This window comes from Balearica regulorum, chromosome 3, assembly GCF_011004875.1.
Source record: "Balearica regulorum gibbericeps isolate bBalReg1 chromosome 3, bBalReg1.pri, whole genome shotgun sequence".
NCBI lineage: Eukaryota > Metazoa > Chordata > Aves > Gruiformes > Gruidae > Balearica > Balearica regulorum.
Genome location: NC_046186.1, coordinates 73,283,995 through 73,428,173, shown reverse-complemented (window position 1 = coordinate 73,428,173; position 144,179 = coordinate 73,283,995). Strand labels below are relative to the sequence as shown.

The following is a 144,179-nucleotide window of genomic DNA, read 5'->3' as shown; positions in this document are numbered from 1 at the left end:
GATCTAAATCTTATGGTTAGTAATGTTACATGTGACTTCCCTGCGAGCAATATGGTGTTGGCATTCTGAATTGATTTTGATGCATTTAAAAAGGTTTCTGAATTAAAGTCTAACCCTTAAGCATAGTAAGGCATGTTATTTTTCACTAGATCAAAGGTTGTACTTTACAGTTCGCCATAAAAAGCTTTCCTCGAAGAGCTGGGTGCTGCAATCTAACATTCTGTACCTAAATCAATGATAAGAACTAACCACGTAGTTCAGTAATCAACTAAATATAATGCAAATACTGTACTGCCTTCTGGTGTGATTGCAGCCAAAATGATGAATGTTGTGCTGTGTATTGCAATGCAGCAGGTTCCTGAGTGACTTCAACTTCTTGTGCTAGTTGAGGGTTTTTAGCGATTAGATAATTCTATCAAAGAGCATCACAATGTTACACTGCCTATCTTTTTTTTTTTTTTCTAGTGAAAATAGCCTTCGTGTTGTAAGGTACAAAGTAATGCAAGTTCCTGCAGCAGAATCAAAGGGGAAGGGAGAAGAATGGTACAGTTGTGCCTAGACTTGTGTATTCCAGAAATACTCAAGCATTTTAGTTTTTAGACATAGGCTGTAGCTTCTTGAATAATGGAGATGAAAAAGCTTGGGAGTAAGATTGATCAGTCACTGTTAAATTATCTCAGTTACAGCATAAAGTATTTTGAAAGAAGCTGAATAGATTATGTGCATGTTCATACAGGAGTAAAACTTCTAAACATTAGCTGCCCTTGGGCATTGCTCTTGTTTTTTATCTTGACATGTGGAGTTAAGATAAATCTCTCTTCCTGGATAAATTCTGAAAGTGTTAGGTTAATCCCCTTGATTAAAGGACATAAATAGTTGGTGAAATAAATAGGAGATAGGAATGAGTCATTGTGGTGAAGAGATTCATTAAGATTCCTTTGTTTTGTTAGGGAAGTGCTTTAAAGTTTATTTCAATACACTAGAGATTCCTACTTGACAAGCATGCTGTTTTAGTGAGTATACTGCATTGATCACAAGGTAGTGTAGGAGGTGACTATAGCAAATTGATGAAAATCAAATATCACTGAAAGAACACTTTAAGGACTTTCTGCATTATAAAAACTTTTGATCTGCCCTAATAAGACAAGCAACTAAGTAGTGTTGGCTGCTGCTTTATGATCACATTGACTATCACTGTTACTAACATCAGCCTGTACGAACATGCAACTCTCCGGAGGGCAGGGGTGGTAAAAGTTACAGATGAACACTTGAGCTTGGCTTCTCCTGAAGAATGTCACTAATGACAACTGGTAGACAAACTTGTTTTTAAAGCTTTGACTGAGCAATTCTACATTAACTTTGGTGTAATAGCACCCTTGTTCCAGGACTTTATTAGAATTTCTTTGTAAAAATGTTTATTAAAACTGAAGTACTGCTTTAACTGGAAGAGAGTGGCTATGAAATTGGCCAAGTAGAAGAGGAATGATTGTACTTTAGTATTCTAAATGTGCTCTACGCAAGTGAGCATGGAGTTGAGGCAAGACAATCCAGGCATAGCCTGCCCCAACTGTGTTTTTTTCCTTACTCTTACAAAGATACCTAACAAGTACAATGACGAAGGAAGAGTGAAATATGTGCACGTAAATAACTGCATCAGAAATGGATGCAAAACTTGGAGCTCAGAGGTTTTTCAGGAACTGGTAAGTGATGTGAGGTTATTTGCTAGTTTATATGGTGATGGAGGTTGCAGCAGCAGCTGCCTTCATGTGGAGATGGGAGCACTATTGTTCTGGTAACAGCTGAGGCAGGTCAGAAAACTACCAGTCAGGATTGGAGAACATTTTATGTGATTACATCCAGACTGATGAAAAAGATTTGAAAGACCTGTGACCGATTTCTGAATGCTTCCTGGTTGCACACATTTAAGCATAAATCTCATATGAGAAAAATTACTTAAGGATGATGTTGGAAACATGCAAGACTAGCAGATAAAGGTTGAGGAGGGGAAAGTAGAAGACCTGCTCGTGTTGAAAGGTTTAGAACACTGTCTTAGAAGCAGTAGAGGTAAGAAGCATAACAGAAGGTGTATTACAGGTTTCCTTCTAGAAACCACTGCTCTGTGGGAAATCTTGTGTGGGTGTGCTTTCTTGTGACTCTTCTGGAACAGCTGAATTAGAGTTAATATCTTTCAGTTGAGAATGACTTTCTGTACTTGGAGTTCTGCAGCTAGACATCCAAATAAGTTCTGAACGTGTTAAACTTGTTTTTTCGGTTTGTGTCTCCAGCCTTCAGGTATCTCTGAATACAGACTCTGGATGTCAATATGCTTTCTTTTTGAACTCTGCTATTTAAGTAATTTTTTATGAAATGCTATCAAGCAAGGTATGGTTATTAGTCTTGCTGATGGAGCAATTTCCTTCTCTTATCAGTGGGGTATGGAATCATTAATACTGGTGTACATTAGCACTATATAATGTATCAACTCAAAGTACTGTGTATGTTATCTTGAACTAAACTTCTTAAAGCCTCTGTGCTGATGGAATTCCATAAGCATATAGGACATGTTACTATCTTGAAGTTGGTGTTGTAAGGCAGTTTAGTATAGTAATTTTGATTATGCAAGACAGGACTGTTCAGTTAATTTTCCGTTAAATGGTAGAATTGAGACATATGTTCTTTGAGTGTCTTGGAAATAAGCTTAGAATTTCTCCATAGACTTTTCTAGATGCCCTACAAGAAATGGGGTTAAAGATGTGATCTTAGACCACCTGATCTAGTACATGCTTAAAAGGAAATTTGCTGTATTGATCTTGCAGCTACTCTTAATTTCTGTCAATAATGGAAATGCACTTAGTGCTAATCACTATGGAATAGATGAAGCTTCAGCCTTATTTTCAAAAAGATAAGGTTCATATCATATATAGCGGTTGCTCAGAAGCTTTATGCTTTCTACAAGATCACAGTAAAAATGCTTCCCTAGCACTCTGATACAGAGAATAAAGAATGGGTGGGCATCCATTAAATGGGTGGGGGAAGCTAGCTTAAAGGGAAATGATACCTAAGTTCTTATGTGCAATACAGCAGACATGAGGAAAAATAGTATATATCACACATCATAACTAATTTTTAGGTCAAATTATAAAACAAACTAGAAATCTCTGCAGAAATCATTAACTTACATCTTGAGGCAAGTATTGGCTAAATTCTTGCCCTCCGTGTAATAGTGACTCAAGTAGTTGGAAATTAAGCTGGTTTGACAAGTGCATTACCCTTCAGAGACAAGCTGGTGTAGATGATATGAAATATACACTTTGTCTTAATGTATGGAGTTTACATGAATGTAAATCAACCTTTATTGACTCTCCTTGCATCAGTGTTGCAGCTTCACAGCCTTGGTGTCTTCATTTCATTTACATCTCCACTTTGCCTCTTACCAATTTAGTTTTTTTATGCACACCAGGACAGGGTGTCACTGAAGTGCATGTACAGAAGCACAATTTGAGTTGGCAAGTGCTGTAAAGGGGTTGTTCTAAACTGATTACCTGTCTTATGAAGTGCAGGAAAGAAAATGTTAGTTGTCTGGTTCAAAAAAGGCTCCAACATGCTGTACAAAATAAGCTTCTTCCCTTCAGTAGTGAGCAAAGCCACTGGGATTCAGTCTCACAGCTGTTGGAAATAATGTCCTTGAACTCCAGTGGTAACTGCTGCCTTGCTTTTGCAGTCTGTGGTAAATTGTTCCCTCCAAATACTCACTTCAGAACTTCTGAAGTGTGATGTGCCATGTCAGAAAGAAGTGATTTGCAGTAAGGGAATTTCTATTTATATTTTTGCAAGCAAGCATAGGAATAACTTTTGTGAAATTCTTGCAAGTGTTAAAGCTAGCATGCAGGCAGTGACTACAAAGCACAACAAGCTTCTCAAGCTACCTGTGGTAGAAGTTTAGACATTCAAAGTTCTCCTTGGCTGATGGAGACACAGAACAACGGTAGATGGGGTGGTAAGATTATGCTTCAAAAAATGATGGTATTTCAGAGGTTTATATATTTATATATTTATTGTTTAGGAATAAATGTCTTAACTCTGGCTAAAGAAAGCATAGCAAACTTTCAGTAGCAGTGGCTTCTAGATTAGCAGCAAATTAAACCCAATATTTCTTATTGTATGGATTTTAGCAGCTTTTCAAATAATAGATTAAAAAGCATCCTCTGAGTGTCACTGCAAAGTTTATGGGAACTTGTTCTTTAACTGCTCCCAGGCTAGAGTGCTGGGTAGAGCAAAGTGGCAGCTATTTGATACAAAATTCCAATTACACACAACGTGCCATGACACATTGACCATTTTGGAGATTAACATTTTTTCAGTCTCGTGATAAAGTTGTTCTTGAGACAAACTGACTTTAGAATTGTTCTCCTGTGTGCTGTGAAATGCTATAGTGCCATGCAGCATCACTGTAAAGTATACAGTACAGCTCTGACTGCATGACGGTGCACCAAAGGAGATGGATTAAAGGGTGTCAGGCATGAAAATAGCTTAACTCTGGCAGATGACTAGTCTAGTTAAAGCAAGGTAGGAAATACCAATTCATGTTGTTGCTGGCACTAATTGGACTATGCCAACTTTTTCTGAATACTAATGCAACGAGAGTTTTTCCATACATGCTGCATTTGACAGCTAGTCAGAAATCGTCTGCTTGCTTGAAATCTACTTTTCTGGAGATGGAAATCTAGTGCTTAGTCAGGGACTTCCTCTCTTGTTAATTTGCTGTTTATCAAAGATACTAGTAAAACAGGTGAAACTTTCTTACTCAATCATGACTGTCATAATTCTACATGTAATAAATTTGATGCTGGACAAAGCCAGTTGAACCATAGTGCAGGCCATTGCTTCTAAGTTTCTTAAAGACAAGATAGTAGGCTGTTAAAGTCAGTTTGGACAATCTTAAATCATTAGAATAGTCTACAGGCAGCAATGAAAAGTTTATCGGTCTGGCTGTAAAATTCCCTGAGAGCTGTGCAATTGTTTGAGGAAGGCTTTCTATCTCTGTGAAAGAGAATGATGTGCTTTTTCCATCTGTTGGGATAGCAGAATGTTGGGTCAGCATTCCTGATGGAAATTGTCTAACTTCTGAGCACTTGCATGTCAGTGCTCTTGTGGTTTCACTGGTAGTGAACAGGACTGCCCTGCTTTAGAATGAAGTATAACAATAGCAAACAGTGCCCAGAGAGGCTGTAGATGCCCCATTCCTGGCAGTGTTCAAGGCCAGGTTGGATGGGGCTTTGGGCAACCTGGTCTAGTAGAGGGTGTCCCTGCCCATGGCAGGGGGGTTGGAACTAATGGATTATCTTTAAGGTCCTTTCCAACCCAAACCATTCTATGAAAGACTAAACACTGATGTTGAAAATTGAGGTAGCTAACAAATTATTAGGTTAGAAGCTGGCTTTGTGCATTGAAGCTTTAGAACAAACTACTTCCTGCCATTTCAGAATGAAATAGTGACTTCTAAGAATGTATGAAAACACTTTATGATCTAAACAATCAAAGTACTGCTGTACCCGAACTGATATTCTTCAGTGACTTTTCAATGACTACAAAGTCTTTTGTGCATACTGTACATATAGTATACTATGGATGTCAGATCTCCAACAGTTTCACTCAAGAGAACTGCTTCAGCTGCACTCTGCCACTGTCTAATGTAGATATGGCCTTTGGTACTCTGTTATCTCTTTTGGTAAAGTGGGAGTCAGTTGAACAGGGATTAACTGGCTGGTTACTTTTTCCTTGAAGACTGTTCTGAAGGGTTTGGGACAGTTACTGTTGAGAAGAGGTCCGTCCAGTGGTCAGTTAACTTTCCCATGCTACCCTTAGTAAGAAAAGACACTAGCAATTCACTTAAAATCATCTGAGACTGCTTTTGTCTGTTAGAAACTGTAAGAGCTGCAGTCAGTGAAACTGTTTCTGGTACTGTCTAATACAGGAAGATATAATATTCCTGTAGTTCTTGCTTTTTAACCTCTTGGTGTTTGTCACCAGAACTACAAATACCAAATATTACTTCGACAATGATGGAAAGTAAAATTTAGGCTAGATATGCCTTTTTTTAACTCTTACAGGTTTCTGATATTGCTAGAGCTGTTAGTATAATTCAACGCCTCTGTGGTTTAAACACTTGCCACTTTGCACTAATAACTTAAATGTGTAAGAATGAGGAGTGGAGAGACATCTAGCACTGACCATCTCAGAATCTGTCTACTCTCAATCTGCGGCTGCTACTCATGTGAAAAAAAGGTAGATGCACTCGAGCATGTCCTGTAATACTGATAGTGGTTTAGTTAACCTACTTCTTGTTGAATAACAGATTCAATCTAATTGGGTAAGACAGTTCTGGGACAAGCTGTGCTAGTTTGGAGAGAGGGGGAAATGCTGTCAGCAGTGGTAACTTGTCAGGAGCATATTGGTATGTCTGGGAAAAAAGACGCCTCGATCAGCTCACATGTGACCCAGGTAGTGCGAAAATCTACATTAGATGTCTGGAGAACTGGGAGATGCATCCTCAGGGCAATTCTGGATATCTGCTGTATTGTGCCGAGCATCCAGCTGTAGGACCTACAGGCATCCAAAGTGTAGTCTGTTCTTGCCTGTGGCTCCTAAAGGACTTGGGTGAGTTTTGAAAGGGACAGTGATTCTAACTCAGTGAGAGGATTGGGCTGCATGCCCAGCCATTTTGGATGGTGCTTTAGCTTAAATCTACCATGCTGAATGACATGAACTTTGAAAGATGGAATTGTAAATAAGGAGCTGCCACTCAGATGTTCCTTGATGTTAGTTTGTGAAAGTCTGATTGTAGACATTCAGGGAGTTGGAGAAAATCTGTTGTAAACCAGCACAACTGGAGCAGGGCAGAGAATGGTTATTTGGTTAGGCCTTCCCTTGGCAGAAGGAAGACTGGAAAGAAGGAGTTTCACTTACCGTTGAATAGGGTTTTTCCTGTCTAGATGAATAAAAACACAAATGTGTCATGGTCCAGGAAATTGTCTGAAACAACTAATTTGTAGAGTTTGGCACTGAAGTCTAAATAGTGGCACTGTGCTTGCACACTGTGTGGCTAGTAAAGGTCAGAATATTTGCTAGCAAGGACCTAAGAGCTATGCTGTTGGCAGTCAAATTAGTTAGCCTGGTTGTCACTAATGACCCTTCTTGCATTTTGGTATGACATCCTCTGTGGTATATTCCTTTTTTCTGTTGATCTTATACTGCCTTTTAAGCTAACTGAACACTGAGTTCCAGCATTCTGAAGGATAATGTTAGCAAGAGCTGCTTGGCTTTATTAATAAACTCAGGACTTTGTGCTATTTATCAGACTTGACAACTCTGTATTACTGGGTCCAGGGAAAAAACTGTAAAACTTCATTGCAGTGGTCTTCTAGTTAGCAGCAAGCAACTTTGGAATAAAACTCTTCTGCTAGTTGTGCATTCATTTTTGGATGACTTTAGTCTAAACTACGCATGTCTAGTTCAAGATTACTTGGTGTAGAACTGCCAGACTTGTTCAAACTTGTTAAAATCGAATTTTGGGCTCTGGACACCCAATAAGCTGATTAGCCTGTCAAAGATGACTTGAACTAACATTACTTCAACAAAAGAAACTATTCGTTCAATCATTCTTCTAGTTATCAGGCTTTTAGAACTCTTGGTCATCTTTTTCCTCCTCATTAATGATACAATTTTTGGAAGATGTCAGAACTGCTAGTTTCATCTGAAAGAAATGAGGCTTTGTCCAGTTGTCCGTCAGTACTCCTGATTAGATGCTAAGGGTTTAGATGCAACTAACACAACTCTCTTCTGAGTTGTGTGGCTTCAGAACAGACTAAGCTTAGATTTTTACACGGCAGGGGAACTCATGCTATACTGTTAGGATTGACAGAGATAAACCAGAATTTACCGTCACAGCAAAATATAGTTGGGAAAGCTTCTTCACTTTACTCTCCTTGAGTAGGTTTCTGTTGGTTCATGTAAACTACATAAAGACTTGTAGGTATGGTAAGTACTCTGGGAAATGGAACCCTGACAAAACTCGGTATAGTGCATATCCAGCTGTCATTTGTATTTTTAACTTGCTTTTCCTAGCCTCAATTCCCATCATGTAGGAGGAGTTAATAGCAAAAATAACGGTAGGAGCGTAGGGTAACGCCTGCTAACTAAAAACTGCCACAATGATAGGTCCCACTGCTGTGATAAACAGGGCTCCTGTTTATTCCTTACGCTGGGAAAGGTTGCTGTAGAAACTCTTGAAAATGTGCTTCAAGGCAAGGTTGGCAGTATCTGAATCTTGTGATGATAACTTATCTTTTTGCAGTGAAGTAAAGGACAAAGATGAAGCTTCTCATGTCAGACCTGGCTATAACTTTTTTGTGTTTTTAACTTATGGCTTACTCCTGTTATGTTGTAAACTGGGAAGCAGTGATAGCTCTCAAGCTCTGATACAGTTTTAAACTAAACTTAATTCCTGTGGTGCTGCTGTAGGGAACTGTATTAGTTCCTGATGCATTACATTATGCAAGTATTTTACTTAATGTTGTTGCAGTTACTGGAAAGTATGTTGACAATATGTGCTGAGTCATTTAGATGTGAAAACTTTGTGGTTAGAGAACGCAGAACTTTGCGTTGTATGCAGCCACTTCTGTACCCCCAAACAAAACCTCAGATCCTCATGACTGCCCTATAGTTTAGCTCCTCATCTACACCTGAACCCCTAAAGCACAGAGAAAAGATAACTTTGTGCTACCATCAGGTTTATGTCAAGGCACTAGAACTACCAGAATGATTAATCCTCCGATGTCTCTTTTCATACTGCTGTAGTAAGCAAGTAATTTTCCTGTTTTCTTCCTTCCATGATTATGCACACTGGAGATTTTAAGTCTAGTTTCATCTGATCATTTTTAGCCTTTTTCCCCTCTGGGGTGTGATCCACTTTTGGTACAGCTCAACACTGTTCTCACACATGCTGAAGTGACTACCGCAAAAATCCTGCTGGACATAGGAATGACAAATCCCTGGCTGAACTGAGCATGGCAAAAAAATGACTCAATTTAGTTTTAATATCCTAAATAGAGAATGATGTTCATACGCCAGACTTTGGAGGAGTGGTGTATTCTGCAGTTTGCTTTTTCTGTATGAATTTTTTTGCAAGCAGAAAAACACTTGCAAAACCTTTGCCTGAAAGTCCTGTTAAATTTTCAAAAGGCTGTCTAGAATGCTCTGCATCCCCCACAAGAAGTTCAGCCTAAAGCATGTGCATTGTCAGTAATAACAAGATTGTAAAGAAAGCCTATTCAGTTCATACTGAATTCTCTTCCAGCCTTATGCCATATACCTTTTACCACAACAAAACTCTTACCTCTTATGCAGGCCATGTTTTCTTGCTTCTGTCTTCTTCCTATGGAATAAAAATAATATATTCATCCTCATTAGATCTCCAGACAGAATGGAAGAACAGTCATAAGCTAGTGTGCAGGTCAGATCTATTGTTAGCAGATGTGAATTCCAGAGGTGAAGGCAGCTCTATAATAAATTGTTTTGGAATTTTGGGCTACTTCAGAAAAGGGCAGCACTCATACTGGAGTGTACTTCACCTATTAAAAGGCATTCATCTGTAATACTAAGTGGTGTTGAGCTTGTGTGTGTTTTAGAGGTAAGGGGTATCAAATCTTCCTAATGTAAAGCTTAAATCTAATAAGTAAAGACAGAGGCTTTTATACTAATATGGACATCAGTTGTCTACTGTCACCCAAAATTTAAATTACAGAAGAATATGTATTAATGGTTTCTGAAATCTAAAACTCATACTATAATAGCAAAAATTTTGATGTCTATTAATAAAGCCAGTTAGAAATAATACTTTGATGATTTTTCTGGACAGCAGAAGCCCATGCTTTCTAAGTGACTAGGTAACAAAGTACAGTTGAGCGCAGGCTTATGTTCCTACCAGAGCTGCTGTCTTCTCACACAATGAGCAAAGCTACTGTACAAAGCTAACAAAGCTTCTGCATTGCTCCGGAGCTCCCGAATCTGCCAGTTAGCACAACCCTGCTTGCAGTGGCCTCTCTCCTGGTCAGGACCCCATGAGGGAATTCAGGTAGTCTGCTGCTGTGTTACAAGACCATCGTTGCCTTTCTGGTATAGCATGCCTGGCAAGAGGCTGCATGGTGTTAAAGCTTCACACAGGCTGGGGGATACTGGGGCATGAGAAGTCACCAATGTCAAGGAACCACCTGCCAGGCAATCTTGGTTGGTTATGAGTAATGCAGCTCTCCAGCTCATGGTATATAAAGGTGTTGGGCCAGTTGGGTGGGGAAGACTGACTATAGTAAGATGATGGGAATTCCCTAGGAAATGGAATTGACAAACTTATCTGAGTGACCAGACTTTCTGGCCAAGGCTAGGCCCCTGTTACTACTTTAAGAAAAAACATTTGGTGTTGTTTAGGACTCTTCAGGTTTGGTTATGATATATTTTGTAACTTTGTTTCTTTTCTTCAGAACCTATGTGTGATGCTGTACCAGTTCGATTTCTTTCCTTTACCTTAAATGCATTGTTGTGTAAGTTTCAGCAAGGGTTCCTGCTATAGGAGGCTGGTATGGCCTTCTTGCTAACTATTCTTACCTTTTAAAGCTTTTTTGATGGGAGGACAGTAGGCAGGAAGGGATTCAGTCAATAGTAATATCCTTCACTGTGGTAACTTATCTCAAGGATGTTTACCTACAGCATGCACAGGTATCTGAGAAATGGTAACTGCCTGATAACCTTTTCTGCAATTCCCAAATAAATTAGCATAATCACTATATGTGAAAACTAGCTCTACTCCTTGCTGGTAATAGTCTAGCAACCCTCTCTGCAATTAATCAGTACAACTTAATTTTACTATATAAATGTCCATTAAGTTTTCAGAAAAACTTACAGCTTTAAAAAAAAAAAACAAACAAAAAACAACAAAACCCCACAGATTGCCATCTGCTGAATAGAGAGGACTAATGGGACTGTTCCCCTCACTGCTTCGGGTTCATGTGCGGTCTCATGTAAATAACAGCAAGTGGTGTCCTTTTCTAGACCACTTTGGGGCCAAACTGAAGAAATCTTTCTGTAGAAGACTGAGGCTTGTACAGAGCACTGTAGACCTTGACATTATGCTGTTTGTGTGAGCCTGTCCTATGGTGTGAAGGGATATACTGCCTCAATTGGACATAAGACTCAGTGCTTTAGCACAGTTGGAGGAGTTCCTGTGTAACTGGAATCGATGGTGAGACTGATGGCTAAGCAAATGGGGAAGCTGAGAAGGAGCTCCTCATAGCTTGTGTGGTGCTGTATGCAGTGACTGGCTTAGTATAACTAAATTTGACCCTGTGCAGCTCCAGTTTAAAAAACAAACAACCCCCCCCAAAACCAACAACACCACCCCCCCCCAAAAAAAAATCACCAAAATGTAAAGGTAAAGCTTCTTTAGATGTGGCACAATTGATCTGCAGAAGTAGTAAAAGCCTTCTGGCTGAACTCTTTCCTAAAGGTCTTTGATTCATGAAAACAGTGGGGTCATGGTACACCAATTTGCAGTAAGGCTATAGCAAAAACACCTTTTAGGCATAAGAATCCAACCTGGAAAGGCCTAGGGAGACAGTGTGAGTTACTTGCATACAAATTCTCTGTACGCTGTTTAGGAGACCTAGCAATGTGTATTAGCAATGTGTCTCTTCCAGTGACACTGTCACTGACATGCAGGCTTAGTGTCTAGCTTGTTGGCCTTACAGTCCATGGCATAAAAGCTGCTTCAGAATTTGAGCTTTGAATATGGAGGGAAGAGCTTTCCTCTTGCATGCTCCTTGTTCTCCCACAGGGGGTAATAAGCTGTTAGTGAAGAAATTAATGTGTAATTTCCACTTAGAATATGCTGGCTAGTGATGCTGTTTTATGTAGCATCATACTTTAAAGTTGAACAGCCAGAAATAAAGTCAACTTATAGAGTTTCATAGTTCTCTGGAATGTCACTGTAGCTGCTGCTGCTTTCAGGCAATTTCAATAGCTGCTTAGTCAACCTTTTCAGAAAATGTCTATAGGGAATGAGCTAATCAGTACATTGAAGTACTGATATTAAAATGAGGCAATTGAGCTAGAAAAGCATGCTGTTGAACAGGATCCCTTGTCAAGTTCCTTCACCTAATGAATTTCTGTCTCTTTTTGAGAAGATGGTAATACCTAGTTCTTGCAACTGTTTGTCCTTGCTGATGGAAGGAGCACTTGAATGTTTATAAACAGAGAACAACTATGTTTCCCATTAAAATTGTTTCTCTATCCATTCTAAAACAGCATATGCACTAAATGCTAAAAGCTGAAGTGATGATACATTGTAAAACTAACTTCGAACAAAGCAGACAGTTATTTTAGTAGCCCAAGCTTCCCAAGCGACATGTTAATACTTGATACTGCTACTGCATTCGTGTACACACACAGCATGGTGGTCCGACCTTCCAAACAGAAGAATAAGTGAACTGGCAGTCTATTGTAGTCAGTATACTTGAAATCAGAATTAGTTGTACTTAATAAAAACAGGCTTTTTTAGTTTGCTATACTCACTGACCATTTGTTTTCTTCTGGATTTTTGTTGTAAGTAATTGTGCTTTCACTATTCTGATAATCTTGTTTCAAATTCTGGGATTGCTGCGGAACTCCTATAGTTGGAAACTATTCCAGAGAAGGTCTTAGACTTAAAAGATGAAGTCAAAGATAATGGGTTTAGCTAGAACTGTTAAACTAGCTTCTTTTGAGCTGATCCCTAAGGAAGAAAAATCGATAATATATGTGACTTCGTGTTGTGGTTTAACTCCAGCCAGCAGAGAAGCATCATGTAGCTGCTCACTCGCTTCCCCCCCCCCAGTGGGATGAGGGAGAGAATCATAAGAGTGAAAGCAAGAAAACTCATGGGTTGAGATACAGACAGTTTAATAGGTAAAACAAAAGCCATGCACACAAGCAAAGCAAAACAAGGGATTCATTGACCATTTCACATGGGCAGGCAGGTGTTCAGCCATCTCCAGGAAAGCAGGGCTCCATCACATGTAATGGTGACTTGGGAAGACAAACACCATCACTCTGTCTCCCCCTTCCTCCTCCTTCCCCCAGCTTTACATGCTGAGCATGACGTCATATGATATGGAATATCCCTTTGGTCAGTCGGGGTCAGCTGTCCTGGCTGTGTCCCCTCCCAGCTTCTTGTGCACCCCCAGCCTCCTCACTGGAGAAGCAGAAAAGGCCTTGGCTCTGTGTAAGCACTGCTCAGCAATAACAAAAACATCTCTGTGTTATCAAACAAACATTATCAGCACTGTTTTCATTACAAATCCCAAATGCAATCTCATACTAGCTACTATGAAGAAAACAAACTCTCTCAGCCAAAACCAGCATGTTTCTTCAGATGATGTTTTGAAGGCTGTTAGCCTTGGAGCTTGTAGAAATCCTTGTTGCTCACACTTCAGAAAAAGCCTCTGAGTTTGCTTAAGTCTCTAGCTGAAGTAACTAGATTTATATCTAAATCTTGCAGAAACTTTTTTGATGTAAGAATGACTTGTGTATAGTTGTGCTAGTGTTTTTAGGTATTACTTCTCAAAGAACACTATTCAATAAATAAGCTTAAAAAGTTCAAAGTGGTAGTTGGGATTGCAAACTGCTTTTAGCATCTGGCTTGTCATGTATTATATACGTAATGGCTATTACAATGAGCTTACATAAGATAGAAGAGGCAATGTTGTATGAACTAGGTCACTAGACCTGAATGCCAAACTTTGTATGTACTAACCTGGTACAGAAGTTCCTTTACAGTGAGTGCAGTTCATGCTTAAATATACATATGCTCTGTCACTGTTTTCTTTCAGGCCAGGAGCGCTTTGGAAATATGACCAGAGTATACTACAAAGAGGCAGTTGGTGCTTTTGTGGTCTTTGATGTCACAAGAGGCTCCACTTTTGAGGCTGTTTCAAAATGGAAGCATGATTTGGACAGTAAAGTACTACTTCCCGATGGCAGCCCCATCCCTGCTGTTCTTCTTGCAAATAAGTGTGACCAGAAGAAGGATGGCAGCCAGAATCCCTCTCAAATGGACCAGTTCTGCAGAGAAGGTGGCTTTGTTGGATGGTTTGAAACATCTGCCAAGGTGAGCATAAAGAAACAACCTGTTTTAATTCTTCTAAGTATTTCCATAAGAATGGATGAATTTAGTCATGTGGGGAATAAAACTATCAAGTATAGGAAGTGACAGTCAAGTTTCTAGTGTTCAGCAAAAGTTGTAAGTGGTGTGCAGGCTAGCTTATCCCTGAGGAAGAGTTGCAGCATATTTGGTTTAGATTAGAACTGCATCTTAAATTCAGAACCGTAAAACTCACTGGAAACATTGATTAACTGAGTTTGCTAAGTTTTTTTTCATTTTGCATGCATCAGGATCAGAGTCATTATTTAGATGTTAATACTACTAAATGCTGATCAAAGTATCCAAAGGATACAAGTAATCTTTAGGTGCAGGTTTTTAAATTGCAGCTTCTATCTTCACTGTTGCGTGTAGGAAGTGGTAAGACTCTAGAAGTAAGCAAGCTATTTGCTCACTTTTTTACTACCTATCCAGATGATAATGTCATTAAAGCACTCTTTTATCATTCAGTGTCAAGACTAGAGAAAAATAAGTTGGTTTTATATAATAACTTAAGCTAAGATAGACAGCTGCTTTATTCAAACAGATAACTTTGGGCAACTTGTACACTTTCAGTCTACAAACTTGGCCAATGCACAGATAAGCTTGTGGTAGTATAGTTGGAAGTGAAATCCAACAGCTCCTTAATCTAATTGATCCTTAAAATGAAAGGTTCCTCTAGATGAAGACAGTGTGGCTGAGAGACCAAATTAGTGGTCTGGCTGGTAACTCCTTCATATGGCAAGCTAAACTTCAAGGTCTCTCTTTGCCCTTGGCTTGCCTACTTTCTTTAACTGCTGCTGATGAACTGGCACAAAATTATGCTTAGGCAACTCTTTTAAAGAAAAAAAAGTCTGTAAGAGGAATATAAGAAATAAAGTAACAAGCTTCTTGATCACTTAAGAAGGGTACACAGTGACAAATTCATTAAATTAGCTAATCATTTGTTTGCATTTGAACAAATAATTCCCAAATCCACCTATCTGTTACTAAAACCTCACACTCTAAGGTGCTTTATACTGAAAGAATACCAAGATTCTTTTGGTTGTGTCTTTCCTGAAGCTTCACCTCCCCATAACACTGCTCTTGTATAAACTTCAACCTGGGTTAAAAATAAATGCAAGTAACACTGGAATAAAACCTAATGTGGAAGTGTAGTGACAGCTTGCATTCTAGGTGGCATTTAAGACATGGCAATGTAAAACAAGGCTCTCTGCGCAGAGAAAAGTCCAGACAATATTAGCCCTCGTTTGGTTATGAATTAACTTGTTTAGGACTCTGAGGAGGTGTAGTTAAAGTTGCTTAGCAAAAATTTGGTTTTCTGAGCATACCAAATTAGTTTATGGTTTTAAATCCTGCCCACTTAAGTATCCTGATAATCTGCTTTTGCATTTCTAGAACTGATACTTGAATCATCAGTCTAGTCATCAGTAACATAGGACCCAATCCCTGTGCATTAGAGAAGAATATTAAAGGCAAAAGAACTGCAGAGTATAAATATTCATGGAAATATCAATTAACATCCTTACACTAAAATAGGAGAATCTTCTTCCACTCTGGGCAGGGAAAAGTGCCTATCTGCAAACTGTCAAAAGCAGTTTGTGGCTGACAACCACAAGCTCATGAAGTGCACTAGTGATGGGACAAATGTTCTCGTGATCTAACTTTGCTTGTCTAGAGTTTAGATCTACAATTACGGAGACAGAAGAGTGTACTGGGCTGGTATTTCCTTTGGTTCCAAAAGACAAGCAATTCCAAACATGACAGCCCTGTGGTGAGCTAACAGGTGGCCCAGCCAGGTCAAAGCTGTGGCCACAGGCCCCTTGGCACTGGCCAGCTTGGCTCCTTCGTAACTGAGGTACTTAGATATATTTCATCGGGTATCCTGCATACACATCTTCTTTAGAATGCACAGGATGGTACTTTTCAAAGCATGCACAAGAAAATCTAGAGTGGCTAGATGAGGCACCCTGATTTAGCTGGGGTTTTGAGGCTGATAGAAAAGGTGCTTTTACATTTAAGTGCGTCCAAACTGCAGCAGAGGCAGAAAAAGACCCCACTACTATGAACACTGTAATTGCCCATTATCTTTCCTGATGCAGAAATGCACTTTGGCATTTGGGAGGCTTCTAAATGCAGGTGATGCTTATCCCCTGACTGCCTACTAGATTAGTGTTGAAGTATCCTATTTGTAATAAGGGTAAATAACTGTCTCAAACCTTTCAGGTAACCGTTTTTCAAAAAGCAAGTGTATGAGGAATGACCTGATGCATCTAAGCTGTTTGTGTCATGCTGATGACACTGTAGAATTTTTGTATTTGGCCAGCTTCTAATAGGAATGTGCGACTACTTAAAAAAATCACTGACTTCTGTGCTTTCAACATTTTTAGGACAACATCAACATAGATGAAGCTGCTCGATTCTTGGTGGAAAACATCCTTGCCAACTACAAAACCTTTCCTAATGAAGAGAATGATGTGGGGAAACCAAAACTGGACCTAGACCCATTGAAAGCAGAGAGTAAATCCCAGTGCTGCTAATGCTACCACTGTTCAGTAAACATGATAGGATGAGCATCAAGACTGTTCCTTAAATCAAACTGCTGCTATGGTGCTGCGTTGTGACAATCCATATGGGGTGTCTGGTATTATCTGAATAGGTGATTCTTGTGGGTGTTTACATATTCTTGTTTAGCATGAAACTGAGTATCTTGTGAGTTAACACTCTACTCACTTGAGTGGCTGCATCCAAGTCTGATTAGTGTCTTCTTGAGAACATAAGGTAGTGTTTACACTTCTAAAAAGGAACAAAGACAACATTCAGTGTCTAGTTTGCTTCTAGGACATATGCTACATTCCAAATAGGACTCACTTGTCATGGTTTTAGCTGAATAGACACTTGCACCTTTAAAGTAAACTTTTACTGGTGACAAAGGAATGTCCCACTTTAGCCTTCTCACCTACACACTTGTCCCTATTTATTATCCCCCACCATAAGGAACTGTCTCATTGCTAGTTTTCCTGGATCAAGACATCCCAGAAATTTTGAGGAGGCCAATGACAAATGGGAGGTATCTATCCTAGTGTGTTCACTAGGACCGAGTGAAGTAGATGGCTCTTACCACTGAATAAGATGGGTAAAGGACTGTACTTAACAGGGGAGAGGCATGGTTATAGAGATACTAACAAAAATGCATCTCCAGACACTTAAGGCAGAATATTTTCAGCTAATACTTTACATATGAAACACATTAATGAATACAGTTGTACTGCTGGCACGTAGTTATGGTAACCTCACCCATATGCACATCCAGAGATAAACAACCAGTAACTTTTTTCATGCACTAACACTGAAAACTTTACCAAGAATACAAAAAGTCAATATCTTACTGTCCTGTGATGATGAACTTGCCTCTTTCCTTCTGTCTTGAGATGGTTCTGAATACCATGAGGAAGGAGAGAGGTCTTGAAGGAAAAATCTTAACTGGTTCTTCCTAGCCTATCAACCTCCCCCCCTCCCAAGCTCTATCTCTTTCAATTTTAGAACAGTGCTGCACTCTTCTGACTACTTGGAGCTGGTGAACTGGCTTACCAGTTTGTAACCGTATACTGAGATGCTTATGCTTCCTTGTTATAACTCAAACGTATTTTTGGCAGCAAATGAAGATCAAAAGGATTAGAAAGATTTCAGTTCTTGAATACATTCTGGAACTCTGGCTCTGCTTGGCTGAAAGGCTTTGAAGGTCCTCTTTATTTTAAGGGTTTCTTCTGTCCTGGTACCTCATTGCTACTGACTTCAGAAGTCTTACCTTGCTTGGTCTGATGGTGCTGATGTTTACTTAAACATCAGTGTGAAGTATGTGCCAGATTGGATATACTTAATCTGTATTGATATTTCCTAGGCTGTCTTTTTTTTCTAAAGAGTAACGTACTTTTTAAGAGACAAATAAATATATTTGGGCATCTTATGTATGTTGTTGGTGTATGCTTTTCAGAACATGAATCTTCACATCATGTGTCCCACCCTATACGCAAATGCTTTCATTGACATTTGAAAACAACTTGATCTTCTATTAGCTGTTATGTTAAAGGCTTATTTTAAGTTACCACAGTAAGGCTTGGCATAAGCTAAAACTGGGTTTAACTAGCTTAAGATCATAAGATTCAAATGTAAGGGCTCTAAGAAGCCTTGTAAGCAAGGTCATACCAGGATGCTTAGGCTTTCATGTGGTCTGGTCTTAAACCTTCAACAATGGAGACTGGCCCTGGGAAAGTTGTTTCAATGCACTGACTGTTCCCTGAGAGTTTATCTAGTCTGAACCTTTCTAACTTCAACTTATGTCCATGGTCTCTTATCCTGCTACCATGCAGCACTGTAAAGAATGTGTCCATTAGGCTTGTGCAGATTTATTGGACACTTAAAGCTTAATTGCTACTTTAATTATTTTCTGAAAGCCTGTAGCACTTCAGAAAGAAGGATGCACCCCATCCATGTTCCTGGCTGGCTTGTTTGAGTTGTTGACCTTTCTAGCTAACCTGGAATGACAATAATCTTCTTATGCAGTCACTTGAACAGCTCCATTTAAACTGTAAACTCACTTTTTAAAAGTTGTTTAATTTCCAGTCTACTGTCTTTTTCTAAACTTTAATTGTAGCTGCACAAATCCAGTAACTAGCCAGTGGAACCATATGCATAGCCTGTTTGTTTGGTGCTTCTTGACTAGATCAAAACATGATAAATTTTGATGACTAGTCAAACAAGATGCAATTTCATGTTCACTTGGCTTCAACTGTAAGTTTACTGAGTCTATGCAATATAACATGCAGTTTGTCACTAATGGACAAAGAAAAGCTGATTCTTGAGTCTGTCTAGTATGGCATAGAAGGGTGGTCTTACGTTCAAATGCTAGTTCCTTAAATACCTACTTTACTGGGGAAACTGCCAGTGGAGGTAGATTTCCTTCTAAACAGCTATTGTGCTTTTTCTTGTTTTTAGTTTTCAGATTCAATAGCAGAATGAAAACCAAACTCTGAAGCTTTGGCACTCTGACTGCATAAATCTTATCAGGGTCCTATGCAGATTAGTTTCAAGAATGTCTAAATTTCTGCTTGAACTATTGCTGCTATGTATAAGCACTTTGTTCTGCATGTAGCTTGTGTTCTTCTAAAGCTCTACATGAATGTAGAATGGCCATGACATTCAAACTGTGGTGGGGTATACTAGGTTTGATAAAGATTGTCACTGACTGGAGAAGCTGAGGGAGGGTGAGGTTCAGGAACTACTATTGTATTGGGTCTGGCTGAGATGGAGTTCAGTTCCCCACAACAGCCCTCAGTGCTGTGCTGTGCATTGGTAGCCAGCAAGGTGTTGACAACACACCAGGGTTTTGGCTACTGCTGAGGAGTGGTGGCACAGCACCAAGGCTGTCTCTCTAACATTTCCCCCACCTCTTACCAGCAGGCTGGGCAAGATCTTGGGAGAGGACACAGCCAGGACAGCTGACCAAAGGGATATTCCATACTATATGATGTCATGCTTAGCAATAAAAGCTGAAAAGTGGGGGACATTATGACATTTGTCTTCTGGAGCAACTGCTACATGTGCTGAAACCCTGCTTCCTGGGAAGTGCCTAGACATGGCCTGCTGGTGGGAAATGGAGAACAAATATCTTGTTTTTCCTTTGCTTGTGCACATGAACATTGCTTTATTAAACTGACTTTATCTTGACCCATGAGTTTTTTTCCATCTTATTCTTCCTCCCATGCTGCAGAGAGGGGACTGATAGAACAGCTTGTTGAACACCTGGTGCCCAGTCAAGGTCAACTGACCACAGCTGTCTACAAAAATAAAAACCTAAAGGTTTAAAGTGACTGCAGATTGTATTACAGAGCAGACTCTCTGATATTTCCTAAGTCTAGTAGTATAAAACCCAGTTTGTTGTCTTCCTGCATGATGGAGTCTTTTTTTCTTTCCCCTTTCTGAGGAAAAAGCTTTGAGCTTTAATAGATGGCTGGTCTTCCTTTGTGCTACAAACCTCATTTTCACTCCTGTTCCTTGGAGAGGGCATTACTATATTTGAGACTGGAGTGGATCAGGAAATCTGATCCAACCAGAAACTATAAGAAAAGACTAGCATTTTAGCCTGAGGAAGGGAATGAGAGCCTCTCCCTGGTAGAGGAGAATGAGACTGGTTTGTGGAGAAGTGTTTGGGTCAAACTAGTCATGAAGCCCTGTCCTAATTAACCCAAGAATTTTGATTTGGGAAGATATGTGGAAGTTTAGACAGACCCAATTTAACTTCAGGCTAATAAGTGAGCAAAAACTGTCAAACATAATTGGTTTTACATGTATGAGATGTATAGTAAAGTGATAATTCATCTCAATCAGATGAACACAGGCCTCATGCTATTTTATTTTATTATCTCTTGCAATCTGAAATACATCAATCTTAAATGAGCGAGTCCCTGACTTCCTAGTCCCTATATTTAAGGGACAGTGTTGAGATTAAAAACTTGAGTAAGAATCTGAACCACTGCCTCAGTAAAATGTCTTTCCTAGCATGTTTTCATCAACAGATTTCATGAAGGCTGGAGACGACATACAGTCTTCCTAGATTGTAGTTGTGCAGTAGGTCTGTGCAGCTAATGCAAAGTCAGCCTCTACTCATTTAAAAGCTTAATGAGGCATTACAATTGCTGGCAAAACTAGAAAGGAGTTAAAGCAATTAGTCATCTTTCAGTATGGAATTTTCTAGGTGTATCTTAATTGCAGTAGTAGAAAACCATGAGCTATTCCAAGATCCAGAGTTTTGTTTGTTTAAGCTTTCTGTCAGACTTAGTGAGTTGTAATGGCATTCAGTCTCTTTAAACTGAACAAATCCTTGTTCCTCTGTAGTGATTAATTGCTGGAGAATAGTTTGAGTCACTCTTACAGACTCAATGCCTGAGTAACCATTTGATATACACTGATATGAGGAAATAGTTATAAAAGAAATGTGTGCATTGAAAATATAGTATTGAATGGTGAAACATTTTGCTCTTAAACTGTTGCTTCCTTTTCTTTCTAGTCTCAACATCTTGTTAGTGTCCTTGATTCCAAAACAGAGAACAGGCTACCTCTTTCTTCCTTACAGAACACCTTATTTGGTACAGAAACACAGTCCTCTAAGTGTGTGTATGTCTTTGTCCTTCATGTAATGAACTAGTAAAGAATTTAAGAAATGGGGGTAGCAGTTTGCTTTCAGGAATAAAAAATATATTAACAAAATGCCAGTGAGATAATAATGATTCTGAATTGAAATACATCATTTACTTGGCAGTATGCAAAAGGTTACTTCAGAGTTCTTTGTCCTGCAGCAGAATAATACTGAAAATAAGGAACATACTAGATTCAGATCTGACTGTGTAGAGAAGATTATTTGAAAGAAATTGTGCTTGTATTATGCATGACCATAAAGCTCTGTTTGTAAGCTCACTGCCCTGTTTCAATTTGTGTCTAAAAAGGAAAACAAATTACTTGATTTATTTTTAAACACATGATTATGGACTCTTTTATCACCATCTAAAATAGTGTTCATTCAGTGAAAATTTCTAGCTTACATACTTGTATGAATAAATTCTACTAGATGATTATTTTATCATTTCAGTCTGCTTACACATAAAATGCTTCCTGCCTCAAGCAGCTTAAAAAAATTTACTTTTTTATGTGGAGATGGTGTTTTGGATAGCTTTGGCTTGGTGTACAAGTAGAGGGCCAGCATCTCAATATTGCTTCCTTCATTCTTTTGCAAAGATAAGAGGTATGTATAGTGATCTTGCATCTTTTTCTCACTAGGCAAATCATCATTTGGCCTGAACTCTAAATGAAATTAAAATACACAGGACTCCAAGCCTTAACTCTAAATGAAATTAAAATATGCAGGATTCCTGGTCTTACTGCCCTTGACTTGTAACTGGGAGTAAAAGGTAGCTGCTACATGTCATGTGGCATTTTAATATTAAGGGATTTTTATCTGTCTTTTACAGGTTCTAGGAAATGAAACAAAGTGTTAAGCCTCTTCATAAAACATACAGGCTTCTCTTTTTGCCTCATCATTTGTTTTGGAACTCAGGAACTTTTAACTTGTTTATTATCATGACCCTTCTGAAAGCTTAAGTTATGCTACTAATTATTGGTCCTGTTAGAAAGCTTATGGCTCCCTAAAGGTTAAAGATAGCGTGGGCATTCTGCTAACTCTGTTTCTAAAGTTCTCTGCCCTTTACTGGTATGTATGGAAGCATTATGTAGTACACATCCGGGATAATGGACTTTCAACCTCTCATATTCAGATGGGCTTGTATCTTAACTCTTGTATTTCAGAAGTGTCCTGTAGAATGTGGTGCTGATGGTTAGTCTGTAGTATAGTACTTGGGCTGCATTATCCATTTCCATTGTTCATATTATGTCCAAGCATCTTTGGTTATGAGTGAATTTTAATTGATAGTGCTGTCCCAGCATTGATGTAGCAAAACGTCTACCGCAGCAAGATATGTTCTGTATTAACTTTAAATTACTATGCCTTAAATGTGATTTTATACTTGATCAGTATTTATTCAGTGCAGTACAATATTGAAATAGTTGTATTGTGCACAAAGATTACTTCTAGCCTCTTTTCCCTGGGCAGCAGCATCTGGCTGGTTGAAGTGCTAATGCTTCTATGGGTGTATGTACAGGCTGTACTGGGCTTGTGTGGCAAGGTTTTGATGGGGGTGGTGGGAAGGGGGCTACAGGGGTGGCTTCTGTGAGAAGCTGCCAGAAGCTTCCCCCATGTCTGATAGAGCCAATTAGTCTTGGGTGGTAGCACCTCTGGGATAACAGAGTTAAGAGGGAAAAACATTAGAGGAATTGCAGCCAGAGAGAGGAGAGAGAAGATGTGAGAGGAACAACTCTGCAGACACCAAAGTCAGTGAAGGAGGAGAAGGGAGGAGGTGCTCCATGTGGAGGAGCAAAGATTCCCCTGCAGCCTGTGGAGAAGACCATGGTGAGGCAGGCTGTCCCCCTGCAGCCTGTGAAGGATAACAGTGGAGCAGATATTCACCTGCAGCCCATGGAGGACCCCATGCTGGAGCAGGTGGAGGCACCTGAAGGAGGCTGTGACCCCTGTGGGAAGCCCGTGCTGGAGCAAGCTCCTGGCAGGACCTGTGGACCCGTGGAGAGAGGAGCCCATTGTGGAGCAGGTTTGCTGGCAGGACTTGTGACCCTGTGGGGGACCCCACGCTGGAGCAGTCTGGTCCTGAAGGCCTGCACCCTGTGGGAGAGACCCACGCTGGAGCAGTTCGTGAAGAACTGCAGCCTGTGGGAAGGACTCACATTGGAGAAGTTGGTGGAGGGCTCCCTTCTGTGGGAGGGACCCCACACTGGAGCAGGGGAAGAGTGTGAGGAGTCCTCCCCCTGAGGAGGAGGGAGCAGCAGAGAAAACATGTGATGAACTGACAGGGAACCCCCATTCCCTGTTCCCCTGCACCACTCAGGGGAGGAGGTAGAGAAATTTAGAGTAAAATTAAGCCTGGGAAGAAGGAAGGGGTGGGGGGAAGAGGTTCTAAGGTTTGGTTTTATTTCTCATTATCCTACTCTAATTTGATTGGCAATAAAATCAATTTTCCTGAGTTGAGTCTTTTTTGCCCATGCCAATAATTGGTGAGTGATCTCTCCCCGTCCTTATCTTGACCCATGAGCCTTTTGTTGTATTTTCTCTCCCCTGTCCAGCTGAGGAGGGCAGTGACAGAGCAGCTTTGGTGGGCACCTGGGCTCCAGCCAGGGTCAACCCACCACACAGGCAAACTACTTGAAACTTATAGAATTGCTGGTTTTGACTGTGCTTTTCCTCAAGGTACCCAAAATCACTGCCTTCCAGTATTTAGCAGTTTAAGGAGCAAGGGCTTTCAGTCAGATTGTTCATCAGGGATGACATTTGTTTTCATTGGATTCTTGTTTTAAGCACAATTACATGAGACTTACTATAGCTCAAGTGGTTATGATGGCACTTGTGTCATATGTATGATGGCACAGGTGTCAATGATTTCTGTCACTTTTACATGTTTCAGAAGGCAGAGAATGTAAACTGTGTTGCAGTATTTTTTTATTTAGAGAAGATGATTTATTTTTACTTGGTAGATTGGAAAAACAAGTTTGAAGGCATCTTACAGGTATATGTATTTTTGGTCTTGTTCCTGACTTTTCTTGAAGCTTGTTAATTGCATTTATATTAAAAATATTTATCTAGCAATTGTATATTTTGCATTTTTAAAAGTGTAACTCTTTGCTTTTAGCCTGTATACACAACTGCAACCTCACTTAAAACTGAAGTTAATCACTATCAAAAAGGATTTTCTATGATCTGCAGCATGCCTTACCTTAGAACAACAAGACTTAACTTTTTTAATCTCATGCAAAAAAGTTACATCCTTAATTGTAAATAACAAAATACTAAAGTAAAATGGTGTACTAAGATTTAATAGGCTCTGCAATTCAGTAGTTTACATTGCATTAAGATTGTGTATTCTCATTTTAAAGACAGAAATATCCTTTCATCCCTCAGGCTACAATCAAAATTCATCATATCTTTTAGCCAAAGATTTATAATTTTTTTTAACAGGTAATACTACTTCCTCTGTCAGTATCCCCATTTCTTAACAATTCCAATAGCTGGAGTACCACACTTGCCCTCAACTCCACACTTCAAATAGGGGTTTTCACACAGTATCAAAACCAGGAAGTCTTTCATTTCGACATAGAAAGATACTCTTGTTATGAATCATCAAATGTAAATTTACAAAAGAAAGGCAAGGGCACTGGCCAGTTCTCTGAGCTACTTTGTTTTTCCTCTGCTGCCAGCTCTGACTGCCTATACTCAGTTCCCCCAATATTTAAGTGGAGAGAGGATCAAATTTGCAGTGGTCCACAGTTCATAAAACCCACTTTCACTTAAAGTTCAGTATTTGCCCTGAGCAGTCCCATGGGACTCAGTGGTGCTGCTATATTTAAATTGGGCTTGGACAGCTGCTGAATATTTTACGGAATATTTTGGGGCTGTCTTCCCCCCAAATCACACTATATTATGACAATGTGATCAAAAGGTGCTCTGGCAAATAGAGAACTTAATATTTCCACTTATTTCTTTTGTTAACATGGCTGGGGTTCCTCAGAATCCTTTCTAGCACCATGTCAAATTCAAGGGAGGCTGAAGTGCTATAGAAAGCGCATCCCTGGCAAGATCAGATGAGAGAGAGTACTGTAAGATATGTTTGAAATGGCAGTGGGCAGAAGGTCCTGTGCTTAGAAGACTACTTTCTGTTATGCAGCTGGTTGCACTTTTCTTCCCTTACCTTGTCTTACTCCATCAGTTTACCCCAGATACTCATATAATCTATTTCCTCAATTAAGAATTAACTGAATACAGGTGCTTGTGAATAGTTTCAGTCTATCTGTTTGAGGATGGTTTTGCTCAAGTTCAGTTCCCCGTCCTATGTCACCTCAGCAGCCCACCTAACAGTTCCTAACTCTGTGCACAGGCTGCTCCTCCCAAGCTCTATCACGTGCTGCAGGGTTTCCTTTTTCCCAGGCGTTGCTAATTTTCACTCACAGTCTCCCTTTTTCTGACCACCCTTCACTCTTTCTGATCCTACACCGCCTACTCTTGCTGAAATGCCAACCTACTGCTGTCCTCCCCCGTTCACAATTTCCCGCTGACCTGTACCTTCCTTATCTCACTCCCACCTACTCTTTCACTTAGTAAATAAGCAGAGGAGAGTAGTGGAAGTAAGAGCATCCCTTTTTTCTGATGTGCTAAACTAATTAATTTCAGAATCTATTATTTCCTATCCTTTGACAAAAGAAATGGAAAAAAAAATAATCTTCAAAACCCAAACAAAAGAAAATCAAAATCCATTCTAACTCTTTCATCTCCTCATTGGAACACCTGTTCCAGTGTTTGACCACCCTCACTATAATTAAAAAAAAATATTTTTAAGAGGAATTTCCTGTATTAAATTATCACATTGTCTTTAATCCTATCACTGGGCACCTCTGAGAAGAATCTTTAGTCTTTAGTCTTCCCATCAGGAAATTCTAGACATTAAGACTTGCCCTTCTACCACATTGCCAGGCATTCTCTTAAGGCAAAAACTTTCTCCTGTCTTGTTCTGGAATCCTTGTGCCTTCTGTAAAATCAAAGGAGAGTTAAGTCTGAGCATCAAGGCTCCTGAGAGGAGCTTTGGTAGCGTTCCTGTTCATAGTTTCTCTTTTTCTGCTCTCTCCAACTAGTATTTGTAGCTACAAAAAAGTGCAAAATATTTAGAACAGAAAAGCTGTTTCCTGTAAATAACTAGTGTGTGCTATAGCAGTTGACAATATGATGGTTTAAGGGGAAAAAAAAAAAAAAAAAGCTGGTGTTTTGAATGGTGCCAGAATGCCACCCATCCATCGCTAACCAGTACCTGTTATCTTAGTATTTGTTTAGCTACATCTCAATGGGTTCCTAACATACGCTATTCTTATTTTATTATTTTGTATATTTATTTCACATTTTCAAACTGTAAGTCTGCCTCTAGCCCAACAGCATTTCCTTCGGGGAGTGTCTGTCAGATATACTTCATGGCTTGAGACACTAGGCCAGTGAAACAGCTGATTTGACCTTACAGATAGTTTGCCAGTTAGAAAACTGGCTTTTTTAAAATTCAGATTAACTTGTCCTTGCAAACAAGCTGCCCTTGTCATTGCTGTTAGGTTATGGAATTCTAAATTAAGTTCTTTGATAACTGGATGGATGCAAAACTTGAGATCATTTTTTCCTTCACAAAACACCTAGATACCTGCTTTTAATGCCAATGCTCTTTGCAAAAACAAACTTATTGTAGAATTTTATGGTAAAAGGTGTATTTTGAACTTCATATGTAACAGCTATCATCTAACAGAGCGAAGAGTGAAGGGCTCTGTAGCTTACATACATTCTCTTCTGATTTCTGTTCTTACTCCTTCACCACCCAAAAATGTTTCCAGACAGATGCCCTCAAATTTCAGTTACTTTTCTGTTAGTTTTCACATAATTGTATTACAAGAATTGTATTTGTTGGGATGCTGCAAACCTCGCTGGTCGTCTGCAATGGGATCAGGAAGGATGTTTTCCTGCTAGGAAAACTTTCACAGATGCCTCTTACACCTATGTTTCATAGATTCTTTTCCACGGTAGTTTCTCTGCCTAGTGAGCAGAGGAAAGGAAAGGGAGGAATAGATGGAAATCACAGAGTATTTGAGGTGGTTTAATCTGTGTTCTGGGTCACAAACTCAGTTCTGTAAGTTCCAGCCTCAGTCTGCAAGTTTGCATCAGCAGCCAGCAAGGTGTGGAGGTTAACAGTCCTGCAGGAGTACGGAAGGGGTAGCCAGCTGTTTGAACTCACCTCTGTCTCTGTTAATCATCTGCATGCCCTGACCAATATTTGGTAGCGTAATTGTCTGAAGAGAGACCAGCTGCTCGGTTTGAAAAGAAACAAATAAACCGGAAATGTTTACTTGGTTTTCAAGTGAAAAGTGTCCCAAGGTACCTCATTTACAATGGATGCTGTTGGACACAGTGCTGAAGGAAATGCAAAGACGTGGAAGAATTTTCACTTTGAAATTTGGAAGTATATATCTGGCCTTCTGTCATCTTGATATAAATCAAGATCTGACATTTGTCTAAAATAAGCCTCTAGACATAGCAACATCTGCATATTTTTCCTTGTATCTTTTGACATACTCATGCCCTCTGCAATTTGACAAATACATTTTCATTGACTTTTATATTTCAAAAAGGCTTAGCTCAAATAAGAATAAGTATGTTCTGGTTTATCATGGATTTTTCATCACGCACTACAGATTGGGAAATAGTAAACAGGTTAAGAGTGAGATAGAAATAGGAGTTGTTGGCAATAATGTAATCTCTGGAATGTATCTGAAAAAGTCTGCTTAGTTTAATTGAAGTCAACTATCCGCTGAATTCAAAAGTAGCTGATTAATGTTAGTTTTACTGACCTTGGTGGAACTCCATTCACTAAGGTTATCACAGGCTTTGTATCAGGAAATAATTAGTTGCATCATTTTGAAATGAAAAAAGAAAATAAATGCTTGCACATTCCAGCTCTAAAATCTCTCCAGGCTGCAGGACTAATTCTTTTTTGCTTCCTTCTTCATATGGTTTACATGTACTCCTATAAGAAGGGGTAAAAAATTGCTACCATTTCAAATAGGTACTTTTTACTCTTGCTCTTACTTGTTCAACAGAAACTTAGACATGCGATTAGAATATTTAGAACTAAACCACATTTTTAAAATGTCTTTAGCTTTTTTAAATTCTTGTCTTCGGAAAGATCCTTGAAGGTGCTGCACAAGCTCAGAAAGCAGCCTTTCATCACCTTCAAAGCCAAGCCTTTTTCCGCAAAGGCACTTTACAGCAGATTTTTGATTCCTTGAACGTGAAGACGGCGGCGAGGAGCGTGTCCGCGCTCCGCCGCCCCCGGGTGGGGACGGGTGCGGGCGGGACGGGCGCGGGGCGTCACCCCTCACCCGCCGCCCGCTGCCCTGAGGCGGCGGCCCCTCCGCCTGCCCTCCTCGGCGGCCGGTGGCACCTGCCGGGGCGTCTCCTGCCGGCCCTTCCTCCCGCGGGGGACGGGGACCATGCCGGGGGTGGGCTGGCCGCAGGCCCCCTGGGCCGCGGGGCGGCGCTGGGGCCGCTACCTCCGGCGGACCGGGTCGCCCGGCAACGCGGCGGACGCGGCGGGACCCGCGGCCATGGCCTCCAAGGGGAACAAGAAGAAGGAGCTCGGCAGCCGTAACAGCTCCGGGCTGCTGGGCGCCCCCGCCAAAGAGTAAGAGCCCCGGAGGGAAGGAGGGAGGGCGCGGGAGAGGGGTTGTCCCCCGCCGGCCGGCCACAGGGGTGCGAGGCGGAGCCGCCGGGAGACACCCCGGGGTGCCCGGCCGGGGCTGCTGCCGCCCCTTCCTCGGGCCCGGGCGGCCGTTGAGGCCGGCGGGGCTGGGCAGCCCGCTGCGGCACCGTGCCGCCTTCCGCCGCCTTCCGCCGCCTTCCGCCGCCTTCCGCCGCCTTCCGCCGCCTTCCGCCGCCTTCCGCCGCCTTCCGCCGCCCGCGCTTCGGCATCGAGGCCTTGGTGCCGCTGGCACAGGCTGGGCACCCGTGCTTGCCCGTAGTCCTGTGCGTGCAGATAACTTAGGCTAAGAAAGTTTACTCGCTCAAGTGGATGTTTTATTAAAAGTGGTTTCGATAGACAAGGTAGGGTTTGGTGGATGTCGTTTTTTGGTTTATTTTATTTGTTGAACTGGAAGCCCAGCTCGGTGTGGAAGTTGTATTTTCCTCAGCCTATGGTATTTCTTACACACCTGTCCAGTAGCGTCATCCAGCCAAAATGGTGTTGCGTGTATCTTGTACCGTACCTGGTCTAGCAGGCAGGGTGCCGCAGACCTGGAGGAGAGCAGTAGGAACAAGAAGATCACAGCACACATGGTATGCCGGTGGGCAGCTCTGCGACGTGGCTGTTTCTGTATGTGAGGGGCAGTGTGTTGGCCACAGCTTGTGGCACGAAGCGTTCGAACACGATCAGGAGTGGACAGAAGTTAATTTTTCACTGAAACAGTTGTTTGTGTTTAAAAGAATCTCGAAGCTGTGAATTTGGACAATAATTTTGGGAATGCACAGCCCACTGTCATCAGGTAGAGGAACTAAGCTAGCCAAAGTTTTCTGGTCAAAATGGGGAATGAGTCTTACAGCACATCAATTGCATTCACAGAAGGGAAGCACAATGTCCAATGCCTTGAATGTTTGCTTTATGTTAGAATGAATCTGAGGAAAATAAATATTAAAAAAATAATCATTCTTCCTATTCATTTCTTAAATATTACACTGTAAGTAGCATCTCTTGAGATATTTTTAAATTATTCACTATTTGCTAGGTATTTAGTGTGAATTTGTACATTTCTGTGAAAATGTGTATTTCTTCATGCAAAGACAAATAAATAGAAAACATTGACTTTCTTTCATTGTTGCTATTTTGACCTGTGAGTTATATTTCGATGTTTTGAGCAGCTTTTTCATCCTGAAGTCTGTAAGCCTGCACACACAGCACGGGCAGGATTCAGATGAAAAGTGTATCTGATGTATGTGTTCATGCCCTTTTCTTCTTTTTCCTGCCATAAATAAAGGTTTCAGTTGTATCACTTATTTCTCTCCTGAAATCAATCTTCAAATGCCCCTTTGTTCTTATTTCATATCCAGTTACCCAGCCTTTGCTACAAAGTAGTTTCTTATTTCATCTTTTCATATTTCTGCTTCGTGTTTCACACCTTGATTCCCATTTTGATAACTTTTCTGTTGCTGAGGGCAGCCAGTATCTCTGATTCCTCCCTTCTCCTCACTGCATTCCTTTGCTTAGTAACTTTGTTGTTTTGTTTTGGCCAGAGCCATGCAGCCCCTCATATTTACTGCTTCAAGCAGTTTTATCATTTTATTCCTGATGATATCTAAGCCATCAGGGACACTTTTATTTTTTAGCACTGTTAGAGAAAAGAAGTGTTTTCTTACTTTCCAGTGTCTGTGAAACTGAAGGGGCTGTCATCCAAAAGATTTTGCCCTATATTTCAGGTTTTGTCTCCTAATAGGCACTCATACAGAGTGAGAATTTTTTAGCTGTTCCATTAAATTAAGGTACATCTTTTTTTTTTTTTTTTTGAAAGTCTAAAAATATGTACTTTCTATATAGTAAAAGTGTTAATTCTGCCCTATATCATACATAATAACTTGAAAAATAATCACTTTTATGAAATTAGTTACTTGTATCATTATCTAGATCTGTAGTTTTCTAGATCTGTCTTTTTCTTTAGTACATTTTTACTTTAGGCTTTATTAAATGAGACCATGATGGATAAATCAGATTAGAAAATTGTTTTGCAGTGTCAAGTTGAGATGAGAATACTTAATTACAAACTATTTGAATGGTATTAAGTTTTACTGAAGCACCTCTGAAATGCAGTCAGGAGATATGTTCGCATTATATTTGAAATCTCATGTTGGACCTAAAGGACAAGAGACATCATTTATCTCTCACTCTGCAATTATCAACTAATTGCATTGGAACTAATGTCTAGTATATGCCAATGTTAATTCAAGATTAGCTAAGAATCAGAGCATAGGAACATTTACTCACTTCACTATGGCTATTTTACATAAAGTGTAGTAGCTTGAGGATGTCCTAATGGTGGCACAATGACTTATGTTACTAGACTATGGGAGAAACTGTTACAATAGCCTGATTGTTACAATAACAGAACCTTCATAACACAGATATAGCTTGTGTTAATTTTTTTCATTAAGCCTGTAACTGCTGTTTAAACTGTAGCCTGTATTTTGGGTTTATCTGCTCTGCCATTGTGATAACATTGTGATACAGAGATCTCGGCAGTAAGCATCTAGATGTTTCAGTGTATGTGCTGCGTACATTTGCAAATGGCATCGTACTGTTCTGAACACTATTCAGGCATGTGAAGAGATGAAGTAACCTTTTTATTTTTTAAAAAAAATCTTATTTGATGGAACAGCTTTTAGTATACAGAACTACCTCTGTTTGTGTTTGTTTCAATTAATATTTATATTAATATATACATTACCAGCAAAAGGGGAAACCGGGAAATCTGTGACACAAAAAAATCTAAAGTTACAGCAACTCCGATACTAATTTCCTGACTAACCTATTCCTGGTCACTTTTTGTCATTCTGAAATATTACTAAGGTCTTTTGGATGGATGAAAAAATGTTGGTTTAGGTCAATGCATGTCTTGCCAAGTTCGGCAACTGACCTGATAAACCTTCTTGTTTAAGCTGCCAGGAAATATTTTACTTTAGCATCTGTTGAGCTGAAGTTGATAATATCTGTTGATAATGAATTTAAATCAAGGAAAGCTAGTGACAGCTTATTTAAAACTACTTTTTTTTTTTTTTTTTTTTTTTGTGAAATGTGGCGATTAGAAGTAAATCTTACACACACTCTCTCTAAGATTGGAGTTGTGTTCATTGGAGATATGACAGTTACTTATTAGGTATTTCCTGTTTATATTCATTCTGTTACCCAGCTTGTTCAGTGTGTTTCTGAGACAGAGACAACTAGCAGTGTACCAATTTTGTGTAAGTCTATGAGAACTTAAGTAACGTTACTATCCCTGTGCCAGAAAGAGGAATGGATATTTGCAGGCTGCCTGAGAATATGTTGGCCCATCAGTTTAGTATTCTGTGGTAATTGCAAGGTAGGTTTTCCCTGCAGGTCTCTGTTGTATTTTTGAATAGAACTTGCAGTTGCAGGGATAAAAATGTCAAAAATATTTTGTATTTTGTCTAATGTTGTCTTCCTGATAGTAAATGCTACTTGTTTTTATATGTCTTCAATGACTGAAATACTGAATAGAAATATCAGTAGTATAAAAAGAAAAAAAATAGGTTTTAGATTTTTTTTTAAAATCCTGAGAGCTTACCACAAAGAATTACAGTGTTATAATTTCAAATCTTGTGGATAACATTAATGCAGAAGAGTACTCTGAGAGTAATATGTACAAACAGCTGGAAAATAGATTTTGATGACCTTGAAATTACTTTTCTTGATTCTTGATTGAGATCAGGCTTCTTTGTCCCCCGTAAATATTTACCACAGTCAGCATAGTACATCTATACTGTGGAAAATCAACAATGATTACTGGTTGATATATTTTGGTGGTGGAGTGGGACCTCAGAAGCATATGGAGAAGGCAAGAAAATTCCTTTGAATGTGCTAAGCCAGACTTCACGTGGGACTCTGCAGGATGCTCCATTGCGTCTCTCTTCATTACTGCTTTCTAATTAGGTAGCAATTCCCTTCAGAAGCTAGGCAGTTGCTAGAGATGACAGACTGAAGAGCTCAAAAGAGCTGCTGTCCTTACAGCTTTTTGTAATTGCACCATTAGAGGCTACTGAGAATCTGATCTTTCCCAGGTTTCAATGACTATAGTGAATAGTGAATTTTAGTAGGGCCTGTTGCAAGAGGATAGGGGGTAATGGTTTTACACTAAAATAGTGTAGATTTAGACTAGATATAAGGAAGAAAATTTTTATGATGAGGGTGGTGAAACACTGGAACAGGTGGCCCAGAGAGGTGGTAGATGCCCCATCCCTGGAAACATTCAAAGTCAGGTTGGACGGGGCTCTGAGCGACCTGATCTAGTTGAAGATGTCCCTGCTCATTGCAGGGAGGTTGGACTAGGTGGCCTTTAAAGGTACCTTCTAACCCAAACTACTCTATGATTCTATGAATAGCAATTAATGTCTTTGTCAGCACTGAAAATGATTTTGGCTAGTAAGAATGGATAACGCATTAAAATGCTTTTAAAATTAATTTGATGAAACTCTATGCCACCAAGCCCAATCTTCTGATTTAGGCTTGAGTCATCAACATCTGCCAACACAAAGAAAAGTCTGAATTAGGGTTTGGGTTATTAGGGACACAAGTGAGGAGTTAGTGGTCAATACCAAAAGAGGGAAGTTATTCAGGGATAATTGCGGCACAGACAGAGGTCATTGATTGATAGGGGAAGGTCAGAGTGGTGCTGGAATTCTTAGTTACTTTTTTCCCTTACAAGAGCAATCTTTACTGCTGATGGATCCTTAAAGACCTGCAGAGATGGGCTGAAGCCTGGACTGGCTGGAAGAAATTATTTAAGTTTAGCTGTGTGCCTGATTGATTGCAATGAGTAGCAGGTTACTGCACTGCTGTTGTACAGTGGGTTGCTGCACCAAAGCCTAGGATTACCTAATGTTTGTTATTAAGAGTAAAGGCTGGTTCAGTAAGAACAGAAAAAATAGCTGCATTGCTAATTCATACTTGAATTCCCATATGCCTGGGATAAGGAGTAAGCCAAGGCTTGTAACTGAGGTTTTATCCACTGCCAGCATGTGTTCCTCAGGTATTCTTAAGGTTTAGGCTACAGCAGTGGTTTAGAGAATATAGACTGAACAGATTACTTTTTTGATGTTTTGGGTGGGGCTTGCTAGATTGACTGAGGTTTGGGAATGGCAAGAACTAATGTCTTGTACGTAACTTGAAGCTGCTTTTAGTGTTGTGCTGGAGTGCAACTAACTTGGTTAGTTTAAGTTTTAATGGGCACTAAAGATTTACATGGGGTCTTGGAACAAGTCTGCAGAAAAGAAATCCATTATTATAAATAAATAGCAACCACATGTAGCTCAGGAAATGCTTGAGTTAAAAATGATTGGAGACTATCAAAGTAGTAGAGAAATATACTATATATGCCTTTATGCTCTTTGTACGCTTTCAATGGTGAGTATTATGTCAGACAAGATGTTGGGCTATAGTCCCTATTTGCTCTGGTTTAGTACTCCCATTCTTGTGTTTGTTGTCCAAGAGGGTAGCTCAATGGTGTATCCTTGTCTTGGAATATGTGTTGCAACATATGTGTAATTGAGAGAAGGGGTTGCTATATTATTGCAAAAGCTAGTTAGATTTGTACGTAGATGCTAATGCATGTTTTTGATCTTGCATGAGCTTCAGTTAGAGATGAGTATGGCTTGGGGGTTCTGACTAAGTTCTGCTAGAGGCTTGAAACAGCGTTAAAATTTTGGACAAAAGGCATTGAGGATACTAGTCCCAATTATTGCTAATGCCTTAAATCTGCAATTTTTAGATTAGGCATACTCATTTTTTTGATTTTTCCATTTATTGGAAACTGGGCTGTCTTTAAAAATACAGTTTGCTTTGAGGTTATGTTTATGAGAAACACAGTGCTCGAGTTCAAAGCATGCTAGTGTCATGGTTTAACTTCTGTAGGCAGTTGAGCCCCACACAGCTGCTTGCTCACTTCCTCCTCAGCAGGAGCAGAGGAGAGAATCCAGGTAAAAGTACAAAACTTCATGGACTGAGATAATGAAGACAGTTTAATAAGTAAAGCAAAAGCTGCGTGCACAAGCAAAGCAAAACAAGGAATTCATTCACCACTTCCCATGGGCAGGCAGGTGTTCAGCCATCTTCAGGACAGCAGGGCTCCATCATATGTAACAGTGACTTGGGAAGACAAATGCCATCACTCCAAATGTCCCCCCCCTTCCTTCTTCTTCCTCCAACTTTACATGCTGACCATGACATCATATGTTATGGAATATCCCTTTGGTCAGTTGGGGTCAGCTGTCCTGGCTGTGTCCCCTCCGAACTCCCAACTCCTTGTGCAACCCCAGCCTCCTCGCTGGTGGGGTGGGGTGAGAAGCAGAAAAGGTCTTGATGCTGTGTAAGCACTGCTCAGCAGTAATGAAAACATCTCTATACTATCCACACTGTTTTCATCACAAATCCAGAACATAGCCTCATGCTAGCTACTGTGAAGAAATTTAACTCAATCCTAGTCAAAACCAGTACAGCTAGTTATGGGACTTTGCAAGGGAAAGACAATTCATATGAAGAATTTTAAACCTTCACTTCATTCATAACCTTCTTTACAATTGTAACTGGTCATGTGTTACAAAATATACCCTTACTACAAAGCTGGTTTTAGTCCTTTGGATTACTCAGGAGACTCTTCTATCTCAAATATCTCAGTTTAGATCCTTCTTAACCATATGCATCATCAAAGTCAGTGAAGGTTTCACAAGAGTCTGGGAGTGAGCTGTGGTCTATCTTGAGCTGTGGTGTATCTTGAGCTGCAGCAGTTGTTCATTTCCAGTTTGCAGCTACTGTGCTGATAATCTTGAGCAACACGTGTTTTGAGATCACAGTCTCATTTAGCAGGCTGATAATTGCAATCACTCTGAAGATAAACAGAATTCTTTTGTTTTGATGGTCCAGAGCCTTTTGGAAGAGTTCACTGGCTTTTCACATTACCAATATGACAAGGCATTTCCTATTCTCTCAAGTAATTCAGAAGCGACATAAATCTGTAATGGGCTGGGATTTCAGGACATCCAGCTGCAGAATTGGATGGAGAACTGTGTATGTAGCTTAAAATTTAACCATCTGAAACACTGAGCAAATGGTCATCATGCACGTGCATACTTTCCCCAGACATAGTAATGTTAGTGGATAAAGGTGTTTTGATCTTAAGTTCAATTTGGGTGAAATTCTTTGGTTCATAGTTGTTCTTCAGAAGCTATATATTGCATCAATGTGCACCTGCAAACTCGTTTACTGTACTATTTACTAATACCTAAATTGTAATCTAACAAAAATGAGAGACAGTCCTGGAGAGTTTGACTTGTCCTGTCTGAGCATGCGATAGCGGCTTTTCATTTATTGTCTTGTATTGTCTCTTTGTTTTGTACATAACCCATATTTCCAAGGCCAGTATTTTTGTTAGTCTGAGAAATAAAGATAAGCACACCTAGAATTCTTAATGTTAACATTTTCTGGCCAGAAAGATGAAGGTTTTGCATTCAGCACCTGTGCTTCATTCATTGAAATGTTTCAATGTGTAAACACAATACAACTTTAATCTATATAGTCAATTTGTTAGTACTTTTTTTCCCTTTCCTTCTGCCTTTAACTTTTTTTTAGTTTCATGCTTTGTGGTGAGGCAATGGGTTCTACCCCAAGTAAATATGATAAACACATTAAAATAGCATATAAGCCAACCAGTAGGTTGAATATTTGATTAACTATATTTAATTAGGAAATTACATATTCAAATTAGTTTTCCTAGTTAATTCTAATTAAAACAATGAACCCCTGAGAGCTCAGCCTATCCTGATCTGTAGATTTCAAACTTCATGGACTCATGGGCATAAAAACATTAAATAAGATACCAGTGGCAATATCACACTAAATACTGTGCTCCCTACTGGTCTTAGTTTTAGGTTTCTTCTTTCCCTGTAATTCAAAGCAGCATCAGGGAATCTTGCAGGCAAATACTGTCAATGAGCTGTGGGTTGGAGACTGTGCAACCAGACTGTACAATAGAAGTCTAGACTTCTATTAGTGGACAGTGTAATAGAGAAAATCAGCTTTCAGCAGAACTATATAGCAGAAAAAAAAAGAAAAATAATAATATTTGTGCTTTGAAACTGGAAAGCATTCTTAAAATATCATGTTAGAGACCATGCCATGGATTCATCTACTTAAGCAGACTGGTCTTTAGCTTCTTCTGAGAGCTCTGAGTAACCACCACTGAAGAAATGAGATTTCCTGGTTTTCTTATCAATGCATGCTAAGTGCTTTGTAAATGAGTCAACCTAAATCCACAAATGTACTGAGGTGCTCTACCATGCTGGGATTTTTAGTTCTTAATTACCCAGGTGCCACGCAGAAGGCACAGAAGGATTTTACAGAAGCCCACAAGGAAGAAATGCCAAAGAAAGGAGCAAAGCACAAGCTGCCTTCTTAAAAGATGCTTGACTACCAAACTCCAGTGTGGAAAGAGGTACTGCAATCTTCCCAGCATTCTTATAGCTGAGTCTAGGGCCAGCTCAATATTTTTAGCAGGAAACACTGGGAGAAACAAACTCAGAAAAATTCCATAGTTTCTAAGGTGCTGTACAATTATATAGGGAAACATGCTTTCCCTCTTTGAATCAGGTACAGTAAGGAAGGATTTGGAAAGTGATCCTCAGCTTACTGCCTTGGAGGACAAGCAGAACAAGTGGATGATCTGTGACTGTGCTGTTAGTCATTTCTCACGCAGAGCTCAGTGGAATGGAACTAAGATCCCCCGAGTGGCACATTCCTTTTCTTTTTTTTGTCCTGAGTTTGACAGAGATATGTGCTGCTTGAGACAGGCTGTTCCAGAAGCTATAGATCATTATTCTCACCTGACTGGCATCTTGTGTAAAGGAGTTTTGCTGGCTAATTAGGTGCTGAGCAGTCAGGTGTTTCCTTTTAGCAGTGTTAAATTTCCTGTGTTTTATGTTAGATGCATGTTTTTTCTTGTTTTATGAGAACAGATAAATAATACACTCTTACATCTACTACTCAGTATTTTGTACATTTACACTTTGTTATTCCTCCATGCTCTAAACTGTTGCCTGTCACTGAATTTCTAAAGTTATTGTTACACTGCTAGGGCAGCTGGAACCAAAAATAGTATTTCATGCAAAGGACATAAAATTGTTTATACTTAGTGGCATTGTAGTAATTCCACATATTGGACATCCTGTTTCTAATGTGTCCTAGTGTTTTATTTGCTCTTCTTGACTGTACTTAAACAAAGGTCTTAACTGATCTATCGTAATGACAGCTCCTGATCTTGAAGTGTTATCATTAACCGAGAACTATGTAACCTGCTGAGAACTATATAACCTGCTGCTAGTTGGAATGCATTGATCAGACAGAAATTTGGTCTGTAAATTGGATGTAGATGTTACTTGGACTCAAACCTGTGACTTGTTGAAAGACTGCAAATGCTGCTGGAATCCCTTGGTGCCTCTGTTAGTCTGTACTCCATTCACTTGGCTTGTCACTTCCACCTTTTGAAACCAGGTAACCATAAAGGATTTAGGCCAGCTGACTACAGTTCCACCTGGAGCAGAACCCAGAGTCAACCACCTTGGGAGAATCAGTCAGAGATCACTTCTCTTGGCTGAGATTGGTACCTGAAAATCTCCAGAAAAGGCACTCCTCTTTCCAGGCCCTTGCTATGACTCTAGCTGGGTCTTGGTTTATCATATTTCCACCTGTAAAACTGGATATAAAGCCCCTCTCTGTAAACTATCTTTGTTTCTGTAGATTAAAAGTGCTCATCTAAGAGCCAGATATTACAAGGTTTCTACTTTGGCAGGCATCTCTTGGGATTAATCTTCAGTGTTCCACTCTTGGGAATGTAAATTAAAAACACATATTTTTGAAGGATGTCTTTTAAAAGTCTAAGTGACTTTCAGTGTGGTAGAATATGAAAGACTGGCAAATGAATGACTTCCAGGCCATCTGATACCTTCCATTATCAAGAGTGTTTTTCAAATATGTAAAATATTTTTTCCCATTCCATATTAAAAGCTTTTTAAGAGCAGTCCTTTGGCTCCATAGAGCTCCTGAGCAGAGAATTTTTACTACAGCTGGCTCTTGCCACTGAAAACAGCAAGCTGAGCTTTTCTAGCATGGCTCTTATAGGCTGCAGAGTCTTGATGTGTGCTGCTGTTGAAAGCAGCAGTGTCCATGCTATTCTTTCCAAAGTCTGTACCTTAACCTGATTTTGCTTCTGTCTTTGAGCCATTTATTAATGATAGTTTGTGCAATGAAAACTATTCTTCTTCCTGGAATGTAAAAATAGAAGTTTAAAAGAGTCTAAAATTCTAACACTGTGCATGAGCTTGCTATGAGCATGAAGGCTGGATTTCACATAAATTCTTCCAAAAATACATAAAACAATGTTTTAACTTTGTTAAGATTTAGTCACACAAGATAAAACAAATCTATTGTGATCTATATGAAATATTCAGTTGCCTTATCACTGTATTTGTACCAGTGCAAGTTACCAAAGTCTGTTAGTTCGTCTGACACCTACAGGGATGTCAGCTATGTTTAGAAATGAGAATATTACACTTGAAAGTAGTGATCCAAATTACAGACTCCTTTAAAATAATATACTTATAAAAAAACCCCCAACAGTTGGTATTAATCTTTTTTTTTCTGTCATCGCTTTAATTTTCCACAGTTTGATCTTGCTTCACACAGAAAGCAGTCCATGCTTTTTGAGGGAGAAATCCTACCCCAGTACACAAAACCTGTTGTCATAGGCTTTTATTTGTTCTGCTCATTGTACCTGAACTGCATCCATGGCTTGAGTCTCTCCCCAACCATGACAGCTCGGAGCAATTAGACTAGCATATTTTTCTTCTCCAGGGAGTCCTTTAAGTTTTGGCTCCAATGTCTGAGATAAGAAGAATGGTAAGTTACTGTAATCAACAAATACATATTTTGGTTTTATTTTGTAATTGCTGCTGACTATATTAATAATAAAGAGAAGACTGTATTGCCTTAGCTGCTGCTTAGATTGTCTGATCATGACTAATTCTGTTCATTCCTCTTCTGAAGAACAGCACTAGGTATGAAGAAAAAGAGCAAATAATTTTGCAACAGTTACTGATATTTGGTCAAAAGTTCTCATATCCTTTCCAGATTCTTATGAACTTGAGTGTTGCCATGGTTTCTGCTGTGGGTTTCTAAGATATTCAGATGCTACTTTTGAAAAACTATTTCAATGATTAAAGTTTAAAAGAACTTTCTGCCATAGATAAAATCTTCAAAGGGGTCTTTTGTCTTTGAGTTCTGAAGAGATTTGGGAAAAAGTTAAGTAGCTTCCCCCCAGGACATGTTTGGAAGAGAAGCTGAGCCATCTGTTTGTTCTCTTCCCTCTTTTTCCTAAGATGCCTTTACTGGGGCCAGAAATTGTTTCTTCTGACTGCTCAAACAACCCAAGGGCAGGGACACATTTTTCTTTATTGCTTCCTGGTAAGTGGAAACAATCCAAAATGTCCATCTCCCTGTGTCCCAACATTGGTATCCAATGGGGAATATGAGATGTGAGATTCTTCATTCCTGTTTCTTTCTTCAGATTGCTCTTACCTCTGTACATATAGAGTTGTTCAGAGCATCCAGAGGACTGGAAGGAGGAAAGCATAAAAGTTTCAGCTCTGAGCCTCATTCACTGACCTGCCAGATATTGGTTGCCTAAATGTCATGTCTTGTTACTGAATCATTTCCATTAATTATTGGCCATCCTAAGAACTGTAGTCAGTGTGACATCAGACATGTGTTAGTGTATTTTCTGGGGTTTGAATGAAACTAAGCTGTACAGTGTAACGGTTGCAGACATTTCATGGAAAGAATATATAGCATTTAATGAAAGATAAAAGATTGGCAACACTCTCCAGGGAACAAGGTGAAAATTATGAGCATCAAATAGATTTTGTCTTCTCTTGGGGTACTGTTATGATCAAATTCACAGTTTATTTTTTAATCTTTACAACAGGCTATGGGTAATGTTGGTGACCATTGAAAACACCTACAGGGAGCACTAAGATGGAATGAAGTGATGGCCTGTTGGCAGTTACTTAGCAACAAATGCCCTGCTGTGGAGATAAACACATTCTTAATAGAGTGAATCAAATGAAGACCAAACTCACAATCATTGCATCTGCAGAAAGGCTGGCATATAAACACCTAATCATACTGTACCACCTAAATGTATCATACTGCAAATAAAATGGCTGGTTTGTTTAAACAGTTGCTGTTACAGATACTAATTCTCAGTCATTTGATTTGGCAAAATGTGCTTTAAGCAAACACATATTTTACTTCACAGTTGAAGTTAGCTAAGAACAGGTGCATAGATAGTAACTGTAGCTCAGCTGCTGAGTAGCAATTCATTAAGTTAATGAAAATTTTGCATCTCAATCCTCAGGCAGAGATTCCAGTACTATGTCCTAAGTTCTTGAAAACATCCATACTGATTTCTTAGAATGATAATATAAATCAGATCTTAAACTTTGACACTTAAGTAGGTTTAATAGAAATAAACAAATGAAACCTTAGTGAAAATAGAAGCTGAAAAGGATTTAGCTGCAAAAAATATTGTCTTTGCCCCCTGTGTCATAAGGAATGACAAGGACTGCAGAAAGAATAAAAAAGATTGGATATATTGATATGCAAATAACTAACCAGAAACCCTGAAGAAGTCATCAATAAGGTGGAATCCCTAGGGAGTTTTTTTCATAACTTCCAAAGTACAGCCATGGAGACAGAAGAAGCAGAAGCACTTTTATCTGTCAAGGCTGCAACCAGATTTCTGCATAAAGCTCCAGAGTCACTGTGGAAGCAGTGCTGGCATTATTATTGAACTATTAAAGAACTTTATCTGTTTCAAATACTCCCAATCAAAATTACTATGAAAAGATGCCTCATTTCCATCTTCAGATCTGCTCATCTAAGCAAAAGTGAAAAACTAATTCTTTTTCCTTCCTTTGTTTGGGTTTTGTTTTATTGTTAAGGAAAGTGCATCAAAATGATAAGCAAGATTAAAGGTGCATCTAACTTTTGCAAGGGGGCTTAGGAAAGACAGTATTAAATCTTTATCTGGAAGAAAGAATAAAATAGAAAGAATGGTATCTTCCTGAATTCTACAAAACCTGCATAGCGCACAAGTTATTTTCATGTGTCACAAAATTATTATTGTCTGGTGATCTGGAATGATGTGAGTACTGGGAGAGGAAGGTGGAGTAGCCATGCTGTTCTGAAACTAAACACCATTACTGCTGTAATTCTCTTGAGAGGACTCCCTCCAGTATTTCTGGGTTCCCTCTGTGAGGACTGATCATTTACAGGTAGATTTATCTACTTTTAAGAAGAAAATATTTGCTTCCTAGACTCCATTGACCATGTTGAGAAGATCTTCCTTGCTTAGAGAGTGGGTGAGTAGCTAATGTGTATATGTCTACAGGCTGAATGACTATGTTTAACTTGAGAGAGCATGCTTCCAGTACCTTGTGGGCCTGTTTCCTTTCTCTCTATTAAATCTGAAGTCTCTGAAAAATTTAGGCCATAATCTGTCTGCAATTTTTTTCCCTGTTGTGTTTGCCTATCCTGCTGTTACTTATTTCCCTTGTTGGCACTATATCATTTATACCAGTATTCTTGGAGAAGCTGCTTAGAGGGTCTGAAGTGAATTAGTGCCAACTTCATAGTGTTTCACTCATTTGGCAATTCTTCCTTTTTCTCCTTTAGGGTTTAGCACAGGATTAAAAAGAAGTCTGCCAGTAAGTTGGTGTTTAAAATACTCTTGTACAATTAGGCCAACCGGCTTGACCATAAAATACCAGTAATGCTTTGCATTGTCCTTGTGTCTGTTGGTTTGTTTCAAAGAATTCTCAATGAATTGAGAATATTATTCAATTCTTGTAATAAAGGAACATCTGAAAAACCTTCCTCAAATGCAGTATTTTAATAAATTCAGCTGTCTTTTTTCACTTACTCATTTATATTTGGAGTCCAATTAAATTGCATTTTTTAATCAATTTTTCCAAAATCTTACTGAATCGTCCTTTTTGAGAAGCAGGACCATTTGGCTTAGTTTAGACATCTCAGTGACAGATAGCACTGTTTCCATATCTTCCACATTGTTAGTGTTGAGGGTATTCTGTTATGTCAAAGTGGATTGGGAAAGTAATTTTCTGTCTTAGTGTGATAGTAAGCTAGGGAAGTCTTTCCATACCTCACTGTTGTTTTGTTTCGGTTTTTTTAAATATGCTTTTTTATTATTCCATTATTGACCCAAAGCAGTCAGAAATCTTACAGCAATTATTGCAATTATTATTTAATCATCTTTGGGAATGACTTCAGAATATATTATTATTATTATTATTGTTATTATTATTTGAAACTTCTATGCTTTTCTATAAATATTTAAAAGAGCAAATGCAGACTTAGAGGGAGGAAAAAAATACAAAAAATTAGAAGTAGTCCTTGAATATTTAAAATTCCTACATATGTCATTCATATTTCACCTGAAATAAGAAAAAAGTAGAAAAAGTAAGAATCTTGTAATTTTTTGCTTACAAGTATACATAAGAAGCTGCCAGGAGTTGTATTTAAATCAATGTTGAAAGGGTCAAAGTTTCAAAATATCACAAGCGTTGAAGCTGTTGGTACAGCTAGTATTCTATTTTTATTTGTTCTTCTTGAATGCAGTCAGTGTAGATAGAGCAGACTCTTTGAAACAACTGGAACTGATATAGATGTTCCTAGTGATCTAAAGAAACTGGTAAACGCCAGGGTTTTCAGTTGCATGTCAAGTATTGTTTAATATAGAATGAAACATCATTTGAGTCTTCAGAAAAATGCTGGAGAAAAAATGATATCGTTAATGAAAGATCAAACATAATAGAGAGAGGCTGGAGGCCGTTTACAGATGACTGAGATGACAAAGATGGAAAAGCAAAGCAAGGTATCACTCCAGAGAATACATCTTCCTTCCAGTTAGAGTGGTAGAAGCTATATTTTTTTCTTTGCACAGCAGAAGGCACAGATGGTATTGAATTTTCACAGCTGTCTTCCAATAAGAGTTATTGGTAGTGTGAATGAATGTAGTTATTGTCTAGACAGGGAGAAATCTTTATTTTTACCCATGTCTGTCCTCATTATTGTCGACAAAAGGGTATTGTGGAATCAGAAGAATGTTGATTGAAAGGTACCTCTGGAAGCCATCTAGTCCAACCCCCTGCTCAGAGCAGGGCCAGCTTAGATCAGATTGCTTAGGTTCTTGTCCATTTGAGTTAAAGTCTCTCCAAGCACTATATTTCCCTGGATACTCATTCTTACCATTTTTGAAGATGGGTGTGATGTTTGCCTTTTTCCAGTCATCAGAAAGTTTACCTGATTGCCATGCTCTTTTGAATATGATTGACAGGAGCCTTGGAGTGACTCCAGTCAGCTCCCTCAGTACCTTTGCTCACATCCCAACTAGTCGCATGGAGCTGTGTGTGTCCAGTTGGCTTAAGTGCCTTCTAACTGCTTTCTTCTACTGTAGATAATGCTTTACTCCCACAGACTCTGTTAGTAGATTCGTGGATTGGGAGGCTGAGAACCAAATTGGCCAACAAAATCCAAGACACAGAAAGGCATTGAGTATCTTGGCCTTTCCTATGTCCTTTGTCACTAGGTTCCTGGCCTCATTAAGCAGTGGACATGCACTTTCCTTAGTGTTGTGGTCTAACTCAGCTGGCAGCCACTTTGCCCATTCCCTCCCACCGCAGTGGGATGGGGGAGAGAATCAAAAAGAAAAAAAATAGTAAAACTTGTGGCTTGAGATAAAGACAGTTTAATAGGACAGAAAAAGAAGAGGATAATAGTAATAATAATGGTAAAAGAATATACAAAACGAGTGATGCACAGCACAATTGCTCACCACCCAGAGCCAATGCTCAGCTAGTTCCTGAGCTGTGTCACCCGCCCAGCCAACCCCCCCAGTTATATACAGAGCATGATGTAGTATGGTCATATATGGAATACCCCTTTGGCCAGTTTGGGTCAGCTGTCCTGGCCGTGTCCCCTTCCAGATCTTTCCTACTACCCTTACCTAACATACTGTTCATTTTTATTCATACCTCTCTTTGTTTTCTAGGGCAACTATATCTTCCCATGTAGGTGCTTCCAATGAGAGGTGGAGATTTCCTATTTGGCCAGAATGGAATGAAGCAGATATCAACACAGAAAAATGGGATACTGGAAAAGTTGGAAAAGAGAAAGAAAAAACTGGAAAAAGTCCCATTTCAGTAAGTTGTGTGATACACATTTTATTTCCACTTCATTTTTTGTACCTGTATTTCATAAAGTATCTATCTGGCATAGCTTCAAAATAATTTGTTACTGATACATATATTAATTTTCAGTCGTATCTTTTCAATAAGTTTAAATAGTTCCCTACTAAATTGATAAACTAAAAGTATTGTGTGTTATTTATTTGTTGCTTCTTAATTGAACTTTTAATGTATGTTTGTGCATCAATGTGTGCACATTAATAGTTAAAAAAGAAGGCAACCCCAAAATCTATTTCATAACATAATTAAAACTGTGGGATGTGAGAAGAAGATGAACTGTTGCAGTATCTCAGAGCAATCCTTTCTGTGCGCACTGCAGTTTCTGTGGACTCAAAAGGTTAAATGCACCCGTCTTTATTATGGGAAAAACAGATGTTTTCTTTTGCACATCTCAGTTTCTGGACATGTGAAACACTGCCTGTAGTTCTAATGTGTGGAGAATGGTTGAGGGGAAGTTGTTATTTTGCAGAAAGTGAGCAACTACTAGATGCAGAAAAATTCCTCAGTCTTTCCAACTTTGGAACGACTTTTAAATCTCATCTGGATTTTTACTCTTTCAAACTGGTTATTGCTAGAGAATGTATGTGTGTTTTATGCACAGTAGCAGTAAAAGTATTAAAGAGTTTCTTAAATTTAGCATTTTTAAGTGATATGTAAAATCCATTTCATACTGTGGTAAATCATCTATTTTATATGCAAATTCTGCATGGTTCATATGTTCTGTATATATTCTTGTGTATTATGTATATGTTAGCATGTGTGTTTGTAGATTTTTTTTTTTCCTTACCCCAAGCTTAAATATACTGTAGCCCTATGCACTCTTTTGAGAGGCCAAAGTACTCTTTTGAGGGAAGTTATAGGTTCTATACTGAATGCTGCTGTTAACTTGACAGGTAAATAACTTTCCTTTGTGTCTTCCTTCTGTTCTGTTAACACACTTGGTGTCTTTGGGCTGTACTCTAAACATTCATCTAGCACTAATCTATTAGGTCTGCCAGATGTTATTATAATAAATAAAATTTAAAAATAATTGTAACTGAAAATCTTTCTTCTTTTTAGCATGAGGCTTTCTGAGGTGTTTACTGGATCATTCAGCCACAAGCTATAAGAAACATTGCTCTTTTTACTTGTTCAAAGGAGTTGTTAAATATGTCAGTCACAGCAGACAAATTTATAGACCTAAATAATTTTCTAATGTGGCCTCTTTTGATCCAAGCAGCTAGCCAGAATTCAACATCATATAGGGTATTTCAGTTAGAAACAGAATTAGCGATGGCTTCCAGTGCCTTTGAGTACACTTAGAGCAAGAATATAAACAATCCTATTTTCTTGTGTGGGAAAAGGAATCAGTTGGAAGTGATCTCTCCTTGTAACACTAAAGCTCTTTTATCAAGCACCCCTACACAATAGCCTCTCTTAGAGCAGCGCAGTGTGCTGCTCTGTACATTTGATGTTGTCTGTTTCTCTTGTGCCTGTTTCTTGCCTGTCCTTCCTGTAGAATTTGTGGTTGAGGCTCCTGTCCTTAGAGCATGAACTCCTGAGACCTGGCAGTTGTGTCTTGTAGCCACTTTAAATAAAAGATATGTTAAACCTGGTTTTGTCAGCCAAATTTTTCTTTTGCCTTCCTTTAATCAGTAAGTACTCAAAGCATTGTAGTTTTTCCTTCCCAGAAGCTCTTTCTCTTGGTTAGTCTGTAGAAGATAAACAGTGTACACCGTGGCCTGTGAAACACACAGAAATGCATAATATGCCTAAAAGCTATTTAGAATTTCAGGCACAAGTAGAAGGCACTAACCATGTTAACCGGTTAGTTTCTCAGTCGGCATGAGCAGTATCAGAGGCATCTCCTCATCCTACATTGTGCTATTAAGTAAACAGATCTCATATATCCTTACACCTTCTGTTGACATGGAGAATAGGTATCACTTTGGAAATGGAAGTTTGAAAATTATATGAAAGTCTGTCTCTCTGTCTGTAAGAATCTCTAATTCATGATGCTGTATAATTATAGCTCTCTCTGGTTTCTATAGCAGTTTTAAGTGCATGGAACCTGCTTTGTTTGTGTGTAAATATTGCTTTAGATTAGTTTGTCTTCAATTTAAAAAGCTTTGGAAATAAGTAGTTAGAAAAAGTACTTAGAAACAACTTGGTAGAAGAATGCCTGAATTAAAAGCTTAAACAGTTTTTTCAGGGGTTTTTCTGAATGGTGGAAAAGAAAGGAAACATTTCACATAGACCTATTTAGACAGTGCAGGCCCCGTAACATTCTCTGAACAACATAAGCGGCTTTTGTGCTAAATCTTCAGTTTGGGCTTCGTATCCTTTTAGTTCAGAGTTATAGAAACTATTAGTTCTTTTTTATGCTGGTTTTCCCCTTAAGTGAATTGTTGTGTGAGCGATAAAATATTTTAAGTCTCGTGGAAGATACAATACTGTAATTAATAAACAATGTTCTATTTGTGTTCATGCACATTCTACATAGCATGTCTTTGAGGATCCTGAAGGGAAAATAGAGTTGCCAGCATCCTTAAAAGTGCATTCATGGAAACGTCCGCATGAGTTTTTAACAAATAAGGTAAGAAACAAGCAAGGTCATAGTGAAAAAAATGCTACTCGCCCAGCTATGTCATAAATAGAGGAAAATTAGTAGAGTAAATCAGTTCAATGGATAAAACCCACTTGACCATGTGTAGTCATCCTGTCTAGGAGACCGTTGTGCAGTGAGGAGTCAGTGATGCATGCAACAGCTGACCTGTGCTGCACACACAGCTTGTCCTTCAGGCCTGCGTGGTGCTGGGCGTGATCCCTGCCTGCTGGATAAACTCAGGCAGCGCACTGTAAGGGAGGAGACTGCAGGCAGCTCCCGCTTGTTGCCGGCAGTTACATCACCTGCATCTCCTTGCCTTTATCTAAATGCAGCAGCAAGTTCTTAAGTGAACATCCTTTCTGTTTTACAATGATGGAGAGAGTTGTTTTCTTGTAAGAAAACCCTGTAATAGCTCAAATATATCATAGCTTAATAATAGCAAAATGGGATAACCCTTTGTACGGATGGGATCTGCACAGAACGCTGCATGTGGATCAGAAGTCTGTTTTGCTGCTGCACAACTTGGGGTTCCCAGTGTCTAAAAGTACATAAGGTTATATATACTAATCTCTTTCCTTATAGTTAGCTCTATAATAGTATTTTAAATTATACTCTATGGAGCCTGAGTGCCTTTCTTACCAGGATCACCATGGACCAGCACCTCCTTGTGCAAAACATCATAGCAGTGTATCCCCCCAAGTCTGCTCCACCTTTTGACTCCACATTCATTTAGAAGACATCTTTACAGAGAGATGCCTTGCTGTTTTTCTTTGTGTTCTTGTTTTCTCACTTAAAAATCAATGTCATGGCAAAACAAGTTCTGTTTGTTCAAACTAAGGCTTCCATTGAGCAGGTATCTGAAGTAAATATCTATCCTAAAACTATGAATTAACTTTACCAGAAATACAGTACTTTTTCTCACTTCAACTGTTGTATTTCTCCAGTCTGCATACAGAACATGTCCACATCTTTGACAGTACTTGTCTGGATGGTAATCATAACATTTTAAAATTATGCAAAGCTCTTACCCAGTTTATTTTTAAAATTAATTGCAAAGAAAATAACCAGCCTACAATTTCAAAGGTTAGTGTTCTCCAATGCTGTTGCTAATCTAAGTTTTAAAGCACTTTTTCTTCAGATGAAATGCTGAAGTTTTAAAACTCTTTGACCACCCTTCCAATTTTTTCAGGCTTGTCAGTTTTCCTTTTGTCAGCTTGTCAGTTTCATTTTTTATTAACCAGACACTAAACAGGTCCAAGTTTAATGTTTATCAGAGGAAGGAGAGGGGGAGGTCAGAGGAGTAATTGACAAGACCAAAAGACTGGATGAGAAATGCTGTCAAAATGCATAAACTGAATAGAGGTATCTGAAAGATGAGGGCAAGAGAGCTGGCAGCCCAGAAAGCCATGGAAACATGTATCTGTATTAAAAATAGCTTTTAAAATCTATCTTTAGAACACTATGAAGAAAGCATTTGTTTTCTTTAAGACCTGATTAAAACTTTGATGCTTGTTTTGGTCCAATGTATTTTGAATCAAGAAGCTATGATTACTAGAATTTTTTTAAGTTCTTAAAAATGAATGTAAATGTCAAGTGATGAAAGGCTATTAAGATGATACATGTTGCTACCTAATCTATTAGTAACTATAAAAGAAAGCATAAACAAACCTATTTAGTGTGGTAAGCAAAGTATCAAGCAATGATCACCAATAAATGATGAGAAGCATAGATGTATCTAGTTCAATAAACTACAATCCTAGTATGTTATTTCTAAACTGCTTACAAAAAGAAAGCAGACTGCATAAACAAGTAATAGTCATCAAAACTGTGCTAATACAGTCAAAGATTTGATAAAGTCAGTGTTCATACTGACAATACCAGTATCTAACTGACCATGAGGAAACAAATCCCTTTGAATCTTGATGGGCGGCCAAGGTAAACTCAAAGTATGAGATATGAGATAGTGTTATGATCATACAATTGAAGAATGGTAGGGGTTGGAAGGGACCACTGGAGATCGTCTAGTCCAATTCCCCTGCTAAAGCAGAATTACCTAGAGCAGGTTGCACAGGATCAAGTCCAGGTGGGTTTTGAATATCTCCAGAGAAGGAGACTCCATAAACTCTCTGGGCAACCTGTTCCCGTGCTCTGTCACCCTCACAGTGAAGAAGTTTTTCCTCATATTGAGATGGAACTTCTTGTGTTCTCGTTTGTGCCCATTGCCCTTTGCCCTGTCGCTGGGCTCCGCTGAAAAGAGTCTGGCCCCATCTTCTTGACACCTGCCCTTTAGATATTTATAAACCTTGATAAGATCCCCTCTCAGTCTTCTCCAGGCTAAACAGCCCCAGCTCTCTCAGCCTTTCCTCATAAAAGGAAAGTCCCCTCATCATCTTTGTAGCCTGCCACTGTACTCTTTCCAATAGTTCCTTGTCTTTCTTGATCTGGTGAGCCCAGAACTGGACACAATACTCCAGATGTGGCTTCATCAGGGCAGAGTAGAGTGGGAGGATAACCTCCCTCGACCTGCTGGCCATGCTCTTCTTAAGGCACCCCAGGATACCACTGGCCTTCCTGGCCACAAGGGCACATTGCTGGCTCATGGATAACTTCTTGTCCACCAGGACTCCCAGGTCCTTCTCTGCAGCCCTGCTTCCCAGCAGATCAACCCCTAACCCATACTGGTGCCTGGGGTTATTCCTCCCTAGGTGCAGGACCTACACTTGCCTGTGCTGATTTTCAATTGATTCCTCTCCGCCCAACTCTCTAGTCTGCCCAGATCTCCCTGAATGGCAGCACAGCCTTCTGGTCCTCCCAGTTTAGTATCATCAGCAAACTTGCTGGGGGTACACTCTGCCCCTTCGTCCAGGTCATTGATGAACAAGACTGGACCCAGTACTGACCCTTGGGGAGCACTGCTAGCTACAGGCCTCCAACTGGACTCTGTGCCACTCATCACAACCCTCTGAGCTCTGCCATTCAGCCAGTTCTCAGTCCACCTCACTGTCCACTCATCTAACCCACACTTCCTAAGCTTATCTATAAAGATGTTATGGGAGACAGTGTCAAAAGCTTTGCTGAAGTCAGGCTAGACAACATCCACTGCTCTCCCCTCATACACCCAGCCAGTCATGCCATCACAGAAGGCTATCAGATTGGTCAAGCATGATTTCCCCTTGGTAAATCCATGTTGACCACTCCCGATAACCTTCTTTTCCTCCACATGCTTAGAGATGACATCCAGAATGAGCTGTTCCATCACCTTTCCAAGGATGCCGGTGAGGGTGACTGTCCTGTAGTTTTCTGGGTTGTCCTCCTTGCCCTTTTTGAAGACCAGAGTGACATTGGCATTCCTCAATTCTCAGGCACCTCTCTTCATGACCTTTCAAAGATGATGGAGAGTGGCTTAGCAATAACATCTGCCAACTCCCTGAGCACTCGTAGGTGCATCCCATCAGGGCCCATGGATTTGTGGGTGTGGAGTTTGCTGAAATGATCTCTAACCCAATCCTGCTCAACCAAAGGAAAGTCTTCCTTTCTCCAGACTTTCTCTCTTACCTCCAGGGTCTGGGATTCCTGAGGGCTGGCCACAGCAGTAAAGACTGAAGCAAAGGCGGCATTCATTAACTCCACCTTCTCTGTATTCTCCATCATCAGGGCACCCACCTCAGTCAGAGGCAGGCCCACATTCATTTCCCTAGCCTTCCTTTTGCTACTGATGTACTTGAAAAAGCCCTTCTTGTTGTCCTTGACATCCCTTGCCAGATTTAATTCCAAGTGGGCCTTAGCCTTCTGTCCTGGTTCTGGCTAGGATAGAGTTAATCATCATGCTTACCATAAAAGGGGTCTAGTTGGTGACCATGACGTCACATGGTATGGAATAGCCCCCTGGCCAGCTTGGCTCACCTGTCCTGGCTCCTTGTGAAAATTAACTCTATCCTAGCCAGAACTTGGACACCTTCCTCGTTGCATCCCTCCATACTCTGACAACATTCCTATATTCCTCCCAAATGGTCAGTCTCTTTTTCCACATTCCTTAAACTTCCTTCTTCTCTTTGAGGTTTTTCCAGAATCTCCTTACTTATCCATGCAGGTGTCCTGCCTCCTTTGCTTGATTTCTTACTCATAGGGATGCACCGATCTTGAGCTTGAAGGAAGTCGTGCTTGAATACTGACCAGCTCTCTTGGACCCCCCTACCTTCTAGAGCCCTAACCCATAGGATTCTGCCAAATAGGTCATGATTTAAATGCAGAACTGCAAACATTATGAATAAATTAAGGGAATCTCAATTTACTGATCTAATTATTTCATTTGGTACTCTTTAAATCTCTTGGTAAAAATAATGATTTTTTTTTTTAAATTCTGAATATCTACATTTTAAGACATTTTTATTAAGAAATACCAAAGCAGCTACAAGATTAGGAAACTGATGGCCTTTCGTTTGCAAATGTCTAACAAATGTTTGCCAAATGTCTAACATTTGTATGTCACTACTGTTAAATATTACTGTTCATTTAATTTTTTCCCACATAATTTAGTTATGTTCTTAACTAATTTACTTTCTCCTAGATCCCTGTGGTTGTCAAAAATGAAACCTCATTTGACCTTTTTTCAGCAAATGAGCATATATTTTGTAGTGAGGTAGGTAGAAATACATTAATGTCCCTTTAAAAAAAATATTTTCTTTCATTCTTTTTGACTCTTTTTGGATTTCGCTCCAAATGTCTACCATGAAGAAATAAGTTGTGATGAATGTTTTAAGTGAAAAAAGAATGATGGGAATAAACCAGCAAGAAATCATTTAGATTTGTACAATTAGTGTTTACCTTTTTTAGCATTTTAAAAATTAAATTGATGATGGTAAGAGATTTTCCAAACATGTTTGGTTGGTTTTTTAAAGTATACAGCCTGTGAACTACAAAGATTATTGCTGGATAATATTCTCTAAAGATAAAAGCAAATAAAAGCTATATTAGAAAGCATTTATATTTTTTAATTCAAGCTTTCCTGAAGTCATGTTCTTAGTGTGCTTACATGTATGTGCTAATCTCTGTCACACAGTCAGTCTTTTCCTTCTCTCCAGAGTTGAATAAATGTTTACTGAATTTCTACAGATCAGGGGAAAATATAAAGCAGATAGAACTAAGGCTTCTGGGTGCCTTGCTGCATATAATATTACTTCGTAATTTCTATTCCATTCAGTGATTCAATACAAATTCAAAATTCACCACCACAGAAAGTATGCGAAGAAGCTACCAGAATCAGATGATGTAAATTTTGCTGTCCACAGAACGACTAATTAATTTTAGGGCAAATGTCTTGTAGTATAAGCTTATTCTCATTCTCGATTATATAAATCACTGTCAGAGTCTGGTAATACTTGTGAAACTATAACATACATCAGAAATATGCATGTTAGAAAAACGTGCACTAAAGTATGATTAGTTAAATTAGTTAATTTTAAATTTTAAAAATTATTAAATACTTTTAATGATTTAGGATTGTTTTTTACAGAGTACAAATAAGTATTAAAACCATACTATATCTAGTAATAAGCAATTAAACAAGTGACAGTTCACAAGTCCTGTAACATAATTTATTCTGAAATCATATGTACTCATTTTTCTTTGGTAAATGCTGAACAGCATAATTTATATTGCATCTTTACTGAGTTTCATGAAGTTTTGTGTTATTGTAGATAGACTTTATGAGGATTTTAAGAAAACTTGTACCGGTGAAATGAATTTTTGCATGAAACCATAGCTATACTTTTATGTCACTACTTCATTTAAAACAGGATCTTTTTAATTATTTGATCATTATATAACTTGATTTCATTTTTCTAAAAGGTGTAATTTGAAGTTTTTTGTTTTTTTTTTTTCTATTTTTCTCTGTTTTCAGCTGATAAGATGGATTGTAAGTGAAATTTATGCAGTCTGGAGGATACATAATGAAAACGCTTTAACTAATGGAACATCCACACTTTTTTGGAAACCATGGGAACACATCTATGCCTTATGTAAAGCTACCAAGGGACACATGCCACTGTACAATAGCTATGGAAAATATGTAGTGAAACTTTATTGGATGGTGAGTAATTCCTTCCAGCAATATATAAATATTATGCAGCTAGCATGGCGAATTTTAATGGTTAGGGTATTTATTATTATTGAAAAGATATGGATTCATAGGAGTAGAATTGTTGACAAATTGTTGATACATGTTAATAAAAATGCCTTTTACAGTTCACGTGATTTTTGTACAACTTAGAACTTGATAAAACAGAGTTATTACTTGAAAAGACAATATTGTTTTTTCATAAATTATGTAGAATTTTGCTGATTGCTAGTTTTTTTTCCCTCTGGGCACTGCAAAAAGATACTACACTTGAGTTCATTTGTTTATTACATTGCAGAAAGAGGATCTAATAATGACAGTTGCTAATGTTGCATATGTTCAAACTATCTATTGAAATAACTTTTCTGATACTTGTGACATTTTTGTGTCAGACAGCATTTTTAATGTCATTCTTTAGCCCAAAGCACAATTTCAATACATTTGACAGAAAATTGGTTCATTCTGTATTGTATAGTGAGTGGTTAAAATAATGTTTTAAGAAGTGATTAATTTTAACCATTTGTAGTTTCTTTGAGCTGCATGTGATAGATACTTGACATCCTATTTTTACAGGGTTTGATTTCTAAATTATGTGTCTTATAGTCCTTATAGATATAGTCCTTATAGGACTCTTATAGTCCAATGTAAACTGGTTTTGATTTGGCACATTTACAGAAATTTTCTTTCTTTTTTTTTTCTTACATCTTTTTGTTTAATGAAAGTACTTGTTGATATTTTGGTTTGTTCTTTTTTTTTTTTTACTCTGTGTCTCAAAACGTTATGATGATACTAAGCAACATATGTGGGTGCTACAGTAATTGAAATTCCTTTTTACCACTTGAATTCTTGGTGTTAATTGGCTTTTACTAAATAAGAAGGTATGTTTCATTATTGACAGAAAAATATGAAGACTGATTGTGAGGTTTGCACTGCACTATAAACTGAATGATTTAAATTCTCATTCCATAAATTCTACTCTATTTTTATTTCAGTCTTAGTTTCATCTGCTGATTTTTTTTTTTTTGGTGTGCATGCATTAATTGTTTTGAGATAATATGCAAAATATTTCTGTTCTTGTGTAGTGAATGATAGAATATGGAGGTTTGATGCAAATATTTAGTAGAGTCAGACAAGTGGCCCATACCACTGGTGTATTAGGATTGAGAAAGTTTTTTATTAAGTAACTCAGTTACTTGGCTGACTTTACAGAGCTATTTGTATCCAGTTGTATTGAAAGGTGATTAAAGACTTCCAGTGTGAGGACCATTTACTGAAGATGTACTGGTAAAACCAAAACATCCAATGGAGTTTCTAAAGATAACAGACGACTTAATGCATTTTACCGTCAACTTAATAACAAAGAAATAATCACTGACCTAAAAGTTAGAAGTTGTCTATGTTAGGGTTATTCTAGTTACATTTGTCTTTTGCATACAGAATATGTTGCAAAACACTAAGACATATAATTGACCCTGTTAAACTTCCAGTTGCCCAAACTTGAAAATATTTTTCACACAGTCAGTTGGAAGCATAAAATTGGAAGTGTTAATGAAAACTCAAAGTTATCCCATTGGACTTCTAAAAGGTAGAATTCATGGAAGCAGAAAAAGTTATATCTAAAAAAGAATGTGTAAAAGCTTTTTTAAAAAGAAGTGAAAATTGGTGCTCATGAATACAAGTGAACAGCTAAGACAATGCAGACAGCTGATTAAACAGGCCAAAGGTTCTAATGAAATTTAAGTTGCTAATAGTATTGATATACAATATTTAAAAACAGGCTATGACAAGTTACTGATAATAAACACATAAACAGTAGTTTTCAATAAATATTTCTTCTGTGCATTGAAAGGTTGAAAGAGATATATCTGTTCCTTGGCACACGGTGAATTAAACAAACATAAGCATCTCTAACAAAGCAGGTTTAGATGCTTCAGCTTCTCAAATGAAACATTTTCATAGCAGTAGATCCAGGTAAGCTATGGACATATCCAGAGTACCTACTTGAGGTACCTGCTTTAGGCATCCACACACCAACTGTCTCCAGCAGCAGAATTTAAGTAGATGAATTCAGGCGGTGAAGTGGTCTGTTATTGTCAGTGGGGTAGGTGTGGGGTTTTTTTCCCAAGGGTGATAAAGTTGTGTCACATGCTGAATGAGGAGCTATCAGAATTAGTCAAATAAACATTCAGAGTTTCTGAGAGTTTTCCTAGAGACTAAGCAGCTGACTTAGGGTATTGTACCTTGTATTAGGTACCTTGTATTAGGTACATCTGTCTATGTAGATACCAAGCACTAGGTTCTTCTGTGAGAATGCATGAAAAGTTAGAGAGCTCATATCTTTTATCAGATGGCTGCCACCTCTCCTTTTGCATAAAATGCGATGGTTAAAGCACTTATCAAGGAGTGGAAGAACTGAATATTCTTCCCTTCTCAGCTGTAAGTACTAAACCTCCCAGTTTCTGCAAGACAAGTTCTATGACTACAGCTTTGACTGCTCTGCAAAAATTTATGTCATGGGACCAAAACCCAAAGGGTGACACCTGGATTCTTTTCCAAAGTTTCAGCATCATTTAGACTTTAGACTATCATGTGTTTAACTTGGGTGTCTTCCAGCTTAATAGAGGTTACAAAGGCATTGCTTATAGTTAGTTACAAATGGAAAAAAAGATAATCCTAGGGGAGAACTTCTTAGTGAGATACACTAAGGTCCACTAGCTAGAATTTTACTTTAGATAATTCAATCCAAAATATGGCATAATTAATTAGAAGAAAAAGCAATTAAATATTAAAAGAATTTTTGAGGGAAATGGTATATTCAGCATTACTTCATATCCTTAAAATGCGATGAGGTAATTAAAAAAAATATAAAATTGCTCATTTTGCTTTCTGGGAGAATATGTTATTAATACATATGCATGGAAAAACCCCTCCGTAAAAAGGAACTACCAAAGACTGAATAAAATGCAGGAGGAGAAGAGGTGAATCAAGAAAGAACAACCTGGAAGTTTTTTTGGTTTTAACCCATGGTAAAAAAAAAAAAAAAAAAAAAAAAAATAGAGTTTTTTTTGAGATGTTGTCGGCCAATAGGAGGCAGTCAAAAGAGAAAGTAACAATAAGGATAAGAATGAAACTCTTGGAAACTGGGCAGAAAGAGGTTTTGTGAGAGCTGTGTTTGTGAAAAGCACTGATGCAGCTAATGGAAGGATTTGGAAGATGGAATGTAAGAGTGCAGGTCAGAATACTCAGGGACAACACTCTTAAATGCATAACAATAGGAGACAGAAAAATGTACCAGAGGAGAGGAAGAAAATATTTATATAATTTGTTGAGGAGTGAAGAAATTTTGTTTTCCTAATGGTCCTCATGGCAAGTCTCTAGTTTACCATTATTTGAGACAATTAATGTTGCTCTACAAAAGGAGAGGGCACAAACTTTCCCATCTCAGAATGTTTTTAGAACTTTAAAGTAACGAAACTTGCATCACACATGCAGCAAATGATGCTCCTGGAGAAGGGCAGCAGCAGGTCAGTGCCTCAGATGAGTAAGCTGGTCAAGTTTTGTGTTGGAGGTGTGGAGAGAGCCTCACAGTTGCATGCAGCATGTCACTTACTTAGAAACACCTCAGCGTAGAGTTCTTTCAGAAATCTCTACGGTTACAAATACTAAATAATTACTCAAACACTTCCATGACCCTTGGGAAATTGCTCATATTCTATTTCTATGCTGGAAACCATTACTCTAGTGGTTATAGTACAAAAACTTCCTGTGAATGAAATTAAGGAGAGATTTATTTTACTTCTCTATCACCCTATTAAATTGTTTATAAATCCACCCATCTTTCAGAATGAACATAAATGCAAACAAAGCTGGGGAGAGCTTTTGAATGGCCGCACTTATGCATGTTGCAGTTTGATACGTGTGTCTTCCGAAGGAATAAAACCCTGAGCATATCATATTAATTTTATTTTTAAATAAACCTACACCATGTATTTGCATTAAGAGAAACTTACAGTTCTAATACAGTATAGATCAGATATGATATTTTAAAAGGCAGTTTCATGCAGTTTGCTCTTGATACATGTCAGCTAGCCAGCACTGAGGAAGAAATAGAAACGCAGTTAAAACTGGAAGAATCTCTTAACTTTCCTGTAAGGGAGAGCACTTAGCTGCTTAACATGCTTGTGCTTTCCTCATCCCTTACTATTGCCTCCACATACAGAATAACCTATATTCATATAGGAAATGAGTTACATGAGTTTGAGAAGGCAGAAATGATGTTGCACAGCTTCCTCAGCAGAGGACATTACTCTGTGTGTGAATTTAATGCTGCAGAGGTTATGTATTCGTGTGACGAAAGACTGAAATGAATGCATGCACATGATGGACTACACATACAAGAGGAAATATATTTGGAAATAACTGCAATTAGATTAATTTCTGAAATAAATAAGAGCAGTAATAAAATGCTATGAATACTGTTTCCATGCTTCTCGGATATTATATGAGAACTTCTTTTAACACCATCTGCAATGTAAATCAAATTACAGTAGAATTGGGTTCTTGGGAAAACATTAAAAGTTCTCTTACATATATGTTCTGTTTCCAGCCCACAAACTCAGTATTTTCTTTCTTCTTTACTCCCCCTCCCTATGTCATAGGGATGCTGGAGGAAGATCACTGTGGATGACACTATGCCTTTCAATGAAGAGGATAATTTGTTACTACCAGCTACAACTTGTCAAATTGAGCTTTGGCCAATGTTGCTTTCCAAAGCTATCATTAAGCTGGCAAATACTAGGTATGTTTAGTCAGCTCACTTTTGGTTTGTTTTGTGAAGTCACATGGAATTTGCAAAAAGTTGTTTTAGTATATATATGGGAAATATATTTTGCTAAAAATTTTGTAATGACAAATATACACTTTTTTGACAGAAGACACAGTAAATCAGTAAAGCAAGGTCCCCTGTAGCTACGGAAGATGCAGTGTTTCCTTTTTAGATGTGCGTTTATACAGTTGTGCAAAAAAAAACTTTGCACAGAAACTGGAGTGCTCTCCCTATTTGCTTTATCTGTTTGCCGTTATTCCCCAAAAGCTTCACGTTTTGTTTTCTGCCAAATGGAAATGTTCAAGAAGTTTTAACCAGTATTGAAAATAGGGTATTGTAAGCTACTTTTGATGCTTTTCCTGTAGTTCTGCTGTTGTGGGCTGTACCATGATCCACTTCCCTAAAACTGACCTGGAAAGCAGCAGGTGACCCATGGTGCAAATGATTGATAGTTACAGCCACAGATTCCTATGAGATGAGCAATGAAGACCAAGTGTTTAAAGGACCAAGCTTCAGAAAATAATTCAAAACATTGATCTGGATAGTCAAGTTTCCCTGTTCTGGTCATATCACTTTATGTTTGTTGGAAGAGTGATCTAAAATACAGGCCAGTGAGTTGCCTACAGCTGCCCATTAGGACACTCTGTTTGCAGGAACGTATTTGAAATACAGCAGCATGTTTCTCCAGATCACAAGGGTTAGTCATGGCCAAGTGCTGGCATCTTTAGCCTTGGTCTTGTCAGGATCTACAGACAGAAATCTCTCCAGAGAGTAGAGGACTGTATCAATTTGAAAAAGTGGAATGTGGTACACTGGAAATACAGCCAACTTGTGCATAGTTACCTGGGAGTTAGTGCAGCTGCTTGGGAAATGGAAGTTCTAGATTCATATCCCCCTTCTAGTGTAAGGGATTACAAACTCACATCTCCAACCCTCCAAAAAGAGGCTTTACTTTGTACAAGTATACATAGTATGCTTGCTAACAGTGTTGAAACTATGCTGTTGCACTGGAGGGAACACTAAAATAATAGGCCTGAGGCAAAGGCATAAAAGCAAATTTGACTTTGTATGCTAGTAGTCAGCAGTGGATTGGAAAACTCCTAAAATTGCAAATAATGACTTGTTTTTCAGCAAGCCATTCTGTTTGTGTATGGTCTTGGTCCTACACAAAGCAATGTAGGCTACAGAGTTTACTTACGATTCTGTATAATGTCTGCTTTTGTCTTACAGTACATGTGAAAGTGGAACAAGAGAGCTGGAGGAATTTACAGTTCTACATACACTAACTGGCTGGATACCAGAAGTTATTCCTCTCCAGTAAGTTCTTCTTTTAAACAATTTACATATTAGTTGTTTAATATTTACTTCTATAAAGCATTATGAAAAATAAAGCTAAGCCCTAAAAGTCCTTCAGCATCAATTTTGGGAAGTGTACTTTTTTTACTTCTGGCACTTGAGAAATGTGCCTTCAAGGAATGCAATTTTATTGAGTTTTTCTTTGTAGGTCATGCAGTTGCTTATAAAGCTATTTATCATGTTAAGCTGATGCCTATTCTTTATAAAATTAATTTATTTTTAAGTAATATTGAACACTGTGGTGAAAACAAGGTTAGAGAAATCTATGTTTCATCTAATATACAGATAGAAAATGTCTGCAAGTAATAATAATAACTTCAGATCTGAATGTACTATAGAATACAGGCTCTAAATAGCTAGACTTTTTTTTTTAAATTACACTTTTTCACCTTTTGATGTCTACATTCTAATGCCTAAATAAATAACAAATAGTTTTGTTTTACATCTAATTTATTTAGGTATAATTGTTTATTTATAGCAGTAGTTCAGTATTAAATAAGTTCAGTCAAGGGCTATTTTAGCTCTCATTTCAGCAATTTTTATGTCCCAAGCTCTGCTTGCAATTTAGGTTTTTGATATATTTATGTCTTACAGTAGTGTGTATGTAGCCCATGGACTTAGAAGTCTAAGTAACCTACATTTTGTTTATGTAGGTATTTTTTGCTGTTGCAATTGTAAAACTAGCATTCACGAATCTGGCACTTGCTGCAAATATATTATATTCTGGAATAAGAAAATGTGAATACCACAGAGTCTTTGCAATAGTAGTAAAAGATGGCTTTGGCTCATTGTACAATCGTTGGGGTTTTTTGGTTTTTTTTTTTAAGAGGTTGCATGTAGTTAACTTGCATGAAACTTTTTCATGACCCTGAAAGATTCATTCAGTTTTTGATTGTTTCTGGAATCACTGAGCTTCTGTGGAGCAGTATGGCTGCAACTGTCATGTCATATCAAAATGCTGTTGTAGCTGGTGGAATCAGTGGAAAAGGCATGGAATTACCTGTGCTGAAACAGTTAGGGAAACCTAGTTTGGAAATATCTTTGAGAAGGTTTTTCATGTACAGAGCCAGAATCAAGTTATTATACAGTGTAGTTGCAAAATGGTCTGCAAGTTTCCCTGCCGCAACTTTTATCTACTAAAAAGTTTTAAAAGGATGCTTTATTTATGTGCTTCTCTAACCATTATCCCTTCTTTATGGATCTGTCCATAATTTGTCTCTCAACAAATTGGCTGATACACAAAATCCGGCAAGTGTGTTTTATTTACTAAAATAACCCAGTACCTTTTCTAAGAGTTGGACTGTCAGTTGTAGTATATATAGTGTTTTCTAAATGACAATCACACTTTCTTTTTGTATTGTAAATATTACCATTGACACATACATGTGTTTGTTTTTAAAGGCCTGGATACTTGGACAAAGTCTGGGGCTTTTTGAAAGAGATCGTGCCAGAATTCAAGTTGCCAAATAAGAAAACTCCAGAACCTGATATTTCTCAGTCAGATACAAAACCTAAAGAGACCAAAGTCTCAGAGTTAAAAAATGAAGCTTCATCTGTGAATAAGCAGTCAGATACACCTGAGAAAGCAGAGAAAGCTGATAAAATTGGCAAAGGTCTGTAACTTTAGGTAGTCTAAAATCTCTGTAGGCCAAGTGTAAATAAACATAACCTCTGGCTTTGAGTTTATATGTCTTTATTATGCCACATGCAACTCTGTGGGTTTGTTGTTGTTTCACTGAACATGTTGCAATGGTGTAAATTCAAAAAAGTTTTAACTATAGATCTCATTAGAAGCAGTACCAGTCTCTTATGAAAACAGCTTCCTTTTGTGGTAGAGATTTGTTCAGCTTGGTGTCACCCATTTCTCTAAAGACTGGTTCCTTGCAGAGGGGTAACAATCAGAGAGGTTACAGTTTCCCCAAAGGCAACACTATTCTGACCATCAATAAATTATACTTTTCACAATGGATGTTACAAAGCATGATTACCTACAGAGGGTTCTGACAAGTACATTCTAATGTCTACCTGCATTTTTATTTGTAGAAACTTTTCTATTTATGTTACTAGGTAGAGTTATTAATTTTCTTCAAGAGCTGCTAAGCTTATTTACATTTACATGAAAAAAATTACGTTTAGAAACGTATTTGTTCCAGTGTATTAGTCTTCAATGTTTATATTAGAGTCTGAGTTTTCTTCGTTGCTGTTTTTAACTTGAAGGCATGGATGCAATTTCACAACACTTCTAGTGTCTTTGGAAGGTACAAATCATATATTAAAATTTCTATTTCTTCCTAGATTAAAAAAAAAAAAATCCCTGCCTTCCCCACTTTGAATCCCAAATACTTAGTCCTAATGTCAACAGTGTTATAAAAATATTAGAAGTGACCTGGCTAAGGGGATATTCTCTTCTCTTAGGAATTTTTGCTATCATTTTATGACCCACCCACCAGAGTAGTAGATATTTCAGAGTTTGGAACTGACATGCACAGGGGAGCAGCCACTGGGAGCAGCACCGTCATTCATCCAACAGGATGCTGTAATTTGTTCCCAGAAAACTTTGTAAATTTAATCCTGCCTAAAACTTAGAAATTCTATTAGTAACTGCACCAGCTAAGAATCAGGGCAGGATTATGTTACAATACAGCTCTGTAATCTCCAACTCTGAGGCTACAAGTTGTGTTCTGATACTCTATTAATGTTTGGGATTTTTTGAATGAGAAGTGTATTTTCCTATAGTCTAAGTTCTAAAGCGTGAAAGAAGGTTCTGACTATGGGAGACTTTCTTCTTCCATGGCCATTGGGAACCTATGCCTCATCTATGTTAGATTATTTTGGAAATTACTGATGCATGGGAGCAGGGACATGACATGAGGAAAATGTTTGACACCGTGCCAGGAATACAGGAATTCCAAACATTATAGCAGGGACATGAGAGTTGTGCACTAAATGGAAGGTGGGACTAAAGCCTGCCTGGCCCCTTCTCAATAAATCTGCATTTACATTTTAATGATTTTTATTTTATTTTATTTTTTTTAAACTGAATGGCACTAGTTCTTTATTGTATCTCAACTCTTCTGACTGGAATAGTTTGCGGTCAATTTTTGTTTTAAATTTATCCAAAATGTCATTAAAGCATTTACACAGTATGAGACTTTATGACTGAAAGTTAGTATCTGAAAAATAAAAATATTTAATCTTTGTTTTGATTAATAGAAAAAGCAGAGCAGAGAGAAATCGGAAAGAAGAAAAGCAGAGAAGGAGAAAAAGAAAAAAACAAGTTAGCAGTTCAGTCTTCACCAAAGTTGCCAGAAGCCCAACATTCTCTTCAGTCCTTAACTGAAAGTAAGACCTATTCTTTTGAAGCTAAAAATGCAAACAGGAGATAAGTGTAAAGCAAAGCACTTTGTGGTTTGTTGGTTTTTTGTGTTATTTTTTTTTAACTTAATTGGGGGGAGGTTAAATATACTAATTTGTTTAAAAATTACAATTCTTTACAGGCTGCATTACAGACTGAAGTAATTTTAACCTATTAAAGTACTATAACTGATATTAAGAACAGTATTGCAGTAATTTGTGTTTGATGTCAAAAGGTAAAGTAAAGCTATGCAGAATATTTCAAAGTTGCTGTCCAGTCATGTAGGACCAAGATTTGTTCTGGTGGTAAACAGTTTTTCTATATTAAAAAAAAAAAGCAAAAAAAAAGCTTCCTCTCTAATAACTTATGTGTTCAATATCTATTCAGCAAATTGTGTTTGGAAAAAGCAGGAATGTTTCTTTGTTGAAGTGCAGGGGATTAGGGGGGACAGCAATATTCATTAGAATTCACTCCATGATTTAATTGTTTAATAAAGTTGTTTCCTTTATCTTGGAAGTATTTTTCAATGATTTTTTTTTTTTACTGATACATTAATGATAGCTTAAAAATTGAGTAAATTCTTGCTTTATGCATTTAAATGTAATTATTTTGTTAAAAACCCCCAAAATATAGTTTAAACAAACAACAATTAAATACCAATCTGTCAACTAATCAGTCAATAAGAAATGTCATGCTTAGTAGCTCAAAATATAGAAAGTCGTCATAAATGTACATTAAGCTCATTTGCTTTTGTTGTTCCTTATATTTGCATACGTGTAGCATTTCCTTATGGCTAGCAGAAGGAAACATATTTATTAACTGGAATGTTATCTAGTTGCAAATCAACAGGTAAAAATAAGTAGAGCATCTTTGTTTGGGGAAATAACTACAAGGTAAAAATGCATAACAAGAATGAAACTTATTATATAAATCAGCTTCCTGCTTCTTGGTTTAAAGCCTGATTAAAATTGGTGATTAAAATAATTTTAATGTATATCAAACTAATATTACTGTTTGCCATCAGCAAACATATTCATTTGAATTCCTACCTTATATACTAGTAAAGGAATTAAACAGCAGTAAATTTTAAAATGTACTGCAGAACATAGTTTGCTTTAATGGCAGTAGCTGTGGAATAGGAAATGAGGCATTTCACATGAATGTAAGAAACATGCCCAGTACTCAAGCACGGCACGGGGAAAAGAAAGCGAAGGAGAAGCAGAAGGGTCCAAGTGATGATTTCTAGAAATTGTGCAAAATTAATGAAAGAACATTAAAAATCATCAGGCAGTGTTTCAGTTTGAAGAACCACATGACATTTTGATCTTTGTTCTGCCATTTAAAGTGCAGTTTATGGTGTATTTAGAAAGATTATTAGTTCAGGGCTCAAATATGATGATTAGAGAACTCTTTTATCAAAGGTCTGAACAAGAAAAGAGTTTTGAAAAAGAGTAAGAGGTGGATATTTCACCAATAAACTTGATAAATAATTTGAATAGAAGTAAACGTGGAAAGTGTAAAGTCAGAGGCTTTACTCCAGATATGGAGTAAGATATGGAGCAAATTCAAGATTATTAGGTTAAAAAAAAAAAAAAAAAGGAGAATTGCAATTTGAAATAATACTGAATTAAAAAAAAAAAAAAGGAGAATTGCAATTTGAAATAATACTTAATAGTCGCAAGAGAAAAAGCTTGCAGGCTTTATGAGACAGATGGTCTGCAGAGAGTGGCCCATGGCCCAGGACAGTAGAACCATTTTTGTGCATAAAAGTAACATTTGAAACTAGGGCTAGGTTCGAAATATAGATGTGGCGCTTAGAGATGTGGTTTAATGGTGGACTTGGCAGTGCTAGGTTAATGGTCGGACTTGATGATCTTAAAGGTCTTTTCCAGCCAAAAGGATTCTGTGATTCTATGAGTTGCAGGGTCCCTGAAGCATTGTACCTGTTTCTGTATTCATCCTATTGCGTGGATCCAGCAGAATGACGAGCCCTTCACCTGATCAGCCAGGGCTCTTCCTGAGAGCAACCAGCTCCTTGGGCCTGTGGCTTATCAGCCAGCCAGTCCTCAGGAAGCTTTTGTAGACAATCCACATGTTCCTACCAGCCCATTTTAGCACACCGTCTGCACTTTTTCACTCATCAGCCTTTTCTCCTAGTAACTATTTCTCCTTTCATACCTAGGGAGTACATTCATTCCATAATAAGTTTTTAAGATGATATGATATAAGCTACTTAGGCCCCTTGTTCCTACAAAGAGCCACCGCCCCTCTTTCCATTTATGTTTCTAGACTAATGATTTTCCTAATAATTTCTGAACTGCTGGAGAGGGAATACTATTTCACTGAAGAGGACACTAGCCAGGAATTTGGGAGTTTATTCTACAAACCAGCCATTTATTTTTGCTAAGTCTTATTGTGCCTTGATACCAGTTTTGTAATTAGAGATGATAATAATATTCTATATCACTTTTTATGTCACAGAATTTTTGGGAGATTATTATGTTTAAAATTTCTGAAGTCATACCAGTAGATCTGTAATGTTAACCATCAATGAGATACATAATGCATAACTGTAAAGTTCTTTTCATTTTCCTCTTGCTTATTCAAAAGAGTTTTCAATTATAAGTAGGGACTAGAGCCTAATATTTTGTTCTGTTTTTTCAAATGCATATTATCATTCTGCAATATTTATGTCAATTCAGAAAAGCACATAGGTCATTTTTCTGAAGACTAAAAAAATATGCTACAATAGGCAAAGCTAATCCATGCCTAACACAACAGCAGAGGTTAACACATGAGCTGCACCTGTGATAAGAAGGATAATGAAAGCTGACTGAAGTGTTTTGGAAAGTTAAAACTCAGCATCAGCTCTTATTTGACAAATAAATATTAAAGAGAAACATATAGTGAGAAAATTCTTTGCAAGTCTTCAAAACCTGCGACTTTTTAAAAACAATTAAGAACTATTAAAACCAACAATTTTCATTCCCAGCCTTTCTTTTACATGGATCAATTCAAATGATACTTTCCCTTCTCCCAGGAATTAAAATGTTTGTTCAGGTTGTGTAGTACTCACTCTCTGTAAATGAATTTGCAAAGCCGCAAATGTGAAACATAAGCAGCTACAAGGATTCAGAAATTTTTAACAAAGCATCACAGAATTCTTAAATCCACACTGACAGATATATGAATCTAACTGTTTTGTCATACCATATGTTAGAACATTTTTTGTCTAATAATACAATTTTATCAAGGCTGTTGGTTTTAACTAGTTTCCCCAGATGCTGAATTCATGCTAATCAACAGTACACTTAGTGGCAAGTAATTTGCATGCATCCTCATTTTTTGTACAGTGAAAAAGCATCAAATTTTTTTTTTTTTTTTAATAGGGTCCTGGCATAATGTAAAAAATCTTTCTAGTATTGTAATAGTATTATTAAAGTGAATATGGTATGCCTGGTTAATCATTTGTATGCTCTAATAATTTGTTCATTACTGTTTATTGTCTGTCCTGCAGACATTTTATTTCACAACCCATCTGGACTGAGTACGACAGCTTCACATTCCACCTGGTATTTGATTAAATACTTTGAGAAATACTTCCCACAAGCAATGAGATCAGTGTGCCTCGTGGCACGTACTGTTCAGTAATGCGTAGTACATCGTAGCTACTACTACTGTATTTGTAACAGATCAGATGTGTCAGTAGGGACTGAGATCAAACCTAGATTACAGCCTTGCTTTTGAGTAAGTTGAAGCCCACAGCTAAGACAAGAGCTGTGGTTAACATGGGAATCGCAAGCATACAGAGAGAAATATTAAGTATCCACTGGAAAGTAACTTATATTTAATTGGGAAGTGGAATTTCTGGACATATATTTAAGATGCAAAGATATCTTACTGCTTTAAGGAAAAAAACCCCACATTGTATGCCTTCTAAATAAATGGATATTTAGAGTGATACATTGTGTTTTCCAGCCACTTGCCTATCTATCCTTTTCCTTTCTTTTCCTTTCCTTTTTTTCTTTGTATGCAGACAGCATTGTTTTATTCCATTTCACAGAAAATACCTATTCTTACAGCAACTTCCAGCTGAACACTCACTACACATAGGTAAAACTAGAAAGCAATTATCGTGTGTTTGAGGTGGAGCTGAAGGGAACAAAGACAAAACATTCTGAAGAAAAACAGGTGTCACAACCTGTGTACTGAAATCCTGTCTTCACATGCTTGCTTAAATGACTAAGGAAAAATAGAGAGAAATAGATGTCCTTCTTTTTGAGCTGACTTTTAGGTCAAACCACAGACCTGTATTTGTAGTATTTTATTTTTTAGACTCTTAATTTCCCTTCAGCATGAGTGAACTGGCTGTCAGCCAGACATTCTTGGTTTCTCTTCATCATTCAGGAACTAATAATAGTTTCTTTCACAGATACAGGTATGAGACGATTGTGTGGTTGCATAGTGCAACAGATTTCTAGGGGTAACAAAGTGAATGTGCCCCTACTTTTATGACTTGCCTATGGCAGAATTACAGGAAAACAAGCTTCCGTAAGGCATGTAGGATAAGAGCTGTGGGGTCACTCCTTCACAATTTCCGAAGCAGCCATCATTAGCTCCATTTTTCCACCTCCTTGACAGAAGTAAAAGCAGTAATCCTGGTTTATGAGCACTCTGTTTCTCAAACTACTTATCTCAATCTTCATATCCATTGGCAGGAGTGGCCAGAGTTCTGGCTTTTGATCCTTTTGTTGGCAAGATCAAATTTTGCTTTCACTGGTGAGAAGCTGTTAGCTAGTACTGGCCAATCGGTATGTTTTTACTTCATCTACCCAGACAATGTGTATTGTGTTCTTCATGCTAGAATGTAGTATTTTTAAAGTTTGAAGAAAAGCAAAACAACAATGGTGAGAGCTACCTCTGACCTGTTGCATTTTTAAGTTGTAGTTTCTGTTATTCATTTGTGTAGAAGTAAAATATACAAAAGTTGTTGATGGTCTAAATAGGCAAGGATTAAAACAATGTGTTTCTTCTGTCCATGGCTTCTCTTCCAAGTATTTTACAATGAACTCTTGTTTTGAATGATATAACAGGGTCTGACAAAGAAAAGAATAACAAAAATAAGGCAGAGAAAGCAGAACAATTTAGGGTGAGGTACAACATCTATTTACTGCTTACCCTGTTCTAAAGCATGTTAATGTTCTCTCTGCAGAATCTTCTGTGCCAACCCAGCCAGAAATGGCTGTGTATGCTGGCTGTATACCTCTACATTTGTTTGAAGAGGATATTTTTTCATTAGGGCAGATGGTAAGATTCTATGCTCTCAGGACAAGAAAGCATTACATATTTTATTATCAGGTGTTCTGTTTTGTAGCAACTACATTGTAATGAAAATAATAAAATCAGTATAGTGAAACAGTCACCAGGTAATGACTGTCAGTAATTCAGTACTTCTATATTCTGATCATGCGTTTTCCTGCCACAGCCCTGCTCATTTTTTCAGTTTTACTCCACTTTCCTCTGGATCCCAGGAGCTGAAGCATCCTGGGAGAGACTAGGTGTGAACTAGAAAATGCATCATGATGAGATACTTCTGAATGGAAAGACTAATTATTTTAAGGGCTACTTGAAAAACATGAATTTCAATTTTTTTTTCAGACTACAATTAATGACTTCTCTGATATACATTTTCTGATATGTTGTTCTATAAGAAGTAGCATGTTTATATCCATTTCTGTCACTGTAACTGGTGAAAGCAGCTGGAGAGAACGTAGCACTTCATGCAGCTGGGGTAAAAACAGTGCTTAAATTTCCATTTAGTCTTTCATGTTCTACAGAAAGCTATTTATAATGCCAGAGCAGGCTTTCTTGAGTTGATTATTAATTAGATTTATTTTTTGTATATTTAAATCATATTTATCATAATTAGGACATTAAAATTTAAGCTGCCTTCTCATAAAACTGATAAGCTTCATAGAATAAAGAAATTTCCAGAAATGGTTTGCAGGTGTTGTGCTTTACTGCTCTTAGTTCTTGCACTATTTTCATTTTTAAAATTGTGCTATGTATTGTATGCTGTTTTGAAGACTAGCTTGTTCTCTGTGATTTTACTTTAATTTATATTAATTTAAGATCTCAGACAATACTGTCTCTTTGCTAATAATAAATAATACTAGTCATCAAAAAGCAAACGGGAAACAATGATGTCATAGGTTTGTATCTTTCCTGACACCTAAGGCCCTGAGTTTCAAACTTGTCTTCTAGTCTTCAAGTACCCTACCCTACTGTTAGGGTGCAGAGATTACTGAAAAAGAGGCATGACAGGCCAAATAGGATGAGGCAGATGAATCTATATGTCTAAAACAGTATTTTAGTAAAGACTGATAGAAAAATGCAAGTTGACAGAAATTAAATACAGCAGTGTAGTGGATTTCTTGTAAGCCTCAGTGAAAAAAGCCCATTTTGAAGCTTTCTTTGGGGCACTGAAAGTACTACACTAATAGAAATAATTAAAGTTTGGAAGCATGGATTCATTGTTTGGGATAAGAGTTGCTCCCTAAACTTGGAGGAAATTTTGTCATTGACTGCAGCTGTGCCAGAATTTCCCTCCAGAATTTTTGCAGTATCCCTTTTAGCTGTGCTTTCTAGTGTGTATGTCCTTGGATTGATGTGGCTTGCATTTAATTGTCTTAAGTTTGGTCAAATAAAATGAAAAAAATCAGTAGTTGAGTCATTCAAGTGTGTCTCTTACTCAGCAGCTAACAAGTTCTCCTTTATGGCACCTAACTGGTCATCTTCAAAATCCTTTCTGATCTTGGAGGTTTTAACATGCATTTTTAAGTTGTTTGAATATGTGTGTACCCAGTCACCACTCCTGTAATACATCTTGATAAATCAGAGATCAAATGAGGGTGATATCTTGCTTGTGTACCTTAAAGTGTTTAATTTGATCCTCTCCCTTTAAATAACAAGAACTACATTCTTCTTTGCAGTTTGTAATTATAGAACCTCAGGAACATTTGACAATGAGCAGAAGCAGATACCTGCTGATGAACATGTTAAAGAAATAAGTTATGGGTGACTTATTTAGCAAGCAAAAGAAGGTGTAGTTTTAAAAGGATCACAATCCTGTACAAATCTTTTAACAGAACTTTCAGTAGTGAAAAATATGAAGTACTGGACCAATATTATTTTAATGGGAAGAGCACCACTCAATGTCCACATCCAAAATTGCTCTTAAGTCTGTTGCTAAGGGCTTTGGAATATGGGTCAGCTGTAGTGCCTTTAATGTGTTTTCTAAATTAGCCAGCAGATAAAAAGCTTAACTTTAATGATGCATTGCTTCAAAGTGATACTGCATTATGGAGATTTCACAAGTTATCTGAAAAGATCAGTTGCCTTTAGAATTCTGCCGCTTTATACATTCACCATGAAGTAAGGACTTTTTACTCAAAAAAAGTATTTTAAAATATGTTTATTTAAAACAAAATGTTGTCACTGATATTTTCTTTTATCTTCATTCTGCTTTACTTACATGTTTTCTGTAACACCTTAAAGAATATGGTTATATAAATAAGTTGAAAGAAGTGATGAATCTGTTATGAAAAGTAAAATATATGTACACTTCCAAGTATTCAATTATATTTTTTCTGCTGAATATCAAATCCTAATTAGAATGGTTTTGGATAGCCTTGTCAGGTGAACTATTTTTGTTTCATTTGTTATCCAAGCCATTAGATACTTTTGTGTGTGCATACTGTTCTTTTCTCAGAGATATGATGAGAAATGAGGGCTGACCTCAGTCAGATTATCTTTCCATGTTTCATAGGCTGATTCTTCAGAGAAGCTGAGGCAGTATGGGCTTTCCCACATACATAGCCATCCTGTCCTGATTACTAGAACTAGATCCTGTCCTCTGGTGGCACCGCCACAACCACCACCAGTTCCTCGTTGGAAGCTTTTCCGTCAGAAAAAGGAAACTGTTGTAACATCTGAACCTCAAGGTTTGACTACTCAAACTTACAAAATAAATTTATAATTATGTTTTAAATTATTATATACATTTTCAGAGCCATACTTATCTGTTAGTTTAATTTCAATAGAACTTCCCTAAGGATTATTTTCTCCCCCCCTTCTTTTTTTTTTTTTTTTTTTGACCAATTTTGCATTACTTCCCCTTAGCCCTACTATTTCTTAAATGCTTTGAGAAGATGTCTTAATTTATCTCTGAAAAAGCACTCTGCTCTACCAGAGAAAATGAAGAGAGAGTGTTATCAAAGCAACATAGAAGCCCTCTGATGCAGAGGCATGAAAGCTTCTGAACATCTTTTAAACCTGTAAAGTATGTGACTAGTTCTGCTGCAACAACTCATAGTTTTAGGGGTAAATTTATTCTAGGGTTTGTCTGTAATGCATAATGGAGTTAAATGCATGATATGAGAGAGCTTGAATATGAAAGCGTTACAAGCATGCTAGCAAAATATACTGGGATCAGAAACAGAGAAAATTAGCAAAGGCAGAATGTTCTACCATTGTTCTGAGCTACCTTGGATAACCTTAAATATAGGTTAAGCATACTTTTAATACCTTGCAGGCTGAGGGTCAGTGTTAAGCACTTATTTTTTCATGATATATCACCTAAAGCCACCCCGGTTGTTCTCTTCCATTCAAGTGTATGCAATGATACTTGGAGAATAGAATTATTTAGGGGTGATGAATTCCCTATGGAAGTTATTTGTCAAAATTTTAGCATTAAATATTTCTTATGAATATATATTTAATAAGTTGCTTTTTTCTAGAGCCTGTCATAAAGAAACCTGAAGAACATGTTGAGATTGCTAGCCTATTTTTGAATTACAAATTGAATCTTATCACAATACCCACAGATGTGTAAGTATTTCAGCCTTAACATCCTATTGTTAGTCCATTTCACTGTGGAAGTGCAATGGCTTCTCTTTACTTACATCACAGGGAAAAACTGCTCAGTTCATGTAGTTTAAAGCACATCAGGATCGGAGCAGTCTATTGTTTTATTGATGTCACGTAATTAATTGGCAATCAGTGAATTGTACATTTAGGATCAATATCAACAATACAACAGATAAACCACTAGACTAGATGTTTACAAAATGTTAATAAACACCTACAAACTTCTGAACACCTTTCTGTAACTAATCCCAAGAACTTCTAATCATGCACACAGAGGCATACATATGCAATTATACGTACCCTCCTGGCATGGTGGGTTACAAGCACACCTTCCTTTTTTTTTTTTTGGAGTGCAGGTTCTTCTACTTGCATACACCTCCTGTTGGAGATGCAAGTTGGGGTGCTCTAAGCTTTACATGTTGCTCCCTACAATCTGCTAATCTACATGCTCGTGAGAAAGCCCACGAGGAGGTGGGCAGGCACATGCCTGAGGGGTGGGTCTCTACTTGTCATACACTGTGCAGACAGTCCCCTGGGTGGATGCACACTTCTCAGGGCATCCAACATTAAAGGGCAGGGAGCTCTGTCAGGCAAAACCACTTTGCCAGTTTCTGTACTCAGTGGACCCAAAGATGTAGATTATTTAATAGATCACTTCCACCAGAAATAGGAATATTCTTTGATGTTTTTCAAATTTTTCCTTAAACTACTGGTCTTTTTCAATTCTTGCACATGCACTGGCCAGTCAGTATCTTCATGAGTGTCACACATTTAGCACAGAACAATTAATGTTTGTGAATAAAATGGGCTGTTCTCTGTTCATTATAGTTGCTACAAGAAGCCTGAGAGTGCACGTGAAACAGCTCATGCTCAAAACACAACTTTGTATAAATGCCTTGTGTTAAAGACTGTTTGGAAGTCCTACAAACCCTTGAAAACCAGGGTGTTTAAACAGAGTGTCTTAGAGAGGAAGTGTCAGAAAATGATGTATACACCACTTCTAGTCAATATTCAATATTCAGCATAATATTTGCTCACTGACAGGAAAAGAAAGATTACCTTTAAGTGTATCAGGGCCTTGGGGTTTTTTCCTATGACGCACTGCATAATATATTACTGTCAGGCTTCAGCTTATGATGTGAACATTCAGTAGACAACTGCTAGAATTATTAATCACCTTTCTTTTATTCTGACTGAACCCCTGACAAAGGAGGCATTGAATGTATCACATACCAAGTGAGCATCAAAAGGTTTACATTATTTTGGAGGATATTTATTTTCTTGGGACTGAATCCAACAACACTTGGTAAATTGTTGGAGGTGTGTGTCATTTTTAAGGTGTGTACACCTTTTGTTCAGTACATCTCTAAGTAAACTGAATAAATTACATAATTGAAGGTTCTGCATCTTGATCATCATGATTGGATGGGTTGATAATAAACCAGTTAGATTATATTTTTTTGAACAGCAGCATTTGTCCATAGAAGAAATTACCTTGGAATATTCTGGTAATATCATTGTTTTGCTGATACGGTTGCATTTTACTGGTTAAAAACACATTAAATTACTTTTTTTTTTTGTTTTCTTCCAAGCAGTAGGAGTAGAAATACATAAAAATGCTCTAAGCAATACCCATTAATAGGTTATTAAAAGAACAAGAGAATAATAATTCAGATGTTGCAGTATTTGCCCGTTAACATATTTTATATTGTTTTTTCATATTTGATAGATTGCTTTGTGGCCAACTTGCTCCATTTTGTCAAGGACAGTTTATTTAATGTGCTAAGTTTCCATGACAATCAGCTAATTAAATCTCTTGTGATTTAATTAACAGGTAGTAACCAAAAATATATAGCAACTATTAGCATTTCATTAAAGTAATATAGCTGCCTAAATAAGATAAGGGACTTAGATACACATTTGGGACTGAAACTGGTTTTAATCTCTTGCTTTTATTCTAATAAAGTCTTTTGAAACACTCAAAGGGAAGATAATTCTGACTGTTACTGCTAAAGATCTTGATATTTCATTATCTCAGTCCTTAAGAAGGGGGTTAGATAACACATGCTTATATTTTTATCTGTTCTTTAGTGCTGCAATAACACAATTAGGCATTTATGTCTAATTGGCATGTATGCAGCATTGTTTTGATCTTGTTCTCCTAGTTCACTTAACAAGCAAAAAGTTATTTATATTTCCATCAGTTTTTACTTCTGCCTCCACTGAAGTCAGTAACAGAGCTTTCTTTTACTATAGCCAGAACAGCCTTACACAGGTTTCCTTGGTTATTGTGTGTTTGAGCTGGCTGGTAGTTATGGAGACCCATTTTGAGGGAAAAGACAAAAAAGTATTCTGACACAAAATACTCTTTTTTTTTTTTTTTTGCTCTACCTCTATTTAAGTGGTGCACATTATTACTTTTTTTTTTTTTTCATGTCTAGGCACTGTAGAAATTTATTCACTTCTGGTGTTATCATCCAGTTTTCCACAGCTGACTTAGGTTTTGGTTTTTTGAGGGTTACTTAAGAGGGCAACAGTTCAGGTCTTTTGAGTGTAAGTATGTGCGTAATGCCAAGCCAATAATGGTAAGGAATATAAGTATATACAGGTTTTGTGCTGCCCTATTAAGATGTCAAAATAAAGGAGGCACAAATTATTTTCACAAAATTCTGTTAGGAAGAGTAGTTATGGAGACTGTCATTTGAAAGTAAATGTATGGATTAAAGTGTTTGAGTTTTCTTTTATTATTTAGCCACTTTCTACAGTCTACCATCAGAAAAGGATTTAATTCCCTACCATGTCTCCCTTCTGTTACTGAAAGTGATGAAAATGTAAATGACAGTAACGTGGATATGAATCAAAGTGGGAGACACTCAAATGCAGAAGATTATTCTCAGGTAATAATTTTCCTAATTTTTTTTAACTTGACCTAGTTTTATATTCCAAAGGATAGTGAAAGACAAAATAGAAAATAATATTTAATACTTAAATATAGGCTTTTAAAGACTTTTCAGTAGGCTTTTTTTTCCACTGGTATTTAGGTAACTTCCCTGCTCTTTCTGTGTTATAGTTATATGGATGTGTACTAGGTGGGAAATCTTTCCTAATTCTTTTTGGTTTAACCTTATTTTTTTATCATTTACTCCTCAGATTCTAAAAGTGCTATTGCTAACACTATAAAATATTTTGGTTTTGCTCTTCTAAATCAATTTCATGGGGCAGTCTTAAAAAGATAGTCAGAGCTCTTTATAAATAAATGTTTACTTCATGGATTAATGTTACGATTAGTGTATTTTTTTTACAGTGCCTACCTAGGCATGTGGCTACTTGAAAAATATAAACTTCGTAAACACATGCCTTAAAATGGCATCCTCATTTGGTTCTTAATTGAAAGACTTCGGGCTAGATCTAGAAAAAGAGTTAAAGCTTCAATGCTGAGTTTGCCTGCTGTTCAGCTTCAGAAGCTTTGCCTTCTAAGGGAATCCTCAGCCATGAATTAGATGCTGAAGCTTCCGGAGCGACACTGTGGGAGAGTGATGTTCCTCTAAAACAGGTTCACTAGATGCACCACTCTGACCACAGGTTGCCCAAGCTAGCCAAGGAAGCTAGCTAGTTACTAGGTAGAAGTCTCCACTGTAGTTATCCAAGATAGATAAGATGAATCTTACCCAAGTTCAGTAAAACATTATTACTAGGATGACTTTGGGCAGTTCTAAATACTGGGGTTTTTTGTTTTGTTGTGGTTTTTCTCTTGTTGCTGTTTTTGTTTTTAAATTGGTACGTACCTTGTTATTTATATATGCTACCAAGTCTGCTTTTAGATAAACCTTGAACAAAATGCGCCCTGTAATATTTAAATCTTATATGTTGAACAGAGAGAAAAAAGTATACTTTCAAAGAGTTTCTGGACACCACATTATTTCAGGCAAAATACTTTGTATAGGGAAATAATTAGCAACATAGAGAAACAGAGACTTAAATATTCAAACAAACAGAGCTCCACAGAAGTTATTTTATTTACTCAGTACCTACAAAAGAACAGTGCCAATATCTCTTCAATGTCATACTTATTGCAGCAAACACTGCTTATAAGAGCATCTGATAGCATTTCTCTTTTTGATTTTAAGAAAATTGAGGGAAAAACAGTCTAGGCAGTATACAAATGCTTCCAGTGAAATAGTGACTGCTTGCAGGGTTACAAAACGGGTTTGAAGGCCAAAGACATACTGTTAAGGATACTATTAGGTATCTTCCTGAACAAAGAAAACATAATTTAGTTTGGGAAATTTTGAAATAAAAGGGAAATAATATTCTATGTAATTTTTGGAGGGCCTATTTATATGCTTCCTCTTCAGAGTATACTGTAATGCCATTTTTGTATTTCAGATCTCAAACTCAGTTTTTTTAAACTGTTCTTTATCTGTTGTGTATATAGAAAATGTATGTGTGGATATAGTTATTGGGTATTTATTAGTTTAAAATAAGGTAATTCTGTAGTGAAGGAGAATTCTTTGCAACAGAATATATATTGACCTATTCTGTATTTGTACATTTATACATGTACAATATGTACAATATGTACTATTATAAACAACAGTTTAATTAGTACTTCATGACCTTTTAAAAGTATTTTTAATAATTGCAACTTAGGAAAATCATTACAAAAGCAGCAGGGTAAAGAAGAGGTGTAAGTAGCATCTTACAATATATAACAATTATTGGTTGCAAGACTTCAGTCTTTCTAGATGTACAAATATACATTTAGTTAATTACAAATTAATAGACATTTATGTGCTGGAATCATAAAAGTAGTTTGGAACATCACTTTGATTTTCTCCCCTAGTCCAAGAGCGTAAGAACCATGCAATTGTAGAAAGCTGGACTGTTACATGCAGTCAAGGAGAGGCAAGGGCAAGTACAAAAATGCAAGAGAGACATTGATAAAATTGGAATGGTTGGAAGAAGACATGAGTGCGACTTAGTCTGAGGGCAACCTGATTCAGACATCAAATGTTAGAAGTCATGAGCAGCTAATTGACTTATACTTGAACCTTACTTTTGCCTCAATTTAAATCTCAGCTGAAATATGCTATGCCTATTACTAGGTCCAGTATGTAAGTAGGACTGTGTTTGTACAGATTCCAAAAGAAAATAATATTTTTAACTTGCAGAACAATCTTCTCTATGTCACATATTAAGTCTTTTAATCAACAAAATTATGTGGATACCCCTGGGAGATTCATTATGGGAGAGCTTTCTTTCCATAGTTTTAAAGCTTGAAATGACAACATACATCTACACTTTTTTTTTTTTAATCAATTAGTAATTAAAAAAGGAAACATTGAAAAATATACTTTGATATCCCCAACTCACTAGGTTATAGCTGATTTGTAGAATTTTATGTTGTAGTATACTGAGCATGAATAACTTTGTCTCCATTTTAAACTGTGTGATTGCTATCCACATGTCTGCTTAAAAACCTTGGATATAGATTGGGTAAATCTTTGGGATGCAGCAGTTTTATGCTTTAAGCTGACTGAAATTCACTCAGCTGCTGTGCCAGATCCTCAGTAAGTTTAAATTGGCATATTTCAATTCACTCCAATGTAAACTGTATGAAGTTACATCACTGAATATCTGATTCACTGTTCCTAAGGTCTGTTGTCACAGAAACAGAAACTAGTGATAAATTAAAGATGAAATTTTAAGAGCTAGCTGTACCTTCTTTGAAGAATATCAAGTTGAAAGACATGGCATTATTGCTCATGTTCCCAAAGTACTCATGCCAAAAAATAGAAATGCTTTATTATTGATTTTTTCAAATATTTTTTCCCCTGAATTTCCCATTCTGTCTGATTTTTATAGTTCTGAAAGATTTGTGGATTTGCATTAGGAAAAAAAAAATTATAATATCTATTTTTGGTAGTTAAATTGATCTTGAATCTCACTGTTATTAAGAAAATACATTTTGTGAATTTTTTCTTGAAAAACTCTATAAAATAAGGCCCAGTTCCTTAATGTAGAGGCTCACTTTTATTTTTCTTCAATAGGAAGGTAAGTAATTTATGTGTGGGATGCATTGAAATTCATGTAAAAGTAGATTTTTGGCTTGTTCTGTTTGGTTGGAAAAAATTATTTGTAGAATAATGGCTTCCTGAACTAGAAGGTTTTCAGAATTTGATCTTTCCTTTCATTTTTATTCCTTATCCACTTTTGTGGTCAGGAAAAAAGCAAGAAAGTCATCATATGTAAATTGCACAGTGTCTTGTAGTTTTCTGGAACAGTAATTTTGGCAAACTCATTTGAGAAAAAGCCTGCTTGAATATTTTTCATTGTGGTGAATTCTTGATACAAGTTATCTCCAATTCCATTGAGAAGAAAGCTCTTCACCCTCTCTTGGAGGAAATGTTGAATAGTAACAAAGCAAGAAAAATCTAATCCAAATATATTTACGATCAGAATTTGCAGTAGCTACTAGATATTTTAATAGACTGACCTGATTGCTATATTCAGAAATCTTAAGCAGAACAGTCTGATTTCTCTTTGTGGCTTCTTCAGTGTCAAGCTGCATGGCACTGTTACTTTCCAGAGCGAAGGATTAAAATTGCCACTCTCTCCCAGTGACATAAACACAATACATTTGTTCTTTAATGTTTACATTTACATTATTTTTCATCCTTGTATACGTGCAAGCTCAGTCTTACCTTCTACTTTATAGCAGAAATCAGTCTATTTAGTTTGTGTGCTCTTTTGTGTGCTTTTTTCATTTTCCCCATAAACACTCCAGACTGTTGTGTTATAGCAAGCTTTTTCTTCTCATTCTAATCCTTCCTATGACATATTTCATAAGCCCAGTGAATTGGTATTGAGTCAGGAGGAGGGCTAGTTAGAAAATACAAAATTCTATTTTCTTTAAAAATTTTATATTTTTGAAAATTACTTCAGTCTGCACAAAATGAAAATTCCCTGCTTATTTTTTCAGGATAAAATGCACAGATGAGATATGAGACACGTGAAGTAGAAGAGGGACTTGAGCTGTCAATTTAGATGTTTGTGGTGTAGAGAATCTTTCTGATGGGCCCATAAATATCTACTTGCTTATACAGATTGGAACAGCTTCAACGTTAGAGACTGACTAAAAGAGAAGCCAAGTTGGTAATCCAGTATTTTTAAGCCATTCCTATACCTCAGTCTGTGCACAACTTTGCAGCTGTTTGTTCTTTTGTACCACTGCCTTTTTTCAAACACCACCTCTGTTACCTTCTCCCACATCACAGCTAAAACTAGAACTGATATTCCGTTTAGTGAAAACAGTGACTCAGGAGCAGGCAAAAAAAGAAAGTGTCCAAGTGACTATAGAGGTAAAACCCTTTGATGATAGAACTCTCAGGTCAAAATCAAACCTAGAAATTTAATATGGGGTTGGATCTTAAGAAATTTTTTGGTTGTCTTTGTCTTTTTGGAGGTAGATTTAGAATGGATTTTTAACCTTAAGAGTGATGTATTTGAAGCTTTATTCCTTCACCTGCAATTATATCCAGAGAGCTTATTTTTGGAAGAAGACTGGGGGTTTTTTAATAGAAAAATTGATGTGAAAGGTTTTGCCATGCATCTTTTCTACAGTAGAAAAGGATACTGGGTTTATAAAAATCTCAGATAGATTTTGAAACATTGTATTCGGTGGATTTGAATACAGTTAATGTTAGAAGGCTGAACAATACAAATGAATCATTGAAAGTAACAAGATAGCTATAAATTTATGAATTGCCATTAATTTTTTTGCAATTGTGTTAATGATTATAAAACATAATAGCTGATAAATTAGATTTTTAAGTTAACCACCAAATTTTCCTCACATTTTGCATTCAGATGTCTCATTGATTGCAGGTGGAATAACAGGTAACTAAATTCTTCCTGAATCTAACTATATGCATCCTGTCATGTCTCACAGCTGGATTCAAGTCTGTCTGTCTGTCTTTATCAGATACTGTGGCAGCAGAGCTGACCTTTCAGACAATATGCATTCATTAAGGAGGAAAAATGCCTTTAGTTTCTCTTTCTGTGCCAATGTCTTAGTCGCTGTAGCTGAGGCAATAGCATAACAGGATGAGGACTTTGTTGACACTCCCAGTAGTCTCAGTATCAGTGAGGTTTGGGTAGACGGACACAGCCTGTACCATTAGAGAAGCAGACAGCTTTCGACTATGTTATGTTTGTGCTCCAAAAACTGAGTAAATGAGCCTACAGGAGACTCTACACAGCTTTCACAGCTCAAACTGGCTTAAGAAACATTACTAAGAACCCAGATTTTCCAGGGTACGTTCTCCTCCTTTAGTGGAAATTCTATTGAAGCAGTTTTTGAGGATTTTCTGTATCTCTCCAGTCCTTCTTGCTGCCAGCTGTTAATACCAACAGAGTAGCTCTATAGTAAGCTGCTACATGTCTGTACTAGAATTATGGATCATGTGTAGTGTCCATGAACAGTAAGGCTGGCAGAAAGTGCTAGACCCCTAGCACAAATATTACAGTCTTCAAGGCTTGTACAGTAGATCTGATACTTTTTATACTTTGGACATGCCCAGGATTTCTGAGAAGAAACTTGAGAAATTGTTCAGTTGACACATACCTGTCTGGTAAATCCTGTGACTACTATCAGAAATTTGGCTATATTGGAACCTTGCAAGTTATAGACTCCCATGCAGAAATATGACAGCTCTATGTATGCGTACTTCTGAAGTCACAGTTTAAAGAGCAGAGACAGTCCATGTATTGCTAGAGATTTTTCAGACCCAGACGTTGAGGTGTAACTGTCAATGTCACGTGACAAGTGATCACAGCTTGCCTTTTGCACAGTTGTATGTACAGAAGTCTGGAAACAGGAGCTGAAGTACATGGGCAGTTGCAAAATCCAACTGTGTCCTTTTCAGATCATTTGCTCTAGAAAAACAAGGAGCTAATCTAAAAAAGGACATGTAAAACGTAATATATTTCAACTACTAAATTGTTCAACCAACTGTTAACAATTTCAATAATGTCTGTATTTTTCTCTTAATTGCTGTTTATATTAGGTCTGTCCCCAGCTTTGACTCATGAACATTCTTTAAAAACCCCACAACAGATTTGGAATAGAATTTAGGATTTGTGCTGTGCAAAAATGAGACTTTCAAATTCTCTCAATAAACAATACTGCAGTTAAATTATAAGTATTAATAATATTGGTACTTCCTATTTTGGGACAGATTTTTTTTTTTTTAAATCTGTAGTTTATTCTCTCAACTCTTTTCTTTAATTCCTTCAGAGAAGATCAAACACCTAAAATTTTGACAGGTGAGATTCCTGAGCCTATTCTGGGCCTGTGGAGGTGCTGTAAAATGCTGCAGGAAGACTTTTACTGCAGCTAGGAATTAAAGCCATAAGGCTTTCCTCTAAGGAAGCATTTACAGGTCCTTTCATATTGTGTACGCAGGGTGGTCTGTAATAGGAGGGTTGAGGCAGACCTGGAGTTTCAGCACAGTGACCTTGTGCAAGCTTTAGGTGCTGTTGTGATCTGCCATCCAGTCTAACTTACTCAGACTCTCTAAATTATGTCAGTCTGCCCTTCAAAAAATGTTTCCAGATTGTACTGAGAAAGCATGAAAGCAGCTCCAAGTCAATACAGCTGCCAGAACTCCTCTTTGAAATGCAGAACAGAAAATCAGTGTGTGTGTCCAGATGTTGGCCAGCTCAGTGCTATCAGTTTCCGCGTTAGTGCCTTTGACATGTGTAAAGATGGGTATATGTGAGGAGTTTGGGTGGGGGCATGGATGACAAAACAAAAAAAAGTACAAGTGAGTCTTGTGCAGAGTGTGTCATATTGCAGGTAAGAGGGCAGTCAGAACAAAGGATGACTAGGAATGCATTTTTAACAATATCAAAAATTTTAATCTCTCAAAAATAAGGACTCTGTCTTCACAAATTTAATGAGTGGACTTTCTGAAAGGTTGGCTAACTTGATTTCAATTTTTAACGTAAATGTATATTGCATTCATATTAGTTCAGCAACTCTAGCTTAGAAATGGGATTAACCAGGATAAAGTTGTTTGCCAAAAATATTAAAAAGAAAGCAGGCTACTTTTTGTTTATGCAGCTGGTAGAAAACAAAATATGCTGTTGCAATCAGGCATGTTCTTGCCAGTGACGGTTGTGTACACTTGCACAGCAAGAAATGCTTGTTGGAAAAGAAGCCCTCCATATACTTTGCAAGGATGGAAACTTAGACTAGAAAAGAACAGAATTGGTTCTAGAATAGGAATAATTAGTTCTTAGAATAGAACTTATTTTATTGTCAAAGAACAGTAATATCAAAGAACATTTTTTTAATAGCAGAGGAGTAGGCATATGGAACAGCTTTTATGCCAGACACCAGATCACATGTAGTTCTCTAGAAAAACATCACTCTGTCTGTTTGTGATGTGTATGTATGTAATATGGTGAATTTTGTTATTTCTATTTTTCTTTTAAAAATTAAAATATTACGATGATAACTTACTGGTTTAGTTCTCCATCTCAGGAAGGATTGCCCCCAAACCAAGTATTTGCTTTAACAAAATAATGCAAGATTATAATCACCATTGTTGGGTTTTGTTTTTTGTTTGTTTTGTTTTGTTTTTTTTCCACCATATAGGAGACCACCCTCTTCTCGCAGCAAAATGCAGAGAGACCCAGTAAAGGTAAGTGTGTTTGAAGTTTATATTCAGACTTCTACCGTTCCCATATTGTTTCGTCTCAATGTTAATTCTCATGTACAAAAATCAACAGTCTTACTTGTTTATGGGTGTCGGTTTTATGGGAAAAGAGCTGGTAATAGCATGTATAATTACATAAAGTAGAATCTTCAGATTGGTATTAAAAAAATCCCTAATTTAAAAGAATATTTTGAAAAAAATAGTACTTCTCATAAGTTACTCACCAGTAAAAGGTACTGGATTTCGTACACAGAGCTCTTTTTCTAGTCACTGTGAATTATACTTTTTTTTTTTTTTTCTGAAATAAAAGGCAAGAAAAAAGCACAACTTCCATTTTAATAAATGTTACTTTTTTAACGTGTTTGAGATTAATATTTTAAGAGTATTCAAACTGAGCCATTTTTTCAAAATGAGTACTTCTTTGTACAAGTAAATGTTTTAAGGGTTTGGTCAGGAGAAGTTGGTAAGAGCCACCTTTTTAAAAGAAGTGGCCAAAATTACTTGGTGCACAATGAACCTCTCCTAAAACTGACTTCTAGGAGAAACCTTTCCTTTTAGCAGAGTTCTGAAAGCGATTCTCAGAGCAGAACAACACGTGAAATGTGAATATGATTCATGCTTTATTTAATTTACTCCATGATTGATACATTTGACACTTGTTTTGGTTTTCAGCTCTTCAGTCCGTGTAGAAGCCTGTGCAATGCACCTTAAGTATTTCTGAAGGTTGATTCTCATGGGGGGAAAAAGTTGGCATAGAATATGCCATTTTTAAAACATTTTAAATTTTTATTTTGTTCTCTGTAAAATATCTATGGTCCCCTCTTTCAATAATTGAGAAATACAGTAAATATTCTCTCAGTTAAAGCATGTGCACACCATCCTAACTTCCATAGTAATTAAACCCAGTATTTTTACCTAAGATATTTAGATATTTTCACATTTTTTTAACATTATCTTCATTCTGGAAAAAAGTGCGACCTATCAACCATGTCTAGTAACTCCCAAATAGGGTAATACAAGATAAAGATATAAAGGGGGGGGGGGGGGAAACCACAACCAAAAAGTTGGCTCATACTAAAAGTATAATGAAGAATGAGAATACATTTATGATTTTTAAATATCTTGAAGCAAATGTAAATCATTTCTCAAAAAGCTATACTAATAAGTAGGTTTTAAACAAATTTGGTAAACATATGTTCAGTACAAGCAAAGGATATAATTTTGAGGTTATACTTTTAAGAACTGATAATGATTTCAAGTACTATAGTGCTTGAATGTCTTGTCTTATGGATTCTTATTTTTATTAATGTCATCACAGTAAAAAAAAGGTAGCAAACCAAAAGAATCTCACTATATCAAAATGCTACAGGTTAATAGGCTGGATTTCCATTGAGGCATTCAGTAAAGAGCCACTGCTTGAAAAATTATGAGCATTTACAAAAGCAATGAGAGCTTTTGGTAAAGTGTCTTCAAATGTGTCTTCTCACTTTCTTAAGAACGTTACTCTTTCTAATAATTGTGGGGGGTTCATGGAGTATAGTATTTTCTTACCATATAAACAGACAATTTTGAGATAAACTCTGCTAATCTGTGTTCATTTGCTACTCTTTCTTTTTTTCCTGTTTTGGACTAATTATTCTAGTTTGTATGCTGTTGTGCTCTTAGTTATTGATCTGGTTTTATTTGTCTTCTATTTTCTGTTACAATGAATGTTTTGTTATTACTTGTGTACTTGAATGTTTTCCCTCATTCATCAAGTTATGTTTTTTCTCTTGGGCTTGATTGTAACATTAATCTTTGTTGCTTGAGTTCTATGTAGCATAAAATTATTGAATTCAAATATGCTGTTCCCTTTTCTGAAGCACTCTTCAGTGTTTAACTTTTTAACAAGCTCATATTATATCGCTGTGTATTTGATTAGTATTTGCATTTGTTCAAAGAATTATTTATATGATAATTACTGACAATTATTTGCTGCAATTACCTTCCATATGTCAGTTTTAAAAGACTATTTTATGCTGAACATCTCTTAAGATTTGCTTCAAATTATATATCACCCAGTGTTTGCAGTTTCTCATAGCTGGAAATGGCACTTCTTGCATACAAGGTAAATTATAGCAGTTTGATTTACTTTTTTCTTATAATTGTATCAGGAAGCTCTGAACAGCAGTGTCTTTGGACTGCATAGATCAAAAAGGATAAAATATGCTTTTTGATAACATTCTAACAAGATTCTCGTTACTTCTTCAAAGAGAAGGGAACCCTCAGCACCGTTTTTGCTTTCCTTTAGCTGCACTGGAAGAGCTATCTTCCCTCTGACCCCAGCCTGCATACATAATCAACCGAAAGGTTTATGTACTGACTTTTAAATAGGGTGTAGTGTTACCTTCTATTTGAAGGCTACAGAGATCTACTGACCCTATTGATCCTGAAGAAGGTCTATTGATAATATTCATATTCAGACTGAACAAAGAAGAGCAACATTGAGCCACAGCAATAGTTTTGCTCTGGTGACCCCTTCATCGTCCTCTCTGTGATATGCACATTTGTAAGCCAACCACTGTGGTTATTTCACTGGAGGCCTAACCCCCATTTTAACTTAAATCTAAGAAAAAGCCTAGAGTTTATAGCTTTCCCATAGTTTTCCCATAGTGTTAGGAAGAGAAAAAGGTCTTTGGTGCATTTCCTTATATTATATTTCTCTCAGTTCTTGAAAAATTTTTGCAAACTAATTTAGAGCTGCCTACATCTTATAAACTCATTAGTTATCCAGCACATCATTATGAGTGTTTCTGATCATGAAATATTACAAAGTACGTTTAAATATAAATTATGTATTTTTCTAATTAGCTTTCTCATTTGTTATACCACACTTGTTTGGATATTACTTCATCTTTTTCCTCAGCAAACATTCTGAATTAAAAGCTGTTTATGTTTGAGCTGTTCTGTACTACTATTCTCAGCTGTTGTGAGCTATTCTCAAAACTACTTTTTGGGCCAAATGAAACATCTTCAATATTTATGTGAATCTCACAGAGTAAAGGCAGAGAAAGTGACATTACAACACAACTTAAAAATTTACTAAATGATTGCAAAATGTGTCTAGATGACATTTCTATGCTTATATTTTGGTATGAATCTGACAGTAGTTCTGATTTTCTTACAAGAAAATTCATGTAATGTAGTTCAAATCTATTTCTGTTTACAAGTAGTTAGACTGATTTGTGTGAGTACCATCACAGGGGGTACTGTCTAAATACTAGAGGCAAGGATAGGTCTTTGTGTCCTCCACAATTCTGTGTATTTTTTATTTTCTAGAGGTTATAAAAATTTTATGATACTGCCCCATCAGCTCTTCAGTGAACAGGAGTTTTGGACAAGGGGTTGTATTTTTCTTTATATACATGACTTTAAGTTTGCAGAATTCATATGTATGTTTACCTAACATGCTCATATTAAAGGTTCTAGTGCACAGTACAATATGTGATAGTATGTTAGAATCACAGAATGGTTTGGGTTGGAAGGGACCTCAAAGATCATCGAGTTCCAACCCCCCTGCCATGGGCAGAGACACCCTCCACAAGACCAGGATGCCCAAAGCCTCATCCAACCTGGTCTTGAACACTTCCAGGGATGGGGCAGCCACAACTTCTCTGGGCGACCTGTTCCAGTGTCTCATAAAGACACAGTAAAGAATTTCTTCCTAACATCTAACCTAAATCTACCCCCCTTCAGCTTAAACCCATTACCCCTTGTCCTGTCACTACATGCCCTTGTAAACAGTCCCTCTCCAGCTTTCCTGTAGGCCCCCTTCAGGTACTGGAAGGTGGTGATAAGGTCTCCCCACAGCTGTCTCTTCTGCAGGCTGAACAACCCCAACTCTCTCAGCCTGTCCTCATAGGAGAGGTGCTCCAGCCCTCTGATCAGCTTTGTGGCCCTCCTCTGGACTCGCTCCAACAGCTCCATGTCTCTCCTGTACTGGGGCCCCCAGAGCTGGATGCAGTACTCCAGGTGGGGTCTCCCCAGAGCAGAGTAGAGGGGCAGAATCACCTCCCTCGACCTGCTGGTCATGCTTCTTCTAATGCAGCCCAGGACACGGTTGGCTTTCTGGGCTGCAAGCGCACATTGCTGGGTCATGTTGAGCTTCTCATCAATCTATACCCCCAAGTCTTTCTCTTCAGGGCTGCTCTCAATCCATTGAGGCAGAACAGTTAAGCAGTTGCAGATGTAAACAACACATATTTATACAGAGTTCTTTCAGTCACCTTTTGACCATTTTAGGTTAGTGGATTAGTTTTTATTTTTAAACTCTGAGATATATGAAAAATATCATGGTAACTTAGGGTAGTTTTTCAATATAAGAATGATACTACTTTAATGTGTATATTGTCACTGTATTGACTCTGTGTGTCTTCTTATCTCTGCAGAAGAATTACATGAGAATGTCAGTTTTGATGCAAAACGAATGTCAGAAACAGCTGATACTGGAATGAACAGCCAGACAAGGGATAAATCAAAGGAGGAAATCAAGTCAGAAAGGACTTCTGTTTCCAGGGAAACCTGGATTAGCTTTGAAGACTTCTGTGTTTGTTTCCAGTAAGGAACTGAGTTTTTGGAATTTATTCCATAAAATATACAGTAAACAATGGTAAAATGTGAAACATGACTATATAAAAACTGTATCTTCTCAAAAGATCTTCTTTGTATAAGTATCCTGCCTTTCAGGGCAGTCCCAAGGCTACTTTTCAGACCAGACTTACTGTCCCTGTTGGCAGTGAGTCTGTAGGGGTAGCCCCACACTGTGTCTTGGATATGTCTTTCAGAGTACAGGAGATAATTACAACCACTAGCTTCATAAAGCATATGTCAGACTGAAATGTGAGTGGAAGATGGTAAGTCATGGAGCATGCAACTATTATGGTGCTCACATACCTGACCCATCAGCCACTGCACAGACACAGTCTGCATCTGAACAACACAATTCTAAGGGAAAAAAAAGTTGTTGAAATCTTCTGTTGCCATCAGCATAGCTCAGCTTGGTCAACTAGGTGCTTTCTTTCGCTCCCTTTTCAATATAATTCCAATGCATTTATACCTCTGCAAACATAAAAAAGCTAGTGTAATTGTAGTGTAATATCTTTAGCTTCTGTCTTTCAGGTTTAAGAAGCCTGGTACAATATAGAACCTTTAGAGAATCTGACATTGCTGAAGGGAGTAATTTTATCAGAGAACTTCACCTAGGCTTTTTTATTTGAATTTGTAACTGAGACTTCTTTGTGAAGCTTTTATTTTCATAAATTGGTCTTGTCTTGAGCAGATAATAAACTCTGCTTCTTCTCTGAGGCAAAATGTATAACTTTTATACCAGCAGCACTACAGGAACTTTAGGAGTCATAGAACTGTTTCGGTTGGAAAAGACCAACTGATAACCTAGTACTGCCAAGTCCACCACTAAACTGTGTCCCAAAGTGCCATGTCTACATGTCTGTTAAATACCTCCAGGGATGCTGACTCAACCAGTTCCCTGAGCAACCTGTTCCAACACTTGATAACCCTTTCAGTGAAGAATTTTTTCCTAATATCCAATCTAAACCTCCCCTGGCACAACTTGGGGTCATTTCCTCTTGTCCTATCGCTTGTTACTTGGTAGAAGAGACCAACACCCACCTGGCTACAACCTCCTTTCAGGTAGTTGTAGAGACCGATAAGGTCTCCCCTCAGCCTCCTTTTCTCCAGGCTAAACAACCCCAGGTCCCTCAGCCGCTCCTCACAGGACTTGTGGTCACCAGCTTCGTTGCCCTTCTTTGGACGTGCTCCAGCACCTCAATGTCTTTCTTGTAGTGAGAGGCCCAAAACTGAACACAGGACTCGAGGTGCAGCCTCACCAGTGCTGAATACAGGGAGACGATCACTTCCCTAGTGCGCTGGCCACACTATTTCTGATACAAGCCAGGATGAGGTTGGCCGTGTTGGCCACCGGAGCACACTGCTGGCTCATTCAGCCAGCTGTTGCCCAGCACCCCCAGGTCCTTTTCTGCCAGGCGGCTTTCCAGCCACCCTTTCCCAGGCCTGTGGCACAGCCTGGGGTTGTTGTGACCCAAGTGCAGGACCCAGCACTTGGCTTTGTTGAACCTCGTACAATTGTCCTTGGCCTATCGATCCAGCCCATCCAGATCCCTCTGCAGAGCCTTCCTACCCTCAAGCAGATCAACACTCCCGCACAACCTGGTGTCATCTTCAAACTGACTGAGCGTCCACTTGGTCCCCTTGTCCAGATCATTGATAAGGATATTAAATGGAACCGGTCCCAGTACTGAGCCTTGGGGGTCACTTTAGACCTTGTTAAGGTTTGCCTGACTAATTTTAGGGAGCCCAGGTCCAGGAATATAGGGTCTTAAAAAAAAAGTATCATCACAAGCAAAGTAATTTCCTTTCAAAGTCTCACTCATAGTGTGATACAGCGAGTATGTAAAATATGAACTTTTTAACTTGTTACCCAAACATTAAAGCACTCTTGACCTTTTGTAGACCACTGTAATATTAAGTAATGTATAGAGCATTTGTCAGTTTCTTATTCCTGTCTCTAAACGGGTGTTTGCGCAGTGAACTGATAAAGTAGCTGTTAACAAAGCATCTTGATTGACCTTTGAAGAATTTATCACTCAGAAGAAATTAGGCACCTAAGATTTTGAACAGTCAGTTCTGTTGAAAGCATTTCCTTATCTGACATGCCTATATCTCAGATACAGTGAAAACAAGATGAATGTTCAGAGTTCATATTAACTTTGAGAAACGAGGAAAATTTAGTCATTGTAGGATTTGTTGTGTCAGCAATGGATCCCTGAGAAGTTTCTGAGTAATCAAAGCATTTATTTTACAGTTATGTTTACTTCACATGTGATTCCATCCTCAATTAAAGCTGGAGTCCTTTGTGTTGTCCTTGGTTAAATCAAGGTCAGAAAAAATGATCAGGAGCTAAGTAGCTTTCTGAAGGTATGCAAACACCACAGAATTGAAAAAGCATATTATTAAACTCTACAGAATAGCTCTTCCTTACAGTGATACTTTATAGATAACATTATGACAGTAATTTTCAGGTAGGCATGGAATTTTTAGAGTAATATTAGCTTATTACTATATGTAGATTCAAATTGGACAAATTAGCAGCCTGACCTCCAATGGAAAACTGTAGAAGTGCTGCAAAGATAGAAATTAATGTCAGCTGCTTTCTTTGGAGATTAATTGTATTCACCTTTTATGAAACTAAAAATGTTGAACCATTTTTGAGAAATAGCTGGAAGTCTGATTTATGAAAGTAAAATTAGTATCTTATGCTATGAAATAGACATTTACCTGAAATATATAATTTATACTAAGATTATTTTTCTATATGTATTTTTATTTTATTTTCTCCCTAGGAACCTCTATGTTTTCCACAAGCCACATACATATGCTTATAACTATCAGAAGACGGATTTTAAGGTATATGACTGTATTGAGTTTTTATATGCTTTTTTATCTTTGTCAAAGTCTTACATAATTACATAATACATATATCCTAAATGATATTAGTAGATCACATAGAACTGCTATTATTGAAAATATAATAATGCATTAAGATTACTATAATCAGTATAAAGATAATGTTTGCTAGCAAATATCTAGAAATATTTCACTGTGTTTAAGACAAGAAAAAAATGTTACGGAATGTTATTGCACAAATAATAATAACAATAACAATAACAACAACAACAATAATAGTATGTAAATCATGAAAGTGGGTAGTGAGAGTATATATCACAGTGAATCAGATCTCCAGCCTCTCTTTATCTTGATTTAAATCTACCTTATAACAATTTAGAGACTAAATTAAATTTAATTATGATTCAGCTGTAGAATCTGCCCTTTGATTCTCCTTCATCTTCACCTGTCATCTAAAACCCAAATCAGGAGTCTGCATAGCCTAGCCCTCCATTTTCTCTTTACATGCTAAGTTGTGTAGCAATTTACAAATTCTTTTGCAGGGATTAGAAACACCCCTTAGTTACACTGAAATTACAGTATTTCTTTAAACCTGCCATTAGTTCATATCATCAGAAGGTTATTCAACATGCTTGAATATCCTGTTCCAGCTCTAGTTTTATACTGTAACTGAAATGTAATTATAGAGTACTGAAATGTAAACTCCGGGCATGAACTTTGTGTAAAATCCTATACTGAGAAAGTTAACTACATGGATTATGCTTTGTAATTGTAGCGTAACTGAAATTTCACACCTCTCTGTATTTGTAATCACAAGAAATTTTCCCAATCGCTGCATGATATACTTTCACAAACCATAATCAGCATCAAGACTATGTAAGCCTGTGTGCTATTGTGCCCAAAACCTAACCTTTTGCTGTAAAACCATTCTATTTTTTTTTTTTTTACATTGATGCATATGAGGTGTTTACACTATTAGGTAAATACTATATCAGACTTATAAAAGAACACTTTTATATTATTATGCTGTGAAACTAATAGTAGTAGTATTCCAGGATCAAATACAAAAAAATGTATTGATATGACTTTGAGAATGTAGGAAGACATGTATTAAAACAGTTCTGAAGCAAAGAAGCTCGTTCACCATCAGATTTTTGAAGAATTTCTAGGAACGGTAGAATCATTCTACAGTTTTCTAATATTGGCATAGGAATTATGTATTAAATCTGAGAGTGGAAAAATGCTGCCTCCGTATATTTTTGTAGAAAAAAACAATGAGGCAGAATCAGTCATGTGTTACAAATTAAAAGAGTGCTTATGTCTTTCAAGCTTACTGTAATTAATTAGAATCAGAAAATTGCAGCACAAACCAAAATTTTTGCTCTTGCATTGAATGTTGTTTGGCAAGTAGAACTACTAAATTAAGGTACATATGAAGAATATCATATAAAAGTAGATATATTCTCATTCAAGAAACTTTTCTGTTTCGTTTTATCTCTTAACTGAACATCATGGCTTATACATGCAGCATGAGGCTCTGGGCTTAAATGACACGTCTGAAATTTGGAAGAAGTAGTGTCAGTTAATTACTTACTTCCCATAACATATCTAGGGTCACAGTATCCGAAATCTTAGTCATACTATGGATAAGCCCAGGTGCACAGCATTCAATGAAAATGAGATGAACAAATGTCCATTTTTCTATGCAGTCTACTGATGACCGAGTCTTCTATTATTTACTTGTGGACAGTCTGATGCCAATTGAAATCCTGGTTAGCTTTTCTGCATTAGTACGTTGGGATGATACTGGAGGTAAGGCCAGCACAGAAAAGTGCATGTTGATGTTGTGTTTTCTTGTTCTGGAGTATGTGTGTACTGTTGTGTTTGTCTGTGGTGTATTTTGGCACAGTTTGAGCGTTTAGTATTAAATAGTCAAATTGATTTTAGGAAATACACTAATATTCAAGCAATACTTTCTTGTTATTTCATATTGATGATGAATATTTTCTTGAAAGGATCCCTCCCTTTACTGTTTATTATGATTTGCTGCAAGCTTTTCATCAATATATTTCTGGTATGGATTTCCTTGTGTTTCTTAGGGTTTCTTTTTCTACAAATTCCATTCTTGCAAGCTACTTTATGCCTTAGCTGATAAAAATGCAGTAAAATCAGCAATATGACCAAAGTTTATTTTTGAAGTGATTTTTAAACTGGTGCACAGTAAGCTCTTAAGTATATTTACAGCTGGCTTATTTCAAGATCCAACTACTTGGTTGGTTTAAATAAAAATCACTTGTATTTTGTGAAAATCATAGAATGGCACGCAGAAAAGCTAATGCATGTTATGACAGTCGGCTTAAGTTAATCAGACATTTAAACATTGGCTACGGACATAATTTTAGTGCAGATAGAGTAGATAGAACCAAAATAAAGCTTAAAGAAACCCAAACTGACCATCCCATATATCCTGTTAAAAAAATTAATCTATGATATAAATATAAGCTTTGTATGGCTGTTTGCTTCCTTTGCATGTGGACAGAATGGGTTTTTTTAATGGAGTTTTAGAGCAGCCTTAAGTGACTTGGAAGATGTCTGATTTACGCATCCTCCTAACACATTCTTTTAACCATTATTTTCTAGTAAATAGTACAAATAAGCTATATTCTGTACCATCTATGGATTTTAAATGACTAGCTCTTTTCTCTGAGTTATCAAAGCCTAAATTTAGACTTCAATGACTGTGAAGTTGCTACAGATTCTGCATAAGTGTATTTGCCTTAATTTTACTGTTATTCCCCTCCCCCTCAATTGCGTGCGGGGTTTTTGGTTGGTTTTTTTCTTCTTTCTTTATCTAGGTACTAAACAAGAATGTTCTAGTATTTCAAAGGGTGTGCTGATAGTTGAACATTTCTCTTGGAAATGTGTGACTCCTGGAGAACTTGTGTTAAAGATGCATACATCTGCAACCAAAGCTACTGTGTTAAATCTTCCTGTTGGGTATGTATGAGGCTTCATTTCAGTCCTAACACTTTAGTCTTAAGGCTTGAGATGATCTTTTACTTTACACAGTAACTAAGAGTTTATTTCCTAAAACATAAGTTTTTGGAATATCAAACTGGTTGATAGCTAGGATTTGGTGAGAGTGCAAAATTGCTATGAATATAAAACAATTACCAAAACCTTTATAAAGATTTTGAATTCTTTACTCTTATTTAAGAGCATTTAGCAAGAAAATCACACTGACTTGCTAAAAAATAAACTAGAATACAAGTTCCTACTTAGAAGTGCTTCTAACTAGAATGATTTTGAGATGTTTCCTGGAGTATCAACAAAAATTAAAGAATTAGGATTTTTAGTGGAACTGTAAAAGCACGATTATACCATAGGAGGTTTCATAGCTTTTCTTGAAACAAGATTTATGAAACATGACAGGAGAAATTCTGAGGTTATTCACAAAGCCTTGCATATCTTACTTAGCATTCACATGGTACTTAATATGATTCTCTTTGCATGTATCTCTAGATATTCAATGTAGAGCATTGAATGATTGTTTAAATAAAGAAATAGATAAAAGACAAGAACCTTTGATATTTTCTAGTTTCTGAAAATGCTTCCAGTGCAACAAGGAAGATGACACCTTCATATCCTGCCATAAGCACAAAGTTGCTGACTGATTCATTGAGGCCTTCCAAAAATAGAGAATCACCTGTTTAATCTCAAAGAGATGAGACAAATAGTATTTTTAAAAAACCAAATAAGGTTTCAAATAAATAGGCATAGAAAGAAAATACCACAATACTAGCACATTGATATTAAATCAAAGATCTTTAACAGTGCTCTCCATGTGTTTTGATTCAGACTAAAAATGGAAAAGTTGTGATTGTGTTTATAGGTTAGTTCTGCCACCACATGTATTTTCTTAGTGTACCTTCCAAAAGTTGCATATCTCTGTCCTGTAGGGAAGCAAAAAACTTATATCTTTTTGCACCTGAAAATTTTAAAACTACTAGAGATACAGGCAGCTCAAATTGATAAGCTTCTCACCTTTGATTCTCTCTACCCCAGGCAGAAGCAGCAGGCTTTCAGGAAGACTTAATTTACAGCAGGTGTGGGAGACAAATGGGCTTATTGACTGCTTCCCCATTTCATTCCAAATGAGAAATGACTTGCTAAGCCAGGAACGCACTTTCTTCCCTCTGTTGGTGGACAGGGGGCTTTTCAAATTTCACTTATAAGAAAATGCAATTAAAAATGTGCAAATATGTGTGTGTGGGAGTAATTCGCCTTTCTTACTCTCACTGCTGGATCTCTGGTTAACACTTGAAGCTGTGGCCTGGATGAACTTCTGCAGCTAAATGCCATTCTGACAATGATATAAGACCACGAAGCTTCACCATTTGGTATTGGTGGGACTGGAGAACATTGTTGACTGGAGAGGAGCATGAATCCCCTGTGTTTTATAACTATAGTTAGGAATGGTTTCTTTTTTGATTAGAATCCATTATGGAATACGATCAGGTGAACAAGAATGAGCTGAGTGTATCCCAATAAGACATACTGAATTTCTGTTGTTTGCCACCTTAGTAGGTTATGGTTGAGTGGTTTGGCCCACAGTTGCTCCATAAAATGGTCACTCCATAGTCTTCATCTACCTTGACATGATTGTGCATTATTTTTTTCCTGGTTTTGTCAGTGCAAACATGGAAATCATGATCTAAGTAATGCATGACCAGAACACTTGACTCTAAGCTTTCTATAGCACATGTTTTTAAGTGTAGCTAACTATAATCCTGACTATAAACCCCTTTGGTTTTGTATCCATCTGAAATAGTGAAACTACACATTTTGCTAAAGCTGGGATATCTAGGAAAGGATTTCATTTTTACCAAATGTATGAAAGGAAAAGCTTAAGAATTGCTGTGATTTAAAGAAAAAAAAGGTGCCGTTTGGATTTTTTTTTTTCTTCTCTTGAATGTAGGCGACACATATTGCTCTTCACAGTAAGTTCTCCCATAGGGCACCATATTCATCTCTGTAGCATGGTGCCATGTGTCTTTGGAGAAGAGGATACTGTGATGCCAGGTCTTGAAAAGGTATGTGTAACTAGAACTAGCAAGCGTTGTGATGCCAGCGTTTATGACTATTACTTAGTTTTAAAGTGAATCATAGAATCATAGAATCATAGAATGGTTTGGGTTGGAAGGGACCTCAAAGATCATCTAGTTCCAGCCCCCCTGCTGTGGGCAGGGACACCCTCCACTACACCACATTGCCCAAAGCCCCATCCAACCTGGTCTTAAACACTTCCAGGGATGGAGCATCCACAACCTCTCTGGGCAACCTGTTCCACTACCTCAACACTCTAACAGTTAAGAATTTCTTTCTAACATCTAATCTAAATCGACCCTCCTTCAACTGTATTTAATGGTATAATATTAATTTCAATATGAAATGGATGCGTGCATAAAAGAAACGTGTTTTACAGCACAGCAGACACTGAGATGGATATTGCAACAATTGTTTTATATAACTATATAAATAAGCATTATGTAGTATTGTGGTTTACATAGAACAGCAGCATAAAATGGACTGTTAAAAATACTCTTGTTGAAATACATATGTCAGAGGCAGCATATAAGCTGTCTTTTTGAGGCATGTGATAAAAGTGATAAAATACATGTACAGATATTAATTAATACTCAAAAATACTCGCCTAATAAAATAAGCTGTCACATCAGTAAAGTTTGTTTTGTCCCATAAGATCACATATTACTCACTGGGTCCCAGAGCAGCTTTTATATCCAAAACGAACAATTGATTCAAACAACTTTTCCTAGCTGAGGTAAGAGGCCCAGGGGAGTAATTACTACAGCTTTTGTTCTTTGTTGCCTACAGTCCAGACAGATATCACTGTCATCCATATTTTCAAGATTTCTTTGGCAAGCAGTAGGTCCAAATATGTGTCATGGGCACTGAGGGGAGGGAGCGTAGCTTCTAGAGCACAGTTGTGCAAAAATATTTTTAAATGTGAGTGTAACAGCAAATTTACATTACAATGTAGAGCCAGGTCCTAATAATAGGACATTAAAGCAGCTTGTGCAAATTTATTACGTTTATTGTAGCAAAGTTTAAATATAAGAAGGTGAGCCATTAAAAATGTCTTGTGGCCGTACTATCCCCTTGTCTTCAGATTGTGGATGAAAAGCTATTCCTCATCATGAAAATGAAGCAGAATTATATCCTAGTGTCTTCTCTGCACTTCTTTTTGAAGACAGCAGTTTCTCTGCAGTGTGTCATTTGCAGGAAAGTGTCCACATTCTTGCACAGAAATCCTGATGAAGATTAATGATGCTTTAGGCAGCATGTATTTGGATGTTGTTTTCAGTGGGATACAAATACTTATCTGTCCTTTTATAATAGAAGAGATGCTGAGCATTTCAGATAACAAGTCTTATTATCACTGCAGTAGAAAGTCTCTATATGCATCTTATTTTTGATTAAATGTCCTATGACTAATGATACAGGAAAAATAAAATCCTTAAGAGATATATGTTATGGTGCCTGTTACAGTGTTGTAACATTTTTGTTTCAATAGCTAAAATCAGTGAAAATTTTGTCTGCTTTTGAATACCGGGCACCTAATTGATTTTATAGTTTATAAAATCAAGAACAATTGCTTGACTTAAGAAAAGTTCTGTACTTCATCACAGAAAAAATTCTTGTATGCTGTCACAACCTAGAAAGAAAACAAAAGAAAATCTTAAAGCAGTCTTTCTAATAATGGTTGGTTTTATTCTCTCTCTCCAGGAGAGCTACCGGTTTATAGAACAGGCTACAGCTATCCTGAAAGCTGTTGGGAATGTGATAAATAATTTCAGCAGTAAGCCTGAACTTTCTAAAGCCTTGAAGGAGTTGGAACTCACTCACTGTCCTCCTGACCTCCGCGGTACTGGAATGGCTGAAGAGCACTTCAAGGTGAACAAACAATTTTAATGAACACATATCTGAAGGCTACAGAAGCTGGGTAACAGCTTAACATCGTCGTTATCCTCTTCAAACCAATGGCTATGCTTTTGAAAAGGACCTCCTGAGTTCTCCAAATGTGGCAGTTGTTATTAAGCATAGGCCCAAATGACATAACTTGCAACTGTGTACAATAATTCTCTTCTTTTAATATGAACAAATTTTAATACGCACAGAATAGCACATTCTAAATTTGAGTCTCTAATTTTGTCAGTTAAGTTTAGCACGCTTTGGGGCAGAAAGCATTAGCTTTTTTTATTTTATGACTTGATTTTGGATCTAAAAGACACTACCTGAATTGCAGAAAAGCCAGAATGGTTCCTTTCTGTGCCTAATGTTGATGGTACAGGAAAACATTGTTAAAGCTTATATTACTGAAGACAGTAATGAGGTTTTTTTTTCACTCATGGTATTTCTGAGTTGTTTGTTTTTTGAAACTGCAACATTCTTATTTAACTTTTCTGCTTTGTGTGTGATAAATAGAAGGGTGTTTAGATACATGATAAAAATGTTACATTTTTCTGTAGATATCTATACTGTCACTTTTCAATATTATAAACAGATTGCAGCAAAAAAGTTATGTAAAATATATACTAATTTTTGTGTATATGCAAATGTTGATAATACTGCTATAACTTGATTTTTTACAGTCAGTACTTTATATATTCCAGATTCACTTACTTTCATCAAAGTACTAGAAAGCTCATGCAATTCAGACTGTGTATTTTAGAAGACTGAATAGAAGAGATTAATATTTTTATAACCACTGATATTAAAAACTAGAACACCTAAGCCAGTGGTTTTATACATGGGCCTGACACCAGGCTCAAATTCAGCAAAACAGAATTAAGAAAGAACAATTCCAGGTGCACCACTCATGAAAGAGGTAATTTTCATGCCCAGTCCAACAGAAAAAGATCAGTTTGACCTGTCTGGAAAGGAAAATACAAATTTTAAATGTGCATGTTCATACAAAATACATGTAAAAGGGACCTTAAGAAAAAAATCAGTAGACATGAACATAAATATCTCTTCCTCTCTCCCCCCCTAAGACCAATGTATGGTTGTAAAGGAATAAAAAACAAGAAATGAGATGATAGGCACTGAGCCGACAGTGATTCAAGAATGAAGATATGGAAAATATCTATCTTTAATGCAAACAGTGAAAAATTATTCTGAACATAGAAGTGTAGTAATGTAGATTATTTCTTCACCAGTCTTAAATCTTTCAAAATAATGGAAGTGTTTAATAATATTAAAATACATAACTTGGGAAAAAATGTGCTCTTCAAACAGCATCAATATGTCGAGAATAAAAATAGAGCCATCAGTTTAGTCATATAAATAGGACACCAAATCTTCCCCTCTTGCCCATCAATATATTCCTACTTTACTTTGTGGTGCCACCTCCTAATTCAGTAAGCATGCCCATTCAGTTGTCAGTCTCTGTTCTGAAAGCTCTAATCAGAATGCCAGTTGTCATGATGGCGATTATAGTGTGTTCTTCTGTCCTCTGGTATGAGACCATCAACTCGTTTCACATAAACTGCTAAGATATTTTTGGGTGATAAAAACTTATGCTGGAGAATCAGCCCTATATTTAATAAGACAAGCATGAAACATGTTTTTCTTGATTGTTGGCGTGAACCATTGTAGTTCTACAGTTGGGACTAATTTTCAGATACTATATCTTCAGTTGGGACTAATTTTTGGATACTATATCTTCAGATAGAGGAAATTAAAGATTTCATTTTTACATTAAAAAAAGAAAAGAGCTAAGCAGTTTTTGAAACAATAATGAGAAGCAATATAAATCAGCTTTTAAAAATGAATCATTCTTTTAATGCTTTTTCTCTTTTTGATTTTAGGTTTTCAATAGTGCATTTTGGTATTTGATCAAATATGTATTAGGCAAGAAGGCTCCTTACAGCTGTAAATTTGCCTTCAGGTCCTTCACTTTGGATTTTGACGACACTGAGGTTTCTGAGGATGACGCTGTGTCTTCAGGTACTGTGTTGGCATTGCTAATCACTTCAAACATATCTGCACATTCTTATTTTCAAGGAAGTCAGCTCTTCACTAATCTTGTGTTTTCTTGTCTAAGTAAGCATTTTTCATTTCTTATGAGATGCCCAAGCCTTCTACTGTTGACAGCACGTCTGAGACTCATCTCAGAATAGAAATTATCCTTTTCTTTGTTCCAGAAAGTCTGTTCATGTTTTATTAGTTTATAAAATTATAAAATTGCCCTTTGTCTTCCTTGACTTGCGTTTGTCAGTATTGGCAAGCATTAACAAGCATCTACAGATTCGGTTTTTTTACCTGATGTACTGCAGATCGTGGCTCTTGTTCAAATTAACAGCTGAAAAGACCTTAAATGCATATGTTGTTCACAAAATGAGAGTGAAGGAAGACTCAAGTTGGTATCTTCACTGAAAGGTCATCTATTTCTTGGTGCTGGGTTGAGGTTTCATTGTTTGTTTGTTTGTTTCCTTGGGGGGGGTGGGTATTTTGGGTTTTGTTTGCTTACTTTCTTGCTCGTTTTTTAAGCCTAGTATTTCGCAAATTATTATGTCCGTTGAGTAGTTAGCTGGCTAGCCACACACATGTAGTGGGGAAACTAGCTACAGCACCATCCAGCTCTTCTCCAGCCTGTGATTGGGGTATGCTGTATACCAAAAGATACTGTCAGAGGACCCATTGGAAGGCAAACGGATTTATTACAAGGAGGGATAATTCTCTTCCCACAGGTTCTTTGCCTCATTTTGTATGCAGGCTGGAGGCACAAGCAGTTAGAATTAAGTTTGCATGACAACCGAATATATGGATCTTTTCCATTTTAAAAGAATTATTTTGCAGTCTATGTAACTTTTAAATCTATTAATATTAATATTGAATTTAATAATAGAAGCTTTATGCATATGGTTTCATATTATGATAGAAAAAGAATTTATCTGAAAAATTGGCAGGAAGATACATCATCACATTTGATGGCCATTCAGGATGACTTAGTTTTTCCTTCTGCTATTATGAACTCACAGTATAAAGTCTTTCTCCTTGGTCAATCAAAGTAATACTAACTTCCTTACATTAGTCAAGTTTATTTTGGAAAATCATGATAAAAACACTTTGTTAAAATTTACACAAATATCTTTACTGACAAAATTTGTAATACTCTTGTTCTTTAAAAAAGCACATATACTTATCTCTCACTCTTTAATGCGAACTTTCCTCCATATTTCTTCTCTTCTGATGGTTATTCTTTTGTGAGACATGAGAGGTAAAGGATCAGCCAGAATGACTGAATAACTCATTGTATTTTTCACAGAATTATATCCTATGGCAAGAGTATAAGTTATAAAAAGTTCAGCATATTGATATTTTTAACACCACTTGAAGTCAACAACACCCGCCACATTTTTCATGATGACTGTGTGACTGAATTCTGTATTCCCAAAAAACCTTACTTTTCAAGAACAGAAGGTGGTTTTTAATTACATTTCAATAATTAGTACAGTTGACAGGTTGTAGCAAAGACCTCATATATATTACTGTATTATGAGATCCACTGTGGCAGACTATTTTTTAGGATTTGGGGAGTGAATCAAAAAGTGGAATAAATGTATGGAGGAGGAAAGTTCTGATTCAGTTTGATTTCCTCCAGTGCCAAATACATCTTTTTAATTTAGTTGCTTTCCCAGACTTCAATTACAAAAGATTCTTATTGGACAGGAAAAAGTGAATTGTTTCACTTTGGCATTATCGACCTTGGACGTACGTTTTGCGCTGCTTAATAAAGGTTGCATTTGAATAAATGCATGCTTTTGTTCAGGTTCCATCCAGAACTCTAAGGAAATGGAGACAACTGCATTCAAAAAAAAGCATAAATCAAGTGAAGTGTCAAGAAAAAATAGGTAGATAGCAGGAAAAAAACAGGTAAGGAACGCATTGTAGGAAGGCCTAGAAGGACTGGCATCACCTGCTTTGCCTGGCCCACATTAGCACTGCTGCACTGACAGGTTAGTTGCTTGGATCCTGTCCAGACTTGAGTTATAACCCTTTGGAGCCTAACAGTCATCACTATAAACTACCAAAACAGATGAATGAAATCTTTTTGTTGTCTGTGTCTGAGAGCAGATGAGGTCAAATCTGAGCTTTTTTTGAAATGCCACCTCTATTTTATATTAGCATATTAATTTGGCACTGTGTGCGGAATTCATCTCAAGATTTACCGAGGGCAAGGGTATTATGATGTACTACAACTAGCAGTCATGCCTGATAAGACTTCTGAGAAGCCATCCTGCAAATGATCTAGTGACATTTATTTGTCTGCCCAAATACCATCCATCCCTGTGGAGCAATTAGCATAGGAGCCACGAGGAACGAGTGAAAGACCATGCCATGTGAACATATGGCAAAAAAATGGAAGTTTCTGAAGCTGAGTGCTTCTCCATGGCATGGCTCTTCTGTGGTCTTCTGGGAAGAGAGTAAAGGGACCCTGTGGAACTTTGGGCATAAGATGCTGAATTTACAGAGGTATGTGATGCTTCCTGGGAAAGGAAGCATATCAGGATGATGTTACACAAGATGAGGAGACACGGTCTTGACAGCTCAATACTGCTTGCCTGCTCTCTGTTTAACTTGTCCTGGTTTCATTGGGCCCAATAATGAGGCAGCTCAGTTCAAGAACTCACTGGAGGTCTGTGGCACTGATTTCAAAGCCCAGAGACTCAGACATTTGACAGTCATTTAGGCACAATTCAAAAGGTACATTTCTTTTTCATGGATAAATTCCAATTCTGAAGTTGGAAGTAGAGTGCCTTTTGTGTGCAGTTCTGATAAAACCTTCTGGCTGAAATTTTGCCTTATCTAGAGGTCAAGCTGTTAGCTATAAACTTAGCTTATCTGTGTAAACCATATTATTTGAGAAGGCCTGTTCCTGCCCTATTCTCTTCCAGAACAAGCTTCTCTTTCCTCTAGAAACATAGGTTAAGAGCAGTGATCGTACGGTTGTGCTGTGTGACTGGAGAGATAATTCTGGGCATTTGTTTCTTCTTGTACTTTGGATTTGAACTTGAATTCCAGTAAGGGGTGAGGGAGAGTGCCATTATTTGGTTGAATACGTAAAGTGCCTCTCCAGTGCGTGCAAAATAGACCTTTTTCAAAAAAAGTGTTACATTACTTTGCCTATGTTAGATGCATCCACACTGTTACGAGCAATCTGCAGCTGATTGTGTGGTGAACAAACTCGTGCTAAGCTGCCTTGAGAACTTCAGTTTTATCATTAGCAGGGTATCTTCTAAATAACAAGTAGAGCATGTCAGAAAATTTTGACAAATCAGTTTTCAATCTTAATGCCAGATTTGAAGCATCCTCTAGTTAATATTTGTTGATTGAAAGGATTTCACAGTAACATACTTCTCTGTTTATAAGACAAAATACTAAGAGATGTTAAGTCAAGAAAAACCTTTGAAGATCAGAATATTTAATTTTGACTTGATTATTTTGACTTATAAGTTACAAAGAAAAATATTTTTGTTGTTATGACATTGCATTTAAAAATTTAGAGTAAAAAAGAAATTAAATATTTAGGAATATATAATTTCAAAAAACATTCAGCATTTCCAGTTTTCAGCCTGTTCTGGGATAACTTTTGACAGTTTCTATGAATAGAATTCATTTCTCTGTGTGATACTGCATCCAGATTATTATATTTGTATATTCAGAAACAATTTAACATTAAACTAAGTAACTGTATATCTATATATTCTTTAGCTTCACAAATTAAATGTATTATTTCTAGTGACAGAGGTATTTATTTCTAGTTATAGAGTTCACTTGACATCCCCAGTGGATAAACTTTTCAGTTTGTTCACAGGGCAACACCAAGCCCACACTTTATGTGTATTCATTCCCCATCAGCGTCTCACAGCTCTGTTCTGAGGGAGGTCTTGGTTCAGTGGCAGAGCAGCTGGAATTTGAACACATCAGCCTGGTCTCATATAAAGGCTGCGCAGATGACAAAACATTTGTTGGGCTAGATCTGAACTGGTACAGGCGAACAGTTCTGTAATCAATAGCAGTACATGAAAACATAAGTGCTGTTATAAGTGCGTATGGCACTATGATTTTCAGCTTTTGGAAAATGCAAGCCCTTTCAGCTCCTCTGTCTTTGAATAAACTCCTCTACAGTAGAAGAGGAAGACTCGGCTGCAATTGCTGACCACAGCTATAAATCCTTACTCTCCCTCCCAAGTGAAGCTGAAGCTGAGGTTCCACAGCGGCTTACACCAGCGTAACCGCAGGCTGTTGCAGGACTATCCCCACACCTTTCTGCAGCTCCAGCACTGAGCAAAGCTGGTGCTGGGCTGATTTAGCCTGCTAAGTTGGCAAACGTAACTCAGTAATAATAATAAATTAGAATCGCGGTATCTAAGTCAACTTTAATCACCTTTGGAGCCTGCTTATAGGCAATTCACAGTTCTCTGGATGTTATGAATGTTGTTGCAGCAATACAAATACTCAAATACAATATAAGCCATTGATTAAATGCTGATCATGTTCTGATCTTTTTAAACCTGAAAGTGCAGCTTCACTGAATGCTACTACTGAAGTCCTGTCCTTCCCCCTTCTGATTCCAGAACATGTACTCCCACCATGAGCATTTGCACAGATGCTAGGGAATCAGATCAGCTTGCTGATTTCACAGAAAGCTAAACAAGAGGAAAAATAATAATTTATTCAGCGAGCTAATCTGACTCACCATGCCACTATGTAATCTCTTTATACAGTATTCATTTTTCTGCACCTATTACAAGGCTCTCATGTGAGTTGAGAGGAGAGCCTATTGGCAGCGACATATAACCTGACACTACTAAACTGCTTGCTTCCCTGTCTGAAACCAAGGGCAGGCGGCACCATCTTGCACAAGTTGGGTACTTTTTGGGGAAGTTGTCCATTACTTGATTAAGAAGCAACATGAACAAGAGATGCCTAGATGAACCAGGAGTAACATTAGATGCAGTCACAATTTTATATATTATTGATTCAACTTTAGTGTTAGTGTCTCCTTACTTGCTAGGTCAGTCTGTGTAACTGTGTGATCATATAAAAAGTATACAACTTCTACTCACTTTATAATATATTATTTTGGCTTATATGGGGAATGTTAGCTCTGCAGCAGACACCATTCTTCTGAGCTAAAACATCTACTGAAAATAGAAGTCTATTTTCTTTCCTTGAAAACCATGATTAGTGGGGTCAAAAGGCATAGCACAACATTTTGCCACTGGATTATTTAATTATAAAATAGATAGGCTTGTAGATGGGAAAAAAAATTTTTGAAATATCAGTTACTTTGATGAATGAATAGGAGAAGATAAGAGCCAGACTTTTCTCAGACATGCAGAAGGACAGGGCACATCTTAGAACATGCTAAATTCCAGCTGGGTATTAGGAAAACATTTTTCACCATGAGGCTAGTCAAAAATTGGAAGAGATTGCTCAGAGAGGTTATGGAGTCTCCATCCCTCGCTATTAAAAAAAATGGACTGGACATTTGCTCAAAACCATAAGCAACCTGCTCTGAGTTGATCCTGGTTTGGATGCGGGATTGGACCAGATGACTTTCAGTGGTGCCCTCCAGTCTGTATTATTCTGTGATTATATGCTTCTGTTTTCTAAAAGTGATTGTGCTATTCATATTGTTGAGTTCTAATCTGTTGTCAGTTGAAGTGTAACCTTTCAGAGTCACTAAATATTAAAGAGGCTTTCTAGGGTTTGGGAATGAGACAGTAATGAGGAATGATAGTTGGGAACACAGCCACATTTAACAATATTCAATAAAAGAGATTAGATTGAAATGTGTGATCTCCTGGCTGATGACAGCAATATCTTAAGCTAGTTTGTTCCATTTTTCAAGCGGATCTCTCTCTTTTCTTCTCCTTTTTGTTTGTTGGTACTTCCTCTTGGAGCACTGCTTCCTTCCTCTCACGCTGTCTCACTGCCCTCATTATTTATCTGTGCGGTTCCAAACTGGCCCCCTGGCACTGCCTCCTTGTAGTGCTGCTCACACCCTCCCCCTAAACCCTGGTGCCGATGGCTCCCAGGATGCTAATTCGAGGCAAGAACGCCTTCAAAGAGCTCATTACTAACCTGTCAGAGCCCACTAATTTCTGTTCCACTCCAAAACTCCTTGGTAACAGAAAGTCAGAATTGGATAAATGAACCCCTGCTTTATCATAGATCTTATCCTTATTCCATGGCTCCTCGGTGAAGGTTGAATACAATGTTTTGAATAACATTGGTGTTTAAATTATTACTTAGTAAAATGATCAGATTGAGAGAGAGAGAAGCACTTAAAATCTTGTGAAGCTCTTTTAAGCTTTATTCAGAGTCAGGCTTTAATGTATCAAATCCTGTTGGTTCATGTTCGGAAGGATATTTTGAAATTACATTAGGAGACTTGATGCACTTCAATAGCCATTTGTAAAGAGAAGTCAGAATTCAATGATTTGGTATTTGGAATTAGCATGACAGTAGCATACTAACTTTGTGTAATTCAACAGCATATTTTGTCTAATTTTATCATGGTAAGAGCAAAATTTTAAGAGTTATTTTTGTCATAAATGGAAGTTTTATGCAGAAACCACTCTTTGGAATATTGCGCTCTTATTTTGTGATTATTTTTTTTTTTTAACTTTATTGCAAGCAGATACAGGACTTCCAGATTTATTGATGTTGCTTATTCTCCTCCCCTTCTTTCAGAGAGCTGTGAGAAGAATTCCCTTAGTAGTTGGCAGAACCGAACTCCCACTTCTGAAGAAGCAGCAGCAGCTCTTAAACTTCAAACCATCTGGAGAGGGACCTATGTTAGGAAAGTACTGAACAGCAGAAAACCAGGTGTGTCCTTTAAAAATGCCTTTTAAAAAATGTTTCATACTTAGTATTCAAATATTTACTGTAACGATTATGTTACTAATTAATATCTAGCTAAAATGAACTGAAATGCTATAGAATGTTATACTTGAATGTCTGATCTCTTATAAAAGTAAGAATTGTGCTCAACCTAATCACTCAATTAGTACATATGATACTGAGAAGTAGAGGAAAGACACCCACCCTCCACCCAGATTTTTGTAGATATTAAATCAGAATTTACATTAATGTAGATTTAGCTCAGATCTGGGCTAAATAATTTTTTTATTTTTTTTTCCTGGAAAGGTAAGTGAAGTCCATACAAGAACCCAAGCATCATGATGGATCATCAGCAGAACACAGCATCAAAGGCTGATACTGTGCTGATACTATCGTTCATTCTTATGTATATAAATAGAGGAATCTTACAGAGCAGTTGAAGACTTGTATTACATTTCTTATTCAGCAATTCTATTTCAGCTGGAATATTGTGTCCAAGTGCAGTGTCCACAGTCCAAGAAGAAAGATAGGTAACAACCGAGCAATTCTATATAGTTATAAGGATCAGGATTAAAGAAGGGCCTTGTACTTGTAGGCTGTTAGTTTGTAATGGAAGAAAGGGAAGATTAAGAATGACTTCACTATAATCTGTAAGTACCCATATAAGAAAAGGAATTTGATAGCAACAAGATTTTTAGTCTGAGATCTGAAGGGTACAGAAGAAGGACTTTAGTCTGAGATACAAGGATTGTGATTTGAATGTAGACACATTCAAACTAGAAAAAGTGGCATTTATTTTTAAAAGTATAAGGTATTTATTGGAATAAACCAAGATTTGTGTTGTACTTTTAAGTACTGAAAACTTTAAAATCAAACAGCTACTCATCAAATTCAAAAAGGACTAGTCATTTATATATGATGAAATAGAGGTTAATATGTTAACAGGACTGTTACATAGAAAGTCAGTTCACAATGATTCCTTCTAGCCTGACAGTATATGAATGCCTGAGGATTGTGACAAAGAAAACTGCTCCATTGGGAGATATATATTCCCTCTTTAGTAAGTCACCTCCATTCTGCTGGAAGCTCCTTCTTGAATAACTGTAATTCTTGGGGTTCTTTTGCCTATATATTTACCTACACCAGATGATCTCTTCAAGCTATCTTTTGTACCTTCATCTCATCAGTAAATCTGGTGCTGCCTCTCTCCTAAACTATCATCTGTAGCCCATCTTGCTTAAGCTTTCCTACTAAGTAGTCTCGTGCCTATATATTTTGGTTTATGAAGTGCATGTAAATTAGGTATTTATGTAAACTTTCGCTAGTATTATTAATTCCCGCAAATCCCCAAGCCCAGAAGCTGTTCTTTTGCAGTTTAGAGTTTAGATTTTTGTCATTTGAGCACTATGTGATTATCCCAACTCTCTTTTTTCATTGTCTATAAAGTATTTCTTAACTTCTTCTCATTTATCAATCTCTGTTACCTTTAATTCTGGTATTTTCTTTACAGCGCTTTACTGTGGGGTTTGCTGGTTTGGTTTTTTTTTTTGGTTTTTTTTTTTTTTCCCCAGACATACTATTCTTCTTCTCCTTTCATCCATTATCTATAATTTTTTTCTCTTACTTGTCATTCCAGTAAAGTGATTTTACTCCCCCGCCCCTTTTTTTTAAAATTTATTTTTAGTTTTCACCTTCCATTTCTGTCACTAATTGCTTATAAAATAAAGAAGGATTTCGCCTAACTTTAGTCTTGACAACAGGTCTAAACTAGTTGCCTAGTCTTCATCTGTATTCTGTGGATAGAAGTAGACACCTTGAGATGGCAACACATCCTGTCATCTGAGAGGTATCAATCATGGGTGGGATGAATTACCCACTGGAGCTGCTCGATTCTTTACTTTTTAGCTACACAGATTGCCTAGGCACATACCTACTCCTTTGTGGTGTCTGCAGATAAAAGCTGCTGGGAGCTAAACAGCGTGTTCTTCGAGGACAGAGATCACCTCATATCACCGCAACATGTTACAGTGAAAAAACTGTAAATCAGAGAAAATATTGATCACATCATTTTTGCAGTTGTAAGAGTGCTGAAAAGTACAAAGGTGATGATGAAGGGAATTTCCTCTGTCAAAGGAGAACTTAATTTTCAGGTCAATGAGACTTCTGTAAAATTCCAAATAAAACCTAACGATTCATAAGACAATTTACTTTTGCGAGTAACCTTTTTCACAAGTGTTCAGCAGGTGTATATTTAGAACAATACAAAAGTTAGATATTATATACATTTTCTAACTTATTTTATTATTTACAGGTACTAAAGAAAATGCTAATGTCAAAGAAACCTTGCAAAAATTATGGACTGCAATTGAATTAAATTTTGAACAGTGTGCTGTAACGCTGTTAAGGTAATAATGTAATAAGTTAAACTATTTTATTGCAGCCATAGAATTACCATAAATTGCTGGTTCTTTTACAAAATAAATATGGTAAAAGCATTACTAGTTTTAAAATTACAAAACTTTTTTTTAAAATTACAAAACTCTGTGGAAAGGGATGAGAGGTTTTTAGTGAAGATATGGTATGCTTTCTTTATTCTGTGTGCCCTACATGAGTAGAACTATAGCAAATCTAATCTTTAGGTATATGTGTTACAGGTTTTTTCCTACAGCTTGAGCTAGAATATTACCTTTCTCCTGTATTCCATTTTTTAATATCCTGTAGCCTGTTTCATAAGCCTGATCATAAATCTGATACTCATTCCTTAATTAAACAGCTAACCAGTTGATTTAAAGAAGTGTTTTGATTCACACTGTCTGTTAAGGAATCCTGGTTGATATTAGGAAGGAGATAACTATATTATTTAATTGTACCACAGTTTATATCATCAGAGGATTTGTTTGTGCTTGCTTGAAGGAAAGTAGATTTAGTTCTAGGAAGGTGCTTTCCCTGGTATTTTATTACAGCTGTGCAAAGATAGCTACTCTAATTTCAACAGTATTCCTTAAGTCATTTGCAAGTATGACCCTCTTTGAGGATCACATATTTTCATGAAGTCCTTCAAAAATATCTCTGCAAGTGTTCACATAACTGATCTAGCAGTAGATCAGTTCTGCTGGGGTGTAGGGAGAACTGGTAATAATTACTGGCTGTGGATATAAATCCTCACTCCATATAACCAGCAATTTGAGGAACACTCATATGGGGTATAATTTTATTTCACTTTTTAGTGTGTCTAATCAGGATAATGATAGCTTGTAAAACCTTTCTATGTTGATGGGATCAAGACTTTGCAACCACGGCCTTGCTCCCAATGTTAAACCTCAGTTTTAGATTTGCACCATCTCTAAATAAGCAAAGATCAAATGCAGGTTTTAGTCTACCTTCAGACTTTAAAACTTACAAGCCTAATTCTTAGGCGTTGTCCCAGGGGATACGTATGAGTGTTTAAATCATGCTGTCATGGTTTAACCCCAGCTGGCAACTAAGCGCCACACAGCCACTCTCTCGGTCCCCCCCCCCATGGCCAGATGAGGGAGAGAATCGCAAGAGTGAAAGTGAGAAAACTTGTGGGTTGAGATAAAGACAGTTTAATAGGTAAAGCAAAAGCAAAGCAAAACAAGGAATTCATTCCCCACTGCCCATGGGCAGGCAGGTGTTCAGCCATCTCCAGGACAGCAGGGCTCCATCATGTGTAACGGTGACTTGGGAAGACAAACGCCATCATTCCAACCGTTCAAACTCACCCCCTTCCTCCTTCTTCCCTCAGCTTTACATGCTGACCATGACTTCATATGGTATGGAATATCCCTTTGGTCAGCTGGGGTCAGCTGTCCTGGCTGTGTCCCCTCCCAACTCCTTGTGCACCCCCAGCATAGCCCCAGCCAAAGCCAGCACACATGCTAATGTGATTTTGTTGTTTATTTGGGTTTTTTTTAACAGCTGACAAACTAGCATTTAATATAACAAGCTGACACCTTGGCCAATAAAGTAACACGCAGGAATTTGGGAAGTTCAGTATTAGGGTAAAAGTCTTCCTATTCTCTAACCCCAGACTTACCAGAGGCCAGAAGCAGTACCATTTTACAACACAAACACCAGTTTAAAATGCCCTAAATCCTCTCAGTTTGTGCTGGGGTTGCCACCTGTTTCTCATTATACATCCCATGTAAGCTCATCTGTGTTTGTTCCTATTATAATTTTCAATGAATTAAAAATTTGAGGTTTCCGGGGGGCTTTTTCTGTCTGTGTGCGTGCTATTGGTCAGTGGTGGAAGGAACCTTTGCAAAGCTGCATTGACTAAGATTTCAAACAGTTCTATGATGTTTGCATCCACTGTGTCTCACCTTAATTAAGGCGAGTCAAGGTCAGCTATTATCATTGCTAAAAACATGAAAGTGGAGATTGTTTCTGTAATTTCAGTTAGTGTCTAGGAATAACAGAACATCAAAGTGGCTTTGTCCAAATTCTGTGGATAAAACTTTTGGAAAACTTGAACACATTCACGTTCGACACAGCAAAGAAGACAAGTATCATGGAAAACAAATGTTGTGAGGTTTCTTTAGATTACGCCCTTTATGTAAACCATATAAACCAAACTTTGAATTAGAGTAATTAAAAGATCGCAGAAAGAGATACATTGTTTACTTACCGTAGAAGGCAGGTAATAAAAGAATAATGCAAGACAGTGGGAGTGGCAGGGAGAAGGATATGCTTTCCTTCACCTCTATGTAGGCATATTTTCACTCACAATCTCCAGAGAAAATCTCTAGAAGGAGCCAAAAGATGGAGTAAGGCCTATTACCTTTCTTCTGCCCTTCACCCCACCCATCTGTTCACATAACAGTGAATTTTGTATGCAGGTCTTCACATTGCTTTCTCCACAGGAACATTAAGTTTTGATAGGCACATGATAAATAAAAATTCATGGTGTCAGTTAGGTGCCAGTGAGGTTATCTCTCATTTTGTAAAAATTCATAACACCTGAGACCTTATTTGCCTTACAAATAACTTCTGAATTTACAGTCTTTCCTTCCTATGTGAAAGGAATGTCTACGAGGAAGTAAAAAAAAGTAAAGTTTTGTGGAAGCCATAACATTTTGGGCTACTAGCAGCAGTTGTACTCATGGCTAGACTAATACAAATATTTGTATGTATGTATTGGCCATTACAGCTGATCCCTACCTGATTTATTATTTTTTGAGAGTGAACAGTTACTAGAGAAACATTAGTAACACATTTTGTATCATTGTTTCACGCTCATGCATGAAGCAGTGTTCTTCATGATTAGCATAAATTAAAGTCAAGATATATGTGCCCTTCCGATTAAATATTTGTCTTGTTTTCTGCTTTCCAGAGAAATGTTTAAAAGAAACTGTAAATCAATTGAAAAGTTTCCTTGTTATGAAGATGAATGGTGTAAGATCTCTTTTGTTGACTATGCTGTAACATATGCTGATCAGCCACCAAATCTGTGGTTTGTGGTGTTTAGGTGAGTTTCATACAGTCTTCTATAACTCTTATGGGGAAGCAGTATTGATACATTATGTTTTTTCATTAACCTGCTTTAGAAAATGCAATTTTACATCAGTTTACTCTCCTTAAATTCTAATGTATACTTTTACCTTGTATTACACAAATAATTTTATTTGTGAAAATAATTTTAACATAATTTATTTCTTTTTAGAGAAATATTTCTTGTTCCAGAAGACATGCTTATAGTGCCAAAGGTGTATACTACTATCCCTTCCTGTAGACTTCATGTTGTTGATAACGACACACTGGAGGAAGTGCCCCATGTCTTTTTCAAAGTGGCACCTCATGTTTATCCCAAAAATAAGGTAAATGCAAAGAGTGGTTGTGAAAAGTATAGTTTTTAAAATAATAACAATTGCCTATATTCTGGACATTTTCAGCTATTTCATAATGTTCTACTCATAAGTGTGCACTTATTTATCAGCACGTTTGAGCAGAGACTATCACTGATCTGCTTCTGTGCTAAACCTTTAACAGTGAATGCATAGCCTCAATTTTCTTTGATTTTTTTTTTTTTAACTATTTCTAATTGGAAGAATATCATCCAACTTCCATGTGCTGTTCTCAATGGCAATATGGTTGCTGTTGATGGCGTCCATCTGAGAGAACAACCTTCAGGAATCAGAGGCCAAACTAAGAATGCAGTTTCAATAGCCTTTTATAAGTCATGCTTACAATAATTAAACTAACATGCATCTTCAGGTGCTAATGATAATTGCAGCATTGATGCCACATACAGCTTTAGATACGCTCCCCCTCAAAGCCTGTATGTTACCTCAGAAGCATTAGTATAAATTGCTTCTAAAAAAATAACTATATTGTGAAATAATTATCACAGCTTCCCCTCCTCCTGCCTTTTCATCTTTAGGCTAAAGAAGACAGTTTGCTCAGTCTTGCGAGTTACATGTTCTATAGTCTTGATTACTTTCTCCTCTGGACTCTTTCCAATTGCTGTTGGTTTTTTCTTGTTTATCATGCACAACAATGAGCACAGTAAACTTTGCACCAAGGACTAACTTGTGACCATACAAATGATGAGTGAGGAACAAATAGTTGGCATGTCTTGTGGGCTTTACTTCTGTATTTTATCCAACTGTGATGTTTGTGCTATTTTGCAACACCATTGTTGACTCATGTACTTCTGTAACCCTAGGTGCTTTCCTGAAGAACTGAATCCTGTAATTTATTATTCTTGACTAAATATAGTGTACTTCACCACTGATTTTAATGGTATTTCTTTCAGATCATTTCCCTAGTTTAAAATAATTTTGAATTCTTTTTTTCTCTTCATCTAAAGTTACACTCCTTAGTTTTGTGGTATCAGCTAATTAAACATATATGCTCTCTATTCCACCATCCACATTACTAATAAAAATATCGAATGGATTCAGGTTCTCGTTAGATCTTTAAAATCTCACTGATTGCATCCTGCTCTTCCAAAATGAGCTGTGAATTTGTGCTTTCTGGATGTCATTATCCAACAGCCACCCTAGTTTCTTCATTACGACAGCATTTCCTTAGGCTTAGAAGAATGATCAAAGAGACAGTGTCTGGTCTCTCCTTCATTCCCATAGTGGCTTTTCCTATAGCAGGAAGCTTGATTGGTTTGATAGGTTTTGTTTTTTGCAGTCTTTTTGCTATGTTGAGGAAGTTGCAAGGAGTTCATTTTATTAGTTATTTCATGATGTTTTCAGCCATTGGAGTTATGCTGGCAATTTTCTAGACACCTTTGTCCATCTAAAAAAATACAACACTGCAGTTCTCTAGCCTTCCAGTACTTTTCCCATCCTCCATAATTTAAGTTTTGTGATCATTTTAATCTGTTATTTATTTATCCTTCAGACAGTTCAGAAGTTCATCAGACCTAACTAATCCAAACCCTAAATTTATCTATATAATCATTTACTACTTCTTTTCCTATTCTAGCCTGCCTCTTACCTCTTTAGTATTACCCCCAGTATTAACTATTCTAGCCACATGTTCACAGTTGACCTTTTAGTGAAGACACATTCACACTTTAGCCTTCTCAGTCTCATCTGTCAGTAACAAGGAATTTATGTCAGTTGTAGTCTAACACTGTAGGAGCAGTTTTCTTGTCTTTCTTTTGTAACTTCCAATTCCATCAGACTTTTTTGCACTAGAATGAACTTGCCTTATCTAGTGTTTATAGTGAATATTAGCTGAATGTGACAGATAAGGACTGGTATTGCGGGAGGAATATGCTTAAGGAGGGTTGCAGACAAGCTCTTCAAGCTCTCAAAACTAATTTAGGATCCTCAGAGATGGGGTGTGGATTCTACCAGACAGGAAAATTCAGTTTGGAATTCGACAGTGGCAAGTGGCAGGATGCAAAAAGAAATCTCAGTGGTGAACACTACTTTCTGCTTTTGAGGAAAGTGATGGGTTGTGGAAAGAACAATCACAACTTCAGATTTATTTCAGATCTCATCTCAGTATCTGTCCTGCTTAGCAGGATACAGCTGTCTAGTTCTGCCTTGTAAGGCAGGTTTTCCATTTCCCTGATTTTACTAATCTTTCTCAGACCTTCTCCCATTTAATGTATCTTTTTGAATAAAGATGTCAAAAATTGTACACAATTTTCCAAGTAAGATCTTACCAACACTTTGTGCAGTACAGTGGTTTTAATATTGGAAATGCTTGTTTTGCTATGCACTATCCCACCTGGTACATTCCATAATATTTTTTTTTTCCATGGGTACAGCACGATAGCCTCAGTGATTCTGTCACTAATGAAAATGGCCCTTTATATTTTATTCCTGCTCTTCCTTATTGAAGAAGTCCCCACTTAAAGCAAACCTTTTTGTTATTATTCTCTAAACTCATGACTTACATTTTATAATATTAAATGTGGTTAATATCAGTAAAGAGTGATTTTGGTTTAAGAGTATTAAAACAGAATTGTGCAGACATGCTGTATTTTTCTACTTGTTCTTATTAGATTTCTTAACTTCTGCTACTGAGTTTCTCAGTAAGAATATAACCTTATACTATACAATTTAGTTTGTTTTCTTCCTATTTGTAAATGGTTTGTTAATGTTTCAGTGACCTGCAAAAGCTATTGAAAGCTCTATTGATGTTTTGACATTATGCAATTATTATGAAACACAGAATACAGTGGTATTATTTTAATCTGACTGTTACCTTTCTTTTTAATAATATTTTGTAAAAAATAGTCAATGGTGTAATACATCAGGCAAGAAATTATACAGTATGCCTGAATTCCTAAAGGTCAATCTTCTAACAGAAAAAAATCCTTTCTTTTCTTTTTTTCTTTATATAAAGCATATCAGTTAGTTGTTCTGCTTCAAAACTATGCTATGAGTCAGCAATTTACAACAGAGCTAAAAAGAAATCCTATCAACAGATATTGTTATTCTGCTGCAGAAACACTCCTGGAACACATTAAAGTTCATTTCAGAATGATTGACAATAAGGATGAAATCTGCACACTAGCAATAATGTCTGTCTTCTGCAGACATTACAATCTAGATGGAAACTAGCTACTTGCTTTGCATTATTTGGATTTTTTTTGCATTAAATTTTCTTCTTTCATGGTACTTTTTTCTACTGCTGGATACACTCAGTTTTTTCTTTTAAATTCTACTCTATTATTGACAAGTCTTTTGAACAGATTGTAGAAAATTATAGAGATGAGCATTCCTCAAGCTTCAGCCGACCAACAAAGATAAGAGTTTAAGAAATCATCACTAACAACATATTTAATCTAGCAAATAGAAGTCTATTTGCGCAAGGACACTGATCAGTTATTTGTCTTGACTAGTTATAGAAGCACATAAGGAAATCACCTTACCTTACCAAAAAGTTAGTTTAGGCGGTATATTAGAAAACAACCCTTTCTGATTCTAGACACAGTGAACTGTCTAAGATATCTAAGTAGATAATGAAACCTCTCAAAGGTTTTAAAAAAGAGACATAAATCTGATGGGGTTGTCTAGATCTATTTGCTTATTTCTCAGTAGTGACTGATGATTACTCAGTGTTCCTACCAGCTGCAAAATTCAGTTATTGTGCTTTCCAATTGCTTGTAGTATTCAGAAGGTACCCACTCAATTTTTTAATCTTGAGTCTAAATTTTCTGCATATTTATAGTGAACATTAACATTGTATAACCTTATCTTTATAAATAGATATACAACAGAAAGTGTTTTTCTCGTGTGCACCATGCTGTCAGAAAGCACTTGAATATTTGACTAAATCCCTCTCAGTTTCCAAGTGTACTTGTTAAGAACAGGGGGAACTTTAACTAAATGCTTAAATAGAGATTTAAATAAGTGAGTTCTCCTGAATCATAGCTTTGAATGGCTGCTATTACTTTGTAGTGATTAAAGGGTGTAAAGTGCCTTAGAGTTACAAGTGCACAAACTGGAATCATGAATCATTTCTTTTGCTTTCATTCTAAATATTTAGTAGTCCTGAAGTCACAATCCTATTTATTATAAGAATTTTTTTTTTACTGGTACATACTGGTATCTTTTAACTGAAATTTAGCAGAAGAGTTTTATTGTAACTGCTCCTAAAAATACCTGACAGCTTTGAAGTTAGAAGAGATATTGTATTTGACTTTCTATGTAACTTTTTGCTAAATATAAATTGTTGTAATAAGAGATGCTTCATAAGTTAGACTATAATAGAACTATAAGATTCTTGCTTATGAGGGACATCTTATTACATTAATAAGTGTAACATGGACAAAAAGTGTGTTGCATGTAGTCATAGAGTGCATTTTGAGCAGTGTTATTTCCAAGTAAAAAATGACTTCTTTTCTTCTTTCAGAAAGGATACACATTTATGGCTGAAGCACGTACTGGTGACCTGCCTGTGGCAGCTGGAAGGTGGAGGCTCCGGCTCATCGGTTCTCATAGTCCACTCCCGTTTCTCTCTCGTGAGGCTGTAAATAACGTCTATTCTACTAAAGAAATTAAAGAGTATTACATACCCAATGACAAGCACGTAATGTTCAGGTAAATGTTGAGAGAAGAACGATTAAATTCTACTTTTTATATGGACCATCCCTGACAGAAAAGTATGTTCTTTCCTCTTTCTTAGAAGGGGAAGCAAATATCTAAATTTCATGGGCTGACAATGTGCAATACCAAATTTAACATTTCATTTGTGAAAGTGTTATTTCTGAAATATTGCCACTGCTTAATGAAGAACAGGTATGAAGTGCACAGACTATAACATTAAAATCACTATAACAGTAATTTGTAATTCTGTAAGATCAATCTTGAAATTTTATCCATATGTCTATTACTGAAATTCCACGGTATTTTTACAGATTACATATGTATTAACATCAAGATTTTTCGAGGGGGGAGGAGACAAAGTTTGATATATTCGGATAAAGCTTTAAATAATACAGAAATACAACACTTTATTTTCTGATATATCAGACCAATTTCAGTCTTGCAGTGTTGGCAGAAAAATTTATATACATTTTATTTTAGCATGCTGATTCTTTTAGGAGAACATATTCAATAATAATGTGATGATTTAATTTTTATTAATCCTTTTTTAATTTATTAAAGTTTATTTCTGGGTGAATTTGAGTTCAGAACTGACCCTGACTAAATCACTATACTTAAGTTTTTACACAAAGGACTACACACGACACTAAAACAGGCCCCATGCTTAGAACTGATTACATATGTATATTTTGAAGGTTAATTCTAGAACATTTTGCCTTGATTCCTGACAGTTTGTATCAATATTTCAAGTCAATGGGTTATTCTTGGGATAGAGGTCTATTCAACTGAAGGAATCAGTTTCAATATAAACTAAGGAAGCATGTAATGGAAGTATAGCAAATACACTCAAATTTTGTAAACTGTCTTGATGAGGGTTTTTATTCTTTTTTTCCCCTCTGATTTTCCCAGTCTTTTAAAAATTGTATTTAAAATATTTATATATTTTTGGCTCCAAAAGTGCTGAATTCAGGGTAATGGAGTTTTTATGTATTGTTGTTTGTTTGCTTGCTTGCTTGGGGGGTTCAGTCTAAAAATTTGAATTTATGGACAAAAAGCAATTAATATAGAAAGTTATGAGTCACAACAAAAATATTAAATTTGATCTTAAGACTCTAATTCTACAGTCTTTTAATTCCACAGCCCTTTAAGTTGACCAGAGTAGCAGCTGCTTTCAAATGAGATAGTGCTACCCTTTTGAAAGCAAATATTTATTTCTTTTCTTTTGCTCAGTTACTTTTTAATTGAAACAGTTCCCTGATCTGGCTTACCATGTTTTTCAAAAAATATGAGTACAGCAGAAGGCAAAATGTATATTAGGACATTTGGTAAGGCAGTGAAAAAAAGAAATGGCAAGACCACCCTTGCTTTTGCAGACACACTACTTTGATTATGGATTCACTGCACTAAACTTCCCTACAGGAAGCTTTAGACCACCAGATTGCAGGAAAACAATTGACTACAAACTTAATTTTAAGTGTTTGCTTCCAGGTCAGCACAACATTTAGGTACTTTCCTAAAAAAGAATGATCTGGTACAGTTGTTTTTATTGCTATAATTTTTTTTTCTTCCTCTTTAGGTATTCAGTAAAAGTCACAGCGTCACATATTGCTACAGTGCAGGTACAAACCTCTAAATCAGATGTGTTCATTAAACTACAAGTCCTAGATAATGAGGAAGAAATTGTGAGTGTCACTGGAAATGGCCATGCAGTCATCCCTGCATTTAATTTTTTGAGTAATGAAACACTTTTGAGTTCCCACTGTAAGTATTGTCTTCTGTATTTGTTGATTTTATTCACTGAGGGATATACATATTTACAGTAACTTTAGGTAATCACAGAAAATATTCTTTTCCCTACTTTTTCCATGAATCCCTAATTGCTTTGTGATTGAGTGAAATCAGCTACATTTCTGAGCAGTGAACAGGAGTCCTTGGTCCTCAGCAATGGGGAAAGGTACCAAAAGGACTGATTGAAATAAGGTGTCCAGCTTTATTTTCTTCCTCCGCCTTTTGGTGTTGTTTTATAACTGAATAAAGAGTTTTGTGGATAATTGAAGTAGCTTCTCAGTTGTGAAAATTTTTATGCATATGCTTGCCTTGTCCTTGAGAACTGAAATATGTTTTATTTTCATGGCCTTGCCTTTATTTATTTGATCTTAAAGTTAAAAAAAAATTTGACTGTTAGGAAACTGATGCCCAGACCATGGGACATGGTAGATAATTCACAGATTACACTGAGCGTTATGGTTTAAATGCACCATCCTGAGCATCACTCCTTTTAGCAGAAGCACACATTTTATTGGCTTCTCATCCATCGTATGAGCCCCAGAGTACAAGGCAAAAGACTCTTGAATAAATGATGTAATATTTAGCCTTGAGAAAAACTCTCAATTTTTGACTCTACCTCTGCTACAGCTTCACAATGATATTCATAAAAATAAAAGACACTGAAGGAAGAGCTACTTGCCCCAGACTTGCAAACTTGGCATAAAAGACATAAATGCCTATTATACTATTACACTGTTGACAATTATTTATGATAGCAACCAAAAAACTGAGAAAAAATTATACCTTATGGGAACACTTGAATTTAAACAAAATTTCCTTTGAGACACTTTCGGGCTTTCAGAAGTTAGAGTTCAGCCAAACTTGGTACTCAAGAGCTACCTTCAGATAATATTAGCTGTTTGCTATTGACATTTTTATTGTTTAATAAAATTGCGGAGGGGCTACTAAAAAAGCTAAAGCAAAACTGGAATGAAAATTTTGTGATCTGAAAGTACTCTTGGCCAGTTGATTGACATTTGATTTTGAAGTGCTGTTTAATTTTACTCTTCAGAAATAATAAATACAGCTGAATGAGGTACATAATTCTTAGGCATATTTTCAACAATTGTTCCTGTAGTGCTCGGGTAATTTTTAACAAAAATGAGGTACCATCTACCTGCTTCCACTACACTTATATGTAACAGATTTTAGATGTTATTGCTGTGCCATTTTAACTTCTTTCATAATCTTTGTTTGTTTTCCTGTTTTCTATACATTTTACTTCTTGATCAAGCTATTTCCTTTTTTTTTTATTTTTTTGTAAGATTGTATACCATTTTGAATTTTTCATTATATCTATGGGTTTCATTTTGAAAATTATATTCTTCATAAGCATTACAAGTTTGCTTAAATAAAGCAGTTGTTTATAAGCAAGCAAGTCAGCTCTGTACTCTCCATGGACGCCACTATACATCAATGCTGTAAGATGTTAAAGTCTTCAGTCTTTTATGAAGATTTTTAAACAATATATCTTCTCTAAATCAGTAAGTTTCTGCCTATTTGAGCATATTCAGAACCTGAGGCAACGACAAATTGTTCAAATACTGGATTATTGCTTCACTGAAGCCCAAAATAGAATCACATTTCATGTGCTCACCTCCACTGTTTTGAACTGTGTAGTTTTCTAATATGATCCTTCAGAAAAATGTTTTCTCTAAATTTCCAATACTGTGTGGGAAAAATAACTAATTTAATCATGTTTATGAAACATCTTGATCCCTGTCTCAACTGCACCTTGTTATTACCAGAAATGTAAAATTAAATACTTTGGAGAACATATTCTTAAAGTGTAATTCATCAGCTTACAATGTTGTAGTTTTGAAGGAAGACATGGGGAAGCTGTCATGGTTCTGTCTGAGTTAACCGAGATAACCAATAACTGGGTTTGGTTACTGTTTTTGGAGTGTGGGAATGGATTAGTAAACTTAATAAGTAGACTGGTGGAAATAGTCTACTGTAAAATATAGCTCAGATTAGGGTCAGCATCACAATACTTGAAATAAATTGCCAAGTTACCCTCAGTAAAGTGAAGGAGAAACTTTCTTTCAGGAAACCGTCTTGTTGGCAAAGAAAGATCATAGTCTGAGGACTGAAAAAAGGCACAGTCAGGTGAAAGAGAAGAGAAATGGCTTCCAACGGATGTTGGAAGGGAGAGGATGGGAGGATGGGGCAGAATAACTAAGAGGGACATTTGGTCTTTGCCAGGCTAGCAGGGGACATAGGTGAGAAGGATTTTACAAATATCCTCAGAAATCAGACACACACATTAGGTTTCTACCTCTTATTCTTATATGCAGTGATATAAATAATTTCTGTTAATTTAAAATTATTTTAATCCATTGTGAATCATTCAATGAAATTTCTGTTATATTAACCTGATTGAAAATAGGAAGGTTGTCGTATCAGGTTCTGATTCAGCAGTGGAGCCTATAAAAAAAGTGTTATGATTTTAGACTGTATTTGAAGGTGAAACAAATATTCTGATGCCATTTAAGTGTGTGTGAGTGTAAAGAGAGCTGTCATTTGGAAGGAATGACTGTGAAGTTGTCACTGTTGGGTTCTTTACTATTACTGTTTATTTTTACAATACCAGATCAAGTGGCCTTAACATTGAAGTACTTTTCCTATATATATATGCATCCTGTATATCACAAAGATGACATTTTGTGTAAGTGTTCCAAATCTTTTGGAGCATCCAAACTAAATGAAAAGATTATGAAATGTACTCAGTATAACCAATATGACAGTGTGATATTTCCAGACCTGCTGAGTGTCTGTAGGTGTAATTTATGGCATTGTAAAAGCATGTTTCTTTGCTATTGTCAAAAGTGTTAGGAAACTATGGCCTGTAGAATAACAATATAGGAACCTCCATAAATAGATGCCAAGTTCAGATGGGGGTTTGTACAATTGCCACTCAATACAACAAGATTCAGACTGCCAGTATCTAGTTGTTCTCTAAAACAGCGTGTTTTCACAGAATAGGAATAATCAGAAACTACTGCTATACAATCAGCACCAAACTTGTTAGTTAAGCAAGACATAATCCTCGCATTTCAGACCTATTCAGTATCACACGTTTTGCCTCTTATAGAATTAATCACTGTGTTGCCAGAGATACTCTGGAATGATATTATTATGCAAGCATTACCAATAAAAACATTATCCCCATTTCCCACCCACAACCTGTCAATTCATGTCCAGTCACAGCTGTTTTATAAACTTAAACTAATTGATTTTGAATATATTTACCTCTTCTGAGATGGAGCAAATGACTTGGACCTTGAACATTTGCTTGCCAATAAAGGATTACATATTGACACGTTGCACACACAACTCGTTTTGTTGATGCAAGCACAGCTGTCCTGTAAGAACAGATGGGCAAGTGAGTGCTCATAATCCTTTTATTTTCCATAATAGCAGTCTGATACAATCCAGTCTCAAAGTATCAAAATGTCATTCAGGTATCTGAGTCTGGAACCAAGGTAGGTAGGAGCTCCTTCTTGTCAGAGCTTTGCTTAGGAAAACCAAGACTGAATCGTCATGTAGGTAGTAAGAAAAGTAATTTGATGTCACAGCACCACCTGGTGACAATTGCTAGAACTAGTATTTTGGATGTGTATGCATTTTTGGGAATTTTTCCAAGTCCTCTTTCCAACAAGGAAAGCAGAATGAGTCTTATGGAGGATTCCACTATTCTGAGTTATCTTCATGGCGCGATCATCCTCTGGGCAAACCATTATAGATTTTTTTTCCAATACTTAAGTTTTTCAGGTTTAGGAAAGAGAGGAGGATAGTGAGGCATTCATGAAAGCTAATTATAGCCTAAGTAACACAACCTCCTGTGAAATCCACCTACCCTGATAGATAGAGGTAGGCTCCTTCCGAGGGCAGCACACAGCTCCTACAGCCCAGACACCAGACCTCCTGGAGAGGAGCGCACCTCTTTGTTCCTACAAGAAGAAGTACATTTAGTTGGCCTTTCTGCTTTTTGTAAATTATCTGTCTGTTGATAGCAGTGCTCAGGCAGGCATTGAAGATCCTTCCTGACTAGAAACTTTCATGGAAATACTGCAATTGGTACCCTAAAGGCACGTTACCCAATTGGGAAATGTCTGTATTTATTCTTGCATTTGGAATCCATATTGGTTTTTTGCAGCAGTTTTTCACACAGATGTAAAAGAACATGCAAGATGCTGGTCTCTGGATAATGTTTCTTCATCCAAATACACTTCTGTTGAGTGAAAACCTCATGATTTTCATTCCCTCTGATGACAGACTTGATAATCTAACCACTATCAGTTATGTATCATCTCACCTTCACAGCATGGGGAGCTAACCGATACATGAAAAGCTCAGCAGGCTCTATTTGAGTGTGAAACTATTCCACTGATACAGGCTTGCTTAGGCATAGCTCTTACAAAACCACACCCATGGAGTTGCATCGTTCTAAAAAACAGGTTAGGAGAAACCAAGTACTGTCATCCTTCAACTCTCTCTCAGAGGCCTCCTTACCACAGGGACAGCAAGAGGGATAGCTCAGGTGCTAAAAATTCTGAATGTCATGCAGAAAAACAACTCATAGCTTGTGATTAGGAGTTTGAGACATTTTGAAGAAAGCATCTCTGCAAGGTCTTGTTTTCATTTCCTGACTTCTACTGATTTTCTTGGGAAAAAGGAAGCGCTGCCTTATGCAGAGGAAAGATGCGATAGCAAGTGATCCCTGGCATTTGACTTCCATAAGAAACGTTTCCTGACTCCCTCTGAGTTTCTAGTGGCACACTTAACCTTTTATTTAGCATGTATACATTGACACACCACTAGTAAATTTTGCTGAATCTAATGGTCTAATAGTTCCATCAACTCCAGTGAACTTCCCTGCATGAAACTGTACATTCTTCTTTTGAAGTGTTGCAATGATACACTATCATCCTTTGCTTCTACAATAAACCTTGGGAAGAGTAAAGCCTTCTGTGAAACCAAGTTTCTGTTTTCTCGATTAATACTTCTTACAGCCCTTCTTTAGCACATTCCTGGTTTCACAGTTTTTCCACATTAATACCTTCCTCAGGAGACAATGATGTAACTGCATAAATGATAGACCACAAGTAGTTTTATAACTCCTTTCAAGACCGGCTTTTTCTAAACTTCAGCCAGCTATGATCTTTGTGTCAGGTTGACATCAGAGGCTTCTGTAAGGGTGGGAGTTGCCAGAACTGTGGCCAGTGCACCACTCCTCTCCTTCCAGTAGGTGCATAAAATTTATTAAATTAGGCTAGCTACACTGAGATCCCATCGTACAGAGTACAAGGCTATCCGTATTATGTAATACATAGCATAGTGCTGTGGTGGTTAGTGCAGGAAAGAAGCATGGGGTTTGGGGGAAAAAAAAATATTTGCTTTATAAAGTGTAACAACAATTATACGTACAGCCTTTCAAATTTCTCATTATTTACTTTGAAGAGATTTGTGATTTGCATGCAGTATGAAATCAGGATGGTATTTGGAATAAGCATAATTTTAATTGGAACCTTGTGAGCATAATACAGCATGAGAAAATTGACTATGGCAATTCTTCTTTCTTACAGTTTCTGGAGGCATCTGTTTACTTCATACCAACAATTCATAGACTTTCTGGAAATTAACACTGATGTTTTTTATCATCTTGCAGCAAGCAAAACCCAGATTATTCAAAGTAGTACAAAGAAGGAATCAGAAACTGGAGGATCCAAAAAAAAGGGTCATATTTCGTCTTCAAAGGACACCAAAACTTCTTTCAAGCCAGGACTTGTACAAGAAGGTCCACCTATATTAGAAAATGAGTCTTCCCTCTTGGAAAGCTTTCAAAATAATGATGGAAGTCCACGACAAGTAAGACATTCCAAATCACTGGGATTTGAAAAAAAAAAACACCCAACAACCCAAAACCACCCAAAACCCCAGCAACCAAATCCAGGCAATGAAGGGGTATTGATAATTCTTTTGGTACATGTGGAGATTTGATATCCTGAGGCAAGAACAAGGAATCCAAAATTAAGATTGTTGGTAGCTTCTGACTGGCTATGGAGAAAGGATAATGTACATATATGAATAACCAACTAACAAGGGGTTATTTTTGTTTTCAAATCAAGGTGATATATTCAATCTTTAAATGTTCTTCATTTGCCAAATCCAATTCAAGAATAGTATAACTTTCACCTAAGGGCTAAAAACTACCACAAAGGAAGTTAAACTTCTGATGCTTCAATGTGAATTTTCTTTGAAATATGATGTAAGAGACAGCCATCATTAATATTTTTAATAGAGAAATGCCTATTGCCAGTCAGCTGAAAACTTTAGTAACACACAATAGCTGCTACTTATCCAAGTTTCTCAGAGATGAAGGTCAAAAACGTGGATTTTTCTTGACTTTGCCTAGTATTATTTTTCATCTTAGAAAAATAATGTTTATTTTGTAAAACAGTTCTTGTTTCTCTATTTCCAAGTGTTTCTCTACTGTGATTTTCGCTGATATTGAGGTCAATTGCAGCAAGATATTCCAAGGAAAAAAAGTAAAATTGAGAAATAAATTCCAGAGTTCTTCCTTTGACTCAGAACCAGCTTTAGAACTTGGAAAACAATTTTTAAAGAAAATATTTCCTGTTTAGTGTAATACAATGTTTAAAATAACCCATGGACCCTGTCACCTCTGCCTCAAATTAAGACATTACTGAGTGCTAGTATTAGGGTTGAAAGCCCTGTAGTACGTCTTAAAATCAAAGACAAAAGTATTTGTTTTAGCACATGGCATACATAGGAAAGTTACATGGAAATCTTAAAGGAATGTAGCTCCTTATTGTACAGCCCAGTTTAGTTTCACTTGAAAAACACATGAGTAATTGTTTAATTTCACAGGAATTAAAATAAAATCTGTGGAATTAACACTAATTTTTTAAGCTTCTTTTGAATACTGTAATGTGCAAGCTTGTAAATTAATTATGTGTTTTATTTGTTGAGTTCAGTAGCTGGCAGTTTACTCACCTACAAGACTTTTGAATGCTTATTATAATTGTTATGTCTTCAGCATGTTAACATATTGCATTTTCTTTCACAGTCTCACAAGTATGTCATACAAGCATTGGTGCTATATAATAGTTGGCCACTTACTGAGAGTCAGTCTCTGTTTGTTCAGGCACTGAAAGAAATGGAGAAAAATGAACTCAAAGGTTGGTTTGATCTAAATATGTATTTAGTCAAATGCTCATGTTACTGATTTAAAAAAAAAAAAAAAAAAGTTATATTGCTACAAGCTAAGACCATATGGCTTTTATTCACTGCTTGAGTGAAATAATTAAGCAACAAAGCTCTGTTCTGTGGTTCAGGGAAATAAAGATTGATTGCATGATTCTGTACCTTCAGTTCACAAATTATAAAGAAAACAGAGAATACTCTGCAAAACTCACTTGAGCTTGTTAGGGCCAAGCTTCATGGGAGGCACGTGGAAGAGTTGTAGAAGTGTGACTGCTTCTACAGTCAGAGCGACCGATGAAGTGTAATATAAAAGCACAGTGCCCTCAGAAAGTACATCCAAACATAGAAGTTTCTACTGAAACTAGGGAAATGTGCTTGCTGATAATTTAAGAACGTGCATTGACAGGAGGGAAAAAGAGGCCTGGTTTGGGATATGTATTACTTCTGTTCTGCTGGGAGAAGAATTTAGGCAGGAGGCAAGACTAGGAAATGTCCCAAGGACAGGCTGTGCACTCGAGCTAGGAAGGGGACAGAGAAATTACAGAAACTTTTCTTTTTTTCCAGATTCTCTTAGCATTTCTTGTTAAGGGACAGAAAAAAAACCCAACACATATTAAAAGCAGTTAGAATACTAGTCAGTATCTTAGAAAATAGATAACTCCCTCATATTTGCTTCTCCTTTTACCACTGGGGCAACACAGAATGATTTAGATCTTAATTATGTTAGAGGAAAATTTATCATGCTGGATCCAACAGCCCACGAGAGGTGAGGCTGCTGCCACTCCACATCCCAGGTCCAACCAGTAGCGAGGCTGAAGATGTAGTCCCAGCAGGCACACTCACACAGAGCACACTTACACACTATGTATATACTTTCATACATTGCCAGCACACTAATCACAGAAAGACACTCAGAGCACTCACACAAACACAGACAGCACCAATGGCCTCATCCTGCTCCCCGCTCTGGCTGGATGGAATGGAAGTCCAGTAGTGAGACTATATGTGTGTGTGTATGATGTGTGTATATAAGGTGGATCCCTCCAGTAGCTGGGCTTAGACACCTGGTCTGCCCAGTAGCTGGCCTCTGGATCCCATATGTGCAGCTGAGGCTGCAGCCCTACTCCAGCTCCTGTTGCACACCATCACACACACATGTGCGTGTGCACATACACACACACACACACAGAGGCAGCTGACCAGGACTTCACAGGTCCCAGTAGCTGCCTCCCCTGTGCTCTCGCCTCTAGATTCCTGCAGAACCTAAAATTCCACCCCAGTTCCAGCACTCAGTAAATTTCCTGCGTCATTAACGTTAAAATTCTGTAACTCAATTTTAAAGTATGAGAAAGGATAAATTATTTGCATTGTCCTTCCTCATATATATACACTTGCTAATACCCTTAAATTTTTTTAGAAATATTTGATCTTTATTTATTAGTGGTATTTCTCACTTCTTACTCTGGTTACATATTTCTTTTTAATGTCTGGTTGTTGTTGTTTTAAAATTTCTATTACCCCGGACTGAAGTTAGATTCATCAGTGGTAATTGCTGACATATATTATTTCTTTTCTTGTATTGAGGGCAACATTTGAGATTTTTGCAGGTTTTTTTTCAGCTAACATTTGAGGAGCTATGTCATGTAGCCCTACAGGCCTGTACAAAGACAGCATTTTTAGTGGTTATTTCACCTGCTTTTTGCATTCTTCACAAAAGTTTCTAAGTTTCTTCACCAGTTCTCATCTGTTACTACAGCAGCTTGTCAATGTCATGAGTATTCTCATGTTTAGCTCAAGGCAGCAGTATTCCAGTTCATAGCTTCCTTCTCCATGTTAACCCACGCTCTGGCTCATTTCCAGTCAACCAGTCTCGAGCCAGCCAGTGATAACGAATACTTTTCTCTTAGGATTCTTTTTAAATGTTGTGATTTCTGTGTCTTCTCATAATTGCTGTTTTCAAAGTAACCTGAATCCATTTCATAGTTCATATTAACTGGGTGTTTCTGTTCGTACAAGGATACCGACAGATAGCTCAAGCCGCCAACAGAGTTTAAAACTAACATATATCATAAAGTTTAAAGACCAACACTTACTGTATTTACTACTTAGCATTTATTTTATGTACCCCTATTAACAGCAATGTTTATCTGGAATGCTTACTATAGCTAAGTATTTTCGAAAAAACAACATTTAATATTTGAATCTTTTTCTGACTGTGAACTAGTGTTAAAGCAATTTGAAAACTGAGCGTTACCATTTAAAGCTGCCAGCACCAGTTGTCAAACACACAATTCATATTATAGCAATGTTAGTGTGTTACCAAAAAGGCATCCTCTCACCATGTGATTTTTTAAGAAAGCTGCAGTGAGCCAGGTGGAAAATTCCTGCAGCAAATTTTCACCGTTTCAGGTATCACTTTTTCATGTAAGACAACAGTGCCATCTGGAGTTAGTTTTATATTAAAGCTAATTTATCATGGCAAAAGCATATTTCAGCTTTGTATTAGCATTTACTAAAGTCTTTTAAATTAGTCTCCCTTTAAATAAAGATCCATACTAATATACTATTGATATTCACCTTTATTACAAATATCTATTAAGAACATTTTTTTGAGAAATAAGTTGTCCAGCAAACAGATATACTATGATAATTTTGTATTTGTTGATATTTGTTATTCTTTTCTTTCTTCAAAATCCTTAATACTGCAGCTTGGCAGTATTTGTAAAAAGAACTGTGTTTGTTAGCAAAAATTATTTCATGAGTAATATTAGTCATATTTATTATATATGAGATCTCATTAAATGTTTTATTAAAGAGCACATTGCAGAAACAAAACATTAAAAAGACATTAACCAGGAAAACCCAAGTACACAGATATTAGAAAGTGCCAGATAGTGTATTATTTATACAGTGTTCACTCTTTTCTCTCTTTTTTTTTCCTTTTTTTTTTCTTCCATTGGGAACTGTTAATGGGGCAAGACTTCAATGAACAATTGTGAAAAAAAGTAAGGTCTGGATCATAATTCTTGTGTAAAAGAGGAAAAATTAGCAGGCAATCTTGCAATGGCTAATACCATTTTAAGTTGCTTGACCGAGTGAACAAAATTATCTTAAAATTTGTTTTATATATATGATTTTCAGCTATTGTCTGTCTGGGTTCTTTGGTTTTACTTTTCTTGTAGTAAGATCAGAAGTTTTATTGTGCAACTGTCACATCCTAGAGTTGAATCGTCAGTGTGCACTGAATGCTGACTGCATCATGCATTTCATATATTGCCTGAAGTTAACTCAAGAGTATTAGGTGTTGATGAGAGAAGGCTATCTGTCCAACTGGGAGAGCAGGGGGAGATAGGGCACCCAACCCAGGTGGTAGAGGTAGGTTTGAAAAGGCAGGAGGGGCAATGTCCTTTGGAATATTCCTTTTTTTCTCCAGAGCTGGGAAAGTTTCTCCCACAGGTTTTTCTCTTCCCGCAGGAGAACTTGTTGGCTCGTGTCAAGGGCAGGATTCATGAGATGTTTCACAGGATGTTCAGTTCTCCATCTATCTCTTTCCAACCTTGCCTGTCCGTAGTGATTAATCACTTGCCTGGTGTTCAGTGAAAAAAGAGGTCACAGAGGATACACGATAGTGCTAAGAGTTTAAAGACCTGTAGACCTCCAAGCAATGCTCTAACCCCACCCTACTACTGCAACCACATTGGTGGTTTCTTCTATCCTGGTGCGGTTTTACTGCAACTTTAGTGTCTGGATGAGCCCAACTTTGGAAATATTTTTGATGTTACTACCTGTCTGGAATCCTTCTGAGGGTCCAGCCAGAGACCCGAAAAACAACATCTGACCTTCTCGGTCATTTCCTAACCAAATCTGAAAGTGTCTCATGGGGCAAGTAACAGTCATTTCTGCCAACTACTGAGTAATCTCACTAAAAGCTTAGAGCTTATTTCAGATAGTGGGAGCATGATTTTTTTTTTTTTTTTTAAATAATCTTCGAAAGACTCTTCTGTATTTTACCTATGAATAAGATACATTCTCTGTAATTTGTATTTCATAAATCAGGAGTAGCTGTCTATCTTGCCTAAAAAAGAGAATTGTTGTATCTCAGAAATTCTGAGTTTCAGATAGGAATAATTTGGTGTAATTATTTAGCTTGTCATAGACAGGACATCAGACTGGATGAACACTGTGGTCCCTTCTGGCATTAGAGTAAAAGAATCCCTGAGTAAATGATTCAAAAGTGGTCAAGAAGGTAATTTTATAAGTTGTTGTCAGCTGTTTGTCATCACTGCCAACTGGTGTGATGCCCAAACTTTTCTTGGAGTCATACATATACAATAACTGCCACCGAGAGTTTGTGATGATTGATGCATAAGCTGTGAGCTAGAATTCAGCCATGGCCTTTTGCTTTTTGTACCATCTCCTCGCCTTCCTTCTCCTCACACCCCATACAACACATTTGCTTGGCTTTGGCCTTCGGTAAAGCCCCGGGGAACTACTCACGTATCCCTCGGAGTCAGAGTGGGCTGCATACTATATTGCCAAACCGCAGACAGTGCCTCCTCTGGGGATAGCTGGAGGATGGTCCCAAAGCCAGAGAGACTGCCCACTCTGCTGAGGGCAGGAGGAGGGCTGGGGGAACCCCGACAGGGCAGCGTACTCTTAGCTGAGTCCTGTCCTAAGCTGCCGTATCAGGAGTTAAAGCAGGATACCTCATTTTAGCCCTGTCATCATCTCACATACTTGTTTGTTATTTACTAACTTCTCAGTGTATGCAATAAATCCCGAGCACCAAAATGTTAAAATTCAGAGTTGTAAAATATTTATAGAAGCCAGACAAAGCTTGTGGTATCTCATGACATAGAAAGTCTTTGTCTGATATCATTTAGCTAATGACACTGAATGTCTCTTGAGTGTTTGTATAAACAATAATTAATTTATCTTTAAAAATTAATAATTCACTGAATAATGCATGTACACCAGCCTGATTTATGGTGCTAATATGTTATGATAATGTGAAATTAAATGGAAAGCCATTTATGTAATGATATTATAACTTCAAATAATGTCATCACTATTTATTTTATACTTACATTTCCTCTGGAGTTGTTTTAGTATCTTCAATATTTTAGGAGACCACTTTATTTTTTGCTTTCATTCTTTAATGTATGCTTTGGTAGCATTGAATCAATTTAAGTTTAACACTTTGATTCCATTGTACATTATTTAAGTAGCATGAGGAAATGAGAGTAATACAATTTATACATAAACACATGTATAATGTATGACGTAATAGACATATATATGATATAATATATATTTGCATGTGTAGTTATATATGTATCATAAATGTTTCCATATATTTAATATTTGTAATTTTATATATCCATATAACCTCAGCCATGACACTGCAGATCTGATCCAAAGATTATTAAAGCCAGTGGAATATCTTCAGCGGACTTTGGATCAAATCATGCAGCACAGTGATTTGTCCTCAGTGGAAAGAGATTAGAAAAGCTCAGCATTAGTGAAAGATACCTTGTTATTATAGTCAGCTTGTAAAACGGTCACTCATTTCCTCTTTTTTCTAAGAGAAATCCCTTGTTTTATTGTATTGACTAAATCTAGGTTGTCAGGATTTGTTTTAATGTTTTGAGCAGTATGAAGGTGGAGGCAAACAGACATTTCAGACTCAGATTTTTAATCTTTCTCATAGTGGTGTGAGTTCATTCCAAGTTGTTTCAGTTGACATGTTCCCTATGCTATTAAAGGTATATGCTACTACAGGCTTTATTGATTTATTGATTGTATTGATTCTATTTAGTTATTCATTTATTTTAACATGAATATGGCATGAAAAAAGTCTTAACAGCTCCCACCAGCTAAGACAGTGCAGAGGAAGTGTTACAAATATAAATTCTCAGCATCTTTAATTCAAGCATATAGCATACATAAAGCATACACATGTACTGATAAAATAATTAATCCAACATGTTCTCAGATAGTTCTGAGAATGATAATTCTGAATTTCTTAAATACGTATAAAGTCTGAAATATGTTTCTTTGCCTTAACTTCCTTACATTTTTGGTGGGCTGTATCTTCCCTTCTGCTCTTCCCACTCTCAGGCTTACAAGGATATGAGACAGTGAGACAGCACTGACATTGCGTACTTTGAGCTTCTCACCTGCATGGTGCATAACACTGACAGAGATTGTATGACACTCTATAAGAGGAATAAGAGTCAGATTATGATTCTGTACATTGCAGTCTTTGGACTGACCCATACACAAGGCAACACCACAGTGACTGATGTGCAGTGATCTTGGCAAACTCACAGTTAAGCCCTGGGTAAAGTGCTTTTTAGGACGGATAAGGCTGTCACAATATGTCCACCTTGTAATTCTATTTTTAAAAGTTGTTTTGTCCCCAAATTCTTTCTCAGTCCAACAGTAAATGTTAGTGAGGTACTTGAAAATGTCAACTAATTGACTTTTGTTTGTCTTTCTGTATGGCTGGCTGTTTTGTGCTGTTATTCCACTCTGGATATTATATGGGGAAATATATATATGGATGACAATGGTATCGTCTAATTCATCATGCATCATAACTCCATCTGAATAGTACATGGGGAAAAGCACGAGGAGCATGGCTTTCCCCTAATACTCAATAATGGTGAAGGACAAAAGTCTGCAAGTATTCCTAAAGCAACCAGAAAATCAAAAGAAAAAGCATCTGAGAAGACAGAAAAAGAGAAGTCCAATAAAGAAAGAGGATCACTTGTATCCCTTGCATCTCAACCTGAATCTCAGGTGAGAACAAATCCAAGAAACTGGATTTGTTGCATGTGCCATCATTGCACTGAGTGTTATGATATTTTCAGGTCTGCAATTCAATATTACTAGCACTTCTAGTGTATCCCTTGCGTTTCTCTATGCCCTTCTTAGCCACCTTTTTAGCTTTACACCTGATTGATAGAGATTGAATTACACATGTAACAGACATGCATCCTGCATTTAGAAATGTAATGTGCTCATTTCTTTGTTTATGTGTAAGGGAAATACTGCTTGTTCCTTTTGTTGCTCTAGTTTCTGTCTCTGCTGAAAGTTTATTAAATTCCATGAATTCACCATAGTCATGTCCCATTAACCACTCATCGTAGTGTTTTTCATGGGTTCCCAGGGAGATGAAATAGGTCTTTCCCCTATAGTCAGTTTCTGTTTCGTATGTCACAATTGTCGTTAGCTTGCGGACATGCAACGGCAGAAAAAATTGGTACCTACTTGCAAATTCGTCTCATCTGTGGTGGGATAATCTGAGTGCTCTGTGGCTGACCGAAAGGCTACTGCCAGCCTGTATGCCTTAAAAGGAATAATTGACTTTATGGATTGCAAACAGATTAATGGAAGGCCAAGAAGAAACTGGTAGCTCCTCCTTTCATGGTATTGCTTTTGCTGGGAATTTTGCTGCCTCATGGCAGGTAGTTCAAGGGGAGGGCATCTCCACAGTTTTTCATGAAGAACTGTCTACTGAATTGTTTTGCTGACTGAACCTGCTGCACAGCAAACTTTCCTATGATTCACATCCACACCTACTTTATATAGAGTTCCGGAATCGTGCCTTAACCCTTCTTTCAGAGCAGTCCGAGTGGCTGCAGTTGGGATTGGTGGCCACAGAAATGCAATGCAGCTTCAGGCTGTGTCAGAGTTCTGCCTTCAGCTCCAATGACGGGGTACGCTAGTGGTGCTGGGATGGTAGCTCTTGGGAGTTCTTCAGTCTGCCACGAAAACAAATGCAAATTTCAAGATGGAACTTCTTCCAGATAAAGAAGATGCCCACCTTTAGTCTCAAATAAAAGCTGAAGTCCTATTTCTACTTCTAACTCTTGGGCTTAAAGCTTCTGCAGATGGGATGGTTTCCAGAAATATATGCAGCATAATATCTCATTCATTGGTCAGTCAGCAGAATAGTGTCCTACACTTGAAGCACTACTTGTACCCTACAGTTCTGGAGATGCCATGCGTTAAGGTGGTTTAGAGAATTTGGGAAGTGATTGGAAAGAACCAGATGCCTCATAAGACAGAACAAGATTTATTTCTACACAAAAAGCCTAGTTAAGTATAATAAGAGTTCTAGTAAAAAAGCTTGTGGATTGAAGGAAAGGAAAGAAGGGAAGGAAAGGAAAAAAACTTGACAGAAAGATAAGACAATAATCGCTACAAAATACTCTTGTTCAGACAGACTATTGAGAAGAACTGGGAGTGTGGAGCATGTCGTATGGGATTGGGGGGGAAGCACATAAACAAAATACTTCAAAGAGCTTCTAGACATCGCAAAGTAATTTTCCTTTCTTTTGGCAGCCATTGCATGGTAATGCATGTCAAAGTCTATCAAGGTATAATGTATATCAGTCAGGAAAATTACCAGGATACAGAAACATAATGTTATCCTAAATAGCAGTAGTAGATGTATACTGATGAATACATTATGTTTATCATACTTCACTTTCAGCAAGCTGCTTCAAACAAACCGTACTGGACTTTACGTCTAGTTAGTGAGCAGAGAGAGGCAGATGTTCTGGAGGTGAAGAAAGACACCCAGCGAGCAGATGAGATCAAAGCCATGAAACAAGCATGGGAGTCTGCAGAGCCAGGAAGAGCTATCAAGGTAATAGCAGAGTGCAATCATTGCAGTAATGTTTCTTCACAGGTTCCAGGAACTGCTGTGATGGTAGAGCAGTTGCCACAGCAGAGATCTGACTTCATGTGTCTGTCCTTTTCACCACTCTGTGGAAGATAGGAAATTTTACACACGTTACAGAATCAAAAGTGATTGTGTGCATGAATTCTGGGTGGGAATCCGGATCATCTCCTTTAGACTTTTGTAGATCACTGAGATTTTAATTTCAACTTTACAAAACAGAAAAGTTTCTCCTTAGAAAACCCACTACCTCTACACAGTTGCAAAGCTGCTACTTGTGACAAGTTTAATGTTTAGCATGAACAGATTCTAGTGAGAAATACACTGTTATAAACATGCCAAAAAGATTTATCTTGAAGAATTGGCACCTGGCCATATCATCACTGAAATTGTCCCTGGCCACCAGGATTCCCACATTCATTGAGGATCTCAGGTTATCCATGAGCCTGTACATGCTGCTGTGTATGAATTCACTGGTTTGGAGAAGCAATATTAACTCAGTTGTCAGCTGCAGCTGGGCTCTTTTGACATGACGTATGCTTAAGATGGAAAAATAATACAAGTTATTTCTAGCAAAGCAAAAAGTTGCACTGGTGATTCAGAATTGGAAGCATTGTTACCAAAAAAGGAAAATGAAAGAACAAAGTGCAGTCTTTAAACTTACCTGACAGTCATCCCCTATCACCACCACCAGCACTGACCATTGAGGGATATTTGGCCAGAAACCCCAGCTCAGAAGCATTTTGCTTTTTTTATATTACCTTTCAGAAATGAACCTCAGACATGGCTCTTCCCAGTTACACTTTTTCTCAGATTTTACAGATTTTCCCAGTTCTGTTCAGTGTACCCAAAGCTCAAAAATTTTTCTGCCACTACTTTATTAAATTCTGATCTAAGGAGAGATGCGTTACTCTGCAGCTTTGATTGGCTGTGCTGAGACTGAAAATGCTAGTACAGCGTCCTAAAGATTAGCTGGAAATGAATCCCCTTTGATGTGTAAAGAGTCTCTTCAGGATGCTGGTTCTATCACCGTTGCCTTTTTTGTTCAGAAAATCAACTGAATTACAGCTAAAGGGTTCCATTTTAAAAGCCCCTTAGGTCTGTGACATTTTTCTAAAACAGCCATTGATAAGAAAATTGCAGCAACTATATGTAATACATTAAAAAAAGGTCTAACTTGGGGGTCTGATATCCAGACTAAGGAGCTTCCCTTCTCCTTTCTTCCTGATCACCGAGGCCCAAGGTCTGCCCGTTCCAGGGGTCACGTGCCCTGTGACTCTGGGAATTAGGTGCCTGACTCCAGGCTGACTTCTGGCTTCTCCGTCTATTCTGGCAATTTGAGCCCTTAAGAGAAAGTCCAGTGAGCCCAAGTCATCGTCTGAAAAGACAGGCAGAAGTAGTGATGCCTGTTTTTGGCATCAAAGATCATTGAATCTGAAAGGGTTTGGACCCATAGCTCCCATTTCTTGGGAGGAAGACTAAATCACCAGGCTATAGGGGCTCCTAGGAGGAAGAGGTATTTCCCTAAGGAGGTGCAGTAGCTGAATGTATTCTGACCATATATTCAGCTATAAGGAAACAGACCTTGCTTTTCAGGATTTGTTTCTTTTGTTTGGTTGGGTTTTTTAAAATCCAAAGATCATTTTAAACTGCACAGAGACCAGTGATTTTCCAGTATTTCATTGCATGATGACCTTTAGTGTAAGTATCCAACATCTCAGGACTGATTCAGTGGGAACCCTGGCATCTTTTCTGATTCCAGCCCCATGCAGAATTGCATACTGCACTCTGGTGTTAGGTTTGTTATTGGCAGCATCATTTTCTCATTGGGGTACTTACTAAATATAGCCAGTATGCATTGAGTGGAGTGAAACTGTTCAAAGTGTGCTGCCTATTCTTCATTTTACTGAACTACTGTCTCACAAAGGTTTACTTAGGGGTACTTCTTCATATACTCAAGGCACACTTGATATAAATTAAAGATGAACTTTAAGTGCTAATGCTAATTTATAGCTCCTCTACACAACACATTAAAACTAAACAAATAAAGGTTCCAAAATATTGCTAGAAAAATTGGATGCTTGATGTTGACAGGTTATTATTTCAGAAAAATCTATTGGAGAGATGGCTTGAATATGACTCTGACATGTAATGTGGTCCTCTTACATTTATCTTTTTTTTTTCCCCAGTGACTCACTAATGATATTCCTGTTGTTAGAGGTGATGTTTTCACAGATCAAACCAGTGAAATATACTCACCGGTAATATGAAGTACCCTCATTATCTCACATTCACTGGATTTCAAGTTTTTCTTTCTTATTGACTAGTTATAGATTCCTACTTTTGAACATTCTTTGGGATGTAAAGTATGCAGTAGAAGTTTTCTTATCTGGATTAAAACTTTGAACTCTAGGCTTTTCAGGAACGCATGCGGTTTATTAATAAGTATGCTGTGAGAGATTCAGAGGAGCCCATAGCTGGGACTGAGACTGCCAGTTTAACACCTAGTTCAGGAAAAAGAGGTAAGTGTATAACTTTCTGTCAACCATGTCTTTGGTTCATCATGTTCAACATGTTCATCTCCTTGGAAGAAATTTCTGCATTAAATACTGGTAGTAAATGAATAGAACAGCCCGGATTAAGGTGTCCAAATGCACAATGGCATGCTTTGTCTCTATCTTCTCTATCCCCCTTTTTTTTCAGTTGTGTCATTGCTCCATTTTCAAACACAGATAGAGCCTCATTGCTCTTGGAGGCTGCCAAGTTACCCATAAGCAAACTTTAGACAGTCCTTCTGTACTAGAATTCTAACCCTAAATTAACCTGAAATTTTTGGAAGTTCAATGGAAAATATCTAATCCCTCAGTTCCAAGTAGGATACCAGAGATCATTAGTGTAGAAACATCAAAAAATTGTTTAGCAGCTGAAACAGCATGTCAGTAAGACACTACTATTTCTAATGGGCATTTCTGATGTGTTAATGTTCATGGAAACTCTTCATGGACAGTGCTCTGGAAATGAGGTGTCAAAAAGTGCATACTGAGTAGCATGGGCTTCCTTGCAGCTTCCATAAGTGTTGTTTAATTTTATTTAGTGGTCACAACTTCTATGGTTTCTTCATTTGTATTCCCCGGCAATTACCGAACTCTGATGAAAATTTGAACTGGGTGCATGCTGCAAGGCCGTTTGTTGTTTCTTTTCTTCTGAGAATAATGCTGAGATCAGGCCATCACAAAAAAGAAAGTACAATACCCCATCTGATTGTGACAATCTGGTCATGGCTCATGTGCATAGAACTAGAACCTGTGACTAGTATATAACTTGTTAAGATTAGTATTTTTTCCAGTCAGGTAAGTAATCCTCCCAGGAGTGTTTCAGAACTTAAAACAGACGTAGTCCTCACCTTATGCCGTAAACAAACACAGCGTTGGTTACTTCTTGCATTCCAAAGGAACTTGAAAAAATATTATTTCCTTTAAGTTATTGGATAAGACATTCAAAATTAATGGTTGTCTACCAAGAGCTTTATTGTAAACTAAGCATTTGGAATCTAATACAAAGTCTCTCGAAGTAAAAAGGTGATACACCGGTGATTTTAAGTTGTTACGGTTTGGTTCCATAGAGTGCAGCAATAGGCAATAATGTGCTTGAACATTTCTGTAATGTTTGGTATCTTAATGAGATTTTTTATGTTCTGGAGAATACTTTTCTGATGGGCAGTGTCTAAGGCACTTCCAAAGTCCATGCCACCCTTCTAGACCAACAGGCAAGGCTGGTATATTTGCCTATGTATAGACAATAAATATATAGAGTAATTTATTTTAATGCTCAGAAACTTCCTTCCTATTTTTGCTGAGAAAATTCCAGTAATATTTTTTAAATGTTTCAATTTATGACTGCTATTAGTAGGGTAATAAGAGAGTTTTTATGGAAACAAACGACCGCACTCATCATTAAATCTCATCAAATTTCAAAGGCATTTTCAGCACATCCAGACAAACTGAAAGAAGGAAGCATTGGAATAATCACAGCACAGCTCAGCACAGTGGCATGCTTAATATCAGATATGTCATTGCATTATGAGAATGCTGCATTAAAGCATGACATGGTTACTATCCATGTGGTTAAAAAAATTCTAAGACTTCAGAATGACCATTTTAAGTTGTCATGGGACCTTTTTTATTTAGACTGTTATTTCCCAAATTAAATCTCTGCCCAAAAGATAATATATTTTTTTTTTAAACCACAGCCAGGACTGAACAATCAGATTTGTATTGATTTTTCTTTTTAAATAAAAGAATGTGATTCCTTGCTGATTGGAACTTGTTCTTACATTCTTTAGGCACTTTAAATTGGGTGTTCTTGCTTAGATTTACAAACTTCTTGAGTACTGTGGATTTAGCTAAAATACATATATTAATTTCACTCTACCATATGTGGGGGTTTTTGCAGCATCTTTGATTCTATCACGAGTGTTGGAAATAAAAAGGCAGAAATATTATATCCTCTCCAGTCCATATTCTTTTTTAATAATGCATTTTGCTGAGCCAAAAGAGGAATAAAGCATAGAAGCATTTAGATGGAGCCTCCTAGCATAACTGAATAACCAGTTTAATCTGTTCTGTTGTAGATTCTCTTACCACAGAAGAGGAAGCATCACAAGCAGCTATTGACTCAAGCTTACAAACGCAGCAAAAAAAATGGGAGCCTATAGACCTTAGTCCTTACATGAGGTAAACTGCAGCAAGAACAATTAAGTCCCACTCAATCACCGAAATGAAAGACTGGCTAAGGATTTTCATATATAGGAATTAGTAAATGCAATATATGTTTATGCAATTGTATCTTATCTATAATTGGATGCAGTATAATTGATGTGAATTTAGCCTTTATCCTTCACATGTCATTGAAATAAGTTACAATTCTGTCACACACTTGTTAAAGCTGTGAAAATCCTGGCCCATGTTTTATATATCCTTTATGCTGTGTACACAAAATCATGTAGTAGTAAATGCAGAAGAGTAGACGGCATCAAGATACAGTTTTTAGCTTTGATTTTCCTGGCATGGAAGTGTTTTAAAATCTGTGTTTTCCTACATCCACTTATAATTTATGTCCTTTCTTTAGCATAATACATGTCAAAGGAGCTGAATCACTGCACTGCAGGTAATGAGACTGTGACATAAAATTTTGAAGAAAATGCATGTGCAGGCAAAGATATTTATTTCAGTGGTCATCTTGAAAGAAGTACATATGAAGTTTGTCATTTGATGCTAGATTCAAATATATTTAACAAATGCAGTTTGGGTAATAATAATAGTTAATAACTGAAATAATTATATCAATTATATTATTTATTCAAAAGAACTATATTCTTTATTACATGTGTTGCTATGAACCTATCTAGCTAATATACAGGCACCTGCATGTTTGCTCTGCTGCAGCTAGAACCCAGTTCATGTTTAAGTCCATTTGTATTCAACGTGGCATTTACACAGCTCATTGGTTTTCAAAAGACCTTAGAACATGGTGAAAAAATCCTCAAATTTAATTTTAAATTGAAAGGGAACCTGGTGTTATATTGAAATGAATAACACTAAAACAGTAGAAAAGATGGCAAAATACCTTCCACAGGCTTGAGTCTTGTAAGCATTTCATTTGTCTTGAACTCCTTGACTTTTACACAAGTCATTTAAGTCCAATTATAAAAATATATTATCCACTTAGCTGCCATTATGCCAATGGCAAAAAAAATTAATTACATTTGTCTCAATGCTGAATTATAATATCAAAAACTTCTGGAAATATGATATTTCTTGCAAATTAAAAATGTGTCACATGTAGGAGTTTTTCATATGCTCAAGGAGGAGCATGATTGTACAAACATTGTAAAATAGACATTCAAATGTAAGAAGACCTGGCCTCAGGAATGTACTTTCTCATTGGCATCATATATAAGCAGAGGAAAAGTGACTCCTTAACCATATCTAACCATACGATGGTGACATTGCAGTACATGAGCCAAATATATGCATATAGGTGTTAAGCAAAATATACACCACCCAAAACTGTATTAGAAATGAGACAAATATCTTTGTATTTCCTTCAGAAAAACAAGGTCTGAGTCTGTGCTAAGAAATGAATTTATCATTCAACAGCAAGAGATGCATAAAGCAGAGAAAATCAGACGTTTTAGGGAACTTCGAGAGCTGGCTTTGGAAGAGAGAGAAAAAGAACAAAATGCCAGAGCTTTATTGAAGCAGAATATACTTGAAATGTATGAGAGTCTCCAGGTAGGTTTTCAAGATTACTTTCCAATAACTTTTACTGTGATATCCACCGCTAGTATGAATATCTTGATCAACCATTCTCAAAACTTTTGTATTCAGTACCAATCATTAGAAGCAGTGAACAAGCTTGAAATTTCCTTGGGCAAAGGTTAAAACAAAAGATTCTAGGGAAAATAATAACACTACACAACATCCTTAATATGTTGTTATTAGAATTTTATTGATACAGCTCTTTGCAAAAGCACTATTTTTAAGAATGTCACCATAAAAGGATAGTTATAAGTGAGAATAAAATGAGCATTTGACATATATGACCAGATGCATATTAGATAAAGCATCAAGGTTTGGCTTTTTGTTTGTTTGTTTGTTGGCTGTAGAATTGTATAGGGCTTTTTGGAAAGTAATAAAGAACAAGATAATTTACATAGGAGGGTGAATTGCTCCTAATGTGTCTTACAGCAAAGTTAGAGAATACAGTTTTCCTGGAATATGCATGGTGGCAACAAACAACCAAATGGTATTATTAATCCTTAAAGAAACACATGTACTAATAATACATGTGGTAGCATTAGTTTAGGATCCATTGTTAGGATTAACTCAGCTAATGTATTGCACATGAAATTGGTACAGATATCTTAACAAAATCGGCTTAAGCCATGAGTGTCAACAGGAACAAAATGTTTTGTTACACAGTGGTGATACAATAACCACTTGTGATCAGCTGGTGACTGTTCAGAGCTCTTTAAACTGGGTAAGAGACAATAAAAATAACTTTACATCAAACTAATGTATTTACAGAAATCACTTGAAAACATCTCCTTAACAATTTCCCAGACAACCTGATTTATATTGCTTAACTACAAGTCTACAAGGAACCGTAGTCCTCTACCAGTGACTGACTGATCCTACTAAGAATGCATGTCCAGGTTTTCAGATGTTGCTATGATTTTGGATGCCTAACATATCATATATTAAAAGGGCAAATTTTTATTAAGAGTAGTTCCTCAGCTCTTTCTAGAAAGTATGTCCATTAAAGGTACTTAACAGTATAATTTAAAATGAGAGTTACTTGTGAATATGCATATTCATATCTACTTGTGGATGCCCCGTCCCTGGCAGTGTTCAGGGCCAGGTTGGATGGGGCTTTGGGCAACCTGGTCTAGTGGAGGGTGTCCCTGCCCATGGCAGGGAGGTTGGAACTAGATGATCTTTGAGGTCCCTTCCAACCCAAACCATTCTGTGATTCTACAATTCTATACCATGCTGATTAGCACTTTTAAAGTTTTTTCATCTGTAGACCACAGAGAACTACATAAAGGTATCCAGGCATCTCCCTTTTCCAGGATGGAAATGTAAAGGAAGAAGTTTTTGGAAGTGTCCACGTTCCACTTACCCTAAGTGTCATTGAGGGTCAATGTGATTTAGGCCCCTTTAGTCTCTTAAAAGACTACAGCTCCTAAGCCATTTTGGAATTGCTGGAAAGTAGGTTTTATGGGACTTAAGACAACAAAGGAAGCCAGTAACTGAAGAGGGACTAGACCCAGATGGGTAACTAACTAGTCTGTTGCCCTATCCTCCTTTCACACAATTAGCTTATCATGCCAGCATTTAAAAAGGGTTTTCATGGACTTTCTCCTCTTCTTCATGGTGAAAAGATTGACATATAGCTCTGTCACTGTGACAAATCAATAAAAATACATGTAAAAAGAAAAGGAGAGATGCCCACCTTGTACTTATAGAGTCACAAAGTGAAACATAACAGGAAGGATGCAGTTGCTTGTGATGAAATCAAGATTCATGTGCTGAGGGGGTATTGCTGTTTGTTTTTGGCTAGGCATCCTTAGATGAAACAAGAGGCAGAGTTCACAGCATTCGGGAAGCATACAGAAGTAAGCTGCTAGAGGCTGAGCGCAGAAAACAAGAAGAACTGGCAGCTCACAAAGCGGTCCTGCAAGCTGAGCAAGCGAAGAAAAGCCCAAATGCACACAAAAAAAAGCACGGAAAAGGTTTAGGGAAAAAAAAGTAATTGCGAGCACTAGTAAATTGTATTTAACAGTTTGGGAAAGAAAATTTACGTGCAAAGATGAGAACGAATGTTTGTTATTTTACAGCATTTTTGTCAACTATATGACATTTTATCTCTTTGCCTGGTGCTATTGAACAAATTGATCTCATAATCTTTTTAACAAAGTATTTGGTATTTTGCTTCTCATAAAGGTACTCGCTACTATTAAAGTTTGTATGTTTTACTGGAATAAAATTTTGCAACAAAAATTCATATTCCATTCAGATTCTTCTCCCAAAATCACGGTGTCTTTCATCCTCTTTTTCCAATCAAAACAGAACCAGTCAAGAATGAACCAGAGTTGAAACAGTGAATGTAACCTATCAGTTTTGAAGTCATTTAACTTGGCAGGAACATGAGCTCCTTAAGTGGATGACAATTTGTGGAGTTTAGAATAATTAAATAGTGGCATACTGCACATTTCATATGCAGGCATTGGAAGCCTTCCCACAGCCTCGTTCAGTAGACACTCACAAGCTTTCTGTGTACCGTAGCATTTTTCCCTTTCATCATTCTGTTATGTGTTTTTGAATCTCACAGTACCTCTCTGTACTGGCAAACTCACGGCACAACCTCCCAAGGCTTGTTAAAGACTTCTTAAATCCCTATTACTCTCTTTGTTCATCTTTCCTAAGCTATGTTTTGCCCACAGTG

General features: G+C 37.1%; 2 protein-coding genes across 2 annotated transcripts in view; both read left to right on the top strand.

Annotated features, from left to right (window-relative positions):
* The window catches only part of RAB32 (RAB32, member RAS oncogene family), a 21,169-nt gene extending 2,978 nt beyond the window's left edge, over positions 1 to 18,191 (top strand). The window contains exons 2-3 of the mRNA XM_010305525.2: positions 13,917 to 14,194; positions 16,615 to 18,191. Of these exons, the coding sequence (XP_010303827.2) occupies positions 13,917 to 14,194; positions 16,615 to 16,764 (428 nt within the window). The 3' untranslated portion in view covers positions 16,765 to 18,191. The remainder of the gene's footprint in view (positions 1 to 13,916; positions 14,195 to 16,614) is intronic.
* A 10,377-nt stretch (positions 18,192 to 28,568) lies between these two features.
* ADGB (androglobin) lies at positions 28,569 to 143,693 on the top strand. The gene is made up of 35 exons (XM_075748459.1): positions 28,569 to 29,103; positions 45,374 to 45,524; positions 48,052 to 48,144; positions 52,724 to 52,795; positions 54,056 to 54,244; positions 58,930 to 59,069; positions 60,327 to 60,413; positions 61,854 to 62,065; positions 63,666 to 63,794; positions 69,020 to 69,114; positions 71,636 to 71,810; positions 72,606 to 72,696; positions 75,488 to 75,632; positions 83,399 to 83,444; positions 87,887 to 88,055; positions 90,878 to 90,941; positions 92,651 to 92,753; positions 93,797 to 93,938; positions 95,920 to 96,034; positions 97,749 to 97,916; positions 99,833 to 99,971; positions 106,731 to 106,865; positions 109,192 to 109,285; positions 112,234 to 112,368; positions 112,564 to 112,717; positions 117,228 to 117,415; positions 118,998 to 119,182; positions 124,920 to 125,119; positions 126,342 to 126,453; positions 133,095 to 133,282; positions 134,982 to 135,137; positions 137,584 to 137,692; positions 139,801 to 139,903; positions 141,280 to 141,463; positions 143,295 to 143,693. Exons 1-35 carry the CDS (start codon positions 28,913 to 28,915, stop codon positions 143,484 to 143,486), a joined length of 4,851 nt encoding a protein of 1,616 aa, XP_075604574.1. The 5' UTR covers positions 28,569 to 28,912; the 3' UTR covers positions 143,487 to 143,693.
* The last annotated feature ends 486 nt before the right edge of the window (positions 143,694 to 144,179 follow it).

Excerpts from the sequence above, each read along its gene's own strand:
- ADGB (XM_075748459.1), top strand. The coding sequence starts at position 28,913 with ATGCCGGGGGTGGGCTGGCCGCAGGCCCCCTGGGCCGCGGGGCGGCGC. Across the intron at positions 112,369-112,563 it reads CTGTGGTTTGTGGTGTTTAG|AGAAATATTTCTTGTTCCAG; the intron begins GTGAGTTTCATA and ends ATTTCTTTTTAG. Across the intron at positions 141,464-143,294 it reads AAATGTATGAGAGTCTCCAG|GCATCCTTAGATGAAACAAG; the intron begins GTAGGTTTTCAA and ends GTTTTTGGCTAG.